Source organism: Pyrus communis, chromosome 17 (genome assembly GCF_041283825.1).
Source record: "Pyrus communis isolate YQ-2024b chromosome 17, ASM4128382v1, whole genome shotgun sequence".
NCBI lineage: Eukaryota > Viridiplantae > Streptophyta > Magnoliopsida > Rosales > Rosaceae > Pyrus > Pyrus communis.
The window spans coordinates 10,204,926-10,323,849 of NC_142581.1; the positions used below are offsets into that span (position 1 = coordinate 10,204,926).

The window sequence follows — 118,924 nt, forward strand, 5'->3', positions numbered from 1 at the left end:
AAATTCAAAAAAAAAAAAAAACTCAAAACAAGCACAGATTACATTTCAGTTCATCTTGTAGTGGCCGCACGTACCATAACATTCACAACAGACACTGGTAGTTGGAGTCGTGCGTCCTCTCATGAAGTAACTATGTAATAAAGCAATACCACCAAATGCATTTGCAGGTTGCTTTTGTGTTTCTCTCTATGTGAGTTGTGACTCACATATATTGCTGGACAAATATGTAATCTACGTATCGTTACGCTTCTTTTATGCCTAATCTATGTACTGTTACGTTTCTTTTATGCATAAGATCATATGCTCAAAGTTACGATACTAATGACGGAGGACATAACTCAATATCTTAAAGCCAATCATTGTTGATTCTGACTGACATTTTGCTCACTGTTCTCTGTAGTAGATTTCAAATTTCAAACAGCAATAAACTAGGTGATACGAGTAGATGTTGATTGTGCAGTGCATTCATACTGTACATAATAGAATCCAAAAATTAGTAGAAGAGTTTTTAAAAAAAAAATAATCCACCATTCTTAAAGTAGAACAAAAATCCACCATTCTACGACACGTACGACTGTCCCCGATGAATGGATAATGTTAGCAAGCATGTAATAATGTACACATACGTATCTCAAGGAGAAGCATGGATGAGAATACGGGGCAGTAGCATGATTGAACAGATTAAAAACGGTAACGTGTAAAAGCGGAAATGGGCTCTCTACACAAAGAATACACGTCAAATAAACACATTTCTTTTGCTATGAACATGCGAACTACTTAATTAAGCATCAAGACAAAGAATATTACAAGAGCGATGCTCGTACAACGAAATTTAACAATTCGATCATAGCATTCCTGAGAGCTCGTAGTCGTATATGCTGACTTGTTGATCAAGTTGAGCACAACCATAGTTGAAAAAAGGATCATGGTTAGGCTCATGATAAACAGTGTCTAAATCGAGCCATTGCTCAAGATCTTGAAAAGGTAACATATCATCCACCAACAATTGCTCTTCTGCTGAACCTTCTGAACTACTGGTAGCTGTTGTAGTATGATCTTCCGAATAAATCTGATAACATAACTGGTTGAACTCTTGGTCATTCATAAACACCTGGCTGCACAGTTCCGAAGAATCAAAGGACACATCGGTAGACACATCCGCGCTTCCTTCAGGCTCAAGATCCACAACTACTGGGATTTCCTTCTCCTCCTCGACCAGCGGTCTGTAGTTCTCCAAAGGGTGCGAGAGGGAGGAGGGAGTGGTAATTGGATTCGAGGCTCCATTGCCGGTGAGGTCTTGTACGAGCCTCTTGAAGCTAGAGCTGTCAGTGATGTAGACTTTAGGCCTCAGGAGTTTTATCAAACTGTTAAACTCTTTATTATCTTTCTTAGATATTTTCAGTGAAGTAGTTTGCTGGATTACTTTCTTCCCCATAGTTTCTTACAACTGTGCCGTCCTAGGAAACACCTCCCAGCTGTTTTGATGCTAAAGCGGAGGACTCAAGAGCTTATAAATATTAGGGTTATGAAGAAGGTGAGTTTTGAAGGTGGTGGAAAAAGAAGAGGACACAAGACAAAGATGCTGAAAATTAATATTTCTTTTTCCAATATTTTTCTTTTCCAAGAAAAGGAAAGCTTCATAACGGGATTCACACAAACACACACTCATTCGCTATCAGAGTATGACCCCCATGAAACAAGATGCTGGGGCTTGTTTTTACATGGGAAGATGGAAACATTGGTCAATTCAAGAGGATGGTTGTTTCGGGTATTAAGATAAGTGTTAAAATAATATATATCACTGCATGCCATATGGGGTAGACGAGCATTCAGGGCACGTCGCTAGCCATTCAATAACAACAAAAAATTGGTGGCAAATATGAAAGGAGCCATGCTTGGCTCCTCAAGATTGAGGAGTTTCTCCTAATTTACTTAGTCGTTGATTTATAGAACTTCATGTTATAATCTGAATCGTTCCTTTTATAAGCTCTATATATGGATCTTCTATTTTTATACAGTTAAAACTTGTTTAATCAATTAATTGTAAAAAATAGATAAATGGTTCTTTATAGTTTGGTGACTGAATGATTTCATATTTTATTATTATTATTATTATTTTTGCAAAAATAATCTTTACAAAGTACTTTATAATATAAACGGTCTTGATCATAAGCATAAAATTCCGTAAATTGGCTATGTGGTCAATTGAGGAGAAACTCCTCATTCATTGAGGAGGCCAATTAATTCCATATGAAACACTGCATGACTTTAAGAAGTTATTCTTATTTACTTGTAAGCTGCAAGTCAAGACTGAGATGTGCAAAAGTAATTAGTTAATTAGGTTCACAAAAATTAATGTTTTGCTCACAAATCAAAATGAGGTTTCTTTGTAATGAGAAATAACCTCTAATATTTATGGCCATCTATAGTGGTTTATGTGAGGTTAATTCCCATATGAGAATCACGTACTTGGGAACCATATATATCTTACAGAAATCAAACTCAAGAGACTCGTGTATTACATTCAATAACTAAAATCACACATGTTGAAACTAAATTTTCGAGCTATTGTATGAATACCACTTCGATGAACTAAGAGACCTTATAAGTGGCATATAAGAAGTTGATTTTATGCTACAACCTCAATATTCAAGTATTTTCCTGATTATGTTACATGATGAGTGCTCACTCCGCTGATAGCCTTGCTGGCTTGAATTTTATTAATTAGTACAAAGTTTTGTTGTATTTTCTACAGATTAAATGGAAGTTTAAGAGATCATAACATCACGATAGGGATGTGTGAATGCTCTAGCCTCCATGTCCACCTCCCACATCATATCAGAAATCTGGAAATTTGGCGCTTGGCTGTCCAAATATTTGGCAGCCTGTTGGCTAATCACTGTGTGCCACATTGCAGTGCATGGTGGCCATGCAGATAACCGAAGTATCAACAAAGAAAGTGATATTTTTAATTATTGAATTTGACTGCATTTAAGTGCTTTTTTTCTATTTGATGATCTGCTTAAGTGCTTATGGACTTGAGCATCTTTCTGTTCTTCAACCCTATCTAATCACCCACGGTTAATATTTTGTAGTTGGGTAACCCTGAGCAAAAGCAATCCGCCAAGTTTGAATAAATGCTTTTATTTGAAGTTGTTTACGTGATTCTAATTCATCTTTTTCACTAATAAAAAAATAATTAAGCTTATAATACATTTCTTGGCATAGGAAACTATCTGACCAACGTGGATGCGAAGTCATCACTAATCTTTGCAAGCCAGCTAATATGTATGTAACGTTTCAAGCAAGCTAGTGTCAAAAATGTAATGACAAAACGAAATGGATGCTTAAGTAAGTCATTGTAACTCTAATGGTAGAGTATTTATCTTTACATCGCAACAAAAATTCAGACTTTCATTCTTTTATCTTTATGGTCTTTCGCATTTTCAACAAGTAGTAGCCAAAATTATATTTGACCTTAAATGACACAGAAATTGTTTATGGCTAACTTCTATCTCGTAGTATTTGGAAAATTCTAAGTTGCAGAAGTCAGATCAGTTGCGACCATAGTCATACACACAGAGGAGCCTTTGCCACAATTCTCACACATACATAGGGATTTGGACTCCCAGTTGGTCGGGGAATTTTAAGTAATCTTGAACGTTGATTACCTTAATTGTTCAATCTAATGGTTATGAAACTTAAGAGGTGTGTACAAGGTGAGAGAGTGTGTTAAAATGATTTTTCTTGTCTCTTATACTTTATATGTGAACCGTCAGACAAAAGATTATCTTCTAATATTTAATTTTTTTTTTATGAGATTGAATTACTATGGAAAAGAGAAGGAGAGAACAAGATTTGTCCAAAAGTTTTTTATCTTTTTTTCTTAAGCTTTAGTGGCATATAATGATCACACAACACACTCAATGCACTCTTTTACTTTATTCATCCAGCTTGTATTATATGGTTCCATGTAATTCTCTTTTATTTTACAAGATATAGGCATGATCTCCAATCCTCATCCCTATATCATTTAGGCCCCCATTCCTGAACTTGCACTCAATATTCTCTTTCTTTGACCTACTTTGGCCAAGACATTTAGATTACAACACTTCCCGCCAAATGTTAAGCTTCGCATTTACTCCCTCCTGCATTTCATCAATCAACACGATATCATTTGCGAAAAATTTACACTAAGATATATCATCTTGAATATGTCTCGTCAACTCATCTATTACTAAAGCAAAAAGGTAAGGATTCAAAGCTGAGCATGGTGTAATCCTATGGTTATGGCAAAGCTTTCAGTTTGACCTTCATGAGTTCTTGTTGCAGTCCCTGCTCCATCATATATATTCTTTATTACTTGGATATATTCTATAGAATCCTCCAAAAAATTTCTATTGGGATCCTATCATATGCTTTTTTCTAAATCTATAAAGACCATTTGCAAATAGACATGCTAATCATATCTTTTCTTCTCTAGAAAATAGATAGATGGTTCTTAATGATCTTATCACATTCGTTCATGATTTTTATACAGTTTAGTGACTAAAAATGATTTCATATTTTATTGATTTTTTACAGAAATGATCTTTATGAAGTGCTTTATAATATAAACTATTTCGACCATAATCATAAAACTTAGTAAATCTGCAATGTAGTCAATTGAGGAGGATCCTTTATTAAGGTGACAAGTTAATTCCATATGAAACACTAATTGCCTTGAAGAAGTTATTCTTATTTACTTGTAAGCTGCAAATCATAATGTGAGATGTGCAAAAGAAATTTGTTAATTAGATTCACAAAAATAATGTTTTGCTCACAAATCAAGATGTGGTTTGTTTGTAATGAGAAACAGCCTCTTACATTTAAGGCCATTGGTTCATGTGAGGTTATTTACATACAAAAACCACGTACTTAGTTTATGTGATTCATCGTATAACATTGCTTACTGAAATAGTCTAAATTTAACTATATATATGGGAATTATATTTTATAAAAATCGAACTCAAGAGACTCGTGTATTACATTCAATAATTAAAATCATATAAATTGAAATTTATTTTCGAGCTACTGTGTGAATCGCTACAACCTCAATGTTGTTCTAGTATTTTCCTGATTATGTTACATGATGATTGCTCACTACGCTGATAGCCTTGCCGGCTTACAGAATTTTAATTAGTATAAAGTCTTGTTGTATTCTACAGATTAAAATGGAAATTTAAGACATCATAACATCTCGACAGGGATTTGTGAATGCTCTAGCATCCATGTCCACATCCCACATCATATCAGAAATCTGGAATGTTGGCGCTTGGCTGTCCAAATAGTTGGCAGCTTGTTGGCAGATCACTGTGTGCCACATTGCAGTGCATGGTGGCACTGCAGATAACTGAAGTATCAACGAAGAAAGTGATGTTTTTAATCATTGAATTTGACTGCATAAGTGCTTTCTTTTTTTTCTTTCTATTTGATGCTCTGCTTAAGTGCTTATGGACTTAAGCATCTTTCTGTTCTTCAACCCTATCTAATCACCCACGATTAATATTTTTTAGATGAGTAACCCTGAGCAAAAGCAATTCTCCAAGTTGAATAAATGCTTTTATTTGAAGTTGTTTAAGTGAATTTAGTTAATCTTATTCACTAATAAAAAAACAATTTAAGCTATAATACATTTCTTGGCATAGGAAACCATATGACCAACGTGGATGCGAAGTCATCACTGATCTTTGCAAGCCAGCTAATGTATGTGTTACGTTTCAAGCAAGCTACTGTCGATAATGTAATGACAAAACGAAAGGGATGCTTGAGGGAGTCATTGTAACTCTAATGGTAGAGCATTTAACTTTACATTGCGACAAGAATTCGGACTTTCATTCTTTATCTTTATGGTCTTACGCATTTTAACTAAAATTTGTTTATATTTGACTTCTAATGACGAAAAAATGTTTATGGCTATCTATTATCTCTAGTTTTTGGTAAATTCTAAGTTGCAGCAGGCAGTTAGATCAGCTAGCTATGCGACCATATCCATACACACATAGGAGCCTTCATGAAAATACTCACATACAGAGGGATTTGGACTCCCACGTCCTCAGTTGGTCGAGTTATTTTAAGTGTAACCGGAACATCGCCACATGAAGATATTGTTATGCTTAAATTATACTATTGTTTTTAGTTCTAATTTTAATCCTACAAGTAGAACATATTAACTATATCGTCCGCCAATTTTATAACACATAACTAATAATACAACGTGTTGGTGTTTTCCCGTCACACAAAAATTTCTCGAACTTAATCTAGCTTCATGAAATATTTGATAATCTTTTAATGATATTGATTTTTTTTTTTTTTTTAATGAGATTGAATTATTAAGTGAGAAGGAGAGAACAAGAGTTGGCCCACTTTAAGCAAGCTATTGTTGGCAAAATTAAAAGGTGTCGTTTTTTTGTTAAACGATAAATTTTGTTAGATTAGTCACCGATGAGATTCGAACCACACCGTCATGCAAGGACACAACTTTTATCCACCACTGTGGGGAAAGTGTCTTGTGGATGCCTAATTTGTTGGAATTTTTATGGGGGAGTTTCAATGAAATATGTCCTGAAGCAACATTAGCAAAGAACGGAAGTGGAACTGGAGATGCACAGCACAGTCCTCCTTGCTCAATGGTTTTAGATCATTTGATCATTAGAGGGAGAGGATGGAAATGGAACTTCTGTGACAACAACTCTGAAATATAAGCAACATTCAATAAACAAATGGACCGCAAAATGTTAGATAAAGCGGTTTAAAATTACACATTAAAAGGCATATTAAAGGGATTTGTAAGTGACTCGTGTTAAGTAAAGATTTACAAATCACTCTCACGTACCTTTGTAACGCCAATGAAGGACACTTCCAATCCCCTCTATCTAATATTTTGCACTCCGTTTTTGCTGACTTGACATCGATCCCTTGAAACTAGTAAACCCCTCGTCCAAACACAGCTCTACCTTGTACAGTTCCAATTGACGTAAGACGATAGAGTTCCCCAGGGTACCATAAAATAAAAAGATATGCACCTATTTTTCGCTTTCAAAATTCAAGGGAAACAAAACATTCCTCTTAGTTCTTATCCCCCATGAAAAATACCGGAATGATTACATACATTAAAACTATTTGAAGTAGCCATCAAAGTTTGACGGGAAATATATTGAAATAAAGCTTGAATTCGACCGAAACGAAAATGTAACAGTACAATTTACCATGTGTAGCTAATATAATTACATGAACAGAGGACAATATTACCACAAATACAAGGGCGACGAGAAAGAATGGATACAAAACCAAATTATAACGAATTTTCGAGGAACTGGTACTACTCTTTGTCCTGCAGAGTTGATTAGCTACGAACCCCTCACATTAACCTATCAAAATTGCTGGGTATAGACATAAATCCTGAATCAAATAACAAAATGATCAGCCGAAAAGACATAAGAAGTAAAAAGGTTAACGCGATTCTTTAGTAAAACAAAACAAAGGAAAACCATGTACCTTACAAGAGATACACCGGACATCAAGACTTTTGGGTCGCAGGAGCATTTTCAGTCAAAGATGACCCTAGCCGAAGCATTAGAGGATAGACAGGGCTGAACTCTTTGTCACCTCGGGCCCTTACATGCGTGGCATAGTCATCCAGTGTTGCTTTGATACCCTTCCATACCTGATCCTCTCCTTGAGAATCTAGCCACAATGAGTATTGAAGAGGTGTTAGTTTGTTCCTTTGCAACGGTGATTGCAATTCATCGGGACCTCGGGAGTAAAGATGGTGAAGTACGACATTTGGTGGTAGATCTTGAAGAAGAGGAGATCCTCCAAGTTGGGATGTCTCCAAGAAGATGAGAGGTCGAAATGCTCGAAGGGCTCTGTATGGTGCACCAAGTTGCTCTACTGGGAACAAGTTTTGCCCTACTGCTAATTCCAGCTCAGCCATGTCCCTAGCCATCCTTAGCTTCCCTGATTCTGAAAGGGGTCTGACAAGAGAAGCATGCCTGATAAAGAATATTAAAACCCGTGCAGCCATGCTCCTAACGAGTCTGGTGCATATGGTCTCTGTTCCGACGGGAGCAGTTTTGGAAGGCAACAACCTAGACAGGAACTCACTACGAAAGTGAAGAATGCACTTCTGCAACTCCTCCATGTAAGGTGATGCATTGTTGTCCATAGCGGCATCCATGCCTAGCACACCGAATCTCTGTTCATGAATTTGCAAGATGCAAGATTCCAGACGCTCAAGCATAGCTTGGAACAAAGACGTCACTGAGTCACAAGCAACCCCATATATTACACCTAATGAGGGAGACAACACATCTGAAGCAATTGTGGGCAGTCCTGCAATCATAGATGATATGCGTGTATGAATTTCTTGGAGATGCTGACATAACACGAAGTTCTTGAGCTGTGCAGGGGTTGCAGGACCATTGACTTGACGTGCTTCAGGACCAGTTGATATCTGCCATTGGGGACGTATTAATACAATGAGAAATATTTGGACACAGGCAAAAAATCACTTGTCCAAAAAAAAAAAGTCAACACAAGTTTCTATTATATAAATGTCTTTCAAATGCCTTCCTCTGGATCAATCACAGGTATAAGGCACAACCTTTCAGAAGAGCTGGCTATCCTTTGACTTACAAATCTGAATCAGAACATTGATGATTTTTTATCAGAGTAAATTGTAGCAATGGTTCCTCAACTTTAATCAAATTGGAGCAATGATCCCTCAACTAAAAATCCATTACCATTGGTCCCTCAACTCATCAAAATGTGTAGCTATGGTCCCTGTTAGAATTTTGTCAAAATAAGTTATGTTGGAAGGACCATTGCTACAATTGGGGTCCCTCAACTCATCAAAACGTGTAGCTATCGTCCTTTTTGTCAACTTCGTAAGAATGTTGTCAAAATGAGTTATGTTGGAAGGACCATTGCTACAATTGAGTTAAAGTTGAAGGACCATTGATTCAATTGGGTTAAAGTTGAGGGACCATTTCTCCAGTTGGATTAAAGTTGAGGGATCAATGGTAATGGATTTTTAGTTGAGGGACCATAGCTGCACATTTTGATGAGTTGAGAGACCAATGGTAATGGATTTTTAGTTGAGGGACCAGTGCTCCAGTTGAGTTAAAGTTAAGGGACCATTGCTACAATTTACTCTTTTTAAAAACCCAAATCCTCATAGATTAAAATTGCAAGGACCTAGACATCACAAAACAGACTTTGAACTTAACTAATAGATTAAGATTATGCAGAAACTACAAGTCAATGCATGAATTGTATGAGTTGTATTCAATGGAAACCATATTTATTGAGCTAATTACATCTAGCTTTAGACCCTTATACATCAGTCAAAAGAAGACTAGGATCATTTGTCTGCATTGGTGTTATATTAAGCAAGATAACTAAAATATTACCTGGTATTCAGCTCGTTCACCAAGCAAGAGAAGAACCTTGCCAATTTCTCGCAATACAAGAAGAGTCAATCGCCCATCCAACTGAACAGACTCTATTTCTTCTTGAATCCGTGATATAATTCTTGAGATCTGTTCTTTAGAGGGAACACTTCCACGGCTGGACACTGGAAATACAGTATTCACAAGATCTGATAGACGACCCAAGCAGTGTGCCAAGAATGATGTTTGGAATATTTCAACAGCTGCAACCAGTTGCTCCTTTCCCTCTGATGTAATAGCCGGTAGAACTCCTTTGACATCAGTGTCACGTGCAATTCTTTCAAGAAGATTATCTATCATAGAGAAAAGTTTCGGATACCCCATAGTGAATACCTCCTTAACAAAACTTGATGCAGTGAAAGCAGACTTCATTTGGTTGGCAAAAGCCTTCACAAGGGCCTCCCACACTCTATCTGTTATCATGGGCTCACCTTCCTAAGCAAGTAACATATAACGTGAACCAAAGTTAATGACTCTGGACAGCATGAGAAGTAACAACCATTGCCGATAATATTAGCAATGAAGCAGAAAAGTTATTGGGATGAAATAATAACAGTAAAGCTTAAAAAAAGCAGAATTGGGCTGTAAGTCAACAATTACACAGATTAAAAGCTTCAATTTTGTAGGTGACTCTTTGGTCATACCGTGGTAGTGCAAATCAATCATTGTACACAGAAAATTAGTCATCTATTTGTAAACCAAAACACAAAGAAAATAAAAACAAACTGTAGCAGCTCACGGGTACATGGTGCACTATTGACGCTAACCTTGGTACGAAATTGTTAGACCTGATGAGAAAATGAAAGAGAACCCAACTTCGACAGTAGAATACAGTTGATGACTGGTCTGACTTCAGCAGAGCCAGTATTAGATGACAACTTTTCTTAGGAACTGCCTATTAAACGATTAGGTTTGAACTAAGTCCAATTTAATCCAATTTAATAGTAATCCAGTAATATTTTTTTCATGTATCCATCAACTAATACAGAAAGGAGGCCGGTATCATATCTGAGCAAGTACTAGAATACAAAAGCATAAGTAAATTCTCATGCTTTTTATCAATCATACACACACAATCAAGTAATCAAACAATTGAAAAGCAAACACAATTGGACAAATCCTCTCACCTGAATAACCTCATCAAGCAACAAAACATGAGTAAACGGGTCGCGCTTCTTCGACAACACCCTCTGCAAGTGCCACACCGCAACCATTATCGAATGCAGCTGATCCATACAACTCCCCATCCTCTGCCAAATCGCCTCTCTCGCCTTTCCACCACCGCCAATCTGTGGCGTGCCCCCGCCTCCTCTGATCCCACCCGGCCCAAACCCGCTTCCTCCCGACCCCGAAATCGCCTTCATATCCAATGCTGCACTCACACTCTTCATCCCCATACCCTTATACCTGTTAATCAGCTGATCCATAGCCTGCCTCAGCTCCCCCAAATTGTAAAACACCTGCAGCCCAGTCCCCACCTCGGCCTGGTTCAAACCCTCCATCCCTCTCTCCAATACCTTCATCGCCTCCGTACGCAACTTGTCTCCAGTCTCTTTGACCCACTCGAGTTCGGAATCGACCACATCAATGCCGGCGAGGTCGTATTCGTTGTAGAGAGCTAAGATCTCGCAATGGAGCTGAGCGGCCTTGGCGAGATCGAGGCGCTCGGGGTCGTCGGAGGCGAGGGATCGGAGCTTACTGGAGAGGCGGAGGGCTCTGATGGAGTGGTGGAGAAGATCGGAGGAGGTATGGAGATTTTGGAGCTGGATGGTGAGGGTGCGGATGGAGGCGAGGGGGTCGGAGAGCTCGGATCGGGTGTGGCGAAGGGAGGACTGGAGGGCGGCAACGGAGGATCGGACGGTGGAGAGGGCGTGATCGGCGTGGTGGAGGGAAGAGAGCTGGGCGAGGAGGTCGGAGTGGCGGGAGAGGACCTCGGAGCGGAGCTGGGACTCGAGGAGGCGGATGGCATGCTGGAGCTTTTCGGCGGTGGAGGCGGGGGAGCCGGAGGAGAGGGCGGCGGAGGAGAAGGTGGTGGAGGAGAAAGAGGGGGAGAGGAAGACAGAGAAGATTGGGTCCGAGGCGAATGTGTCTAAGGGGGATGCAGTGGCGGTGGCGGTGGCGGTAGTTGGGGTGGCGGAGGTGGGGATTGAGGATTTGAAGGTGGAGAGGCGTTGCAGTGGGGAAGCGGATGAGGAGGCGGGAGATGGAGAGGAAGCCATTTGCGACTCGATCGAGTCTAGACTGTAACTGCTACTGACCGCCCCGATCCCCTTTTGCTTCTTCTATGTTTTTATTTCTTTTTATTTCAAATCCTTGGCCCAAACACAAATCTCACAACAAAACAAACGTTTAAGCCCAGATCCATAGGCGAGTCCAACGACAATTGCTTTTCCGCCAGTCCATTTAGCATTTCCCTAAGCTTTAGATTTTTTTAGGAGAACAATGGCGTTAATGGGTTAGACAGTTAATTATTAGGACGAAGAAAGTTGGTGGTAAATCCGTACGAGTGTGCATATGCATGATTTTATTTTTTCATTGTAGTAAAGCACCATCTGCGAACTTTAGATTAATATAGATGTGTTTTTCAAGATTCTTGAGGAGTTTGAATTCCCTTTCCTAAGCTTTATATTCATTTAAATTGAATATCGTTTGTATAATTTTTTTATTAAAAAAAACTCCGTATTTGTCAATTTATGAAACATTTTTCTTCTATATGAGTTGAAATGGATTGTGACCATCAATTGCGGCTGGTAGTATGGTTAAGTAATAGTCAAGTAAGAGGTTTTAGATTCGAATGTCTGAAATGGCAGGTACATAACCAATTTATTCTTTTGTAATGTAAATATATCGATGAATGAAAAAATTGTAATCATCAATTTGCACCTATTCCTATTTCTTTCATATTTTGGGTATGTTTCTTTTTGATAACCCTTAAGGCACCAATCATATTTAAACTCTTTCAATTTCATATGATATGTCAGAATTTTCTTAGAATGCATGTAAATGGATGATCCAATCACATATGGATGTCCCCTTGAGTGCACTGGCCTACTAGTCGACATAACCTAAAAATATTGATCTCCAATTCACAAATGACATACACACTCGTCTTATCATCTTGGAAATCATCAAAGTATTTAAAGTACAATTCCACAAAACTGTAGGAATAAGGTAACCTCCTACTGGCAACATGTGCATGACTGTAAATTAATAAACCAATAAAAAGATAATTTATCAATAAAGTTATAATATAATAAAAAATTATAATCTATACACCTATATATTAAGGGAGCATGCTAATTTGGTAAAACAATTGTAAATTGTAATAACAAAATTTGCCCTCCCTACTTATAACTGTAGAGAAACAAAGTAATTAGTAAAGGACATAAGAGTAAATTAATAGTCTGAATTAAAAAACCACCTTCAATAGGAGTAGATAATAATAGTGTGAATTAAAACCATCTCGCATAGAGGTACATACAAACATGGATTTAAATTTCATCAATATCACCAATACAAAAAAGTATAGCAAAGGTCCTTCAACTTTAACCCAATTAGAGTAATAGTACCGCAACTAAAACTCAATGACCATTGGTCATTTAACTCATCAAAAAGTGCAGCTATGGTACTTTTCATCAACTCCGTCAAAATTCCCTCAAAATGAGTCATGTCGGGAAAACCATTGCTATAATTTGGTTAAAGTTGAGAGACATTTAATCCAATTGCATTAAAGTTGAGGGATCATTTCTCCAATTGGGTTAAAGTTAATGGATCATTTCTACAATTTTCTCCCATTTGGTTTTTCATATTTTCCTTTTGATTTAACCTCACGTGCGTGACACATAACTCATTTTGACGAAAGTTCTAACGGAGTTGACGAAAATTATCATAGTTGCATGTTTTGATGAGTTAAGTGACCAATGATCACAAATTTTTAGTCGATGGACCATTACTCCAATTGGGTTAAATTTGAAGGATCATTTATACAATTTCTTCTTACCAATATATAGGTAAGTATTTAGGAAATTTCAGGGGTTCAACTATCATAGAAACGCGGGGTTAAAGTAAATGCCAGACAATATAAAAAAATGTTCATCTTTTCCCATCTACTAAGCACAATTTGTTCAACATCAGAAAAATCTTCTTTGTACACTCTATCTACTGTCATTATATCTTTTATTTCACCAAGCATGTTATTCATTTTTTTCATAAATTTCACCCACTTTTTGTCTATCACCATCACATAATTTTTATAAATATATGGCATTTTTTATCTTTATGATAACATCTACCTCATCCCAAAAATCAATCATTTTGCACGAGTTCAACAACTTTGGCCGCATTGGTGCTTGTGTTTACATCTTAATTTTTCAACCAGTTTTTTCATACTCTGAAAGCAACTGTAGTTGCTAAGGTCTATCTATACATAGTAAGTCTCTTCAACAACCTATAATGAGATGCAAACCTAGTTTTCCCAACTTTCAATAGCTCCAACTTAGAATGACTCCTGGATATGGTCAAAGTCTTAATATGGTTTAAATAGAACTTGACAATTGACTTTCCTTTTTGGTAAGTGCTCTTAAGCCAATCAATTTTTTCTACTAGATCTTTAAAGACGAGATTCAATGTATGAACAATAAATGGAGACCAAAAGATGCGTTTGTGTACCTTTTGAATTTCTTGTTCAGCAACAACACATTTTTTGCATTATCAATTACAACCTAAAGCATATTGATTTCCCCCACTTGTTCAATTCCTTTAAGCAAATAATCAGTAATCTCTTTACCACTTTTTGTTACTCCTGAAAAAACTATCAACATACATCCTCGACTGTTTATTGCAACAACACTAATGAGTGGATTGTGCTTCATGTTTAACCACACCCATCAACGATGGATACCATGTATGTGACTCGTGTCTCTTTAATAGGTTTCAAATTATTTTCAATAGTAGTTTTGCATGCATCCAGTGGAGTAGTTCTAGCTCTTTCATACCCCAAGAGCCTTGTACTCCTTTAGCCTATTTTTATGGCAATGACCATCTTATGGAATTGTGGATTCCTTAATACATTAAATGGTATGCCATTACCGGAAAACACTCTACTAACCTTCATATCAACTGTTTATCTAGTCATAGTTTACATCGCTTTTGTTGTTTTACTTTTGCCACCACCTCAAATCTTTTCCTTCTCGCATGCTTTGTTTATCAAATTTTGAAGTAATTCAAAGTTTTTCTCAACTACATCACAACGAGCAATATTTACACTTTTTCTAAATGGGTGGACCTAAAATCAAAAGATCAAAATTAAAAATGAAATAATAACTTTATAATATAATATTAATACCTATTATATGATAACTGATGCGAGTAGGAGAACATTTGTATGGCTTCTTCCGATGATTACACCTCCACTGCTTTGTTTTACCTGATTTCTCTAAAGTAACTTCACTTACTAGTAGTGATTTCACCATTGTTCTAGCATTTACAAGCAATGAAGCTTGCAACGGAGTCCTTCTAGATGATTAAGGTTGACTCGTTGATATTTTATCTTATCATTATCAACTAATCTAACTTTAAAGCTGTTATGAGCGTTTTCTCCATGCACATCTATTTTTAATCAGTTAACTAAAAGTCATTTACTGCCACATCTCTTTAGCGATCTTCCAAAGGGAACATCATCTCATCTGCCTATATTTCTCCATATTCATCGTCAAAATTTGATTCATATGGTTTTTTTTTACTAGGTTTCAATTTCATGCATTTGATTGATAAACAACGCTGCCGAGACATTCAGCTGTGATTTATTAGTAAAGTGTGCCAATTTTTCTATGCATTTGTTTGTTTTGTTCTCAATCTACAGTGAAAGGAAAGTTAGGACTGTTTGATAACAATTTCGTTTCTAGTTTGTACTTGTTTTTTCAGAGAAAAGTGAAGAAGGTTGACTAAGGTTTCTGCACCTTAGAATCTTACTCTTTTTGAAATTTAAGATGTTATTCAGTTGTTCTTATAATGAATATATACTGCAACTTTTGATGATTTCTTTTTAGCTGTCGAAACACTTGTCCAATAACCCATGTGTGGTATTTGAAACGCATTTCCTAGTATATTGTGAATCTTTTAGATAAAGCTCTTAAATAATTAGAAGGCTGAGTTTATTGTTATGTGTGATTTGATCAAAATTATGTTTTTACATATGTAGAATGAGAAACTGTCATCCCATTCTATAGAATTGGGATGCCTTAGATCGCCAGACCAGGTTAGTTCTGAGAACAGTAGCTAAGGTTCTGATACTACCACTTGAATCTTAAACCTACAAGTTGATGTCCACAATTTTGATAGTCATATGGCAACTAGTTGTGAACCATGTTTGCTTACTCTATTTGTTTCCACTCTCAACTATGTAAAGTTAGGGTTTCAATACTATATGCTCTTAACAACGGTGTCTGGTTTGTAGGATTAAAGTTTTTTTTTTTTTTTTTTTCATCTTTGGAACATTTCAGATGGACATAAAACCACCAAAGTCTCTTGTGAAAATGGAGATGAAGTTCGACATAATTAGCAACTTAATAAGTGATGTTATAGGCAAAATTTTGTCACATTTGCCAATTAGGGAGGCAGTGAGGACTGGTGTTTTATCCAACAACTAGAGGAACAAATGGACTATGCTTACTTGTTTTGAGTTTGATGATCAATACAACCCTTGTGAGCATTGTTTTACCTAATTGCAAATGACCAAAGACGGACTGCTAGAAGTTGTAGCAATTTGCTCAACTTTTTTGTTCATCTGCCTCATATTCAAAGGCTTCCTATTGAAAAATACTTGTTAAAGTTAATTAGGAAATTTCAAGGGTTCAACAATAAAAAAAGGAAGCTATATATGTCATGCCTTTCGATCAAATGTTGAAGGAAATCAAGGATTTCGACAGTGTCGATAGAATATCAGTTTTTTGATGTAGTATCATAAAAGATCAAGATATTTTGATGAAAATTTCTATTAGATTTCGATGAAATATATGTGCATGGGCTTTCTTTTGCATGAAGGCGAGTGACGATCTTATCAGGGAGAGAAAAATGTCAAGGGTGGCTGAGTTTTAGAGGCCACACATTTCATTATAGGGTGTTTCAGTTTAGATGTCCCACTTATTCATTTCATAAGATTAAACATCTAAATGTTTTTTTTGTTTTTTTTTTTTTTTGTTAAAGTGCTTCCTTTTATTGTGGTGCCAAATGGATAATAGTAAGCCCTTTTAAAGATATGAAATTACATGAATTACAGAGCCCTTTTAAAAGATATGAAATTACATGAATTACAATTAATTTAATTTTAATGCACTTATATTTATGGAAAACACATTAATACCTTGCTATTTAATGGATAATTTTCAATTAACAGGGGAGAATTGCTAATCGGACTTGCTAGCAAAGCAAGTCTACGCAGACTCGCGGGACACGTTGCAGTTTCAATTCATCCTCAAAACAAGTTGAACCCACATCATTAAAAAAATATAATAAAAGTGACCATGAAAAACTCAACATGGCATAAAACTTGAATTGATACTGGGACCTCCTTATCAGAAAAACAAAAAAAAAAAAATTAGAAATTGGCGTGGAGAACATCAAACGTATACTCCTTAACAAAAAAGTGTAATGTTAGGGAGACTAAGTTTGCAAACTAAATAATGCGCCACCAATAGAATGAGCACATTTATCAACGTTTATGTGATACACCAATTATCAACTTCTATGTCCTTTAGTTTCCAAAATTTAGTTTACAAATTTAGTATCCCTGGCATTACCCTAAAAAAAATAATTAGAAATTCCCAACTTAAATACTCATCAGTCCTATTCATAATTTCATCCACTTACCAAAACTTGTAGCTCATACTTTTCTTTTCTATTTTATCTGTCATGATAAATTTCATTTTTCCTTACGGATTGAGCTCCTCATGTCAAACATTTTCAACATTACGTGGGCAAAAGCATCATATTAATAAACTCTCCACCATTTTTAAATTAAAAAGTACATGACAAAAGCATCTAACAATTCATAATCTCTCAAACATTTCAAAGTTTTAATAGTACATGATCAAAAGCATCCATCAATTAAATATCTCTCTACTTCTATCCTCTCATGGATTCGGCAATTGAAAATTACAACAAGAACAATCATTAGACATACTAATTTTTCATAGTAATTATTTACCATACATAATTATTTGATAAAATACAATAAAATGAACCTTAAAAAAAATATGAAATCTTTGCGAGATGTTCATGAATTGTCAAGCACATATCCACCTTTAGCTAAGCTCAACAAAGAAAAGAAAAAAAATTATGTTAATGAAAATTATAACTACATGGAAAATAATTTTAATGAACAATAAAAGAAACAACAAATTTCTAAATGGCACATTGCTCTTGCTCTGTTGGTGTCGTGTGATTAAAAAAAAACAAGTGTTTCTAATTTGAACATCTTCTGAACAGGAATACCATTAGGTGTTAACATTCACTTCTCTCTACACATGCACACTGTTAAAACAATGAATTGATTACATAAAAATAATTCATGTACATTAATTCCTTAATTAAATTTATAACTATATTAATATATTTACTGTATTTTGGGAAGATACTTGAGCACTTTAAATGATATCAAAAGTTTCATAAGTGGAGCTTGCATGTCCCTATATTATGAGAGAAATAAATCTTGAATAAACAAGTTTTTTACAAAAACCATCTGGACATTATGATTTATATTGCTCATATAAAAAAAACAAATAATAACATAAAGTATAATAAAAAGATTAATACAAAAGAAAAAAAAAATTAACAAACCTTTTTTGAGTTTCTCTATTCCTTTTTCGTGTTCTTTTAGGAGCTCATTTTATCTTTGGTATTTGTGGGTCAAGCACTGGCATTGCACACATGTTGTTCTGCATCTTTTCATCATTATAGTCATGTATATAATGTTGGAGAACTTCTTCCTAACTGTTTAGAGATTGATTAGCTATTGTATGTTTTGCCAAGACTTCTTGTACTGCAACATATATATGCCATTTCAAAACTCTTATGAGATAATGGCCCTTCCTTACTCAACTTAGTAGCTTTCTTGAAACAATTCCTGAATAAAAAATTTTTTTACTGAACATAATTTGGAATAGACTTTCTGGTGGTATACATGCTTCTCACTCTTAGACCATCTTTCTAAAATCATATTGAGGTGGAATATGAAAATTTCTCAAAGCTTGAGTACACCCATCACATGTCCAAGATCCATTATATTCAAATAAATGAGGTAAAAAATCTCTTCTTTTCTTGCATCCATAGTACCATAAACTCTCTTTTTTTCTTTCAAAGTCCTTAACTTTAAAAGACTTTATCACATTATCTTCATTCACTTTTAATAAATAACATCCTCCAACGCTAAAACCTCATTTTGAAACTTCTTAAAAAATTTATGCGTGTAAACTCTAGACATTTGTGCTTCAAAAGGTAATGGAGACTTCAAAACAGGTTCTTCATTCCATGTTTTAAAATCAGCTTGTGATTCTTTTCCTTGCATGTCTTGCAAAGCCACCATGTATTGTCTAACAAATTGTTTCAAAGTAGTTTTCTTGTTCACATATTTATCAAAAAAAAAATATATTTATACTTCTGGAGCATTGAGTTGTAGACATTCCAACAAAAAAAGTCTCTCATATAAGTAGGCACCCAACATAAACAATCTTCAAACAAATATTGAAGCCATTCATCATCTTTAAGCTTAAACGTTTGAATCATATCCAACCATTTGTTTTCAAAATCTTTACTTGTCCAAGAATTGTAAATGCAATTATTGAATATGTTCATAAAGTTTTCATGTTTCTTAATCACATAACCAATCTTTTTAGGAAATTTGCTTAATATATGCCATAAACAAAAGCGATGTTGTGAATTTAGAAGTACCTGAGCAAGGGCTAACTTCATGGTTTTGTCTTGCTCAGTTAGTATAACAGCTGGAGGTGTTCCACCCATTGCTTTAACCCATGTTTTCATTAACCAAACAAATGTTGAAGCGGTCTCATCGGCAAGCGATGCACATCCAAGTAATGTGGACTGAAATTGGTTATTCACGCCAACAAATTGAGCAAATGGTATTTTGTATTTATTTGTGATGTATGTAGTATCAAAGGTGACAACGTCACCAGAAGTCTTATAATCTTCATGACGTTTTGCATCAACCCAAAAAACATTGTGGACTTGTCATCAATAAATATGAGAAAATACTTGCTGCCTCCAAATGTCTCACACATGGGTCCATAGACATCTGAGTGAACCAGCTCAAGTGGAATAGATGTTCTCCATTTTTGTTCTTTGTCAAAAGCTTCTCTGTGAGCTTTACTAGTAACACAACCTTCACACTTGATTGCAGTCAATGAGATGCGACAATCTATACACCATGCATTTTTCTTGCAATAATCTCAAACTGTCATAATTTAGATGCCCAAACCTTCTATGTCATTTCCATGAATTGTCTTCAATTGATGCTTTATTTGCCATAATGTGTTCCACTGATTCAAATATCAAAGGGAATCATCTATTTCCCTTCATTTGCATAGTAGCAATGTGATCTTGTAAGTCTATGTCACCAAAGATACAAGCTATGAATCACCAAAGACAAGCCAGTAACCATGTTCAACCATTTGTCCCATACTGAGAAGGTTTTCATCTAGACCAGGTACAATCATGACTTCTTTTATATATCGTGTTCCCCTCTTAGTCTCCACTACTAGATTCATTTCCCAATGGAGTCAACTAGGTCTCATGTGCCCATTTTTACTTTGCTCCTTGTACTTCTGTCAATATTGATAAGCAGTGATTCAGTACTAGTCATGTGGTTTACTACAACCACTGTCTAGGTACTAAACTCCACTATTACCTTGCACAAAGGCCTTGTGACATGCATAGAACATCATTACTGTGTCCTAAACATGATTCAAATAGTTGACAACCTGAGCTTTTTTTGGTTGATGACAATCTTTCACCATATGTCTAAACTTATTGCAATTGTGACATTTGGGTTTCCCCTTAAACCAGCACTCATAAATCTTGCATTTAGGTTTACCACCATGAATGATCTCACCTTATCTCTCAAGTTGGTAGGTTTTGTTCTCCCACTTCTTAGGTTTAGAGTTCTAATCTTCTTTCCCTTACCGTAATTTTCATGTGCAAATGGTTTATTTTGTGTATTTGGTGCACAACTCATACTAGAAAAGGCATGCTCTAAGCCTGTAGTATCATCTCCATGGCTACTCAACCTAAGTTCGTAGCTCTTAAGAGATCCAACCACTTTTTGCAGAGGCACAATATTTAAATAAAAAGTTCTTTCAATCACAACATAAATTGGATCATACATCCTAGATAGACTAATAAGAACCTTTTGAACTTCTTTTTGGCGAGTGAGAGTCTCACCATAAGATTTCATTTGGTTTATCAACTCAAATAGTCTAGTAAGATAGGAAGATAATGATTCATTTTCTTTCATTCTCATGTATTCAAACTCACGACACAAACTTTGAAGTTTAACAGACATTGCCTGTTCATCACCACGAAATTCCTCCTGGAGTAGATCCCAGACACCCTTGGATGTTTCTTGATTCATAAGAATTCTTTAGACACAGCACTCTGAATAATTCCCAATGTTTTGGCATCCTTCATGAGTTAATCCTCCATGTGAGTGTCAAGCTTATCATAATCATCTTCATCATCGTCCGATGAAGATGTATCTTCTTCCTTCTTTGCTTTTCCCTTCACCTTCTTCTTCTTCGATTCTGGAACAACAAGTCCTTTGTCAACTAGCTTCCAAATCCCATAAGATTTGAAGATGGTGACCATTCTGACTTTCCGTAATTCAAACTTCGTTCCACAAAAAACGGGAGCTCGTAGATCGTTGCTTCTAAACCCAGCCATTGTAGCTTGAATGGGACTGAAATCGAGAGATTTCACATTGGATTCTATCCAAAAATTTCATAGAAACCGACACCCAATTTTAGATCGAACCTAGGCTCTCGATACCATGGTAGAATATGTAAAAGCCTAATAGTATTGCAGCAATTTAAAAGAAGAAAAGCTAGAACTCAAAGGAAAAGGAAAATGGTGATGCAAATATTTTGATCAATTCTCACATAGAGCCAATATGCTCATTTGAGTGTGTATGCATTCATTCATCAAAACAATACAGAAAGAGTTGTTAGGCAATGAGAGAATCTAGGAGAGCCTATGAGCTCATCCCACCCTTCATTACAAAATTCTATGAGATCTTGTCACTTGCTCACGTTTGAGCCTAACACATAATAGGCTAATCTCAGCCATTGATTCCTAACAACTTAATGTCACGTGGACTAACAACTTACAGAAATAAAGAAAAGGTAGTTTAGACCTTAATTAACCAACATTATTGATGATGCAAACGAGCAGTAAGGCTCAGATGGACAACTAATTAACAAGGTAATTCATTAAAAAGATGGACCATTTCTGGGGAGGTATTAAGTCAGCCCATGAGCAATGATTTAGTAACATGGTAAAAGTGTTGAGCATGCCTTAATTTCCCTGAATTTATTTCTTTAATAAAAACATTTCATAAATCTGATGAACATCATTTAAACCCATTGATCGAGAAGAGCAGAAAACAAAAGGTAGAAAACCTCTGTTAGAATATAGGATCCTAAGTTGATCTTCAGGTCCTATGCCAAACTAGAGTCCACATCCAAGGGGAAAATATAGGTAACGAGTATTTAGAAAGAAAATTTTGTCTCAAGCATCTACAGACATAAGTATTGACAATTTTAGAGAAATGTGGCTACTCAATAGTGGACAAATAGGTAGGAGTGGCTCGACTATGTTATTTGTAAGACATTTCTCACAAAAGAATGAGACTTTATGTATTTTGATCTCACTTGATCTCACGTTGGTCTCACCTAATTCGAAAACTGCTCTAATCAATTAAACTTACTAAAGTTTCTCTCCTCGAACAAATCAATCATTGTTGTAGCTACTGGTGGACTTTTTTTTTTTTTTTTTTTTTTTTTTTTGTTGTAGCATGTTCTTTTATTCACTTCACCACATGAAGTGGAAATTGATATTCACAAGAAACGGCTACTTAATTCCAGTATTGATTTCAAAGTTTGTATATTTTGTGGTAATTTGAGTATTGTCCAAAGAATTATTTATCAATAACTAAATAATATGAACTTTTTACTTATGATCTTCACGAATTGAATTATAATCAAATTACTTGAATATATAGAAGAAGAAGATGAGAACGCACAGATAAGGAATCCCCCTTTGGCCCAATAGAATTGCATGTCTCACAAATATCCTTTAAAGCAAAACAGAACTCTCGACATCAAAGTTCATCATATTTTTCTCCTTGCTGGTAGACCCAATAAACAAACAGCCTGGCCTTACCCCCACCTTGGTACCATCATGATATTAACCTAATCAAAACTTAAACCTTTTTAATTAATGGGATAACCACCATGGTAATTCACTTAAAAGATGAACCCTTTATGGGGAGGCATTAAGTCAGCCCACAATGATTTAGTAACATGGTAAAAAAGTACTTGAGCATGCCCTAATTTCCCTGAATTTTGTTTCTTTTAATAAAAACATTTCATAAATCTGATGCTTTGGAACATCATTAAACCCAATGAGTCGGAGCAGAAAACAAAAGACTGGAAACTTCTGTTCGAATGTAGGATCCTAAGTTGATCTTCAGGTCCTATGGGAAACTAGAGTCCACCACATCAAGGGAAAATATACGTAACGAGTATTAAATTCCTTAAAGCTATCCTATCAGTAGTTCGTATTTGGAAGAAAATTTTGTCTCAAGCATCTATAGACATAAGTATTGACAATTTCAGAGAAATGTAGGTACTCAATAGTGGACAAAGAAGAAATAGGTAGGAGTAGCTCGACTACGTTATCTGTAAGACACTTCTCACAAAAGAATAAGACTTTATGTATTTTATTCTCACTTAATCTCATACTGGTCTCACCTAATACAAGAACTCATCTAATCAATTAAACTTACTGAAGTGTCTCTCCTCGAACAATTCAATCATTGTTGTAGGTAATGGTGGACATTTTTTTATTTCCCTTAGCATGTTCTTTTATTCACTTCACACCACATGAAGAATATATATGTAGAAGAAGAAGAAGAACACACAGATAAGGAAACCCCTTTTGGCCCAAACATAATACAATTGCATGTCTCACAAATTAGGGGTGGGTTCAAAAAACCGAAAACCGAAAAAAACCGAAAACCGAACCGGACCGAGACCGAAAAAAACCGAACCGAAAAAAAAACCGAACCGAAATTGTCAAACCGAACCGAACCGAATCTGACCGGTTCGGTTTCGGTTTTTGAGGCTCGGAAACCGAACCGAACCGAACCGAACCGATATATATATATATATAATTTTTTTGAATATTTATAAATAGTTTAGTCATACAATCATAACAAAACAGAACCTGTTGCCATGTTGGTTTCAGTGAAACTTTACAAGCATGGAGGCATGGGTTCGAACCCTCTTGCCTCCAAGATTTGTGAGATTTTTTTTAATTTTTTAATCTTTTTAACAAAACAACCCTAACCCTCCTCCTCCTTATTTTTCATTCCGCCTAGCCTACTAATATGAATGTGAACTTTTATATTTCCTTTTTTTTTTTAATAATTTTGGAGGGAGAAAGAAAAAAAAAAAAAAAAAAAAAAAAAAAAACCGAAAAAAACCGAAACCGAACCGAAAAAAACCGAACCGAAAAAAACCGAACCGAAAAAAACCGAAAAAAATTTGAACCGAACCGAACCGAACCGAAATTTCGGTTCGGTTTCGGTTTTGAGAAAAAACCGAACCGAAAAAAACCGAACCCAGCCCTATCACAAATATCCTCTAGTAAAACAGAACTTTCAACATCAAAGTTCATCATGTATTTCTCCTTGTAGGTAAAACCCAATAAACAAACAGCACTGTCCTTACCCCCACCTTGGGATCATCATAATATTAACCTAATCTTAACTTAAACCTCTTTTAATTAATGGGATAACCAACTAGACCAAAAACATAAAGAGTGTAAGACTGGAAAAACAAAATGTACACATCATGGTTAATATATAATAAACCATAACAGAGTTTATTTTCAAAATTAAAAAAATGTCTGTTACACAAATGAATTGTCAAGGACCCAGAAACCTCAGCCAGTTACATGCTTCTATGCCCAACTTTTGGCAAAAAAAAGCAGCAAAAAAATGAGCGAAAAAGGAAGGAGTAAGGAGATACGAATTAAGAAAAGAAAAAAAAAAAGGAGATACGAATTAAGAAATTAATTAACTAATTAGAATAATGAATTATGAAATGAACATGAAGTGGTGGCTAGGTCAGATGTGGCAACCACAGCAAAGGTAGAAGAAGCAGAGCGCCGAGACCAAAACGACGGCCTCCACAACGGATAGTATCTTGAAGACGACGCCGTCGAGTATGGTCGTTTGAAAGTCCACGCGCTTCCATTTGAACACTGAGAATTTCCTTGGCCATAACTCTTTGCTGATCACCTTCTTTAACGACCACGCTGCCTTCTCCTTCTTTGTTGTTGTTGGTGAGTTCTTTTGATCATTTTCCATCTCTAAAACGTTGTCGTAATGTATATATGCAGTTGTTGATATTCTGAGAGGAAGAAATGGGAGATGGGTATATATAGAGAAATGGAGGGGAAGCGTCAGTGCTTTGGTTTCTTCAGAAACAAAAGATGGTGGTGCTGGGCCTGCTGGCCGATGTGATTTGAGGTTTGGGACGAGGCTACTTCTGGAATTTTGGACGAATATTTATTTAAAAAAGGGCTTTTTTGGTTTTACAGCAAGATAATCTCATTATTATAGTAGATATAGAAGTAGGATAGTTCCCAACAAAAACAAGAAGAAGATAAAAACTTACAAATCCAATTACTTGTACATGAACATAAATAGTGCTGATTTAATTAAAGGTTGTGTATAAGAGAGTTTGACAACACATCACAACTCTTTTTTAGTATTTCTGCAGTAAACTACATCACACCGACATGTGATATTATTATAATCACATTATATTGCATGTATTTAGCCATTATATTATACAATTTTACTAACATTAGAACACACGTACCTACTTAATTATAAGTATCAACCCCTATCGTGCACCTATATATTACATATACCTTATCGTTTATTCATACTATAATATGTTAATTAATAACATTATGTGAGGATGTGGATAATGAATATTACACTCTTGAAATTTTTCGTAAACAACAATTTATGAAAGAAAATAAGAAAGATTAAATTATGCTTGGTTTGCACCTCATATGATTGGCATCTTCTTGACGAAGTCCACTCATTCTCGATGCCTTTTCTTTCTGTAACGGCTCATAAATAAATAAAAAAGGTTAAAAAGGGACAAATTCGACATATGTGTTGGTTTCAGCTAACAACCGTTTGGTAGGGTATGTGGTGTGTCCAGTTGGTCAAGCTTATTCAACGGCTACTTTCTTTCTTTCTTTCTTTCTTTCTTTCTTATTACAATTTAGAACTGTTCAAAGAGCATTATCTGGATCCTATTGAGTGTTGGAATGCAGGGTCCAGTTCATTATACATGCAATGCTTGTTGGCTTTCCAACGTAAACAAAGCTTTAATCTGTTCGTTTATTTGTCTACTTTTTCATTTTTATTCATGTTAGTTTAATTCCAGAGGAATGTGAACAAACTGCGAAATAGTACATGATCATGGGACTTTTGTTTTCAATACTTATAAAAAAATTTCCTTAGGGGAGCTTTGCTGTACGGTTGAGAAGTTTCCAATTTTTATGTAATATTAGTGACATAACGTTAAACTGTTTACCAAGCAATGTATTATTTAAACGAGATTAAAAAAAAAGAAGAAAAGAAACTATTCTTAAAGGGAGAGGAGAGAGTTCGAAACTATTATAATAATTTAGAGGCAAGAGAGTTTTGAACCCAAAAGACATGGGTAGAAACTCTACCCAATTCACTAGAATATTAAACCACACACATATTTAGACGAGCTTCTTCACTTATCACATTTATACCTCAAGAAGCGGAGAAAAACTTAGTTATGTCAGTTTCATACGATAATGTGTTTTTCTTACACATTCTGTGACACGACTCTTGTAACAAACCGGAAAATAAGAGAGTTTTATTCTCCATACAGTGAGCAAACGTGACAAAGAAAAGGAATTACTAGAACATGAGGCAGGCGTATCGTGTATACACAAGATCACTGCACTCGAAATCTTTTTGCGTTATGAATAACTATAACTGACAAGTTCTCCCTTAAACTTAATTAATTAGTAGATTTTTGGTCTTCTTCACATAATTTATAATTGGAACTTGATGATTTATTAGATTCTTAGCGTAAAGATGAAATCACAGACACACACATGCATGATATGCATCCCAAGATCTGACTTTACAGATGCTATAAATATAGATAGCTAGCTTTGAGAAAGAGAGAGAGAGAGAGAGAGAGAGAGAGAGAGAGAGAGAGAGAGAGAGAGGGAGGGAGGGAGAGCCCTGACGAAGCTTATTGCCACCGAGATATTAGTATCCTTGTACCATATAGTCGTCAGACCCTTCTTTTTCCAGTGTCGGGGTTGTCCATGATGAGATGAGTACTTTGTGTGGAGGGCCGTCAATGTCCAGATCGACAACAGAAATAGTATCTTGCTGGAGACAACCTCAAAATTTGGTTGGCCCCTTCAACCTTTCTTTTCTTAAAGGGATCTCAAGGCTGCAGAGGAATCCTAGCTAGCTTCTGCAACCGGAAACGTTACACGAAAAATAGTAATTGGATAGTTATGTTAATTTTTCATTATGTATCACATTCAATGAGTTTAGTAACGCCACTAAGACTATGCATTGATTTCAAGAGAGAATCTCTTGGAATGAATAAGAAAACAAGTATCTAATAATTTCCATCCAAAAAGTAGTCTTTGTTCTCAATTCGTATTAAGTTTTAGATTTCAGAACCTCCTCAATCACATGTAATTTGTTATATTTGGGGGAAGTGAAACTGCAATTGGGAGAAAGCTTGAAACACCAACGAAAATATTCAAAAAACTTGCATATACTCTGCGATGCACAACGAAAATATGCAAAACGAAGTTGAAGTAAATGACTAACTTTAGACATGATGCATATAGTTATAGATCACTTGAGGGAAAACAACAGAATGAAACATTAAGAAACAGTACTCGGCATAAGATCAACGACAATTGAAAGCATAACAAGGAATAAAATACCAAGAATAAGAGACCTAGATTTACGGTTTTTGTGCGAGAAGATTAAGACCTGGAGTTTGATAGCTGTTTAGACGATTATTGGAGTGGATGTAGACAAGATTGGTCAAATGACTATATCTAAATTCTCTGTGTTCTTGTTTGCTTGTTTGCGTGGTGGTACCCAATACTCCAAGTGTGTCATGGATCTTTAGATTGTATCAAAGCTTAAACTACACCGACGATCTCAACCTTGGCGAGACAGACGCAAACCAAGGTAGCCCATCTGTTACGAACACTATTAGCACTTCTTATATAAAATTGCATGGTCTCTGCAACTCCACCTCCTCTGATTATTTCTTGGCCCCGCTCCATGTTTTAGCCTGTACGCAAATGTGCTTGAGCTGCCTTCGTGCCATTGTGTGACTACCCACATTTAACTTGTGTGTACTTTATCAAGCCAAACTCTGATAGCAATTGTTGTCTTAAGCGTCTGCAAGTGTCCACTAGTATCATATTATCTCAATTTAACCACTTAGGTTTTTTGACAAAAAAAAAAAAAGAAAAAAAAAAACCACTTAGGTTCAACACTATACAGCTATGTGATGCCTCATTTTGACTCCAAATAATGATTTTCTACCAAAATGTCTCAACGCAGTTAGTAGTAGTTCACGGAAAAGAATCCTCTACGGATCCTCTTTGTGGGGATCTAGGGGATCATCAACCATGGTTGTTCATCGTACATCATGCGGTTATAAATTATTTATAATTTATAATTTAAAATTGAACATAAATAGTATCTAACGAAAACTAATCACATGATGTACGATGAACGGTCATGATTAATGGATCCCTCAGATCCCTACAAAGAGAATCCAAAAATGATCATTTTCCATACTTTAAAGTGTATATTATTGTATTCTACTCTTTTGATGTGTGATGTTGCGCATCGTTCCTTTGGCTTGCATCCAGCCAAACTACACCAACAGATTATTCATTATAGTCTTATTGATAACAAGACCCTTCAGACCATGTGTCCTGGGTTGACAATAATAATAATGATAATGATAAAAAGCTCACTTTTCATGTAGACAAATAGCAAAAAGATAAGCTTGAGTATCTGTCTGTCAAATTAAAGTAACTCTATTTGATAGAAATTTTCTCTGAAAAAACCAGAGATAATTAACCAAATCAAATTAAAGGAATACCGATGCAGTTCCTTCCAAGTTTAGGAGAGGTTTTCAATGTATTAAAAATACGATCTGATATACAAAGTGTAATAATACAATTGTTTGAAAATTTTATAAAAAAAATTTCAATCAACTGTATTATGGCACTTGATGTACCATATTGTGTTCCTGACACATTGAAAATTTCTCAAATTTTGGCAAGTAACCAAATCAATTCAGGATGCAATCATGGCAGAAAAATAGGTCATGTGCAAATTATAGCTTTTATCCTATCATGATTATTGCATGGATTGACCATTGATGTGTAAATAATCAAACGTCTTTTCTTTTCGTTTTTTCGATCATACATGTGGAAACAAGCTCTAGTGCCTGGCAACATCTTGGACGAGTGCTTTTGAGATTTGGGGATAAGATTAGGGATTAAATCGTTTATCTAACTAATTTATAATAAATCGTACTTGAGTAGCTTAATTAATTAATTGGGTAAGTGGGATTATATGGAGAGGAGGTCTGCTTCTTTTCTTTGGTTTCTTCTTCTGTACTATGATCATGAAGGAGAACGAAATTTCAAATAAGGAGTAGAGCTTGCTGTTCAAACAAGGGAGCAAATTAATTATGTGCACACTAGTTGCACTTTGGAAATCCAACGGCCGAAAAATTATCTTCCCAGTGTTGGAAGAAGTACAAAGTTTGAATCTCCATCATTTCTTATCCAGAAAAATGAATTACCAATGATTAATAAGTTTTATTTAGTAGATGGAAGTGTTTAGTTTGAAAGAAAATAATGCGTCACATGTCTATAGACAAGCATGACAATTTATAGAAATGTTGCTACTCAATAGCAGAGAAAAAGAAATAAGTATGAGTCTCACGACCATGTCATCCGTATGACACTTCTCATAAAAGAATAAAATGCACATTATATGTATTGGTCTCACATGATCTTACAAAGTTCTCACCCAACACAAAAACTGCTCTAATAAGTTAAACCTACTAAAGTTTTTCTTCTTGAAACCGAACAATCAATCGTTGTTGTAGCTAATGTGGACATGTTTTTGTAGCATGTTCTTTCATTCACTTCACACCACAAGAGGAGCAAGTAGAAGGAGAACGCACACACAGAAGGATAAGGAAACCTTTGGTGGGCAATTAGAGCCATTGGCGGTCACAAACACAACACAGGACAACCGCATACGTGGTCCAACAAGATCAAATCTTAAAATCCCAATAAAATTGCAGGTCTCACAAATATCCTTTTGGCAGTTTAACTCTCTTTGGAACACGGACGCCGCGTCCGCTGCTGGTTCGTTGTCCCACATTATGTCAATGTCCTAAAGATATTTACAAAGATTGACCTGAAATGTGTGTCGTGGCAAATTGAGGAAGGGGGGAGTGGGCGTTTTTCGACCCCAAATTTTATCAATGATAAAAACAAACCTCAAATTCTCCACGTTTTAATCTACTTTTTGTTTCTAAATAGAACTGTTTTGTGTCTTTAAAATGTTTTTTTTTCTTCGATCTTTAATTTGTAGAAGAAAAAAAAACTTATCTTTTTTTGAAACACACCAAGCACACCTTCAATCAGGATATCTCGACGAAGACGCCACGGTTGAAAGGAGAACTTTAGTAGGGCATAGATCCTCTCCTCTTGGCCCCCCTCTTTCTCACAAACACAATTTTTTTTGTTAGTCTTGCCTGCTCATGACAATGTGATAACTTTTTTATTGGACGATCTTACAAACTCAATCATGTGGTGCCCACTTGTAGATTTTTTTTTAATTTTTTTAGAAGAAACGATAACGATTTTATTTAGAACATTAAGATAGCAAACAATCTTCGAGGAGGGCGTTTGGATTAACTTCGGAGGCTCCTCAAACCATTTGTAGATTCACTTTGAAAAGAAAATGATAGGAAAAGTAGAGGGACATCTTTTGTTTATGTAAATATTTGAAGAATAAAATTGGAAATATGAATAATGGTTGACAAAGCAAGAAAATAAGATGATGCAAATAGAATTTCCTTACACTTTATAATGCTTGAAGATGAAGTATAAGGCATTGAATTGACATAGTTATCGTTAATTACAATACTCCTCGTCGCTTTAATATGATGGAAAATACTTAAAACTTTTCATTTAGGCAGCATAAATGACTCCCAATTCTTAATTAGGACTTAAGGATCTTAGATCATAACACCAACGATTTAAATATAATTCTGATTATCCCTTAAGATCCTATAGTTTTTGTTGACATTTTCGTATTTTCAAATACTCAATACTTTCAAAAAATTTAGTATACTTGACATCCAAATTACTTTGCATCCAAGCAATTCAATGGTTAACAATTGTTCATAATTGAGTTGATTCTGGACTCGAAATCGAAATTCAATTAGGCATTTTAGAATTTCTAGATCCCAAAAATTTCAGTTCAGATTTAAAATTGACTTTCATAGCCCATTATTTTGAAATCGGGGCCCGAACCGAAACTACCCTTACTGTTCACTGCTTTGTAATATATTAATGCATCTTTTGTTTAAAGTTGTCACTTTTATTCTTAATATTCATGTGGGGAAGAGAGAGAATTTGAGATTGTAGGTTTTTTATTTTAATTTTTTTTTTAAATTTAAAACATGCTTTGATGAGATGTGAGTGAAAAAATAAATAAATATTTTTGTTCAAAATTACTTTAATGCGCATAATTTTATTTTTTTTAATATTTCCTTGCATGAAAGAGTATAATAGTAATTTTATTTTTTTTGAACTTTTAGTTAACAAATATTGTTCATTTATACGTAGGATAAATTCACGTTTGAATTGCGGGTACATTTTTTTGGGTATCCGAAGTTTGATCCTATGATATTAAGTATATTTCCCAAAAATAAACTTTGTAGATGGAATATTCCCTAGGCTTCTCAAATCTCTCATGAATTCTTACAATTCTACATTTATTAAAAAACAAAACAAAACAAAATGACTGAGGGAGGTTGGGTGGAAAGAGTCCCACAACAAAATAAACAAGAGAAACACAAGGCTGAATTTTGTTTGGTATGCAAAGCCAAATTTCATTATTTTGTCGTTCTTGTCGACCGTACAATCGACGATCCTCTATATAGAACCTGATTTGCCCACCTCTCTATGGTTCTCAGATTAGATTGACAGGCAGAAACTGAGAGAGAGAGAGAGAGAGAGAGTGCTTTCTTGAAAAGCAGAAGCAGAAGATGGTGTTCTTCTTGGAGCTACCAGTGGAAAAAGGTGATTGCTTTCCGTCGGACTTGCTTATCTTCAATAGAGCTCTGGCCATCTTCAATGGCGTTCTTGCTGCGGTTGCGTTTTTTCAGGTCTGTTTCGAAAACCCTTTTCTTTGTTGTCTGTATTGTTTGTGTTTTCAAGCTCTGTTGAGAATTTCATCACATGGGTTTTGTCTATTTTGTGGATTTTTCCTTGACTGAATCTTGACGCATGTTAAGCGTGAGAAGTGATAATGCATGTTTGTTCCCTGAATCTTGATTTGGATTAAAGAGTTATTTGTGTTTTTGTTGTGCTTTGTTGGGGAGAAAGTGGAGGAAATTTTGGAATTGTTACGATTGGTATTGGATTTGATGTTATAAATTTCCCAATTTCGCACCTTTAGTTTCACCATTTGAAATTCTATGGTGGATTAGGCACCTTTGATAAATGTGCATTGCCGCCCTTTTGCCGAATTACAAGTTTTAGTCTCCTCATTTTTATCTCCAGTTATAGTTGGCAAGAGCTGATTACACATGTATAAGAACCTATTTTTTGTTAGTGCAATTAAGTAGATACTGGTATCTTTTGTTAGTATTTCGAGTTTGTTCATTGAGTATTTCAGAAGTACTACTCTTGTTTGATTACTTTTTTTTTAATTCGTAAGTTGGGAATCACCTTGCATTTTGTTTCTCCAGCTGATCAGAATTCATATGCGCAATCAACAGAGTGGATGGACACGCCAAAAAGTAAGGGCTTCATCTCTTACTCCTAATGTTTACCTTTTTAATTGACTTTAAGAAAAATTTAATGTGATGAGTTGTTCTATTAGCAATTGAAGGCATAAAAAGCGCGTTGTCGTCTGATGTTTTATATCCTACCATATATTGTAGGAATGTTATGAGCACTTTTGTTCAGGATGTGGTTTTGAAAATTGGGTTTTGTACCTTCACGTCAAATATCAATTGGAAATTCTATGGAATCCCCCTCCCACTCCCCTCAGTTTTACCATTTGCATATGATCTGTTCACCTTGTTTCTATGTTATTTAATGTGAAAAATGGTTTTTTATTCTTAAATGTTCTATAATATATATAATATATATATATATATATATATATTATATGTTTTAGTTTTGTGTACTTTTACTCTTTACAGGGACCATTTGACTGAAATGATTACGAATATGCAGGTACTCCACCTCTTGATTGGTTCTTCTAACTTGGGTAAGGCTGATGGTTTATGGTTCAGAGCATCATTCTTCCATTAAATTTGAACAATGGTTCTGAATCAAAGATGGGCTCAACTGGGTCGTGGATTTGTAAAAATACGTCTGTCTTGCAGAGGCTAAAACACCTTCTTTTTTTTCCCATATTATCAACTCTTCAGTTTTCCTTCTAAGCTTTATCAAGTTTTTATTTTCGAATTAATAAATGTAGGGATGCTGTGCCCAGTGGGCATATTAGGTAAAATTTCAGTCTTCAAGTAGAGGATTTTATACTAATCATGTGACTGAATGGGTACAGTACTAAGCAGAACTAACAATGTGCATTCAAATCGAGATTGAAGTGGGTGTACAAGGGATTTCCCATTGTATCAGATTGGTTCTCTCTTGTATTTACATTGATAAATAGAAACATGTCTTTTATGGTATAAATTGGTGTAACCACAATAGTACATGAGTATTGACTTAGAGACATATAGTTATATCTTTTATTCTCATCAGATTCTTTGGTTCTGTTTAAGTTTTCCGCAGTTTTGTTCGAACACTTCAACTCATCAAAACAGTTTCTATTTCAAAACCTTTTGCTTTTGCCTCTCTATCAACTCTACAACACTCTTCATAGTATAAAATCCCAAAGTAGATACTATGGCCATATCACGTCCATCAAGTTATATCTTCACACGTCTTGTTTTGGCAGGTTACTTCATATACTTTACATTTACGCTGGTTGTAACTTGTAAGCAGTGGCGTTGCTGGTCTAATGTCTGTGGATTTATTCTGATGGGTATACTTTTAACTTAGTTGTAATGATTGACAAGCAGCTTCATATGTTTGTTTCTAAAGTTTCTTTATAATTAGTCACTGGTGATTTAATGATGAAAAATTATTGCTACAGCCTACCCGAAAGTTCTGTTTCTCGCAGCCTTTCTTTCACTCCTATCCTTTTGGTAAGTTTTCTTATTCTAGATTAGGCTTTCTCATGTTGTAATTTTAGAGATGGTCTGGTTGATTGAAAAGCATGACAACTTATCTTACCTTTGATCTGTTAAACTTGTTAAGGTTATCTTTATTGTGTCCAATAGGAATATCTATAGAAATTTACCCTCCCATATTCTGCTAATTCAATTCCTTCTATATCAAATGTTAGTGATTTTTTTTATCTCTGTGTCTATATTTGATATTTGGCACTTACTAGATTTCCGTTAAGAAATATCCAGTTTTTCTATTTTAATGCAAATTTCATCTACAACCAATGTCAGTTCTGTATACTTTTACTTTTGGATCTTGACAATTCCTTGACATATATATTTTGTCTTTAACCTCACACGTAAACTGGCTTTTTGTGTCAATTACTCAAATATCAATTTCAGTTTGAAGCATATCACAACATGGTTTATCTTTTATATGTTTGATTACAATCTCTAAAGCTTGTAAAATAAAAATCTATAGTCACAATGTAATTTATAAGGTATACAAATGCTGTTATGGACAATGACTTTGTAGGTTCGACCTTTGCCATCAGGCAAATGATGAAGAGGATGAAGATGATGAAGAGGACAACATCGTGGAGCAGACCTTGTTAGAAAATTCAAAGAATTCATCAAGCACAGATGGTCATTGGGTTTGTTGTTCATTCCAAAGCATTCATGTTGGAAGTCACCAAAAGTTTGTGATTGCGGTATGAGGGATATAATTGTTTTGTTATTAACTTTTTATTTGTCGTGTATAAGTGATGAAACTTCTGCTGAAATATTTTTATCTTGAAACTTCTGCTGGAATATTTTTTTCTCTCGTTCTTCTTGTCAACTAATTTCAGCTGTTTCTCCCGCTAGGTTGTTGTGTTTGTCCTTATTCTGATGATGTCATTTGCTGTGGTAATCTGGATTGGTGCGGGTAAGAACCCCATTGATTCTTCAGCAGTTGCTCAGGTACGGACCACAGTCATTTCTATTCTATATTTATGAGTAACAGATGAGCTCATGTCTTAATAGTCTTTCAGAAATTTTATGGCATGATAACTTATTCTGGGCCATAACATGTTTCAGGAAATTAGGTTCTAAAAAATTAGAATAAAATAGTGTTTAGTCATATCTGGCATTTTGATTCATACAAAAGAGAATTTGGAAGTGCAGCTGGCATTAGTATTTCCTTATTAAGGTCTGGGTCAATAGCTGTTTTTATAGGAAATTGCATAGTCTCGTCTACTTGATCTTTTGATTTAGTACAAGTGAAATAAGTGTCTTTGCATCCCCATATTTGTGTATCGAAGATCAGTCCTTACCTATGGTTGCTTGATCTCTGATATGTGTGAGACACCACCACTTTGTGTATGCTTATTAGTTTATACTTATTGGAATTCTAAGTATTAGTTTTTCGTTTCAATTTTTGGAACATTTTGAGTGAACCATATATTCTTACTATGGTGTGTCGTTATGTATCTATTTGTTTGAATATGGAAAAGTATTATTGGCCAATAACGACAACCATTGTACAGGTATATGAAGACTTTCTCAGTTTTGCCATTCTTTCACTAGGGGGAGCATTAGGTTTCTATGGTGAGCACATGCAACTTTTTTTTTTATGCATCAATTTAGTTTGGAAGGTCACTAAATTTTTTAAGCGTTAAAAGTGCTATATTGGCTTTATAACCGAATTCTTTGATGTGCTGTCTGAAATTTAATTTGCTTTTCTTTCTATATTTCCAGGCATTCTGCTATCTCGTAAGTTAAGGAAAGTACGGTCTGAGAAAGCTTCTTCCGAAATGTGGAAGGTATTAAATGGATTGAAACTTCCTTTTCTTCTATTGCCTTTGATGAAAATGATTCATATTCTTCAAAGTGCACTTACCATTTTTCCTTTGAACATTAAATACTTTGTGTGGCATGCTTAAAAATGTCGTGCAATAATTTTTGCCTAAATTGGCACAATTCCTGTTTGTAATTTTGTAAGTTTTGAAATTTCGCAAACAGGTTGCGAGCTTGGCGGTTACTTCTGTTGTATGCTTTACGTCAAGTGCATTGGTTGCTCTTCTTACACATATTCCTGTAAGTGGGTCATTGGCTAGAGACCTTACTACTCTTTGTGCAGTTCATTTTATTAGTTTACCGTACATAATTTCTTGGTTACTCACTTTAAGATCTTTTCCAGCTATATTGTCAGCGGAGTCTGAAAATCACATATGGCGGAAAAGCACTTGTTTTTCTGATTCTGTACTACTTTATAGGTAATGCTGTGTTCCCTTCTGAGTATTTCTTTCGAATTCACCCATCTTGAATGTGGAAGATACTACATTTGTTCATCAGATAATAATTATCATTAGTTTTTTCACACCCCTTCTTGTTTTTGTTAGGATCTTTGGTGCCCTCGGCTTTTGTGTTGTGGATTGTGAGAGAATTGCCAGCCCCGATAACTAATCGCCAAAGGGAGCAGTCAAGAACAATTACGTTTGTCAGCTATGGTGCAGTGGGGGCACAGCGTCCTCATCAGTGGGCTACAGTAACAAGTTCAAATAATCAGGTCTTTTAGCTACTCTGCTATTCTTCTGAAATGTTATTATTTATGTCTTCTTTTCCGACTTTGACCTTTGTTCCATCAAACTGTGATTGCGTTCATATATTTCTGTTTTGTGTAAAATTATATCGTTTAAAGAGGAAGACGTTAAATGGCTCTCCCCGTTTGCATTGCAGGCATCACGAGCAAGTCCCATATAAGAAAAACTTGTGGATTCGGAACTTCCTTTGGTCTCTGACAACAAAATGCTGGAAATGCGGACTCGCACACGTGCAAATGATTTGAGACCTACAGATTGCAGTGAAACACAAACAAGCAGGAGGATGACCGGTACAAGCATTTATACTACAGATCATGGATGGCTGCGGCTGCTGCCACGGCTCTTTAGCATTTGGTTAATGCACAGAGTTAGACTGCAGGAATGCTACCAGAGGATGCACTTTTGCCAAAGGGATGCTTCCGTCATGTTAAATAATCCTCCTGTGATTCCTTTTGTAAACACCCCATTTACATGTAGATGTAGATGCCTCCCAACTGGATGTTCGTGACGATGTTACGGCGAAAAGAGTATGGATTCTTGGTAGTAACTTGGTACAGAAACCAGAAGAAAAAAAACATAAGAATGCAGAGTTCGTTGCAATGGATTTTAATGGCTCTCTCCCTGGTGCATCGGCGTTGTGATTCTTCGTTTGTATTGAGAAAAGGTAACTCCTTTCGTTGATGAGTGCATAATTCTCTAAAACTGGTTCTAAAACAAATTAATCCCGCGATTTACATGTTAAATTTGTAATGTCTTGAGCTGTAAGCATCTCCTTCAGAGCATGTCCAACGGACCTTCAAAATTAAGGGCAGCAGCCCGTTTGGATCGCCCAGATATGAATTGCCGGACCTTGAACCCCCTGGCAATGGCGACGTCATCAGCCTTGTGATAGAGTGGGGCCCGGCCACGTGCTGAGCCTAGAGCCAAACGACTCCATTTTCTTTGGGCCTCAACTGTTGAATTTCCAACGATAAAAAATATTTAATGAACTTTTGACGTGTCACATGGCACAATCTGATGCATTTGATTTGGAAATCAACGATCAAGATTAATCCAACATTAAAAAGTCCAATACCCAGCCATCTTTCATTTCCCACATTACAACTCAATATTTATATTTACGACAATCTCCTCTATTGATTTCTATTTCCTAAATGGTTTTGTTACCACAAAAAGTGAGTGAGAAGGCAAATGGGAGATTGGGGAAGAAGTTGTTTTGCTTAGGTGCTTGTTGCTTGCATAAAAGAAACTTACGAAGTTCACATTTATTTATAAAAAATCAATATATTTTTGCCAATAATAATCGCTATTGTCCTCGTCCTTGCCCATTCCATTTCCAAACAAGTAGAGCTGCACAAAGACAACCACTGTTCAAGATGAACAATAAGGACAATTCAAATGCCCTGTTCTTATCCTTCTAAAACGGACGAACTTGCTCTTATTACTTTTATAGCCACGTAGGTAACGACTTTTATGAATCAATGTTCCTTTAGTTTGAATGACCTTTTGGTGGGACACCTAACTAAAACGCCATAATTGGTTCAATTCTTGTAGAGGACACTTCAATGGTAAAAGCTCATCCAATCCTATGTATCCATTCAAAGTTCATGACATATTCCTAGTTTTGCTTAAAAGAAGAAAAGGAGAAGCATTAACAAACATTTAATCAACCCAAACAACCTTTTTATCTTAACTTGTTTGTTAACAACCAAAATCATATCAAAATTTTATGCATCAAATAACAATCCATTAACAAAATCAAAATTTTATGTTGGTACTGTGATTAGTAAAAGAATTTACACAAAGTTATTCATGCAACGTGATAATAATATAATGTTACAGGTAAAAGATTGAAATTTGTTTCAAAAAAAAAAAAAATTGCATTTGATTTTTAACATAACCATCATTAGTTGCTTGGCACATGGACTTCAACTAACACAATAGCATAATATGAATCATAATCTCGACATACCATAAGTCTACAAACACAATAACGAACAACAACTATCATTTTTATATTGTTTGTATTTATTATTCGCCTATTTTCACTGTTCTAAAAATCCTTGCTAGGCAGCTGGTCACCCCCTGTTAGTCCCTAAACGTTTGAAAATTAAGAAAGTGCGTCTAAACCCACTTAGGTGTCCGCCTAGCCCACTCAAACTTGCATAGGCACCCACCTAAGTCGCGACTCCGACTTAAAACAGAAAATCGATTACTTTCATTTTGTATTTTAATTTTTCAATAAAATGTAAGAGACTTGTTGAATACTTAGATGAATACTCATCATATGCTTATTCCCATGTTTTCAATATATTCTAATACCTTATAATTTATATGTCATTTTATTTTTTAATTTATATATTTCAATATAATTATATATATCCGTCTAATTCGTCTAAGCGCTAGGCTTCAATCTGCAGCTCGACTAGCACGTAACTTCTTTTAGAACTTTCAACGTAAGTAAACATGTTCGAATCATATTTTCCACGTGTTACCCTCCTGGCTTTAGGGGTCCCCACCTTCTTTCTTCTTTACGGAGTCGCAGTTCCCGCCCTGTTAGCTTCCAGTACTAAGCAAACTCAGCTGATTTTAAAAAAGCAGCCTCTCCCAAAAGCATTAACACAAACACCCAGAAAAAAGGAAAAGCACTTCCGCGCTGCTGATTACAGATTTGTTTGTCACAAGTCTCCAATTCCAAAAGCAAAAGCACTTCAAAAAGCTTCTGAAAACAAACAAAACCCAAGTCTCCCATCACCAATACCTTTCTTGCTTCGAGAGCAAAACCCCACTTTGCTTTCCTTGTCCCCACCCCCTCCCAAAGTATCTCTCTCTCTCTCTCTAAATACCTAGAAAGATGACATCTTTCCTTAATTCACAATCCACATTGAAATCAGTGAGAGCTGGAACCGAGAGGAGGCTGAGGATTGGCGGTGCTTTTCGGAAATGGCGAGCTCCAGCGGGACGAAGACCGACTACCCGGGGGGGCTTCAGCGGTCGTTTTCGAGGGGAATGACGAGAATGTCCACTAAGGTTTTGGACATGCCGCCCGAGGACGAGGCGTCGGACATTAATGTGCCCCCGGGACTTCCCTCAATTGCTCCGATTTTTCGAGTCGCCAAAGAGATTGAGGAGGACAACCCTAGGGTTGCTTATCTCTGTATGTTATTGTTGCCCTCACTGTTAATTTGTCATGTTAGTTTGCAATTCATACTGTTTGGAACCAAGTGAGAAACAAAAGTTTGAATTTTTCTTGCATGAATTCATTTGTATGCATAGTTTGGAAGAGAATGTTAAATTATTAAATTCAGTGTTCATTATTTCCTCGATTATCCTTATCGGTATACCAGGCTAGTTTGATGAAGGGAGAATGAAAGGGGAGGTGTGGTTGGTATATGGAAGAGAAATCAAAGCCCTGTATGGAAAATCAAGAATGTTAGCCACCGAATACTTCTGATGGGGCATAGTACAACTTAGTCGAACTAGGAAACTTGCATTTCAATTGGATCTAGCTATATTCTGGTGATAAAGTGGCACTACATTCCATATAGCTAGAACTTATTAGCGTGGAAATATTACATGCCTCTTGTTGGCACTTCTCTGTTTTTCTACTCTTTCTTTGTCCTTCAATGAATGTTTTTCTCACTCATGGTGCTGTTTTTGTTGCAAATTAGCATTAATGATGAGTTTTATTGTCTGCAACGGAGTATTGTTATACTGTTTCTAGACTATGGTACATTAGCGTACATGAAAACAACCAAGAGAGAAAATATGGCAGAAAATCTTAATAAGACTTTTGTTTCCCATTAATAAGTTTTTTAATCTCTATTTCCAATGCGGATAGAATCTTAATGTTCTTTGTGTCAAGTGTTCCTGCTTAGCTTGGTAAGTGAGCTTCATTGTTGTTTGTAGTGGCGGAATATATTAGTCTGTTAGGTTGATATTTTCTGTGCTTTCAGGCCGCTTCCATGGATTTGAGAAGGCACACGGGATGGATCCAACATCAAGTGGACGTGGTGTTCGACAGTTTAAGACGCTTCTTTTGCACAGACTTGAAAAGGTAGACCATTAAATTGTTAATGGTGTCTTGTATTTTTTATTTCTTTTTTCCCGAAGATTAGCCCGATCTTAGCACTGCATTTATATTTCTCATTGGTGTGTGTATAGTTCACCTGTGATTTCATCTGCACGTTAATGTGGCAATATTTATTTTATTTCTTCTTCTCCTCCTCTATCCTTTGTCATCCATGATTAGAAGTTTCTAACTCAAGACCCACTGCACTTAGAGCTCTGATTCCATTGTGGAGTGTAGACAACAATTGGACCCCCAAAACTTTAAGCTGTTAGGAAATAAGGCAACAATTCATACCAGGCTCCATTTTAAAATAGTCTTTAAGGCTAATCCTAATTCAATGTCATGACTAATATTTATATTTCTGTTCGTTGCAGGAAGAAACAGAGACAAAACATCGGCTTGGTAGATCTGATCCACAAGAAATTCTGAAGTATTACCACCAATTCTATGAGAAAAATATCAAAGAAGGAGAGTACACAAAGACACCGTAAGGCTTGTCTTTGAATTTTTGATATGCTGGCTTTCTTTGCTAATTGAATTATTCATTGTTTCTTATATATTTGGATGCGAACTCTTGAAGGGAAGAGATGGCTAAGAATTGTCAGATTGCAACAGTACTGTATGATGTGCTCCAGACAGTGGTACCTCAAGCCCAAATAGATAAACAGGTTTGATTTTTATGATTGGGGGATGCTCAAGTCCTTAACAGACAGTTTGACACAGAAGGTACTGAAAATAATTTTGTCGTTACAGACAACGAAGATGGCTGAAGATGTCAAGAAGAAAAGGGAGCAGTATGTCAACTATAACATTCTTCCGTTATATACTGTTGGTGTTAAACCAGCAATTATGGAACTTCCCGAGGTTGTACATGCGCAGTATATGTGATTTCCATTCCTCTCTGATTTAGTTTCATGAAATCTTATATTTTCTCTCTTGCTTACTGCTTTATCGTCTTATTTTCACCTGAAAATATTAGATCAAAGCAGCGCTTCGTGCTGTACAAAATGTGAATCGTCTTCCAATGCCAAGATTTCATGTACAACCCACGAACCCTGAAGACAAGTCAACAATGCCTGCAGAGAGGATTAAACCTGTCAATGATATACTTGATTGGCTTTCCTCTATCTTTGGGTTTCAGGTAACTTTTGCCCTAAATACCCATTTCTTTCATGGTATCTTGGTTCTTATATGTGCCATAGGTCCGAAATTATTTGTGTATGTAAAAAACTAGTTTTAAGACTCGCCTAGGCGGTTTTTGGGGAGGGGCTGTGAAGAAAACGCCTATGCCCAGCGGGGGTGGGCTAAAGACTAGCCTAAAAACCTAGGCTATTACCTTGGCGTTTGAACTTTTTTATTTAAAAAAAAAAAAAAGCCCAAACCCAAAACCACGTCATTATGGGCAGGGTTTTTATAAAACTCATGCTAATTTTATTCTATTCGTTTATTATGACTTTATGATGTGAACTTGAAAAATAATAAAAATAGTCAAATTTGATTGCTTGGCATGCTTGCTTGATTGTTTTACAAAGGATAAATTTTATATGTATATATATTAAGTAGTATAATAATCTAAGGTACCGTGAGGCTATTGCCTTGTGCCTCGAGGCTATTGCCTAGGCAAGGCTATCCATGAAAGTATTAAACTTTATATGTATATTAAGTAGTATAATAACCTTAGGTACCGTGAGGCTATCGCCTGGCGCGTCGAGGCTATCCATGAAACGCCCTGGCCTCACTTTCGCCTTTTAAAACATTGATGCTAACCCTAAACCTATCCGATTGTATAGACTCACCGAGGCATGTTTAAGTTTCTTAATGGAAATTTCTTTTTTGTGGTTTGAAGAAAGGAAATGTGGCAAATCAGAGGGAACACTTACTCTTGCTACTTGCCAACATGGACGTAAGACATAGAAATCTTGAAAATTACACTGAGGTACATCTCTTTTCCTTTAAGATGCTTTGTGTTTATTCTTTGCTTTGAGTTATCCATGCTCCCATTTTTCTTGACTGTATTTTAATTTTTAAGCGATGATTAAAGATTAACAGAAGCTTATTGCAGTTGAATAGTTCCACTGTACAACGCTTGATGGAGAAAGTTTTTAAAAATTATCGTTCCTGGTTTAACTATTTGCATTGTAAATCAAATCTTAGGTGAGCAATCTAAATACCATCCACGTTATAACTTGATGCCTTAATTCAAATTTTGAATTCATATAGAGTTGTCACCATTTCAGCACTACTAATTTTCATTTGGTGTCGCTGCCCCTCCTCCTCTCCCCAACTTTTAAGGTTCCCTCGAGATTCTGACAGACAACAATTGGAACTTATTTACATTGCGCTCTATCTTCTCATATGGGGTGAAGCTTCAAATATTCGATTCATGCCTGAATGCTTATGCTATATTTTCCACCAGGTATGTATGTTTTCTTTTCATATTAGCTCATCTAGATGAATGGTCTAGAGTTTCATGTCATAACATTTGTTCTTTTTTTTTTTTTTTTTTTTTATTTATTTATGAAAATGTCCCATTTTTTATGAAAATAATTTTGAGAACGGCTAAATCTTTTAGTAGTTTCCATTATTTTCTTCGTTTCTTATTATAGCTAGCCTCCTGATGAATTTAAAACCAATTCCTCACCATTTATTAAAACAGTAGAAGAACAAAATGAAAGTCCAAAAGTACATACTAGTGAGTTGTAAAGTAAAACATAAAAATCACAGCAGCAGTGTAAGTGGTTCCAGCTAAATTACGGGCACGTTAAATTTCTAGGAGTGCTACAGCAGTCACTAATTTAAACTTGTTCTTCCATCCAATACTTCTCTTCTTTTTTTTTTTTTTTTTTTTTTTTTTTTGAGAATGAGTTCAGAGATTATTCTCATATAGTGAGGGATGTGTTAGCAGTCGTAAAATGAATTTGGTTCAGCTTTAGTTACATGTAAATAGCCCTACTTGAGAGATCTTAGCTAGTTTTGCTAGATGGTGGATTCTTATCCACTTTTTTGTAATTCTTGTTATTGTTTTAATAAAATCTTATCGTTTCTTCTCATCAATACTTGTCATGAGTCATGAAAACCTGAAAACTGCTCACTCAAGAACCACACAAATTTATATTATAAGATAGATTTACGTCTAAGTTCATACTGTGTAAGATATATTATAAAATATATTATTATACGTTAAAATTCTGAGTAATTTACTAATTTCTCATTAAATTTCATTTCCTCATTTGTGTCAATTTAATAACTATTCTTTGAATTTAAGTACTCCAAAAAATATCTTATCTATGAAAGTAGTTACGTTACTCATTCAATTTTTTTCACTCTTTATTTATTTTTCTGTTTGTTCTGCTGTGAAAGAAATAGTTATTTGGCAATTGATTCTACAGACTTCTTGTCTACGGCATAAATATCATATTGTAAAATTGTAGAGAATCATGCTGGTCCTTAATACACAACTTTTTCATAAGTCTTCACTTTTATATGTCCTGAAACTTATAAGGTTTGACAACAACTTTTCTTCCTTAATTGTTAAGATGGCCGATGAGATGTATGGAATTTTATTTAGCAATGTTCATCCGGCTACCGGAGAAACATACCAAGCAGCAGCACGGGATGAAGAGTCTTTTTTGAGGGATGTTGTAACTCCTATCTACCAAGTCTTGTACATGGTAAAAATTGTATTCTACTGCCTGTATTTCTCCACAAGAAGCATTTTCATTACAATTTTGTAATTCAAAACTTGAATTCTTTTTTTTTTTGGTTGCAAAGGAAGCAAAGAGAAACAAACATGGCACGGCAAGTCATTCAAGATGGAGAAATTATGATGATCTAAATGAATACTTCTGGTCAGTATCTTTGGTGGTAAATTTTGCTTTCTGTCCATTCAGATATAAAATAGCTGAAAGGCCTGTTTGTTCCTTCTAGGTCCGACAGATGTTTTAGGCTAGGGTGGCCAATGGATCTTAAAGCAGATTTTTTTAGGCAAGATGAGGTACTTATCTTTGTTGATGTTTTCTGTTTTTAACTTTGAGTGGGGGATGGTCAACTAACAACTTAGACATATTCGGAAACATTTTATTTAATATCTCATTCCAGTGTTTTGTTCAGAAGAAACACTACTTTTATTGCTACACACTGTTTACTAAAATTCCTCTTTTCTTATGGGTTGGACTTTTCTGCATGCTACATGTGCATGGAAACATGTCCTCAATGCACAATGTTCACGTACATAAACATAATTTGTGTCTGCATATGCATGGGATTTTTCCCTTTTTCTGAATAAATTTGTGTTCATCTGCATGCATGTTTGATAGAGGCCAAATCAAGCTGCTGGTGGGATGAGGAAACCTAAAACAAATTTTGTAGAAGTCCGAACATTTTGGCACCTCTACAGAAGTTTTGATCGAATGTGGATATTCTTGATATTGGCTTTCCAGGTAGTCTTGATTTATAATTGTATGTTTATAGTTTGAGTAGTGATTACAACCTCCCTTAGGGTTCTCAAATACACAATCATGAATTTACACTAAACTCCACGTTGTAAGTGTCTTTCAACAATGGTAAGGATCAGCTTTTTGGTTTGCTTTCCGATTTTCAGTATGACCTTACAAATAACGTACTCCCTTTTCTGCCCTCTTCAATCCATATCAATAAGATTCGAAAAACAAGCATACACTTCCTTTGCTTCTGCAGTAACCAATATCAGCTGCGTATGCTGTTATAATACTATGATGATGTCATTTCCATACCCACTTCAATTCAAATCAGGCCAGTGAATTCACGAACTAACTTAAATAATATGTCAGTTTGATGAGAGTTTGCTTTATTTAATTTTCAAAGCAATTTGGATAGTCATCTAAGGAAGTGGACTTAAAGTCAAAACCCTCCCTTATTCAAGCTTTTTTAAACAACAATATAGGAATACTGTAGTCTATACTTAATAGAAAAAAATTTAAAAAATTCCTATCAATGCAAGTTTAAGTGGTGGTGATGGAATTTGAGAGCGATGGAAAAGTTAAGAGTTCGTATTCGTTCTATATCCTGTTTTATTTTGTGGCGGCCTGGGTAGGTGGTGGGGAAGTTACACGATTCAGAAATATCTTTGCTGCTAAGAGTATGTGTGGCATTTTTCTTTTTCAAATTCCTGCCTGCTTGGATAAGGATGTGTTGAGGGATTCTTTGTTATCATGAGACTAGACCTTTGGGGGAGCTTTTCCATTCGAATCAAAGTTGCTGCTCCTGAACAAAAGTGAGGTTGATACGTTTCCTAGACAATAAATGATGTGTTTTTAAGATGAAAGTTAAGGGAGGTTGGAGAATTTCTTTTCCTTTAATTCTATATAATTCTTGTAGAGGAATGTGCCTCACTATATTCTGATTTTCAGGCTATGCTTATTGTTGCATGGAGTCCTTCTGGTTCTCTGACTGCTTTCTTTGATGCGGATGTCTTCAGAAGCGTTTTAAGCATCTTCATCACTTATGCTTTCCTCAACTTGTTACAAGGTCGGTGTTCTTGGCAATTGTTCCATATAATATATACCATTACATTCTTTTCTAATGGCATGCCATCAATTTACTGACTTTTCTGCTACACTTCCTTATATTGTGTATCTATGTTCTTCAGCCACTCTGGATATAATTCTTAGTTGGCATTGTTGGAAGAGCTTGAAATTCACTCAAATACTACGATACCTCTTGAAATTCGCTGTAGCTGGTGCATGGGCTGTGGTTCTGCCTATTGGTTATTCTAGTTCTGTGCAGAATCCTACAGGACTTTTGAAATTCTTCAGCAGTTGGGCTAGGGATTGGCGGAATCAATCATTTTATAATTATTCTGTTGCACTCTATCTGCTTCCTAATATATTGGCCGCCGTGCTATTTTTTCTTCCACCTTTACGGAGGCACGTAGAGCGCTCAAATTGGAGGATTGTCACTCTTTTTATGTGGTGGGCTCAGGCAAGCATGTCTTAAACAAATTTCTTGTTGCCTTGTGGTTGTAGATATTTCTTTTCACTCTGTTCTTTTTGTTTGAGTTATGGCTATTTGAACGATTTTTTCGATGTGTTTCTGGCTATACTACAGCCAAAACTGTATATAGGAAGAGGGCTTCATGAGGACATCTTTTCACTGCTGAAGTAAGTAATCAGTATCTTCACTTCTATTATTTTTCTTCATTGTTTGAGAGTGGGGTGTTGAATGTGTTTGGGAAAAACTCTGAGGGGGTTGGCCATTTTGCTGCTTGTCTTTCCACTCATTAGTCATTCCTATGTATATTTGGTGCCTTTGTGTTGATTTTAACAGAATTACCTTTCTATTCAGATATACACTTTTTTGGATCATGCTTCTAATCAGCAAGCTATCGTTCAGCTATTTTGTGGAGGTAGTTTTTCTTCAATATTCTTCTTCTAGATCTAACACCCTTTTTAACTTTCCATTTCTTATTCAAGTTCACATACATGCTAGCAAGACATTGGCATAGGCATGAAGGGTTCGGGTATTTGAATGATTTAAACACACCCACACAAGTACATCTGTTGTGTTGTGTGTGCACAAGCTCAGTTAGCTCATGAAATTAAAACTGAAGACCTATGAAATTTGAGATGCATAGCAGTCTGAGTAGGATTGTTAGAAGATGCTACTACGGGACAGAGGTCCAGGGCCGAAGGGGTAGAGGAAGACCTAGGAAAACTTTGGAAGAGACTCTAAGAAAAGACTTAAGAGTACTTAGATCTAACGGAGGACATGACACAGAACCGAGCGCAATGGCGTTCTAGGATTCATATAGCTGACCCCACTTAGTGGGAAAAGGCTTTCTTGTTGTTGTTGTTGTATAGCAGTCTGAGTAGGATTGTTGTTGTTGTAGCAGCCTGAGTCCACAAATAAGTCGGCGAGCTAATTCTATAAAGTTCCAATAACATGGAACAGAATTCCTTGACCACCACACATAGGCTCAACTTAAGACTGATAGCCCTGGAATCTCAAATCGTATAACACCATGTATAGAATTATGGCCAGGATTACATATTTTATTAATCTTTCCCCAAATCAATTATAGCCTATAAGTCATTATTGAAGATTACCGCATAATCTACCATCTAAGAAGTTAGAAGAAAGTAATAGATTCGTTGAGAAAGGTATGGTGAAATGTTAAGTTACCTGACTTTTTTCTCATTGGCCAGTAGAAAAGATAATTCTGGAAAACCAGAAGCAACATATGTAAAGAACATCACATCATTTCTAGTCTTAGCCAGCAAGAGTTCTCAACTCCACTAGCCTGATCTTGTACTTTTGGACCTCGATTGTTTTATATTAATGTTGCTTGTTATTTTTCTGCTACCTTTGTCTCCTAATGTATTCCACCTAGAGATGAACAACAGCAATTTTCTTTTTAAACTAGGAAACTTTACCCTGTCAAATTGTGAAACATTAAGTGCTGATTTGTATGAATCGTAACTGTAACTGTATACATGGTAAATAGATGTCAAACTTCATTAACATCCTGTTGACAAGTTGATGCCCAAATACTGAATTCATGTATTCCTGGTCCTAGAACTAGGGAACAACTACTCACTTTCTTGGGGTGTGATCACTTAATTGTAGGACCATGTTTCAATTACTATAGAGCGTTTTTCCTTTGAGGATCCATTGAATTCATTTTTTTTATTACTAATTTGTATTTGAGTATTATGATAACAGATACTGCCACTTGTTGCACCAACAAAAATAATAATGGAGATGCCTATAAGTAATTATCAATGGCATGAGTTCTTTCCACATGGTAATATTTCAAAATTTGTTATACTGCTTTTACTTAAAACGTTTTTAACTATAGCCTGTGCTTACTAGTAATTCGCATTTGGAACTGCTGTAGTAACTCATAATATTGGCGTTGTCATTGCAATATGGGCTCCAATTGTCCTGGTAAGTGAGCCGCTGAAGAATTCTGCTTGAGTGAAAACTGTCATATGATAAAGTTTGCATTTCTTGTACATGCTTATGTAAATTAACACTTTTGAATGATAATTGGTGTATAGGTTTATTTTATGGATGCACAAATATGGTATGCAATATTTTCTACTGTCTTTGGTGGGATTCATGGAGCATTCAGCCATTTGGGTGAGGTCGGTGGCAAATTTGTTCTGTCTCTTTACATTTAACGTCTCTACATTTCTCAGGCTCTCAGCCAGTCTTCTTGTTTTTCTTCCCAATGATCCATTTATAACAATTTGTTCTCTCTCAGATACGGACCCTTGGGATGTTGAGGTCCAGATTTGAGTCTGTGCCTTCTGCTTTCTGTAATCGTCTTATGCCGTCAGGCAATAAGGATGCAAAGGAGAAAAGACAATTGGTGGTACTAAATTAATCATTGTTTTAATATTGCTCTATAGCACATGGAATTTAAGTTGATTTTGCCCCTCATAATATATTTCATGCCATACATAAGTGATTTACACACCAAACACTGATGCGGGCACTTTGTTTGGTACTTCTTGTCAATTAAGCAAACGTGAGATGCAACCTTTTATCTTTCAGATTTTTAGCTAAAAGGTAAACACTTTGATGTGGCAGGATGAGGCACTCGAAATGTCGCAGGCTGAGGCACTCGAACGAAAGAACATTGATAATTTCGCTAATGTCTGGAATGAGTTCATAAATTCAATGCGATCGGAAGACCTTATCAGCAATAAGTTAACTTCTTCTTGCTCTCTATTTTACCTTGTAACGCAGTTTTGGCGAGTTTCTGATTATATCCGTTCAAAATAAACCAGAGATAAAGATCTGCTGCTTGTTCCATATTCATCAGAAGATGTGAATGTTGTCCAGTGGCCTCCTTTCTTGCTTGCTAGTAAGGTATATATTTTACATGCCTTCATATGTTAATTTTATGTACAAATCCAATCTGTAACTCTTATTATTTTTTCACATGTGAAGATTCCAATAGCATTGGACATGGCAAAAGATTTTACGGGGAAGGCAGATGATGATTTATTTAGAAAGATCAAGAGTGATGATTATATGTACTCAGCAGTAATTGAATGCTATGAGACACTCAGGGATATTATATCTGGCCTTCTGGAAGAGGAAGAGGATCAGATGTAAGTCAGAAGCATATCAGTTTGAATGTCATGGATAACCAGAATCTGCTTGCACAATTTTATCCTCCGTATTATAAAAATATGTTTCATCTTATATAACAGGATTGTAAAGCACATATGCAACGAAGTAGACAGTAGTATACAGCAGCGGAGATTTTTGACTACTTTCCGCATGAGTGGGCTGCCATTTCTTAGCGAGAGGTTGGAGAAATTTCTAAAGCTCTTGGTAACATACTTCCTTCGATGCCTTCCTAAATTTTTTTTAGTAATGAACTGATAGGCTAGACAATGTGAACATTATACTTTTCCTTTCTGATTACTTAAGTTGATCTGTTGGCAGCAAGCTGAAGATGAGAATTTCGATAATTCCATGCGTCAGATAATCAATGTCCTTCAAGATATCATGGAGATTATCACGCAGGATGTTATGATCAACAGCCATGCGTGAGTACTAAGAAATAAGTGCATGCTGGTGACAGAACAAAAGCTGTCATAACCAAAAAAATGGGCCCTTCCGTCTCCTGTGCATTAATTGTTTTCTTCTTCTCTCTGTAGAATACTGGAGAAACCACATTCCAATGATGGTGAAAACGTCAAGAAGGAGCAAAGGTTTCAAAAGCTTAAGATTGACCTTAGACGTAATACATCTCAGAGGGAGAAGGCTTGGATAGACAAGGTAACTTTGGGAGACATTCTTTTGTTATTGGCATTAACTGAATACCTAAGATCTTTTGGTCTCGCCATCTTCTACATTAAATTAGGTAGTGAGACTTCATTTGCTTTTGACCGTCAAAGAGTCTGCCATCAATGTGCCTCAAAACTTGGAAGCTCGCAGGCGCATCACCTTTTTTGCGAACTCCTTATTCATGAACATGCCACGTGCTCCCAAAGTTCGCGACATGCTCTCATTTAGGTCAGTCATTATAAACACGTAGTTTGTCAATGGTGAAATTAGGCTGCTAAATGGAATAAGGAAAACAAAAAAGCCTCCTTATTGACATGTTTCTGATACTTTGTTAAAGTTGAAGGATCGATATGATTTTTCTTCCAACATTTGTCTGATAATTGCTAAAATAAGTTCAATTTTCTTCCTGATTTATGGTTCAGTGTTCTGACTCCTTATTACAAAGAAGATGTCCTCTATTCTGATGAGGAACTTACGAAAGAAAATGAGGATGGAATCTCAATTTTGTTCTACCTGCAGAAAATATATCCTGGTGCGTGTCAGTCTCATTTCTGCATTACCTTTTCATTTTTTGGAATTGACTTGAACTTACCCTTGCCAACCAACTATGATTGCCAACTAGATGAATGGACAAATTTTGGGGAACGGATAAATGATCCTAAGAACAAGTTTTCTGAGAACAACAAGTCAGAGTTAACCCGTCAGTGGGTATCTTACAGAGCACAGACACTTTCTAGAACAGGTCTGGATTAATGAGTGAATTGGTCTCTTGTACAATTATCATTTAATATATGAACTTATACATTTTATCTGTATTTTTCTGCTAGTGAGAGGGATGATGTACTATAGGCAGGCTCTAGAACTTCAGTGCGTCCTGGAAACAGAAGGAGATAGTGGTTAGTGGTCTCTGTGACAGATAATTTGTTTCAAGATCAACATTACCTGATTTTGGTTCCAAAATTTTGTAAAAGCTAGTAAAGTGGAAGATGGTTGTTTTGCAGCTTCTTTTGGAGGCTACCAAACCTCAACCTTAAGCGAAAATGACGAGCAGGCTGACCAGGCTCGTGCAAAAGCTCTGGCAGATTTGAAGTTTACTTATGTAGTTTCTTGTCAGGTCTATGGTGCTCAGAAAATCTCCAATGAATCTCGGGAAAAAAGTTATTACACTAATATCCTGAAGCTGATGCTAACGTGAGTCAATATTTCCATAGGATGATCAATGCGTAGATAACTTTGCTATTTAATTTGTTGATGGCATCGCTAAATCTGTAACTGTTTTTGTAGGTATTCATCTCTACGTATTGCTTACATAGATACAAGGGAGGAGCAAGTGAAAGGAAAACCTAAAAAAGCTTACTATTCTGTTCTAGTCAAGGGTGGTGACAAATGGGATGAGGTATGGAGAAGACTGCTAGTTCTATACACACTGAACAATGCATGTGCCTTAAACAGAAAAATAAAGTGGCTGAAAAACTTGTTCTATAGGAGCTTTGGGATAAAATTCAGTTTCTATCAGTCATATGGGTTTCGGTTTCTAATGAGATCACTGGAACATCGCTTTCCTTTCTTTTTTTAGATTGGAGGGCAGCAATTTGCTATTCTGGATGTGTTTTTGTTTTAGGCTGTTGTTTGTTTTTGTTTGCTTGGTTTTACGGTAGTGGTGTTTGGGCTTGTATGCAAGACCACCCTCTCTGTTTTGCTTCTTTTATCCTAGTAAAATTGTCTCTTTATCAAAAAAGTACATTTTGTGCATAAACTGGAAGGAATAAACCGCAAATTAGTACTTTTTTCAAATTTAGCTATTCAGCTTTATTTCAAGGTGAATTGTTCGCCTTTGTTGAGTAATTATTTCTGGAATAGAAAATATTTATCGAATTATCTTCTTTTTTGTAACATATGAATATGTGCATGAATACTTTGGTATTTTTTTTATATTATGCACTGAAAATAATTACTAATTCAAATTTGTGGTTTTTATTTTGGAGATGAGGACAAGACCAAGAATAATAGCGTAAGAGAGGTTGTGGATTTTTCTTAATAAATAAAATAGAAGAATAATGGAGGGTAAGAGTATCGGACTTAAAAAGGAAAAGAAAGAAACTTACTCTCATACAACATAGATGTATAATGTACATCAAGCAGTATTACTTTTGATTGATGCCAGTTTCGTTGTAGAGAAGCTTCATCTATAATCAAAGTGTCGATGAGTCCACACATATAATGGAGTAATTAGGAGCTGGTCCTTCCTGCCTGTATTGAGATTAGTGCACTCATATGAGCTGTATCGAATGTAGCCAACAATTGATAACTAATACTTCCTTTGCTTGCATTGCCAGGAAATATACCGCATCAAGCTCCCAGGTCCTCCTACAGATATTGGCGAAGGAAAACCTGAAAATCAAAATCATGCCATTATCTTTACTCGTGGCGAAGCCCTGCAGACAATAGACATGAATCAGGTAGCTCTCCATGTGTCTTTATGTAAAAATTATTTACAAGGTGGGCCACTTACTGAAAGAGGAAAAAGGTTGTTATATTGTGCTTTATTCATTTTTTTTTCCAGGATAATTACTTTGAAGAAGCTTTCAAGATGAGAAATGTGTTGGAGGAATTCTTAAAGCATCGTCGTGGGCAACGAAAACCTACAATATTGGGTCTAAGGGAGCATATTTTCACTGGAAGGTCAGCCCTTTAATATATGTTCATAATTTATGGACCTTTATGGGTTGACTAGTTGAAATAGTAGTGTTATGCGCTCATTTTTCATTTTCCTTCTTTATGTACAGTGTTTCATCACTTGCTTGGTTCATGTCGAATCAAGAGACCAGTTTTGTAACTATTGGCCAAAGAATTTTGGCAAATCCACTGAGGTAAGCCGTAATTTTACATTTGACTGAGCTGCATTCTAATTTTGTTTTGCACTTTATTCCTGGGTTTGGGCGTGGTGAGAGGATTAATATCCATCAACTCTAGCCACCAGAACTGTAATCCAATCCTCAATTGTTTGTTATTTATATACAATTACCATTCCACTACCTATCTAATGTCATTCCAACTTGACAGGGTACGGTTCCATTATGGTCATCCCGATATATTTGACAGAATCTTCCACATAACAAGTGGTGGCATAAGCAAAGCTTCAAAAGTAATAAACTTAAGCGAGGATATATTTGCAGGTAATTTTCCATTCTTAACAAGATCATCCACTAACTTAGTATTATATCTGTTGACTAATTGTCTTGATGTCTTCAGGGTACAATTCAACTATGCGTGGGGGATTTATAACGCATCACGAGTATATCCAAGTAGGCAAGGGGCGTGATGTGGGAATGAACCAAATATCACTTTTTGAGGCTAAGGTTTCAAATGGAAATGGAGAACAGACACTTAGCCGTGATGTTTACCGGCTTGGGCGTCGGTTTGATTTCTACAGAATGCTTTCCTTTTACTTCACAACAGTTGGATTCTATTTTAGTAGTTTGGTATGCTAGCGAAAACTAATCTCCTTTGTCTATTGATTTACTTTGTTCCATTAGTATTTTATACTGAGTAGATTGCGTAGACAACACGTCGGATGTCAATGCAGTCTTTGCAATTCACCAAACCATCCTTTTTCTATAGGACTAGGTTGGCTGTGTTTGATTCATGTTTTAAGAGAAGATTTCCCAGATGATTAGATGTTACCAATACAATGTCCTTGACAGGTGCAGTAGTTACAGATGATAAAGCAGCCAGCTGTATTCACAATAAATTTATTGAATCTGAGAATTGTATCAATAGGAAGGGCATAATTAAAGTTTTGAGGATGCGTTTTGGTTGTCTTTGGCTTTGTGTATATGTGCGTAAATGGTTGTAGTATTTTACAATTGAAGTATGTATTGCAGCTTGACACAGAGGTTATATTGTTTCAGGTAACTGTGCTGACTGTATATGTGTTTTTGTATGGACGTATGTACCTGGTTATGAGTGGATTAGAGAATGAGATCCTGGAGAATCCAACCATACATGAGAACAAAGCCTTCGAAGAGGCTTTGGCTACCCAGTCTGTCTTTCAACTGGGCTTGTTGCTTGTGCTTCCAATGATCATGGAAATTGGCCTAGAGAAAGGGTTCCGCAGTGCCTTGGGTGATCTCATCATCATGCAGCTGCAGTTGGCCTCTGTTTTCTTCACATTCCAGCTAGGAACAAAAGCTCATTACTATGGAAGGACAATCTTACACGGAGGATCTAAATACCGAGCAACTGGCCGTGGTTTTGTTGTTTTCCATGCAAAGTTTTCCGAGAACTACAGACTTTACTCGCGCAGTCACTTTGTGAAAGGGTTGGAATTGCTTATTCTGCTGATTGTGTATGGAGTCTACGGGCAAGCGTATAGGAGTTCAAATCTTTATTTTTTCATCACTTTGTCCATGTGGTTTCTGGTTGCTTCCTGGTTGTTTGCTCCTTTCATATTCAATCCGTCCAGCTTTGACTGGCAGAAAACTGTAGATGATTGGACAGAATGGAAGAGGTGGATGGGAAATCGTGGTGGTATTGGGATAGCACCTGACAAAAGTTGGGAATCATGGTGGAATGAAGAACAGGAACACCTCAAATACACAGTTATCCGGGGAAGAATTCTTGAAATAATACTTGCGCTGCGGTTCCTCATTTACCAATATGGAATTGTTTACCACCTTGACATAGCCCATCACAGCAAGAGTTTACTGGTAATGTTCCATTATATTTGCCTAGTTGTTCTCCGGTTTGGCCTATAAATAGTTGTTTAGGCTTAAGGCCTATTTTTTACGACTTTTTCAATTTCTTTGCAGGTTTATGGACTTTCTTGGATAGTTATGGTAACTGTTCTTCTCGTTTTAAAGGTATCCAAATATAAATCACGAATAATTAATAAGCATGTATGACGCTAAATGTTTTGACTTGGTTTTGTCATGAACATGCTGTTTTATTCTCGGAGGATAGTATGTAGATATCTCTTAATCTGATCTGATGTTGCTTATTTTGCGTGTTTCCATCAGATGGTTTCCATGGGTAGACGAAGATTTGGCACCGACTTTCAGCTCATGTTCAGGATTCTGAAAGCGCTTTTGTTTCTTGGTTTCATGTCAGTCATGACTGTCCTATTTGTTGTTTGTGGCCTTACTATTTCAGATCTGTTTGCTGCTATCCTTGCCTTCCTACCCACAGGCTGGGCCCTTCTTCTGGTACGTGAAATGTTCTCTGTTGTTTAAGCGTCCGAAAGTTTGTTTATTTCGACATACCAGTCTCAAAATTATGCTTAGAAAAAATGTCCTAAACTTTTCGTAATTGATTGTATCCACTAAACCAATGGGTTTGTTTCGTTGTTTCAAGATCGGGCAAGCGTGCAGGCCAATGTTCAAAGGGCTAGGATTCTGGGAATCAATCATGGAGCTTGGAAGAGCATACGATTACGTAATGGGGCTAGTAATCTTCATGCCGATAGCCATTTTGTCTTGGTTCCCGTTTGTATCAGAGTTCCAGACACGTTTGCTCTTCAACCAAGCATTCAGCAGAGGCCTGCAGATTTCCATGATTCTTGCAGGGAGGAAAGACAAGACGGAGGGGTCTCGGACAGAGAGACCAGACAAGCCTTCAGCATCTCAAGTTCATACCCGCAATTAGAATATCATTAGCTGCTACCTTATGATGTTAATTGAAAATTTTGAATGTTCACTGGAATTGGTAGATGCTTCTGAGGACGATATACGGCCTCGTTTTGTGTCTAGGATTGGAATGTTGACTTTCTAAATAATGCTGCCTTATTCGTTCAAATTCAATCGTGTATGCCAAATGAGGTTTTAAGTTCTTGAATTTGAAATCCTTTGCCTATGACTTATTAGATCTCCTATCAGTTTGATTATAATTTAGGGTTTTTATCACAAATGGTTCCTGAAATTAACCTTCACTATCAAGATGACCTTTAAAATTGAAAATTAATCAATGTGGTCTTTTCGTCACAATTCTGTTAAAAATTTTGTTAAGTACTGATGTGGTACATAAATAGGCTTTACAAAATTTACGAGTTTTTTTTACAAACGGTCTGTAAAATTGATCTACACTATTAAGATGGTCTTTGAAAATGAAAAATACTCATAATCATTTACCTGCAGATGGGTAATTGAGCTTAACAATATTATGTTATTCAATACTACGGTCTGGTGGTATCTCTTCATCTGAAAATGTGAGGTCTTAGGTTTGAATCTCGTGAATGGCAAATTCAATATCAAATTAGACTGCCCATTGCGTGGTTTAGCCGAAAGTGCAAAAATATCGATGTACTAAAAAAAAAAAAAAAAAAAAAAACTCTTCTACAAATTGTATTAAGACAAACTAGATGCGTTGGCTATTCCCTGGGTCGAAATTGTGCGTGTTCAAGTTTACCTATTTATTTTCATATAATCGTGTCAACTCACCAGTTGATTAATATATTAATACAATAACTCATAAAATAAAATACTGTCATTTTATTATTATTAACCTCTTATCGTCTCTTTTTTATTGCTTAATTTTACTTTTTTTATTAATAAAATATAATGGCCATCACTAACCACACTAGGTAGGTTTTTTTTTTTAATTTTTTTTTTCGACCCTTATATATAAATAATATTAGGTAAACAATATTAATCGTGTTAAATTATGTACACATCGAAAGTGTAACATCCCATGTTCGAAATTAAATTGCCACCCTCTTACAAATATAGCAAGTTAGCAACCAATACACAAATCATAAAACTTTCTTTAAAATAAAATAAAAATGCTATAGAGATTCTTTAGCTATCAGTCACATATTTTTTGAATTCTTTTTTAACTCTCTGCTACCTCATAATTTAATATTAATTTTCATACTAACATTATAAAAATTGTGCAAGAAACATATGACATTAAAAAAATATATGAATAGTCTCACTTTTTAGAGTGTTCTTTGACATTTATGAGAATAAAATACCAAGAAAACTCAAAATTCAGGTTGCATTTACCAAACGCATTCCCAGCTCCGACACTACCAGCCAAAGTCCGCAATTCCTTCTCTCTTCCCGGCTCCGCTCACATGCCGCCGCCGCCGCCTCGGCTATCGGTACTCTCTCTCTCTCTCTCTCTCATGTATATTTAATTATCCATTAAATTTGTGGTTCATGTCTTTCCTTCTGTTTGGTCGACGGGAAACGGACGTAAAAAATAAAATTCCGGGAAAAATTGGTTATCGAAATGTTGTTTCCTGCTGCTCCCCCGGCTTGTTAAACGGCGTGTCGCTTATTGATGATCTAGGCGAATAATGTATCAAATCAAGTCTATGCTAGGTTCTCTGGCAGCCGGAAGTAAGAAATGTAGTGTATTCAAATGATTGGTGTTAGAATTTTGAAATAATTTCCGAGTCTCAGGTGATATGTGTGTGTGTGTTCAAGTTTTGATGTGAACAAGAAATGTCGATTTACTAATTCCGTCGTCGAATTGTAGGGCTGGGTTTCGATTAGATGGTACCCTTTAATTGTTCATTTTTGAGGTAGTGAATTTACTTTAAAATCTCCTCGGCCAGAGATTGTTAGGGTTTTGTGTTGTACGCCAAAGATTGGGAATTTGGGAAGCAAAGGTCCCGATCTTATGAAAATTCTATGGTGCTCCGGCGTATAGAGTATTTGGTTGCTCATCCTGTTCCCATTTCTGTCGTTTGGTCAAAGAACTTATTCCAAGTGTTTGGAGATATTGTTGGTAATTCTTCAAAATCTAGTCTTTAGAACATTAATGAAGCATTAGATATTCATATAGGCTTTGGCTTTAGATGTGAAATTAGTAATTCAATATGTATTACGAAGAGTCTTACCGGTGGTTTGTTGGCATTTTCGTTATACATTAAGTATGGATCCCTTGTAGTGCTTTCCTCCTAGTCCTAGTCATTTACCTTTCGATTTCTTTGACTATGTTTGAGGGTTCCCCGGAAAACCTCTCCTTTCGTTTCGTGATTTGAGTTATTCCTGTATGTATGTGACTTATTCTTCATGGATGCCACTTCTGGTATGAACTAACTTGAGCTGTTTTACACCACAATTTTGCCTGAAAGTAGGATTTTCGGATTGCTTAATGCGTTAAAGTTTAGCACAAGTGACTTTCTTGGTCTGATTCAATAAGAGATTTGATTTCTTTTTCCTATTACTAAAAAAGAGCGTTACTTTCTTCATCCTCGTTCATCTTTTTCCCTTCCATTTTCTCAATGCAGTGACTCTCAATACCCGAATAGCAAAATGGCGAAATCACATGGCAGCAATGTTTCTCCTGCGCAACAGAAAGGAAGCAAGAATGCTCAGACTGGACATTCCCAGAATATGCTCACCTCAACCTTGACTAAAGGAAATACAACATATGATGAGTTTAAATACGGATTCCCATCTGATGGCTTATCAACTGCGTCCAATAAATGGTGGGGAAGCAATAGCCCCGATGGTAATGAAGGCCTCCGTGGAAAAGGAGCTAAGGCAGAGGAAGACAAAAAACCTCAGTCCGACAAATTGGCAGATGACAATGCAAGTTCAATAATAGTGGACACAGAGAAACCCGAAAGTGGGAAAGAGGAGAACATTAGTCCCCAAGGAACAGATTTGTTGGTGTCTGTGAGAAGAAGAGCTGCGGAAGAAAACCAAAAAGCACTTGAGCTTGGTGCTTTCCGGGGTTATGGCGCAAAGAAGCTAGGCAGAAGAGAGAGGAAACTGCTTCTCCGAATATTCAAATCTTCGACTCCAAAACAATGGATACATGACTCCTCTTAGATTCGAGGTGGATTGCTCTGGACGTTATAGATGATACTCCAAGTTAAGAGAAATCGAATTCCCATTCCTCTGTTCGAGGTGGATTACTCTGGACATTATAGATGATAATCCCAGTTAAGATTACCTAGTTTTTATTTTCGTTTTGTTTCTTTGCGGTTTTCTCAACAAGATTGTACTTGACAATTGACAGCCACATTGAATTCTGAATCTGGATTTTGACTGTACTAATATGATGAATTTGAGGCTTCGTTTTGGTGTTCAGGATTGGATTGAATGAGATAACTCACTGGATTAGTAATCACAGAAACTTCTCCCAAATAATCCCACCATGTTTTGGGGGGGATTGGAAGAGAGGAGATAATTTTCTTTCATGATTATTCCGTCTTTTACCTTCAACAGAACATTACCCTATCCATTCTAGACACCATACGAGGCCGGAATTACGTATGAACTACCTGGATCAATTCAAAATCCTGCTTGCTTAGCTTATGTTCTGTTGATGGGTTTTAGACAGATAACTTTGTGATCAAGAACCCAACAGAGATTTCTGCCTGATATCTAAGAGAGTACGTGGCGAAATTCTGTTGGTTACAGGTCAGCATATCAAATATCCAAAACTGATTTTCCTCACCTTTCTTTTTCTCCCTTTTTGGAGCAAACTTGTGGCTATGCTGTCGTACCCAAAAAAATCTGAGAAGTTAATCTTTACCAATGAGAAAACAGACGAAGATATCACATAAAACTATAAGTAGACCTACCAACTACTCTTTCCAACGCAACAAGAAGCATTCAGAAACCCTACATTGTCAAATGGCTTCTTCTGCAATGGCTCTCACCTCCCCTTCCCTAGCTGGCCAAGCTGTCAAGCTTAGTCAATCGACTTCTACCCTACTAGGTGAGGGCCCAATTACCATGCGCAAAACCGCAGCCAAGTCCAAAAATGTATCAGCCGGCAGCCAATGGTACGGTCCAGATCGTGTCAAGTACTTGGGTGGGTCCTTTCTCTGGTCAGTCCCCATCTTACCTCACCGGAGAATTCCCTGGTGATTACGGTTGGGACACTGCCGGACTCTCTGCCGACCCTGAGGCATTTGCTAAGAACCGTGAGCTTGAAGTCATCCATTCTAGATGGGCAATGCTCGGCGCTCTGGGCTGCATTTTTCCAGAACTCCTATCTCGCAACGGAGTCAAGTTCGGTGAGGCTGTTTGGTTCAAGGCGGGAGCCCAAATTTTCAGCGAAGGCGGGCTAGATTACCTGGGGAATCCAAGCTTAGTCCATGCTCAAAGCATTTTGGCAATTTGGGCCACACAAGTTATCTTGATGGGTGCAGTGGAGGGATACAGAATTGCAGGTGGACCTCTCGGTGAGGTGACAGACCCTTTGTACCCCGGCGGGAGCTTTGATCCATTAGGGCTTGCCGAAGATCCAGAGGCTTTTGCTGAGCTTAAGGTGAAGGAGCTAAAGAATGGAAGATTGGCCATGTTCTCCATGTTTGGATTTTTTGTGCAAGCCATTGTCACTGGAAAGGGACCAATTGAGAACTTGGCCGACCACTTGGCTGACCCCGTTAACAACAATGCTTGGTCATATGCCACCAACTTTGTTCCCGGAAAGTGAAGTTGAGAACGTGAGAGAACTGGCTCTACAGATTGTGTCTGTAGGCAGCTCACAGCTGCTGTGAGTTGGGATTTGTATTTGTGTGATTTTGTTCATGTAAATATTGGTTGTGAAAGCAATGGAATATTTCAACAAAACCCGACATATCTTTCGAGCAGGAATCAATCTTCTGGCCAACTTTGGTCTCTAGAAACCTGGTTTCTTTTTTCTGAAAATATGATTTAGCCCTTGAAAAAATGGAATGCAGCTTCACCGCAAATCTCCTCGGCAATAACACACAAATGGAAGTTCCCGGACTCTGGGTGGATCAAGTGTAATTTTGATGCAGCATGGGATGAGTGGGGGTCGGTTGGAGGTTTTGGGATTGTGGTCAGGAACTCGTTGGGAGGTTTCATGGCAGCACAGGTGGCCAGGGACGAAGGGGTGCGATCGGCGCTACATGCAAAGGCTGCTGCTGCACGTGCAGCAGCGCTGTTCTTACGGAAATGGGGAACGAAACAGGTCCAGGTGGAAGGAGATGCTATGATGGTGATCTCGGCAATTTAGAATGCAAGAGCAGCACATAGTCGTCATTACGAACATCTATTTGAGGATACAAAGCAACTCCGTCAAAATTTCAAGCAATGGAAAGTTTTGTTTAGTCGAAGAGAGACGAATAAAGTGGCCCATCGCCTTGCGAGGTTTAACCTAACTATTGATCACCTTGTTTTCTAGTTCGAGCGAGGTTTAACCTAACTATTGATCACCTTGTTTTCTAGTTCGAAGAACCTATTTCTAATTTATTATTGGAGGATAGTACTAGTAGTTAAATTTGGTGCATGACACTTTTTTTCCCTTCGATCTGGTTGAAAGCCCCGGCAAGGTTTTTATTGAGGCCCACTATAAGCACTCTATCATCGATTTGTACGTATTTCAATCTTCAATGAATATCGTACTTCATTTCAAAAAAATAAAAAAAATAAAAAAACTCCTATTTGGATGTTTGATGTACACAATTAATTCCTTGTGGATTGTAAGAGAGAATTAATAATTTAAATAAAAAAAGATAGAAAAAAAGCATTAATGTTTTAAATTCATTGCCTAATATTAACTAATTAATAAAACACTCATTGTCAACCAAAATTTTATGAAATTACTAGTTTAACCCTCTAATTAAAAAAGAACATGAATAAGAAATATGGGCAGAAATGTAATTTCACACAACCAAATTTTGCTGTTTTTTTTTTCAAATCCTCACCTACATGTAATCTTAACATATCTCTAATTAAAATAAATAAATAAATAACTTCACACTTCCATATTCTCTATCACTCTCTTCCTCTCTCCTTCTATTTCAAAATAAAAAATAAAATAAAATAATTCTCACACACTTTGTCTGTAACCATATGCTAGTATATATTAATAATAAAACAAGCATAATATATATAGTGTTACTGGACTCAACTCATTGTCTTATCTCCCAACCCAAATTATAGTCCCACCCACCACAAAAAAAAGTTAAAAATTAAAATGTTATTTTCCCACCTACTATTTTTTCAAAAATAACCTCTAATATATATTTAAATTCTTTATAAGAATAGATATTAGAGTGCTCATAAACCCAGCTAAGCCTTCACTAACCGCCAATATTTTTCTTTTCAATTTTTATTCTGATTAAAATTCCAAAAATATGATCAAAAAAGAAAAAGCAACCTCAAGAAGCTCACAAAATCAAACCCAAACAACCTAAATAGCTAAAGCAAATCACTAATAAATCACCCATGTGTGCACATAGAAACCCAGTCTCCCCCACATGATGACACCTAAACCTACAACGAATACACAGCCACACAATTCGTTCTTATGACAACAAACACCAAACGCAATTCGTTCTTATGACAACAAACACCAAACGCAATTTCATTTTGACAGACCCAAAATACTCACTCCTTCATTTGTATCTACACCTCTCAAAAAATCCCACACCATAATCAAATGCACTGTACGAAACCAAAAATTAAAACCTACCTCAAAGGTTTTGTTGGTTGAATGTGAAAATTTACAACTTTTTATCACAAAACAGTGACATTGATATAAGAGCCACTGTGACTAATAATTAAAAATTGGTTACCAAAATAAAATAAAAAATAATTCATAACAATACAAATTTGAAGTGAGAGGATGCAGAAATAAGATAGTGAGTAAAATTGATACAAGTCATTCCTTTTTTCCATTGGTCTTTATATGTCATTTTACAAGAGGATAAAATTAGTACTTAACTTTTTATTAAAGGTGAGTGGGAAAATAAGACAGTGGGATGAATTTATCAGCACTCTAATATAATAATACAAGGGGTGGTTTTGGTTGGGAAAAACCGAACCGAATGGTTCGGGAAGGGGATAAAAACCGAAACCAAACCAATTATTTCAATTTATCGAAATTCGACCGAAATGATTTCGGTTTTTCGGGTCGGCTGCTATTCGGTTCGGTTTCAAATCATTTACAAACTAAATGCCTTACATCATTAATCAACCCAATTGAAAAAAAAAATCATAATCACCATACTAAAATTCAACTTGAATCAAGTTCAAATCCATTTCATTGACAAGTAACACTGGTCATTAAAGTAACTAGGCAAATCCATACAAATTTGTTCAAAGACACAAGAATTCTAACAAGCATATCCTTATTGTATAAGAGATTCAATTAGACACACATGAATTCTAACAAGCATATCCCCATTCTAACAAGGATGGTCAACGGTAACTGATCAATGTGACTTTCTCTAAACAAAGGGTTCTCCCTAGACATGGCGGATCAATGTCTCAGTTTGGAAGTATATTCCTCTATGATCCCACTTAGCCCCAGTTTAGCTTAGCTTAACTTTTAAAAAAAAGTGGGTGTGAAAAAAGTTGGGATATTTTAGATGTTTGGTAAATACCTTAAATCAGCTTTTTTTTTCTCAAAGTTATGGGTGAAAAAAGCTAAAAGCCCAAAGCTGGAAAAGGCAACTTCCAAAAATCAGCTTATTTCAGCAAAACACGGGTGAACAACAAGAAGTTAATGAACTTTTCAATTTTCCAACCCTACCTTCCCCTTTCTCACGCTGTCTTCCCTATTTTTCCTAGAACCCACTCTTCAATCAGTTGGATCCAAAAATTCCAAATTCCGAGACTTTTTCTCTCTCACTCTCACTCCCCTTCTGGATAATATAATGTTTCAGAAAAATCCTTCAGGTGTGAAGCCATCTCAAAAATACCTTCCCAGTTTCTTCGTCGGCTGGGTTGAAATTCACATCTCCTTCGCTAGGTTGAATATCTCAGGCCTTGAGTTAGAGAGTCCCAAATCCAATTCCGCTGCAAGTTCAAAGCTTCGACCTTTTGGGTCCTCATAAAATGCTTTGCTTCTTCGTCTGCAAATTTAGGAGAGCCCAGGTCACTAATCCGATTCTTGTCATCTTCTTCTTGCCGAACTAGTCTGCCAGAACCCCCCTTCAAACTGCAAATCCGCTCATTCAAAAGCACATTAGACTGCAGATCCACTCCTTTCCTTCTTCTTCTCCCTAAAAAGCTTTGAGAAAATTGAAAGAAATCAAAAAGCTTTGAGAAAATTGAAAGAAATCGATAAGCTTTGAGGAAAAAAAAATGGGATTGAAAAGCGAGGGGATATGGGTTTTACAGGAGAAGACGATAGCTGTTTGGATGAAGACGAATCGGGGTTTGGTATGAAGACGAATCTAGGGTGGATGAATATTGAAAGAGAGATAAATAAAAACCCTAAAGAGATTATAAATAAAAAATTATAACTAAAATTAAAATAAATTATTATATTATATTTAATATCGTATCCTTTTTAGTCATTTAACATGGTCGCAGCAGTTTTATACAACAGTTTATCAAACACTTAATTGCTTTATCTTACAGCTGTTTATTCTCACAATACAGCAGAAGAAGTTTTTTTTAAAAGCACAACAATACCAAACTAGCCCTTAGACCCATATAATTGATCCCCAGCAATCACATTAGAGAAATAAAAGGATCTGTGGTATTAATGATGGATCCCCAGCAAAAATTGATGGATCCCACATAAATCCAAATAACTAATTAGAATCCAACACCTAATACCGGTATTAAATTAAATATTTTTTTAATTTTACGGTGAGGTTCGATTTCAGATGTTCAAAACTGAAACCAAACCGTTTTTATGACTGGGGTTCGGTTTCGAACACATACCGTTTCAAAACCACGAAAATCAAACAGTTCAATGCAGTCAGGTTTGGTTCGTATTTCGGTTCGGTTCCAAGTGCCCATCTCTTACGATATATGTGAGGGTTGATACGATTCAAATCAAAACTCTAATTTTAATTCACAATTCCAAAATAAAAACCCCCTAATTACAATTTAAAATCCCTAAAACTGAAACCCTAATTCTATTTCAGAATCCCAAATCAAAACCCTTATTACATTTCCATCCCAAATTGAGATCACAACCCTAATCTCCATTTCAGAATCCCAAATTGAAACCCTAATCAAATTTGAAGAATTAGGGTGAAATTTTTTACTTTCTGTATTGATTTGTGTTTATTTTGTGTTGATTTGTGAAAAGTTTACGTTAAATTTGAAATTTTAACAGATGTATCAACAATCCACAAGAATAAATTTAACCTCTCTATCCAAGAAACTCAAGAGGTCAATACTCTCATTGAAGAGTATGTGGCCAAATTATATTGGCTTGAGATCAACACCTAACAAGTGGAACATATGTCCAACCATATGGAATTGAAGACGTCTCCCACCACAAGGAGCAATGAGCAATTCAGTTGGCTAAAGCTCAAAACGTATAATATCCAAAATGTTATAAATATGCACAAAAGTTAGATAAATAACTTTTGTTAGGGATAGAAGCGAAGTGGGTGCAAAATATCATTATGTTTAGTTTCGTAATTATAACACAAAAAAATTGCAGGTAAAAAGAAGAATGGAGGGATACTTATATTATTGCTTTCACTACTTTTTTTTTTTTATTGTGTATTGTAATCACACATGGAATGCTCTTTATATAGAGCCACATCCGTGACAAACTAAAAAGTGAAATAATTGCCCATTTGCAAACATCACACAACAACAGTTACACTATTATTCTCAAGTCTTCCTCACTTAAAGTACGTGGACATTCATTCTCACAATTTTGCAACACATAACAGTTTTAATATTTTCTTTCTGTTTTTGGAAGTAAACTAGTGGAGCATATCAAGCCCACAGGAAATCATCAAATCTCCAATGGAACAAAATCGATCGTGAAAATCCTTGGAACATCGTTTTCACCAATGAAAAAAGGAATGAAGATATCACGTAGATAAGCACCGCATGCACCAAAATAGTATATATTCCCACCTACGTCTCTGACCAAACAACAACAACATTGTTCAGACTAACTAAGAGTAATATACTCAGTAGTCATACACTATATTTCATCTTTTCTGAAATGGCTTCTTCAACAATGGCTCTCTCCTCTCCTTCTCTTGCTGGCCAAGCTGTCAAGCTTAATCCTTCTTCATCTAACCTTCGTGGAATTGGGATCCAACCTAACCCTAGCTAGGGTTTGGTTGGAGGCTTGCCAAAGCCACTGTACCAAGCACATATATTCCATATCCTTTAATTAATATATAATTAAAGATTTTACCAAGACATATTAATATAATCCATCTCCACATTTGAGTGGACCATTATTTATTTAATAAATGTTCAATAAATCTAACAATTCTTATTTCTCTAGCATTTTCATAATATACAATGTGTAAAGACCTGTAGAGAAAAAGGGTATCAAAGTCTAACCAAATTTCAATAAAAAGTAAGTTTTAGTAAAAAGCAGAGACCTTAATTATACAACTCATGCCAACATCCCCTCTCAAATTGGTTGAATGCATATATATTTTCTATGCCCAACTTGCCAATTGGGTTGTAAAATATGTTACTTAACAGTGTCTTTGTCAAAATATCTGGTAATTGATCTTAGACTTTACAAACGAATGTAAATTGTATGATTTATACAACTGAAAATAAAAATGCAAACACATGTTACCATCACAGATATAGTTGTAGTAAATAGTCGTTGTCATTTCTTGATTATATGTAAAGAGAAAAAAGAAAAGTCTGCAAAATGCTAAAACTTTCCAGGTGTGGTACTATGGCTTCAATGTAAATAATTATTACACGTGTCGTTGGATTTAATTTCAATAACCTATTAGATCTTTTTATTTTCAGTTTCAGCAGTTAAATTGTAGGAATTTTAACGAAAAGTTTTCGGTAATGTTCATTTTAACGAAAAATCATATTTTTACACTAAAAATTCAATCCTGGTACTATTCACTTACCCTTTATTTTGCCCTTATCATTAAAACTCAAAGTTTTCAAAAAAATTTCATTAGTTTTCCTTTTACCATTAAGAAAAAATTGCAAATTTCCATCCTTAATGCTAGATTGGATCCAAAAGAACAATCCTGATTCCTTACTCTTCCTCTCATTATCCAGAAAAATCTTCAAATGTCATTACTCTCATCCAAAGTGTATGTATGTGGCCAAATTTTATTGGCTAGATGTCTCTGACCACAAAGAGTACTGAGTAAATTCAATTGGCTATAATTGAAAGCACATTAGCATCCAAAAACAACTTTTCCTTCTTTCTGTTTTTGGAACTAAAAGTAGCGGAGCATATCAAGCCAACTGGAAATTATCAAAGCGTAATGGAGGAGATTCATTGAGAAAATCTTGAACATCATATCAGATGAAGATATCACAATTCACAAAGATAAGGACTCCATTGCCCCCACCAAACCCTATAAATATACCTACCAACGTCTTTAGCTACCAGAACAACAACAACAACAAGAAGAAGCACTCGAGTTTCCCTTGTCCGAGAGCTAAAACTCAATACACTTTCATTTTTCTGAAATGGCTTCTTCAACAATGGCACTCTCCTCTCCTTCTCTTTCTGGCCAAGCTGTCAAGCTTAATCCTTCTTCATCTAACCTTCTTGGTGAGGGCCGAGTCACCATGCGCAAAACCGCAGCAAAGTCCAAGAAAGTGTCATCTGGCAGCCCGTGGTATGGGCCAGACCGTGCTAAATACTTGGGACCATTCTCTGGGGAGTCTCCTTCTTACCTAACCGGAGAATTCCCTGGCGATTACGGTTGGGACACTGCTGGACTTTCAGCCGACCCAGAAACCTTTGCCAAGAACCGGGAGCTCGAAGTCATTCACTCAAGATGGGCAATGCTTGGCGCTCTGGGCTGCATTTTCCCAGAACTTCTATCCCGCAACGGAGTCAAGTTCGGTGAGGCTGCTTGGTTCAAGGCGGGAGCCCAAATATTCAGTCAAGGTGGACTAGACTACTTGGGAAACCCAAGCTTAGTCCATGCCCAAAGCATTTTGGCAATTTGGGCCACACAAGTTATCTTAATGGGAGCAGTGGAGGGCTACAGGGTTGCCGGCGGACCTCTCGGTGAGATAACCGACCCGTTGTACCCTGGCGGGAGCTTTGACCCATTAGGGCTTGCAGAGGATCCAGAAGCTTTTGCTGAGCTTAAGGTGAAGGAGCTCAAGAATGGAAGATTGGCCATGTTTTCTATGTTTGGATTTTTTGTACAAGCCATTGTTACTGGAAAAGGTCCAATAGAAAACCTAGCTGACCACTTGGCTGACCCCGTTAACAACAACGCTTGGTCATATGCCACCAACTTTGCTCCAGGGCAGTGAGGCTAAGATTCCCTCTGATCTTGGAGAGAAGCACTTCTACTAATTGCTTTTACTTGTTAATTGTTTTGGCAAATGTATGAATTGGGATTTTCATTTTTTCTTGTGTGCTTGTGTTGATATATACAACTTTGTGATCAACGGGAAGGAATATATCAACAATTGGTTTCAGTAAAAATTTGCATTGCCCTTGAATATTTCATCGCACTAATTAATAATTTTATACAAACACTGAATTTGCCTTGGTCAGACAACTTATTGAATCAGCATCATGCCTTCAAAGAAACGGAAAAGCCTCATTTGGTATCTTTATTAACAACCTATTCAGCAAGCATGTTCTGATGAACTGGTAAAGCCCCAAAGAGCCAGCAGCATCATGGCAACTACGTTCATTTGATCCATCTTCTAATGGAAAATAAAGAATCAATTCATCGAGGAATTCAAAATTTCCGATATTGGTTGCCTCTTATATGTAATTTCCTGTCAGGCCAGATATAATTTTATATGTTCTAATGAAATATTATCAAAGATATTGATGCATGATTTACAGCAGTTCCTTATTGCCCACCATGGCAAGGAAACAGACATTAGTGCAAAAGGTTCACTCATTCCAAAATGCTATAAATTGATGGATAATCCGTTAAAATTGAAGAACTTTGTAACATGTATTCTTATTTCTTTAGAGGCTAATATATAGAGTGATGTTATGGAGACTATCTTTGTAGACCATATTTAATAGACCATATGATGTGGTGGGAGATGGTTGAATTTCTTTTTTAAATCATTCAAAAGAACTTCAACCATCAACCACCATGCATGTCATGTGATTTATAAATTTAGTTCAAAAAATTGTTCTGTTAATGTGTAAAGACTTGTCAAGAAGAAAAGGTATTAAAGTCTAACCTAATTACAATAGAAAATAAGTTTTAGTAAGAAACAAAGACTTTAATTACACAATTCATGCCAACATTGCCTCTCAAGTTTGTTGCATGCATACATATCCTCAATGCGCAACTTGCCAATCGAGTTGTAATGTCAAAATAACTGGTAGTTGATCTCAAACTTTACAAACGAACGTACGTTAAACGATATCTTACTGTCTAATTTCTCTTTAATACAATGTCTATTCACTTCAGCATGATTCGTACGACCATATTGAATTGGATTATAAGCAATATAGATAACAACCTTGCTATCACAATGCAAGTTCATAATTAAGCCAGGTTTAATGTCACATCCCGGTCTAGGCCTCCACCACATCCGGAGCTCGACTCCACCGTAACACGATATTGTCCGCTTTGGACCCCAATCATGCCCTCACGGTTTTGTTTTTGGGAACTCACATGAGAACTTCCCAGTGGGTCACCCATCCTAGGATTGCTCTCGCGCGAACTCGCTTAACTTCGGAGTTCCAATGGAATCCGAAGCCAATGAGCTCCCAAAATGCCTCATTCTAATGGAGGTGGGCATGTACATATAAGGCATAGAGGATCCACTCCCCTGGACGATGTGGGATCTAACATTTAATCCCAAGTTTCAGTCAACAGTTTCTATAGTAAGAGGAGTTCACAAATTCCCTTGGCCATGATACGAAAACGTTTGTACATCCGAAAGTATAGTTGTAGTAAATAGTCATTAGCATCTTGTCATTTCTTGATTGCATGTAAAGAGAAAAAAGAAAAGTGTGCAAAATGCTACAAATTTCTGGGTGTGGCACTGTGGCTTTAGCTTTTAGATTTTATTTGAGTAACTATTAGATCTTCTATTTCAGTCTCTACCATTCATTTTTTGTGCCACTTACCACTAAAGAAAAATTGCAAATTTCCATCCTTGGATAAAAAAAATAAAAAAAAATCATCCTTATTCTTAAACTCTTCCTCTCATTATCCAAAAAAATCTTCAGGTGTCATTACTCTCATCCAAAGTGTATGTATGTGGCCAAATTGTATTGGCTAGACGTCTCTCACCACAAAGAGTATTGAGCAAATTCAATTGGCTACAATTGAAGGCACAGGTAATAACCAAAATAGCTTTTCCTTCTCTTTCTGTGTTTGGAACTTAAAGTACGTAGTGGAGCATATCAAGCCAACTGGAAATTATCAAAGCTCAATGGAAGAGACTCATCGGGAAAATCTTGAACATGATTTACACCAATGAGAAATCAGATGAAGATATCACATTTCACAAAGATAAAGACTCCATTGCCCCACCAAACCCTGTACATATACCTAGCTACCAACGTCTCTAGCTACCAGAACAACAACAACAACAACAAGCACTCGGCTTTCCCTCATTTTCCGAGAGCTAAAACTCAATACACTTCATTTAATTTTCTCAAATGGCTTCTTCCGCAATGGCTCTCACCTCCCCTTCCCTAGCTGGCCAAGCTGTTCAATCGACTTCTACCCTACTAGGTGAGGGCCGAATTACCATGTGCAAAACCGCAGCCAAGTCCAAAAATGTATCATCCGGCAGCCCATGGTATGGTCCAGACCGTGTCAAGTACTTGGGTCCTTTCTCTGGTGAGTCCCCATCTTACATCACCGGAGAATTCCCTGGTGATTACGGTTGGGACACTGCCGGACTCTCAGCCTGAGACATTTGCTAAGAACCGTGAGCTTGAAGTCATCCATTCTAGATGGGCAGTGCTCGGGGCTCTGGGCTGCATTTTCCCAGAACTCCTATCTCGCAACGGAGTCAAGTTCGGCGAGGCTGTTTGGTTCAAGGCGGGAGCCCAGATTTTCAGTCAAGGCGGGCTATACTACTTGGGGAACCCAAGCTTAGTCCATGCTCAAAGCATTTTGGCAATTTGGGCCACACAAGTTATCTTGATGGGTGCAGTGGAGGGATACAGAATTGCCGGTGGACCTGCCATAGTTACTGGAAAAGGACCAATAGAGAACTTGGCCGACCACTTGTCTGACCCTGTGAACAACAATGCTTGGTCATATACCACAAACTTTGTTCCTGGAAAGTGAGACTGAGAGCAGAGAAGCGTTATTACAAAGTTTGCAGGTCATTGTTCTTGTGAAATGGGGTTTCAGTTAATATGCTTATGTTGATGAAACTTGTTGATCTAAGAGGAATATAACAACAAATATGCTTTGAGTTTGGAGTAAAAGTTTGCATGTGAAATTTGCCTCTTTACCTATAAACCTCTATTTGGTTACAATATTTTACTTGAATCAGAATTGTTGTGCACTGCAAGAAATGGTAAATATGTGATATAAGTTCAAATTCTGCAGCAGTCTGCAGAACTTGAGATGTTACGGCCAGTTACATAATTACAGATATTCAATCATTTGCATTATTTCATCCTGAAATTTCTAATGATAAAGATCAAATAAATTGCATTTAATTATGAGGTGTCAATATATCTCATACAACAATCCAATTCGTTCTATGTTGTAATTACTGATTTCCATTATCGGAGTCCTTATGCTACATTTTACGTATAATTAAATTCTTAGAGCATTGCATGTGCTAAGCTACTAGATTCTTATTTCAAAGAAAAATAAAAACAAGAGACTTAAAATGTACTCATTAAAAAGGGACCAAAATACAAGCGGCACAAAACTCAACTTCCTCTATCTGAGCTTGAATGATTGAATTTATAAAAAAATTCATCTACAATCCCAACTTGAACATAACAAAGTTGGTTAGAACAATGTAATTTTTAAATCTCCCATCCCGAATATCATTTGTATAAAAAAGTTTAAAAACTTCCAGTAAACAATTCCCATACATTTTCAATGATGATTTACCCATAGTTAGGAAACTTTTTTTTTTCTATGGAGTTAGGGAACTTTTTACTGCATGCATGTTACCTGGTCTTTCATTATAATATAAATAGTGTGTTAGAAGATAACATAATTGCTGTTCCTTGTTAAAATAAAGAAATATGCACTGTGCTTGGATAATGGGAGGGGTGTGACAGATAAATAAAAAATTGGAGTAATTCTAGAAAGGCCTCGCGCAAGCATCCAAGAAATGAGCATCTTATTGGAAATGGAATGTAAGGGGTACAAATCATGTATAGAAAGCAACAAATTAATTATTAAAACTCATACACTATTTTGGCTACATGATCTTCATGTGTCTTTTAGGTTTATCCTAAATGTGGGAATGTTATAAGTAAAATTAAAGTCTTAGATATAAGGTGGCATGCATGTGAAAGATATATTAAACTAGTACTAGTAAATTAGAATATATAAAAAAAACTAGTGAACAATATAGAATATATATAAACCTAGTGAACAATCAACATAAGTTATTCAGGGTGTGTTGATTATGTCGGACTGAACTAGTATTAGGTGTAAGATTATATTAGTGTTGCACACTTGTATTTAACATCTCATATAAATTCAGGATTGCAAAGATTGATTTCAATAATACTTGTACGCTAATAAATAGTGTATTATTAGGATTTTATAGCTAAAGCAATCCTGATACGATTAGTAAACCTAATTAGATATGAATACTAAGGTTTAGGTGATAAAGTCATGTTCGAGTAGAATTACATGACGGGAAGTTTCTTACTTGGGCTCTACTTCTTTTACTATATAACAAGGGTCTCTACTCTCACACTCGATACACAGAAATAACCCTTCAAGCCCCATTGAATAGAGCTATTATAAAGTGAGTGAAAAAGAGTAGATCATTTGTTTTTGCTATGGAGATGTCACGATATAAGGAGAGATGCATACACTCAGAATATTGCTCAATGGAGGTTCCGCAATAAAGGTTCTAATCTAGATAAGTGTTTTTAGTTGATTATGATTTTCCTTCTTATATTAGGGACTAAGCTGAATTAACTTAAAATAAACTAAATTGGACTGATTTAGTAAAGTGTTTAATACAGTATGAAACTAAGAAATAGCATAATTAACAAACTCTAAGACCATTTCGTCCAAAACAAAGAAACCCTGTAAAATCATCTACTGATTAATTCATACGTGCCATTAGTTGCTAATTAACTTAGAAGTGAGTTGGGCTGGGGTGTTTTAAAGTTATCTGCCTAGAATGTGGGCTATAAATTAATATATGGGGCCTCTGGCTTATGGCATGCAGAAATTATTTTTCAACTTCCTATATATGGTAGCTAAAATAATTAGGACAAAAAACAGAAACTGGTTGTCACTTGTACCCAGCTCATTTGCTACATTTGATACTTTTCTTTTGGCAAAGCAAAGTAAAATTTAGTTTATCTGAGGCACAGTATTTTCTTGATCCAAGAATCCAGATGGGACATTCATTATTTATAACATAAGTAGGGGAAACTACATAAATAGAGAACTCCAGTTGTTTTATACCTATATTTATACATTGATCATCGTAAGTGGTGCCCACACCCTTGCCTGAAGCTTCAAGTTAGAATGATTTTGATCAAAGTCGTATTCGTAACAACCCAATCTCGAGGTCTTACTGAATCGGTGTATCGTTATTAGTCCAAGTCCAAATAGATTAAATTCGAATTTAGAACCTCTTTTAACATTCGTAATCACCAATACAATTAAAATCATATATGCAATTGAATACGTAACATTGAGTTCACACAATATAATGAGTTACAATTAAGTCTGTTATTACGCATTTTTTCTTCTTCTTTATATTAAGGGTTTTTATCACAAATGATCTTTGAAATTAACATTCACCATCAAGATGGTCCCTGAAATTGAAAATCAATCAATGTAGTCCCTAAAAATAGGTGTTGCAAATTTATGTAGTCATTCCGTCACAATTCTGTTAAAAATTATGTTAAGTGTTGATATGGCACATAAATGGGTCTCATAAGTCATTTTTTCTCACAAATGGTCCTTGAAATCGACATGCGACATCAAAATGGTCCCTGAAATTGACCTGCGACTTTGAAATGGTCCTTGAAATTGACCTGTGACATAAAAATGATCCCTGAAATTGACCTATGACGTTGAAATGGTCCTTGAAATTGAAAATCGATCAATGTAGTCCCGCAAGTAAGTGTCGCAAATCAATGTAGCATTTCCGTCACAATTTTGTCAAAATTTTTGTTATGTGCTGATGTGACACATAAATGGATTACACAAGTCAAATTAAATTTAAAAACTACAAATAAGTTTAATAATTTAATATTTAATAAAAAGTTGTGAACCCAAAAACCTAGTCCTGCAATCACCTTCAATCCTAGTCCACATTCCTCTACCTCATTTGCTATCTATTCTCTAAAAAGAAAATTTCCAATACACCCATCTTTACACACTTCGACACCATTCACCGAATTGAACTTGGATCGAGATTACCTTTGGTGACGACTTGGCTTATTGGCAACGAATTCTAGGACATCACCGTTAACATTTACGTGATCAACATCCTCACAACCTTAATCTTGGATAGCTTGTTCGGCGCTTCCCTGGTGGTCTGGTGACTCAAAGAATGGTGAGGCCTGCCTTGAGATAATGAGGTTATAACCGAAGTGCGTCTATTGTTGGTTGAAAACTATTTCCAAACCCTTTCTTAGGCCTTGGTTAAGCTTTGTGTCTTTGAGAATTTATGGAAGGGATATCTCTTCGGAGTATGTCCACATTCCTCTACCTCATTTGCTATCTATTCCCTAAAAAGAAAATTCCCAATACACCCATCTTTACACACTTCGAAACCATTCACCAAATTGAACTTGGATCGAGATTACCTTTGGTGACAACTTGGCTTATTGGCAACGAATTCTAGGACATCACCGTTAACATTTACGCGATCAACATCCTCACAACCTTAATCTTGGATAGCTTGTTTGGCGCTTCCCTGGTGTTCTGGTGACTCAAAGAATGGTGAGGCCTGCCTTGAGATAATGAGGTTATAACCGAAGTGCGTCTATTGTTGGTTGAAAACTATTTCCAAACCTTTTCTTAGGCCTTGGTTAAGCTTTGTGTCTTTGAGAATTTATGGAAGGGATATCTCTTCGGAGTATGTCCTACTATAAGAAAAAAAAATTATATTGTGCAAAAAGGTATTTAGACAACTTTTTTAATTAATTATTAAACCCACATCCAACATATAACAAAATTTTTTTACAGAATTGTAGCAGAATGATCATATTGATTTGCAACACCTATTTTTAAGAACTACTTTCATCAATCTCCAATTTTAGGGACCATTTTGATAGTGTAGATCAATTTCAGGGACTATCTTGATGATGTGAGTCAATTTCAATGATCATTTGTGATAAAATCCTGTAAATCTTGTGGGGCCTATTTATGTGCCACATCAGCACTTAACGAAATTTTTAATAGAATTGTGACGGAATGACTATATTAATTTGCGACACCTATTTTCAAGGACTACATTGATTAATTTTCAATTTCAGAGACCATCTTAATAGTAAGGGTAAATTTCAAGAACTATTTATGATAAAAATTCTTATATTAATTATAAAAATGCATGGACAACTTACTTATATATATATATATATATATATATATATATATGTAATGAGTATTTTTATCTGTTAAATTAGAATGCAGAGTTTAGGGTTCAAATACAATATTTTTATAGTGTTCAAATATGCGTATGGCTATCCAAATTTATAACTCCAAGATGGAATATGCAGAAATTTGTCTTGTATAAATGATGCAAATTGCAACCGTACGTACTTCCCTATGTCACGAAGCAAGGAAAATATTCCTGCAGACACTCATTTCACAAATGTCTTTCCGGTCATAAATAGTTTAAATATAAAATACCACAGCAGCAGCAATGGCTGAAAAGGATTGGGAATGAAGGGGCTCTGTGTCTCAGAGAGAGAAAGGATGAGCTCTTAGATTCGAGATTACCGACTGGAAAAAGACGAGCTCATTTATGTTATATCAACGTCACATATTTTTGGTAACAACGAATGGAATAAAATTTATTTTTAGTAGTATGAGTTTTCTTTCATTTTTAAATACAACGATATATTTACGTTCAAAATGAGTTAGTTAACAAAAAAAAAAAAAAAAAAAAAATTAGGTCAAGCGTTAGTTTTGTAGCGAACACCTACACCAACGCCAACAAAATCATCAGATGAATTTCTCACAATAATTTCAACACTATTCCCTAACTCCATCACTGCGTCGCCCACATTAAACTTCAAAACACCCTCATTTGGCGGTTTCCATTGCTCTTCATAACTCAGGGAAATAGTTGTCCTACAAATCAAAACTCACAAGAAGCTTTTAACCCCTCATCATAGTTCTTAACACGTTGGGAATACTTGAATTGGTCCATGCAACTGAATTTTAGTTGTTTGAGTTTAGTTAGATAAAACAATGTGTTAGATCTCTTGCACCCAAGAATGAATTGTCATCCTCATAATTAGAGTAATTTACAGTCATCGGAACACATATATCATGTAAGAGGTATTTTTTTATTTGCCCCTGAACTTGTATAGAGGTGTCAATTTTTCCCTCTGAACTCTAATTTTAGCCAATTACTCCCATAAACTTTTATAATTAGTCATTTTCCCCCTGAACTTTAACTTTAGTCGATTACCCCTTAAAATTTTTATAAATAGCCAATTTCCTTCTTAGCGTTAGATTTTAAAATTTTCATCCATATAATTTTTCATTCTTTTTGCCCTTATACAATTATCATGTATTGTCCGCGTAACGGATGAAAAATTGGATGAAATTTTTTAAAATCTAGGGTCGAGGGAGGGAAATTGACTATTTATAAAAGTTCAGTAGGGTAATCGACTAAAATTAAAGTTTAAGAGAGAAATTGGCTAATTATAAAAGTTCAGGAGGTAATTGACTAAAACTAAAGTTTCGAAAGGAAATTGACATCTTTATACAAGTTTAGGTGATAAATCGATAAATATGCCATCACGTAAAAATCCTAAAAATAAAAACAAAATGAAGTGAAAGTTCTACAATCACGTGCCATGCACGTGCAAGGATTAGCTCCTTAATGGTGAGTGCAGTGATAAATTATACCATTTTGGTAGAAAACCACATGAGTTATATTTTTTCTGAGAAAAAAATCACATGTTTAGAACAATTGGAAGCATAAGATTGGCTATTCAAGTCAATATTCGGCCAACGGATCTCCCGATGGGGCCCCAGGGGATGAACCCTAATTGGTCACTTCTTTTGTTTTTTATTTTTCCTTTAGAGCAAGCCCAAATGGGATGCTTTGAAGTTTTGGGTAGCGGAAGACCATCTTTAATAAAGATGTAAAATTAAAATGTTAAATTTTAGTTTTATAGCTGATGTGATAAAGTAATTTTTTATAAAATTTTCTATTTCAATGAAGATGTTAAATTAAAATATTCTTTGATTATTTATATAATAACAAAACTTAATAATAAAATAATGAATAAGTGAAGAAAAATAAAGTACAAAAGAAATTTTGACGTTGCCTTTAAATTTGCCAGCAAATGTGGATTTTGGCATCTCTTTTGGAACCTATGTAAGATTTTTGATATCTCTTTTAGAGATACTCTAATACCAGTTTTTCTTCAGTACTACATAATATTGAATGATATTAAAAATAAATTGCTAAGATAAAAGATCTAAATATTCGTGAAAATCAAATTTAACAGTTCAAATATTTGTCGTATTAAAATTTTATCCGCATAATAAATCTAAAGATAAATAAATATTTTTTGTGAAATCTCAAAGGAAGGGAAAAAGAATTTGGCTGGGAGGGGGCACACTTTAATCAAAAGTGACACTTCAAATCAAAGCCTGCGTCCCTTGCCCCAATTGGGGGCTTTTTATATCCCCCCTCCCCCACACACACACACACACACTCGAGTTATGATAATCAACAAAGCCACCTTTGTTTATTATAATCTATAATTTCTTCTGGTAAATGTTTACAGGGTTCAACCTGTATTGACAAATTTACCCTTCGGAACCGTTGCAATTAGTTTTTCTAAATTTTATTGGCTCAGTCAAAGCTCATGCTAGTAATAGTATGCCCGAATAAAAAGGAAAGATAGATAACCATTGTCAAAATATCTACCAATAAGTGATTAGTGATTACGCAACGATAAGTAAGTCGTTGACAAGAAAGACAGATGAGAACAATATCTGCTATCCACGCATTTCGAGTTTGAAACTTTTATTTTCTAAATTATTGAATAGTTTCGATTCTTCTTTCTCCTTGTGATAATAATAACTAATTATATATATATATATATATATATATATATATATATATATATCCACTAGGAGGAAATTCATGAGTTTCACAAAGAGCTAAGCGAAGCTCTGATCCGTATGATTTTTTATAGTGTATATAAATAGTCACTATTCAACTTGACCATTTAGGGTTTTTTTTTTTTTTTTTAACAAACGACACTATGGGAGAGGGGGAGTGAGTCAAATCTTACAATAGGCCAACCATAATAATGTGATTGAAATTCGCCTTTGACGAAATTCAAATCTAAGACCTCTTACTTACAAGCGAAAAAGAATACCCTTAGACTGTAATAATAAGTAGCGTATAACATCCCACATCGCCCATATGAGTGGATCATGTAAGCCTTATATGTATATTCTCATATCTACCTATCATGAGGCCTTTTGGGAGCTCACTAGCTTCGGGTTCCTTAGGAACTCTGAAGTTGAGCGAGTTAGGGGCGAGAGCATGGAGTCGAGCCCAAGATGTGGTGGGGGCCCGGGCCAGGGCCAAGATGTGACAATTTGGTATTAGAGCCAATCCCTAGTCGGAAGTGTGCCGATGAGGACGTTGGGCCCCTAAAGGGGGTGGATTGTAACATCCCACATCATTCAGAGGAGCGGATCCTGTAAGCGTTATATGTACATTCTCATCTCTACCTAGCATAAGGCTTTTTGGGAACTCACTGACTTCGGGTTCCTTAGGAACTCGAAGTTAAGCGAGTTGAGGGCGAGAGCATTTCCAGGATGGGTGACCCACTGGGAAGTTCTCATGTGAGTTTCCAGAAACAAGACCGTGAGGGCATGGTTGGGGCCCAAGCGGACAATATCATGCTACGGTGGAGTCGAGCCCAGGATGTGGTGGGGGCCTGGGCCAGGATGTGACATAACAACTATTCAGGATTATCTTAATAAAAAATGAAATTGTCATCGTCAGTCTAAAATTATAATGCAATTTCTCCCTTACGACTTCAGAAAGACAAAAATTGAGGACATGATACTTTTTAAAAAGTGCCAACAACAGGTTCTTGATAGACAAGCGTAATATCATTATAATTTGACATCTCTGAATTAAATTCATGAGATACGGATGTTAATTTTCTTTGATTTGGCTATCTATAAATTTGAAAATACATTTATTTCAAGGATTTTGAAAAATCCTAGTTTAGTAGGTCAAGTTGGAGCTTGAAAATTAAAAACGAAACACAACTTTTCACAAAAATCTAACTTTGATAAAATGATAAAAGTTATGTAAATGTGATCCATACAAGCAAATTTCTATACTAAAAGCGTAGTCGTCTTCACGTTTGCTCTTCATTAAAAAAATTAATAATGTATTTCCCCTAGTGCGTGCATTTGCTTCATAAATGAAATCAATTCCTTGTTACTCTCTTGAAAGGTTTAAATTTTTCGCCATGGAATGTCAAATTTTTCTCTGAATTGGATAGGCATGAGAATGCTGGCTGAAGAAAATATGGCCCACTTAAGTCTCGTTTGGTATTTGCTTTTCTAACTAAAAACTGTGTTTGTTAGTAAAAAAATAAAATATCTTGTTTATTTTTAAACACAATGACCTTCACAACAGCTTTTAAAAGTAGCATGTTGATAGCTTTTAAAAGCTGTTTTAATAAAAAACAGAGTTGTCTCTGTAATTAAATATTTTCAATTATTGTAATACCCTCATTAATTTTTAAAAATAATATTATTCTCATTTTATCTCTTGATGCACAAAGTAATCGTCACCACCAATCTTATGCCACCACATTTGCCACCAATTTTTTTTTCAATCATTTACCTGAGCATGAGGGATGAACATTCTGGAACATCAATCTATAAAAGCAAATATATGTAAGGATAATTCATAATGTTTTAAGAGTGAACCTAGACAAATGGTTGGAGATTATTTACCAAAAATAAGACAAATGCTTGAAGATGTTTCTAATTATAAACCAAATTAATTAATTAATAAAGATCAGAACTCCAGAAAATGTGGAGGTGTCACAGCTACATTGTACAGAGAACTAGATCACACTGATTGGTCCACCAGTTTAGATAAGAATACCAATGTTTTTCATCAGTAAAGCATTTGGTGTATTTTTTGCTTCCATCAAAAGAAAATGCAAGACTTTTTATTTTTTTTATTTATTATTTTTTATATGGAAAAGGAATATAGATATTAGTGTATTGACAAAGTAATAAAAGCTGTTAAATCCAAATTAATAAAACCAAATTTATATTATAGTCTGGACCTAGAGTTTATGGACCTCCACCTCTAATTTGTCTCTGTCAGTTGCTAATTATGCAATGACAGACTAATACACTCTCATATGGTTGGATGAAGTTTAAGTTGCTGTAAATAAATATACATTTTTGTAGCAATGCCAATACCAAGGCTGTGTAACGCGACCAAATTAACATCATCTTATAAAAATGTCTTTGTAAATATCGTATCGCTTTTCAATCAGGATTTTTTTAAGACACAAGGGCAGTGTGGTAAGTAAACATCATGGCATGCTAGATTTGCAGTTCCCTCCTATTAATAGTGTTTGGGTTGACTCTATGTCCTCATGCTTGCCACTTTACTTTTGTAGCTTAATCAAATATTTTTTGTTAACCAGCTATAAATGCCCCATCTCTGTTCACCTTATTTTTGCTTTCCCTTTACTGTTTCTCTCTCTCTCTCTCTCTCTCTCTCTCTGGTTTCCTCCATTGCAAACCAAGCTTCCTTTCCAGCTTGCTGAGGCCCCTCTCCTTCACACAGACAAAAAAAAACCCACCAACCATTTTACCCACCTTTTCTTCCTTACCCCTCTAGAATCCCACCCCATATTCTACACACATAAATTCCCTCTCTCTCTCTCTCTCTCTCTCTCTCTCTCTCTCTCTCCCTTCAAAGATTAGATTTTTGTCTGTCCTTCCCTCTCCTCATCTTTTTTCATTCCATTTTTTTCTCAAATTTTTATTGTTTTTTTAATTCTTTTGGCCCACTTGAAGGCCACAACCCCTTCTCTCCCAACTTGCAAACTACTCCTCTGGAAATTTTTTGCCTTTTTGGACATCTGGGTTTTGGTGGGTTTTTTGCGTTATATTTCAGGTCTGCATTGGCCTCTTATGCCCATTAAGTCTCTCTTGATTAAAAAGGAAGCTCCTTCTCTGCTCATCTGGCTGCTCAAGGAAGAAGATCAAGGGGGTTAGCTTAGATTGCTGCAAAGTGCAAAGGTAAGTGCTTCTCTCTTGGAATCACTTTTATTAGATAGAATCACTCACATTTCACTTTATTGGTCTCTTGCTTGGATTATAAGTGATTCTGTATGAGATTTTACTTTTCTCTTTTGTGATAGATTTAGTTTGCTTCATTTGTCAAGAAAGTATTGCCTAAATATTACTTTGGTTTTTATCTTGTATTCACTGTTTTCTTGGGGACAAATTAATTCCATTGTAGTCAAGGTGCTGAGTATTTTTTTGGGAAAATAATCAAGCAGTTATTGCATCAGATTCTCCCTTTTTTGGGTTACTTTGGTTGTTCTTTAACATGATTAAAAGTTGAAGACTAAGCCATGAATCTAATATCATAAAATTGAATTGATAGGATATTTTAGTACTTTTTATTGTGCAATTTGAGTTTTACATAATATGCGTGACCATTTTCGTGTGATTTGAGTTACATGATTTGTTTGTCATGTCCAGGTTGGAATGTCTTAATTTTTTTTCGGGGCACTGAAAGTCAGAACACCAAGCCGGATTTGATATATTGCATCTGGAGGATAAGAATGTCATCCGGGAGGTCAACTTCTTTGAATGTGGAATTATCAAAGAAGATAGGATTTTTGGGTTTGAAACTATGGGTTGTAATCGGTATATGTGTTGGTGCATTTATTGTTTTGATCCTATGTTTCTTATCTATATGGGTTTCATTTCGGAGGAAGTCTCGAAGATCAGTGGACAAGTTCCCAGTCACCCAAATACCAAATGTCTCTAAAGATATCAACATTGATAAGATGGCGGCTCAGGGTACCCATGATCACCCTGATAATTTATTTCATTCAGTACATGATAAAGCAAGTGATAAGAATTCAGGGAAGATGTTAGTTCAATTAGGCACGAGCAAATCGATTGATCCTAATAACATGAGTCAGTGCAGCTCAATTTATCATCATGAGAGGGCACTTAGTTCACAGTCGGGGGAAGAAGGAAGCTCTGGGACTGTGCGAAAGCAGTCGTCATTGTCTTGTGGAGGACTTGTTGCAGCCTCTCCTTTAGTTGGCTTGCCAGAAGTTTCTCATCTTGGGTGGGGTCACTGGTTCACTCTTAGGGATCTGCAATTTGCTACAAATCATTTTTCTGCAGAAAATGTGCTTGGTGAGGGTGGATATGGAGTTGTTTACAAGGGCCGGCTGATCAATGGAACTGAGGTGGCAGTGAAAAAACTCTTAAATAACCTGTAAGGATATAAACCCAAATGCATCATCTTCTTATCAAGATGCCTTTAAGAAACAACTTTCTAATGGATACCTTTTAATCTTGTACATAGGGGGCAGGCAGAGAAAGAATTTAGGGTTGAAGTGGAGGCCATTGGTCATGTTCGGCATAAGAATCTTGTGCGGCTCTTGGGTTACTGCATAGAAGGTGTTCACAGGTATTATTTTGATTTGAAATTGTTTATATAATTACTGATGACTTAACCTTGTCTGGTAACATAATATTCCACATTAGTAGGGGGTTCTGTGTAATGTTTACCTTATCATTTGCCCTATGGTATAACTTGGAATTTGCGTTCTCGGTCCATTCTCTATTGATCTTGTTAAGTTGCTAACTATTGCATAGGATGCTGGTGTATGAATATGTGAACAATGGAAATCTAGAGCAATGGCTACACGGGGCCATGAGCCAACATGGCACCCTTACTTGGGAGGCTCGCATGAAGGTGATTCTTGGTACTGCTAAAGCGTAAGTTTTCATCTTTTAACTGAAATGTGTTTCTTTTGTATTGTTAATCTGAATTCATTATTTTGATAGTTTCCTTCAACTGCTGGTTATAAGGTCCATCTTATAATTCCACTTGAGACATGATTAATGGTGAGACTCAATTTCAAACCAATTTGACCAGTGGATTCACATATTGGATTGCAGGCTTTCTTATCTACATGAAGCTATAGAACCAAAAGTTGTCCACAGAGATATAAAATCAAGCAACATTTTGATTGATGACGAGTTCAATGCCAAGGTTTCTGATTTTGGACTGGCTAAACTCTTGGGTTCAGGAGAAAGTCACATCACGACTAGAGTCATGGGGACTTTTGGGTATGTAAACTCTTACAGTATTGTAACTTTTGTTAATTTATCTATCGTATATCTTCTAATCGGAGCATAAAACCGGTTCATTTGCAGTTATGTGGCACCAGAATATGCTAATACTGGCTTGTTAAATGAGAAGAGCGACATCTACAGCTTTGGTGTCCTCCTACTTGAAGCAGTTACGGGAAGGGATCCTGTGGACTATGGCCGACCGGCTAATGAGGTACAAAATTTTCAAAAGTATTGTGTACTATTACCATGAGTGTCATCCTTCAATACTCGTCCCTCTCTTCTCTACTTCCCATCCTCATGAGGCAAGGTTCATACTGGTTATCATTGCTTACTATCAATTAATTACAGAATTTTAAACACTACCAAATACTAATGGCAGGTCAATCTAGTTGAGTGGCTAAAGTTGATGGTGGGTGCAAGAAGAGCCGAGGAAGTTGTGGATCCAAACCTTGAAGTTAAACCCAGTACACGTGCCTTAAAACGTGCCCTTTTGGTTGCACTTCGGTGTGTTGATCATGATTCGGAGAACAGGCCCAAAATGAGCCAGGTTGTGCGTATGCTCGAAGCTGATGAATACCCATTTCGTGAGGTACGAATCATCCATCCTCTTATTGCTTTATTTTGTGCTATGTCTTTCATGAGACTAGTTATCTAAATGTGGAGTTTGTGCAATTTTTCGTATGATTCGTGTTTAGAGTCTATACTAATGACACGTTCTTCTTAGCATACTTCATTCCTGCCATATAGTGATCAAATTGTTCAGATTATATTCCGGAGAACTGATTAGCATTTGGTGCAAAAGTTATAAGTTCATATTTGTTACCATGATCGTCGAGGGAGTGTTACCAATCTTACTTTGCTTTCAGGATCGAAGGAACAGAAAGAGTCGTACAGCCAGCATGGATATGGAATCTATGAAGGAAAGTTCTGCCTCTGTCGACATAGAAAAGAAGCCAGGGGATCTAGAAAAGAAGCCAGGGGATCTGGAGAGCCAAATATCCGAGACAAGCCACGGATAGGACTGACAAACGCGTGAGCTTGGTGAACGATATTAACTCGTCACCTTCCAAAGTAGCTTTCAGTAACCCGTCAATAGTATACAATCTCAAAGTTTCTTTTCAACAAAATTTCTAAAATTATGAGAGGATTCGGATTGGAGATAGTGCATTTTGATCCCGAAGCATTCAATCCCGATCCTTCAAGAACGAAGAGAGATGCTCCCAACTCCATAAGCAGGGAATTTTCAGAGAGAGAGAGAGAGAGGTTCTCGTTGTACATATGTTTCTTGGGGACCAGTGGGCGTTCTGTTTCATAATTAATTACTGTTCTTCGGATGGTGAAATGATACCTATTATCTTTATTTATTTTTTTTCATTAATTTTATTTTTAAATTATCATTTTCTGTCAGAAAAACAAGGCATTGGATTAATGATGATGATTCTCCTTTTCCCTTTATTCAGTTATGTTGTCTTCCTCTTTTTTGCACTTGAATTACGGTGTCAGTTTATAAACTATAATGCATTGTCTCCTAAAGTAGTATGTTAAGCAACCAGGAGCAATACTTTAACAGAAATCTTTCTTTTCAGTTGTAGAAAGAAAGGGAACACTATCAAATAACACTTACTGGCTCCTTACAGTTAATAAGTCATTTTTCTTTACGTGTAAATAACAAGTTGACAATGTATGCATAAGTAACTTGGAAAATGATAAACACACTCTTACTTTTTGCACACCTCTGTTTAATCATGTCAATTGTTTCTGTTTGATATATTCAATCAATTTGATGGCAAAAAACAAAGAGTGGTGAGTGAGGAGTTAAAAGGGTTGTGTGAAAACCATCTCTCAAGTAACTTATTAAATACGCAAAACATAAAGTTTGTGCACACTCGTCAAATTGCTTGTAACGACAATTGAGTTGTCTGCGCATAACGAGCCACGTATCTACCTCTTCAAAATAGCCTACTCTAGCTTCTAAAAATCACAATGTACTCTCACGCACAAGTATGGTCCAAAAAAAATCAATAAGGTGGTCCAATTCAAGTTACTTGCATGACACAATTCTTACTCAACCAAAAGCTAGTTCAAATTTTATGGCAAATAAGAAGGAACACAAGGAAGTTGCATTGATTTCTCGATGTTTGGGTTGGCATTTCAGTCAAATGAGACATCAATACATTGATGGGGTGGTATGAAAAATGCCGTGCATTATTTGGTCAGCCTCTTCAGCCTGACAAACAAGTGCTTTTGCTGTGGACCTGTAAATTGTGTCGGTTTTTTTTTTTTTTTCCTCTGTTTCCAAAGAACTCCCAGACAGGGAGGCTTATGAATCATGGAATGGGTAAGCTGAAGCCTGAGAGAGGCTGCTACATTTGAATTCTGAGTGTGAGTGGTGTCTAGCTTTTGACTTTTTTGTCCAACGTTCATCGTGTGGATATTTTTCAGCAAAAGCCCTATTTTTGTGGTTGGATAAACGTGGGCGGCAGCAAATCCTCTTTTGTTTGCTCGGATACTGGATAACATTTCAAAGATTAAGGGAATTTAGCTCGTTCGGGGCGTTTGATAATTATTTTATATTTTGTTTTCATTTTATATGCTTGAAAGGTGAAAAAAGTAAATAAAAGGAAAGAATAATGATGAAGAATGGAAGAAGGATTGTATGATAAACGTAGAAGAAATGTAACGAAGGGTACAAAATAAAATAAAAACAGTAAAAGTCAGAAACTATTTCAAGTTGTTTTCAATTTTAAGAGTTTGTTTTCATTCATTATTCTTTTAGAGTTTTTATATTTCCTTCATCTTCCTCCCACCACACTTCATCCCTCATTTCTTTTATATAATTTTCTCCACATCTTAAGCACAAAAATTTAAAACTAAAAATTTAAAAACAAAATGTTTAACAAACAAACCATTAATTACGCAACCTAAATTCTAATTAGGAACCCAAAATGTCATTGAGAACGAGTGCATAGGGGTTAATGAGAGAATTATGGCTCATTTGGAAATGGGTGCATTTTTGCTCACCCACACTAACTATAGGGTATGCTCACCACCCATTCCAGTGCTTGCCATGTGTAATCCACACTGACTCTAGTTAAGCCTTTCTTTCTTTTTTTTTGTTTTTTTTTTTGCTTCAATTTATAGGAGAGAGAATCCTAATTTTACTCATTTACTTCCATATATGTCATTTCTTTCTAAATATTTTATTAAAACTTAAAACTCCCTTTTTTGAATACAAACAGACTCAACTAATTCCAATTTAAAAAACATAAATATAAACTTAAAACCCCAATATCGATTACACCTTCATAGTCGTTGTTTCTGTAAACTTCGATGACTTGGATGTTTACTATTGTATGATCATGTAAGGAGTTTTTATCATAAATAGGATCTGTAACTAGTTGGAGATTATGGTAATCAAAATATGTGTAAATTTTTTTTTATGGTAATTAAAATATGCGAGCTTGATCTTCCATCTGCATATGATTCTAACCTTATATGGATATACGAATCATATCAAATCACTTCGTCAATATCCAACAAAAACTAGTTTCAGTGACAAAACTATTAGGACAAATGATGTCATTCAAAATACAATTGTTTTAGATGAAACTCGTCAAAATAAAATTGTACAAAAAGCTAGTCCAAAAAATACAATTGTTTGAGATGAAACTCATCAATATCCAAATGCAAATTTATTTTGATCTAAGATGTTGATGGATTTGAAAAACTCATCTTATATGCATTTGAATTGGATTATTTAAAAGCTATTAAACAATTAAAATAATAATTACATTGACAAATGCAAACTGTTAATCAAATAGTAAATAAAAACAAGCCAAATATGTGCTAACCTTTTCTCTTTTATGGACCTTTCTTTTTAGGTTGTTTAGATTCCAAAGCACTCTTCATTCTACCTTTGCCCTAATCTTTGGACTTCTGAACTTTTGGATCTTGGATCTTAAGATTTTTCTCAACTTCAGTCACATGCTTAACATAATTTACATCATTTGTTCCATCATCTTGTTCTCCAAAATTGGCATGCTTTTCCAATTTTTTTCTCCAACTTTAACAACTCCGAATTCAAAAAACTACATTTTTGGCTATTTTTTGCACTTTTGCTATGATTCTTTGTGCTATATTAGATAGCTCGCTACATTGAACCAAGGAAGATGAGTCTAAATTACTCACAGCCAGTTCGCCATAAGAATCAAATCCAATACTACATTTAGCATCCTTACTCCATCTTTTCAAATAATAATTGGATGGTATACTTGACAAATCTAAATCATAGTATAACTTTAGAGCATGTGCACAAAGAATCCCCTCAAACTCAAACTTTTTGCAATTGCACAATATTGTTTGATTTGCAAGGTCATACATAAGTGTTCTATTAATTCCTCGTTTTCCTGAGTTCATTACTGTGTATGTACATGTTAGTTCATCATCACTTTCTAATTTTAGTGGCCTCAAATTTAAAACTTTCTTAACCTTGTCTTGGAAACAATAAAAAATCTTACTTGTATACTGCTTTGTTGCTTCAATCTCCACATTCCAATCAGAATACAAACTACGCCATTTTTGTTTAGTTGCATTTTCTGCTTGCCTTTCCTTTTCTTTTTGATTCGTTACCGCTTTATCATATTGGACAACGAACTCTTGCAGAAGGAGGTTTCGAGCAAAATACTTTTTCAAAAACTTGTTCATGCTCTCAATTCTTTGTGTTGTTGTCATACCTAAGAAAAAAAATGGAAATTGATCACAATATAGTGGAAAAAGAAACTTGTGAATAATATGTAAAAATAATATAATAGGAATTGGTCAAGAGTAATACCTGCACAAAAGTGGTCTCGACCATAAACTTGTGCCCATTTCTCACATAATAGATATATCCCTTCTAGCCAATCATTACCTCTCAATTCATAATCATCAAGTAACTTTTCCAACTTGATTCAAATTCTTCAACAGTCTCCGGATCATATATGCATCTTTTTAAATCCTGTGTAAATGATTTAAACTCACTGAAAACATGATTCAAGTTCCACGCAACATTCTGATATATGTGCCACAAATAAAGTCGGTGGTGGCAATTAGGAAATACTTCACTAATCGCAGCAGCCATTGATTGGGCTTGATCTGTAAATATGGTTCCTGGTGCTTTTTCATCTATGGCTTGTAAAAAGGCCTTGAACAACCACTGACATGCATCTATTGTCTCTCCATCTAGCAAACCACATCCGAAAAGTATGGTTTGATCATGAATATTGATACCAACTATTGGGGCACACACCATATTATATCTATTCGTTTTGAATGTTGTATCAAAACACACAACATCACCAAATATAGTATAATTGCGCCTCGAATTTCCATCACAAAAAAAAAACAACCACTTATTTCATTCTCCTCGTTTGTTTGAAGAGAATAGAAAAATGACTTGTCTTCATTTTGCTTTTTCTTAAATTATTCAAGCAAACATTCTAAGTCACCCTTTTGAAGAACCCCGATGCGCTTTCTCATTATCAAATTGTTACAATCAGACTGAATAAAATTTAGTTTTGAGACCTTCCTGCTTCTGTGGTAAAGTATGAGAAGATTTGAGATGGCTGTAGTCCTGCATAATGCATTTGTTGATCTATCAATTTTTCTTGAGAAGGCTTTATTAATCTTTGTGACCTCAATAAATGGGAACTTGATGCTGGAACAAGAACATGACTATGTTCAGCAACAAAATTTGTCACAACAAACTTCCTTTCTAAATTAAGTTTGATTTCAAGCATTGCCTTGTAGCCATATCTTGTTTCTTCTCTTTTCTTCTTTGGAGTTTTATTTTTTTTTATTTTTTTTTATTTTATTTTTTTTATTTTAATTTTTTATTTATAAAAACCTTCACAAGAACAACAAAATTGTTTTTTCTTTAGCACACCTGACCTGTCCTTATTCTCTCTGTTCTTTCTCACGCTAAATCCAACCCTTCTACCATATGCAATGTAGTAATTATATGCATCATCCTCATTATCAAAAGTCATCCTCAGTGAAATATCACCAACTTTGCTTGTAAATTCTCCTTTTTCTTCATTTTGATCCAAGACATCAAAGGTTTCGGAATCTAAATCTAAGTGTATACCATCAACTGATTCTTTGGCATCACTGGAAGATGGAGTACGAAACTCATCATCTTGGTGTTCCATCTGCATAAGTATCAAATTACTTAATATTGAATTAAATTGACATCCTATAATAATCCTAAAAAGCATATATTGACACCCTATAATAATTATAGAAAGCATATATTTTGACACCCTATAATAATCCTAAGAAAAGCATATATATTGACATCCTATAATAATCCTAAAAAGCAATTAAATGGGAGTTGCATACCTTTTTCTAGTTGGAGAAAAATGGTAGATGGAAACCCCAGAAGATGCGTGCACAGGGTTGAGCTTGTTTGTATTAAAAAAGGGGAGTTTTAAGTTTTAATAAAATATTTAAAAAGAAAAGATATATATGGAAGTAAATAAGTAAAAGTAAGATTCTCTCTTCTATTAATTAAAGCAAAAATAAAAAATAAAAAATAGGCTTAACTAGAGTTAGTGTGGATTACACATGGCAAGCATTGGAATGAGTGGTGAGCATACTCTATAGTTAGTGTGGGTGAGCAAAAATGCACCATTTGGAAATACTTTTAAAACGGCTGAAACCGTTTTTTGGTGAAAATTCTTTTAAAACCAATCTTTAGAAAAATAGCAAGTGAATTCTTAAAAATAAAAATAAAATAAAAACACTTTATTGCTTCAAGCAAGAAGCACATAACTGGTGCTTCTTGCAAGAAGTTGCATGAAGCACTTTAAGTGCTTTTGAAACCCAAAAATATTTTATTTGAAAGCTCTTTCAGCCATTTTAAAAGTAGTTTTAAAACAAACCCTCATTAGTGTGATGTCACAACGTTACACGGTGTTACCAACATACTCTTGTTATAACGTGTATCTACTTATTAATATATATGTGCCCTAAGTTCGTATTAAGAAGCTTTGAATAGAAGATAACACATGAAAGATGCACACAACACAAGATGTATGTAGTCATAGAAGAGTAGGAAAAACATGCAATTTACACAATAAATTCAAGTTAATTAGGTACAGCAGTAGAAGCTTAATTAATGTAAATCATTTGAACAATATGATATGATACTCGAATACAGTTACTGGAGTTTGTTCATGATTACAAATAGAAGTTTCTGTAATTTATCCTATTAATTATTCCTCAGCAACCTGATCAACTCTCAGTTTCTTGAAGAGGAAAGGTTTGAGCACGCTAAATACAAGGTAAGTTTGGAAACTATATGGGGATGATGGCAAAAGAACCTCTATAACAAAAGGCCAATGCAGGACACTCCGGAGGCAAATTATAACCACCAATAGCGTACCACGGATTGGAACAAATAATTAGGGTTTTGTTCCACAGTCGAAGTATGTTGTTTTTAGGGTTATTATACAAAATGATCCTTGAGATTTGCATGATCAATAGAAATGGTTCCCAAGATTGAAAATCAATAGAAATGGTCCCTGAGATTGTCCACCATCCATAATTTTGGTCCTTCCGTTAAAAACGATTTTGGGCAATTTTCAAAGCTTTGTAACTCAATCGTTTCTTAACCAAATTCGACCCATAATATATCAAAATGAAGATAGGAAAGTGTAGAATATGATTATACCTATTTGTAAGCCCAATGGTTGCAAGAGATGGCCGGAAAATAGCCTGAAAGGTGATTGGTCCGCTGGAAAACTGGAAAACTCGCCGGAAACTGGGTAAACTTTAAACGTTCATAACTTCTTCAATACTCAACCAAATCGAGTGATTCAAAAACGAAAATAATACTTCTTGACGAGACAAAGAGAATGGTACCTTTTTTAAGGCTAACTCGACGTAATTTGGTCGGACAACGGCTCGAAAGTGGCTAACCATTTTCGAGTTAGCCACTTTCGAGCAGTTTTCCAGCCAAACCACTGCGAGTTTGCAGAAAGAAAGATACCATTCTCTTCGTCTCGTCGAGAAGTATGATTTTTATTTTTGAATCGCTTGATTTCGTTGAGTATTGAAGAAGTTATGAACGTTTAAAGTTTACCCAGTTTCCGGCTAGTTTTCCAGTTTTCCCGCGGACCAGTCACCTTTCAGCCTATTTTCTGGCCATCTCCGGCAACCATTGGGCTTACAAATAGGTATAATCTTATTCTACACTTTCCTATCTTCATTTTGATATATTATAGGTCGAATTTGGTTAAGAAACGATTGAGTTACAAAGTTTTGAAAATTGCCCTAAATCGTTTTTAACGGAATGACCAAAATCATAGATGGTGGACAATCTTAGGGACCATTTCTATTAATTTTCAATTTCATGGACCATTTTTATTGATCATGTAAATCTCAGGGATCATTTTGTATAATAACCCTTGTTTTTATTAGGTTCTCAACGTATATCGGTATTCTCAAGTGGCATGCTAGTTAGGTGTTACACATACACTCAAATTATATATATATATATATATATAATGTTTTGTATAAGCATTAACACTACTAGGCCACTATAAACTTTATACGCGATATGTATTAAAATTTGAGTAAATTTCTAACACCACATCAATTTTTACACCTAATTTTATCTTCACGCATACACATAAATTGTGAAATTAATCCAATATCTATTGATTTGCAATTGTCTTAAGTTTAAATTTTATTCTTTTACACCGTAAACTATCTTCACTAGCAATAAGACAATACAACTACAAATATAGGGTAATGCTAGAGAGACCAAATTTTTTAAACCATATTTTGTAAACTATATGACGTGATTATTGATGAATGAATTATTACTTAGTTTAAAATTTTGATCTACCTAGCATTAATCTTACACACACACATACACATATATATAAAACGATATATTTACACTAGGAAATGAAGAATAAAATGGTACTGAATTCATCATCCACATATTCAAACCTAAAACCTCTCATTTTACAAGATACCACTTAACAATGCAACTACACTTGTCTACTTATTCGAGGATGTCCTTTAGAAGAACTTAAACGTACGGGCATCATTTCTAGTAGGATTAATAGCCATGCATATATACTATTTGAACGCTCACACGCAAAGAAAACCTTAATCCTCCTAGAAATATAGCTCTAACCTTAGCTCTCCAATCAACCATTTCTTCACGTACAGTTAAGCCCTCATTTTGCAATGCTAGCTATATATACATATTTGCATACATACATATATGCACTGTAGTAAAGCTCCATATCCTCAAGTACGGTAATTAGCCCTTTCGAGTAGATTAACTACATTTTACACTGATTTTCCAAATGGGTTTTGAGGTTCCATCTTTCTCACATTGTCTTCAGAAGTTTTGAAATTGTATCAATTTACACCTTTTGTCTCTTTAAATATCTAATCCTCCATTAAATTGATGAGTTTTTTTGTCAATGTGATACAAACGCAGTGTACATATGTGTATATATATATGGTAGCCCACATAAAAGTCTCAAGCTCACCATGTCATCAATTTAATGAAGGACCAAACAATCAATTCGACCAATGACATAAATTAAAACTTCACAACCCATTTTGAAAAATCATCCCAAACTCAAAGAGTGTGAAATGTAGTTAGCCCTTAATTTTACGGAGTAGGATTCTCTCCCCTATTTTTTTTCCCTCACTTTCCCTCCTCTTCTATTTGAACGGTCACGGTTAAGCTACGTCAACATCTTATATTAATTTTTTTATAGAAAAAGAAAGACAAAATAAAGCATGTGAGAGGAGGGGATGGAAGGGGAGAGAATCCTGGTCCTAATTTTATGAGCACAAGAACAATATGCACTGCAGTCCTCAGAATTATATGGAGGAGGTTATTTATGCTAGTACGCCCTACGCACTGAATGCTATACCTTGAGAGCCATACTGTTTCTTAGTACATCAAAGAAAATCCGAGTACAAAAGTTTAAGAGAGAAGAGGACAGATCAGGGTCAGAGATAGCGTGCATACAAGACAGTACTGCAATAATGAGACAGCTAGATCAAAAGATTAATGTAGGATTGCTTGCAGTGGTATATATAGAGTACTGCAAATATCATACTTTCGGTGCATATAATTGCCCCCCGATCGACTGGAAAAGTACTCACAAATATTCATGGCTCTTGCTTGTGACTAAACGAGTGAACTAAATCTTGCAACAAACCATAGTCAGGAGCATGCAGCTGTTGCTGCTGCTGCTGATGATGGTGATGACGATGAGGATTCATGAGGTTTGAGTATAACATTGAACTTGGTGGATGATCATGGTAATGATTTGGCAATTCCATCTGGTTGTTCACTGGGAGAAATTGAGCTAAGAATTCATGTGAATATCTTGCTGATCCGTTCAAAGGTGCCGCTGCCAAAAGCGAATTAGGTGACAGCATTCCGACAGCGTTGAGATTGAGATTACCACGAAGTGTTGCTGGACACTGGTGGTTGTGCTGACCTTCATATGTTGTGATCACGATTGATGGATCTTGGAATGATCTCTCGACACGCTTCTTTACAATGCATTTTTGTGTAGTGCATCTGTAATAACTCCTGAAAAATTTAAGCAAGTAGTAATTGAAAACTTGTGTGAGTTCACCACATATATCAATTACATATGTCTCATGTTATAAGCTTTTCTAACTAAGAAATGTAAAAGGTTTGTAAATATCATATTTAGGTGGAGTGAAATCAACCACTAGATCAAGAGCTAGTTATATATCAAACCAAAGTAAGTACATAAAACATTATACTAATACGTGATTAATTAGGACTTAAGTTGAAGGCTAACATGTTTTTTATATGACAGTGTACTAGAGCAATTTATGCGTTGTAGAAAGTGTTTTTAACTTCAAATGCAGCCTATATGGTTTAACTAGAGGTACTGGATTTGATTCCCATAAATAACGTATTTGATACTTAATTATAGCTTATTCATTGAGTCGCTTAAACAAAATCCTTCTCCTAATATTGTTGCATCAAAGAAACTTCACAAAGTGCAAATTAATTATAACTATATATGAATGGCCACTAACAGATATATGAATTGCATGTAACAAACATTTCATCATCAAATAACGGCTAGTGACCGGCCAAATGAAATAAACGGCTGTTGAAAAATTGGAGATTAGTTCACATCCACAAATCATTATAAATTGGATTTTTTTTTTCCTTTAGGAATGTACTTTCTACTGGAATTAAATTAAATCAATATATATATATATATATATATATATATATATATTAACCTAGGATAAGGGCTATTCTTGACTGCCTTCTGTCCGTACTTCCTCCATCTGTATCCATCTTCAAGGTGATCCACTTCACTCTTAGTCAGAAAGGCAAACCGTGGTTCCCTCTGCGGTTTCTCTTTCTTTTTTGCTTTGCTCCTGAATCTCACAATTTCAGAAGCTTCAGTCAACAATTAGCACTACCTAATAAAAGAAATAAAAGAAAAAGAGAGACAAGACACCCAGTTTCCAAAAATGATCTGAACAAATTAGATATAGTTTTTCTTGAAATTTGTTTGTGCCCAAAAAATGACCTACTGTATACATGTATGTGTGTGTGTGATTAGGGTTCAAGATATAGATCCCAGTTTTTGCTTTTAGGGTTTAGGGTAAATATAAGGAAGATAATGAGAAAGCGAATAAATAAAGAAATATCTCTTCAATTAATGACACAAGGGGAGAAAAATGCACTAAAAAGTTTTCGTTAATTAATTTGGTTAATATGACTTTGAATTTCTCAAAACAAAAAAAATAATAATAATAAAAAAAAAAAAAAAAAAGACTTTGAAACGGCTTCAGACAAAATACAGTCAAGCTAGGGAGCCCTATTTATCCATACACACCAAGAGAGGAATTAAAATTATGAATGAAAGTAATAAATAACCACTAAAACTTCTAATTAACCTTTACCATGAATCTAGCCACAAGGAACCAAAAAAACCTACCCTTTCTTTGACTTGTCTTCATGATCTCCATCAGACCCTAATTTTGGCTGTTTATTTTTCATGCTCTTATGATCTGAATCGTCATCTAAAACTTGATCATCACCAGCAGCACCAGCAGCTTCATTAGATGAAGAAGACATTGAGGAATAATTTGGTGTGGAAGGGTTTTCAGTGGTACTAGTAGTCCCCACTGAGTGATCTCCTACACCTGCTGCCTTGTTTGAGTTGTTATCATGATCCAACGGTGGAGATATGACTTCGGATGAAGAACACGACATGTCGAAGGCTTTCGAGAGGGTGTTGTAGTCCAATGATCCGTGTAGGCAGTCGGTGAAGCTCATGAACGGATTAGGATGATCAGATTCAAACCCATTTAGGGTTTGTGGGTGATCTGGTTGATTTTGGTATGTGGAGGAATTGCCATAGTTGAAGAATGGAAAGCTTGACTTGTTGATCTCATGGGGGTTGTAGTCGAAAGGATCGTACTGGTAAGGATTTTTCCTCTCATTTGACATGGTAGAAGAAGAAGAAACTTTTGAGAGATGTGAGAGAGATGGGGATGAGATTCTTGCTTTGTTATTTTTAGAGAAAATCAGCTTTAGGTTTGATTTTTATCATTGCCATTTTTTAATAGGAGGGTGGGAAGGGGAGAGAGAGAGAGAGAGAGAGAGAAGAGTAGATCGGATGGGATGCTAGCTAGCTACTTTTGGCTGCTTTGCGCACTTGGCAGTTTCACAGCAATAGTTTATTTTCTTCATTTTCTTATAAATTTCCTTCCAACTAAATAACTACTAAAATTCACTTTTTATGTTTGAGATATTAAAAAGTATTTAAGATAAAAAAAGAAATGAAGAAAAGTAGCGGTAAAGAGGAAAAAAATAAAATGTACAGTATTTTACATCTCTTAGCCCATCTTCTTCGTTCCTCGTTCTCCATTTATATTTCTCTTCTAAATAACACAAAAACTAAAAAAGTGAAATGATTATAACATGAACCCAAATATCCTTAAGAAAGATGACATTTTCATAAAGTTGAAGAAGTTTTTTGAGATTGGGAGTGCTATAGTAACCTTTGTACTTACTTTTTCATTTTAACTTTCTCACTTCTATTCATGCTACATGTATGCCACTAGTACACAAAACTAAAAATTTAATTATTTTTTGGTCAATAAACCAAAATCTCTATTAATTATTGAAACCCTCTTTGTCAACCAAAAGAGGGTGAAAATATTACTTAGTCTTCTATTACACAAAAAAAAAATGATGGGCAAAAATGTAATTTCATAAGTCCAAATTTTACTTTTTTTATTGAAGCCTCACCTACAGATGATGTTAAAATACCTCTAATATTAAATAAAAAATAAAAAATAAAAAAGAACAAAAACAAAAATCTCCCACTTCCCCCACGTTCTCTCTCTCTCCTCATTTTCTAAAAAAATGTGTTCATACGCACAAAATGTGTACGCAAATGCTAATATAAATTACAATAACAAGGGAGAAAAATAATGGGAATTTTTATATAATTAAAATTTAATTTTGAGTGCTAGTGAAGTATGATAACATGAAGAGAAATGAAAATATTGAAATGAAGAAGTGAAATGGTTGCTAACATTTCTTTACTGGGATATGAGAATTGCCGTTGTTGAAATCTCTTTAATTCACAGAGTTTGCAATCGATCATCGATTAGACATTGAAACCACTTAGAGCACTTCCATCCATTAGCTTTAGACCTGGCTAGCGCCAAAATCACTCCAAAACACTCTTCACCTATTATTTTGAGTCTTGGTATTTGGCAGCCAGGGCTAGGGCTATGACAATTCTAGCCCCAAGATTAACCACGACAGATTAATGTCAGCCATGTGAAAATATCACGTAAGGCTCAATCAAAAACTGAAATGCAACGATCTTTACCGCGTGATACTTTTTTGACCATTCGATTCGAATGGTAACTTCTGCTTGTTAGTGTATTTATCATCTGTGGGTAGGGATAGGGACCACTTAAGGGGTTGTGGTGTGGTGGTCAAGATGTCCAAGATAACGGTTTGCTGAAAGGGCTTACACGTGTTAGGGATTGGGCACCGTCTTTTGACCGTAGGTGGCACGTGGGAGCGACATTCTGTTCCATCACAGGCCTATGTCTAGTTGATTGGCCCTTCACGTCATCTCCGTTACGGAAACCCCCGAATTTTGTGGCTCGCTTTTTTCCCGTTTCCTGAAAGTCGGTCAAGGGCATCCCCTCAAGATTAAAAAGGTTGGTCGAATACCAATTTCGTATGATAATTATACATATTGACAAACTAATTTGATTGTTTTTTATTCCTCAAAATATAACCAAAATTAAGTGTTCAGACTCCAAAAGTACTTTATCCCAATTTGCAGGCCTTAAGGCTCGTTTGTCTGAATAAGTAAAGGTTGATTATACATGTTCAACCACTTGTACTATATTTTTTTTTAAATGATCAAACGGTGGTTTCTTCACGACAATCCTTTCTTTTAGATGTTTGAAAATTTTACAGAGGTATTTCAAGTGATATTTATCTTCATTTACAAATAAAAAGTATAAGTTTGAATCTTGTGAATGATAACTTCATCCTTAGTATAAATATATCTTTGTATAAACAATATACTTGTTCAATTGCAGAGGGCGTGTGAGAATATGAGGACAAAGTCTTACATCAGCACCAAATCATGTAAGAGCTTATAAGAGGTTGAACTGCTCCCTATATTGTTAATTAATTTTATGGTAGAACCTCAATTTTCTTCAATATAAAGTAATCGTTTAAGCAAAAAAGAAAACTGTAAAAAGAACCTCGTACATAAAAGTATATATCATCCTTGAAAGCATATTCTTCAGATCATGCATTCAGTAAAAAGAATGAAAACAGGATTAGTCTAGTGATGAGAGCGGGTAAAGTGATATGTAATACTATGTTGTGTTTACAGTTCTAAACTCTCCAATGCAAAATAATAATAATAATAATAATAATAATAATAATGATGATGATGAAGACGATAATTGGAGGCAATCAACTAACTGAGCCTAGATACTAGCTGTTAGATAGATTGAAATATCACGCGCATATAGGGGCATTGGAGCACAATTGATCGTGCGGTATGCCGCAACTCTTATCATTCATGAAGTTGTATATGATTTCATATCTTAGGCCAATGATTTTAAATTGGAAAACTTTCTAGTTCTTCAGTACTAACAGAAGTTTCCCGCTTGTGTCGGATTTGAGGGTTTAGATGGGTGCGCTATTTTGTATGCATGCATGACATGCGCTAACATACTTTATAAGTTAGTGAGCTGCGAACAATGATCACTTTTAGAGGTTCGGCTTGCTTCTCCCCTATTTTTTAGGGTTCTTGAGCCCTGAAAAAATAAAGAAACACAAAAAGAAAAAAAGAAAAAAGACGAGCCATAACTTAAGGGGCGAATCCACTCTATGTAGAATTGACCTAAGAGATTTTCCTTTTTTAGTATATTTGCATCAGGTTTAGCTACTACTCTACCTTCTCGAATCCATTCAACACGTACAATTTTATTTTCGTCGATATACCCTGCAATTTGTACTTGAATTCCTTTTGTGTGCATGTTCAGTTATTTGATGTCTTGCATTATATAGTATACCCTGCAGACCTTAGTCCTAACCAATAGGCATCGGTGCTTCTATTTCTCACACAGATTCCCCATTAATTACTGTCATGACAATTAGAAGTAATTTAACTTAAAATATTTTAATACCATCATTGTTACTATCACTATTACAGAACTATATATGAGATTTTTATCTCACACGGCTTCTTGAAGGTCAGAAATAAATATAAAGTCCGCGTTAGTATTATTTTTTGAATCTTGATATGTTTACATGGTCAACGATCATATTCACAAAAAATAATTTATATAACATTTTAGAATTAAATTATACAAAGTAGATTAGTACTATTTATATATTGTTTCTTCATTCAATTTGCCTTCATATATTCTGCATGCCTTTTACACGATTTTGTGTGTGTGTATGTAATATATAAAACAAACAAATAAATATTTGCGCGTCTCATGCATAATCATTTCCAAAACGACCTTCCACTAATAAAAAATGGCTATATTGACCAAAACATGGCTACCATATTTGTTTAATGAGATCAAATGATATATATTATCCAAAGACGAATAATAGTTTGGTACATAATGTTTTGCTACGATTAAGTTATCTGTGGAACAAAATGTCGTGACCAAATTGATATGACTGATGTAGAAATTAATCTTTGGCGTCAAAGAAATCATGATTTAGATCGATCCATCAGTTTTATGTTCAATCAGAAATCATATATGTATATACCGTGCATATATATAACTCTTGCACTATTCTATAGAATTTAGAGTTGACTAGAATAATTTACGAAGCTATGTCATATTCTACGTAATCATATTTAAGGCTGACTAATTTGAGTTTAGGTAGAAGAAGAACAGCATCTTAAAATACATAGAAATTTGCTCGAATCGATTTCCAATAGGAATTAAAGTGGGAGTAATAATTAAGTTGGAATGTATCATATGCTATGACATGGTTGGAATATTTTTAGTGGTGAGGCTTTTTATACGGGAGGAGAGCATCAATCTAAAAGAAATAATTGTAAACGCAACCAAATTGAAGAAGTAGCTTGAGATTGTTGACAATTTAGTGTCCTTTTCTGCAAATGATAAAAGGAGTATACTATCTGTATCTGACAAGTGACATTGCCATTGGCATGGAGTGTTGGTCAATGAAGAGCAGGTTTATTTGTTAGGTCTAGACAGTAATCCTACACAGATTAAATAGACATAAAGAATATATAGAATATTGAAATGTATTTTCTTTTAGAATAAAAAAATGCTTAGATTTGGATCATCTCTGGGGTAAAATATTCAGCACCAGATCTTGCATTAATATGATTAATTATATATAATCCAAGCATTTTAGTATTGGAGTGAAGAAACAAGTAATCATGCATGACATATAGGTCTAAAGAATATGAACAATTAAATTCTACAAACTAATTAGTATATATGGGAGGTCTTTTGCACTAGATTTCTTCTGGGATTATTGAACATTTAAACATGCCAAACAAATTAGCTGCGCAAGTGTTCAGAACCTTGTACTCTTGGTGTAAACTATGAACAACTAATCTAGACTTGGGAAGGATCTCCCATGTAAGTTGAAACTTGGTCACGTGATAGAGCGTTGCAAGCATAAGGAGATATATTTTTAGCGACGCAAAAGAATATATATTTTTTCTTTGAGAGTACTTGTTCATGGTACATTATAAACTAGATGGAATTTATCGTATTTTATTTTCTTAATGTGATCAGCTTCACAATTTGTAACCAAAAGCAAATTAGCGAAACTGATCACTTTGTGGAACTAGGAAAATGATACGAGTCCTTATCACCAATGTACTTGAAAATAAAATGGAAGATATACAAAAGAACATATGATCTACGTAATTAGCTAGCGTGTTTGACTGTGGATCATATAAGTGGTAAGTTCACCGTTTTGGTTATAGTTAGGCAAATAAATTTCTATAGTACTATCCTTTTTTGTCATACTAAATTCAAGATCACTAACCCTAGCTAGCGAGAAATGCAAATTCATGCCGACAAAGATTGGTTTGGTTGAGTTACTAAGGATTGTTCTCTTCACTTGATTAAGACCAAGGTTTGCGTCCCGTTGCCTGCAATCTCTCTTAGTGTGCAATCTGTAAAAATAAAAAAAAAGCTAAGACCACCTCTGTAATTTCTCAAAAAGACTTGTGGTATGCCCTAACCCTGAAATGGTCCCTCCCCCTAAACTTTTTTCAACCATAAATTACTTTTAGTTTGTAGGGTTTTCAGTTAATTAATCTGTGCGTGGGTGTGTGTCACCCTTCAAATTCATGCAGTCTGAGAAAACTAGCTAGGGTTTTGTCAAAGTTTAAATGTGAAAGGAGGATTTTTCCTTAAATTAAGTCAGAAGCATTCTTGACTGCATCCAACCACTAAAGCGTTTAGATTGAAAGGGAATCTATTCAACCTTAAGCTTTTCCACCGGAATTTCATAAAAAAACTCATTTCCCTGTAATGTTCAAGCTAACATGACAGCTGCTCCACCAATGGCTTAGATATTATTTTTTACAGAGGAAATGAAAGGGAAGGATAATGACATTTTTATATTAAACAAGTATTGACATGAATCATCAAGGATAATTTATTACAAATTCATGACTAGTCTATCTTTATTTAGGTATATATGCTCAAAAGGTCAAAATTTACTACAATCCACTGCCTTTGCAGTATTAAACTGTTTTTCTTCCACAACTTGACATTTTATTATACTAATCAGTTTGGACATAGAAGAACATTTTGACTTAATTAGCGTTATACATATTATGTAATATGATAATTATTTAGTGACATCATTCTAGATTAGCTTTCACTCCCTATATAGAAAGAGGGGAAACTTGGTAAGCAATTCCTTATTAGGGTTTGATATTTTATTAAGGTTATTCTTGGTTGAGGAATTTTCAAGTCCCAATGAATTAATTAAGGTCAAATTATTAAGGAACTAATCACAAAATGTTAGATAGGAGGGATTATGAAGGCCCTCTATGACTACTACAAGAACATGTGAGAGGGATTTGCAAATCCCTCCTTGGAATGTGTCATTTGCAAAACTCTCCTACATATCTCTTGTAATGATCATAGAGTGCTTTTCTTAATCCCTCATATCAACTTTTTGTGATCCATTCCTTACTAGTTTGGTCTCAATTCCTCAACATAAGGCATACAAAAAGGATTCTATGTGTTTAACAACAACTGGGAAAAACTATCCGGATACAACTTATATCGGATCTACCGATATCTTGGCGAGTGCTGAGTGCAATCTTAGTACAATATGGATAATTTACACGCAAGGGCATTTTATATATATATATATATAAATAATATTATTTATTAGATAAACTTTAATTCTATATCAAAAATGTGTACAAGAGATTAAAGATATATCTCCAAGTTCGAGCATAATCCAAAGTCAAGCTCATATAACCCACAATCACCACAATCCTAATTTAAGCCATAATGCTAAATCTTGACAACCACCACAAAATCGAACCAGTGCTGCCATAAAAATCATTTCAACTAGCATGAAGAACCTATGCAACAATTGACAGATCTGTAGACTCAGAACTTGATCATCAAAGATCCAATTGCGCATAAAATCGAACATTAGAAGGCAAAAAAAAAAAAGTATGGGCATATCCTAACAAAATTCTTCAAAACTAATGATGTTTTGCGAGTGGCACGAAGCATATGTGCTTCGTTTACCCTCCTCCCCTTCCAGACTACCACTAGTGGCTAGCATATTTAAGGCGAAGGGGTAGCATTTTATTGAAGATCAAAAGAAAAAAAAAAAAAAAAAAAAAAAAATCTTTCACAAAATCATGTCTTCGGCCTTGAGTTGGGCTTTACCATCTTTGTGACCCTCCTATTTATATTACAGTGCGGCTAAAGCCACTCACATGTCCTATTTCTTCACTCATTTTTAATGACATATTTAACCTCTTTGTAAAATGACTTCTAAGCCATAATAAAAAGCCGTAAGAATAAAACGAAAAAAAAAAAAAGGGATAGCCCAGAACCTCTAATCTCTTCCCTTCCCGTCTATGACTGATAGCTACTAGGAAAAATTTGCAACGGGTGTGGTGAGGGCCTTCAATTCTTAATATAAGGGCATAACAGTATAACATACGCAAAAATAAAATATGATATAACAAAGTGATGAATAAGGCATCCTCTTGAAAAAATTACTCACTGCTGCTGTTAAATAAGAGTTAACTAATACAAAATTATTTCCGTAATTATTAATTTGTATTATAGGATTTAATTTCTAATTGTAATTAGTGTAAAAATATGACTCCTTGTATTGATTTGTGCAAAGTATTTTAATATAGGGTTATATCAAATCCCTATTAAGTTACGAAGATAATTAGAATTTTCATTATTATAATATAAACGAAAGTTAAGAAGTTAATTCCGTGATATTAACTCTTATTTAACAGCTACTCTATATACTCAATTGAAGACATACATGTCATGAATTCTACATGTACAAGAATAAGATTTGGAGGCTTTCATTTTAATATATGAACTCTCTAGAAGATTTGATCTTTTGGTGAATAAATAATTTAGTTTCTTCCGTACGTAAAATATACCTAATAAAGTAAACATATGCATGGTTGGCCTTGATTTTTGGTAACAAAAAGTTTAAAGGGAGGAAGGCTACCTCATCTCAGGGAGACAGCATACCACAAGTTTCTTTGAGGACTTATAGAGGAGGTCATAGCTCTTCTTTTTTTTTTTTTTTTTTTTTTTTAAACATATCGTCTTTCAAGAAGGATTACCGGCAACGAGACTCGAATCTAAGCTTTTGTCTAGTAAAGAGAACGATCATTGTTAACTCAACCAACCCTCGTTGGGGTGTATGCAGGGACGGATCTACAGAGGGACCTGGGAGGTCCCAGGACCCCTCGGCCATCCTAAAATGTTGCTAGAAATTTTCCGGAGGACCCCTCGTACAGCCTGCAATTCTGGAGGAACACCAATGCCATATCTCAACATCTCTTCCAGTAAATCACAGCCTGTATCAAGCACACCTTCATTGCAAACCCCCTTGATCACATCATCATAAAAACTGGCATCTGGTTTTGGATCTTTTTCTCCCATTTTCTTCAAAATCTGTGCACAGTCTACTGCCTTCCCGTTCTTAATCAATTCATCGAACACCCTTTTACCAAGACTAGCAACCACTCGCAGACCAACCTCCACCATCCTGCTAAATATCTTAAGAGCATCATCTATACAGTCGTACTCGAACACGAGGCCTGTGCTGCTGTGCAGACTGTATGTGTTGCTGCAGCAGTAGGTTGCAGGTTGCAACGGAGAAGAAGAAAACAGGGGAGAAGAAAGAAAACAGGGCATTAAAAAAATTGGTCCAAAACGCAGTGTTTTGGCCCCTTTTTTTTTTTTTTTTTTTGTTAAACCAATGAAATCAACGTTTGAAATTGGTCCACCCTTTCACTTCTCCTGTCGTCCCTTTCACTTCTCCTTTCCCCGTTCCTTCCACTGCTTTTCCCCCTAATCCCCCCATCTTTCTTATATTCACCCAAAACCCTAAATTTCTAATCCCACCCAATCCCATATTATAATTACATTACTCCAATATTATACCTCCATTTGTTTCAATTCTCCAAGCCACCACTATTGGTAATGAAGCTATCATGGAACATTTTCAGACCATGAAACCTCGTCGTGGACGTTTGAATTAGGATTTTATAGCTTGTAATATTGTTATGCAAATGATTTTTGAATAAAATGTATTATATTTAACTTTTCAATGTTATTTTTGCCTATAAATTTTTTAACCTTTACTATTGGGACCCCCCGAGTTTAAAATCCTGGATCCGCCACTGGGTGTATGGTTGGCCTTTGAATGGATATCTTGCTTGTCATGTTTTGTTATAATAGAACAGATCAAATTTCATGTAATGAAATTAATTAAGTTGTATCTATAAGTCAAACTTTTAACCCCAAAAATCCGGCATAATTCACAGACTACATTTGTACATGTCAGCACTCATACGTATATGCATCTTATGTAAATACACATTATGAATTTATAGCTCCTCGTTTGACAATTTGATTAACGTTGTCATCATCGTCATCATCTAATTAAAGCACATTTATAAAACTTGTAGTCTGCCAAAAGTTAACTCATTTGCATTTTTGAAGTGTCTAGCTTGGATTCTCCTCCTTCAAAGCCATATATATCCTTTTTGTATGGCACGATACATTTTTATGAGTGATGTGATATTTGATGCATGGGTTATTTTCTTAGTTTCCAAAATTATGTTGTCGAGTTAATGCTAATTAAATTTAAACCACCGTTCAAGTATGAATATTTATGAAAAATTTGCTCTCACACAATATAAACATATTATGTAGTCAGACGATCTAACATGAGAACATCCTGTAATATGTAATATAGCACTTAAGTCCCTATGTCCACGGTAGTCTGCAGAAGTTTGCAGGCCATGCAATTTTCTTTTGTAATTACATGGCTCCTCTTCGGATTAAGTGTTCAACCTCAAATTACAAATTGTTAAAAGGAGGATAATTCCATGCAATGCACTTAACATTTTGTGCAAGTACATCCACGATATAGCATATTATTCAGTTAAAGAAACAAAGAGAAAAAGGGATACAATGATATGGGAAAATGTGGCATCTGATATATACTGCAGTCTTACGTTCTTAGCCCCATTGTCTGCTACAAAGTAGAAACCCTACCACATGCGTGACCTGAATTTCCTTTTAATATATAATCACTTCAGAAAATTACAAATTCATTCTCTCTTTCTTAGATATTTCTTTCACGAACGTTGAATGGTTCAAAAAGTAACAGTTAAAAATTTCATGTAAAGTAAGATCTAATTGATTCTTACAACTGTTAAATCTTGCATAGTTTAAACCATTGAATAGGACATGACATTTATCCGAACTCTCTCGGTCTTTCACAGTGAGATGAATTAGGAGGTTGTCAATGTCACTTTTTTGAGGTTGAGTGTTGAGCGTGAGTGGGCGTTGTTGATGGGAGGTTGTCATGAATCACTCATGACATTCATTCGTCATTCATGATTGGTTGTTACCGATCAATACTCGATGAGATGACATTCATATTATTAGGGTTTTTTGGGTCAAAATCAAGGGCTATCAGCACTCGAGCAGTCTTGGACGACGATTTCACGTGGACCCAAACTTTGATGGACTTAGCCTACCAAATCCAACAGAAAGAGTACTCGTCTTGAAAGGAAAATGGATGCGACTTAATAAGGAAACACAAGTTTCCACTAACCTCTTATAGCATGCAAGGTAGGATACAAATCAATATGCTAATGTGAAACGAGTGATTGGCAAAAGAATAAAAAGTGACACACGTAAATGGAATTAAGTTTAGAATATCCCCCTAGCCACGTTTTGTGTCTAAACAACTGTTTAGGATATAATATAACGCTAACCATATATTTGTTTAAATTAAAAGTAAAAGATGAATTAATCGTGAATGAAATTTATCATTTTTAACTCCCATAAAATGACGAATTATGAAGAATAAGTTTCATCGTGGCTAATGTATTTTCTATCTTCAGCTTTTACAAACTGTAAAGTTAGGATCTGTTTCCCCATTCAACAATCTGTCGATTGATCAGGCTCGACGATAAAGAGAAAGAAAAAGCAAAATTAGAATTTCCTCCAAAAAGGAAGTAATGCTCTATGTATACCATGACTCTCAATCCAAAGCAAACGAGGCCTAAAAGCAAATATACAATGACAACCTCGAAGCCCATTTCAAAGAGAGGTCTTCTTCGGGTCATGCGAAAGTGGGCTTCACGCTTCTAGACCATAAGGCTTAAGCTATGGACCTCATCATGGGGAACCCCATTCATCCAGATTCCAGACGGACGAGAGAGAGAGAGAGGGATGATACTCTGGAGTGGTGGTGGAACAGCCATGGTTGTTCCGCGGAGACCTTCATGGAGGACGCCCATGTGCTTGGCTTCCAACGTCAACACAGAGGAGCTACGTGCCCAGCTCGGTCAGCTCCACTCTGAGGCTGAGACCGCCAGAGCCAAAGGTATATACATATACATATACATACATGTATATATTTATATATTGCTTTCCTCTCTTTCATAATATTTTATATAAATTGGGGAAATACCCATTTGCCTTTTTCAATGAAAAACTGCATTTTTATGCTCATTTCATTGCAAGTTCCCGCCTTGTTAGTTTCTTTTGTTGTTATAACCTTTTTTGCTGAATAATTTGTATGAAAGCTTCTTTCTTTTACAAAATTACACAATTTTTAATATGTTGATTAAATCATCTGCACTTGTTAGTGCAGAAATTTTGATATGTTAATCATTAGTTGCTTTTAGTTGATGTTATAACTAATTAAGGAGCTTTCAATCCAATATTTTGGTGATTTGAGTTAGAACTTAGAACAGATAATTGACATAATTTAACAACATTTCATGGTTGTTGGCATAGCAAACAATGCAAGATTGAGGCTTTTGCGGCTGTCAGAGGCAGCCGAGAAGCTGAAACGGCAAGCAGCTATTAATGTCCAAGCTGGGAAGGAAGACGATGCAAGGGAGCTGCTCTTTCAGAAGAAAAAGGTCATGGAAGCATTGGAGAAGTCAAAGCACCGCATAGAATTTCTCGATGAGCTTTCCACAAAGCTTAATGAGGTAAAATAAACTGTTAAGAATTATGGAAGAGATTTTCCAGTGTAAGCGGAGGAATACTGGATAAGATCATTGTTTTTAGTAATTCAGTCGAAGTTGGAAGTCCACTAATCCAATATGTGGTTCCATTGACAAAAATCGACTATCACCAAAATTAATCGTTGTTTTGAAAAGGACATTTATAGGTCTGTAACTGGTTCATGATGTTTGAAGCTGCCATGTTTTCAACTTTGCCAGATTTGTCTGCAAAAATTGTTATCAAAACTTAATCATGATTGCATAGAGAAGATATTATACGCTATCTTAGCTCAGTCGAGCCTTTAGAAAGGAGGTCAGGTTAAGGCTCAGTTGGTAGCCACACATCTTTAAAACGGAGGTCCCAAATTCATAACCTCCTTCCTCGAAATGTCACAACTGATAAAAAAAAATAGTAACCACTAGTAAGATATACTTTTTCTTAATGTTCTTATTCCAATCTTTGTTCCCTTACTGTAACTTATTGAAGATCTTTACCTTTCAGCGGTAATATGATCGGAAGAAGACTAATGTGGTTTCAGGCAATTTCTCTGAAAGAAGGGCAGCTAATCGGGAATGTTTCTTTGGATCTTGAAGTTGTCAGAGAAGATGCGTTTGGTCCAGTTCGAATTGTATCACCAACAGCTGAAGTTGCAGAAAATTTGGAGGTGGGCAAAGAATTTGTCTCAAATGATCTGAAAGAAGAAACACCGCTTCTTAAAGACAACCAAGCAAGCTTACCTGTTGAGCCAGAAGGGGAGGACCTTCGAGAACCTTTAAACAGGGGAGCTTGGAATGAAGATGAGACAATTAGTAGCTTGAAGGGATTAACCTCTTTCAATAGTTTCTTAGAACATCTGGATCATCAACTCAAAAAAATTGAAGCAGAACTTATCACCATATTGAGGATCTCAACCTTGGTAGTGGACGGCCAGGAGAAATCAAGAAATTTTAAAGTGCAAAAAACGATGGAACTTCTTGATAGTGTCTCTGGTGTTAGACAGAGGTATGCGCATTAGTGACTCAAAAGTTGGTTTACATTTTCAGTTGTCTCCTTTACAAGAGTTAACCATCACAAATACTACTCCTCTACTTGTATGGTTTATCAACTTTTGTTTGTTTGTTTGTTTGTTTTTTTTTTTTTCTGATGATGCATGCTCATTGATAAACTTCATTTCTGCTCATGATCTCTGTGGTCACAGGATTTCAAGCATCAAGATGGCAAATGTGGAGGCCCGATAAGGCTTAGTTGTTTTATTCAATCTCTAGAATCCGGTAAACATTGCATTTTATGTCTGAGAAATTAGCACCTCCGGCACTGCTTTTAGCATGAAACTTGTTTGTAATGACTGTGTTTGTATATTATTTAAGGAATTACTGTGTTTGTATATTATCAGTCTCTTTGTTGCAATGACTGTGTTTGTATATTATCAGTCTCTTTGTTGCAAGTATAGTTACTGTGTGAAACATGCTATATGCATGAATTTCAAATTGAGAAACCGAGGTTTGGAAGTGCAACTCACCCCCTAAATGCCTGAATTTTGTCAAGTTTTCTTGGTGTTTTAGGTCTTTGGAAGTTCTGAACCCTGAACTTGATATCTAATGGAATAATTAGGGAACAGTTTTTTGAAAATGGTTTTTGCTCTGTGGTGACAACATATTGTCCTTCATTTGTTTCTCTAAACAGTTAATAGCAAACATCCCCATATGATGCAAAGAGATGGGCGAGATTTCAAGTTTTGGCTGTACCTCCAGTATCGATAGACCAATGCACCTCTTCAATCTAGGAATGCATCTTCGCTTTGGTGTGAAAAGATACACTACTTATTCATGGTAACTAGTTTTGTTTAATATGAATATCTGTTGCCATCAATCGATGTCATATTATCCCTCATTTTTTTCATGCTTTTTCTTTTCATGTACCTATTTTTCACCCATTTTTGGATCAAACAGTTATACCGCGGGATAAAAAGAGATGTAAAACAATATTTTACAGTGTAATGGAGAAACTAATCAACATTTGACTGATCCCGGCTCATAATTCTATCTTTGTCCATGCTGCCAGGTAGGCCAAGTGTTACATAAATCTGTTGGCTCCACCTTCTGTTATGAGCTTACGTTTGCATACTGCTGTACTTTTTGCCATTGGATTGTAAAGAACAATTAACAGCTACTTCATTGCTTCATCCACCATCCCATAAAATTTAAATGCTTGGTCCCGAAACACTGTTGCTGTCCCTCCCCTGTAGATGAGCAGGCTGTATTTTTCCGTACCTGAATGTGTGTAGGGCAATGCATGCTTTCTGATGAACTCATAGGCTTTCTATGCAAGAGACCTTTCACTAAAACTATAGGGACTGATATAATTTGTCAAATGACTTCAGAAAACGAAGAAACATTGACTCCAGAAGACAAAGAAATGATGAAATGAGATCGTCAAAGTTCCATTTTTATTTGAAACCCAAAGAATTGAATTGAGTTTTCTGCTCTCTAGTGAAATCATCAAATTCATGTGCCTAGTTCTCTATACCATGTATCGTAAAAATTCGGAATTCTCACAGTTTGCTTCTGTTAATTCCTGTAGCAAGATTTGTATGATGCCTCAGACTTTCCATTGAGGGAAACCTTATTGGAGTCACTCACATGTTGCTTCCCATTAGATCAACAAGAGTAATTTTGCCACTGTTGTTGTGTTCCAAAGAATCAAATTGCTTGGATATCTGCAGGATGTCACTCTCTGCTACTCTCCCCATCTCCTTCAGCTTGTATATGACGAATTCTGATTTGCTGCAGCATTAATGGTAGAAAGTATAAACTTAACATAGATACATATTCTTTACAGGACGATATTCTAAACTAAGGGGAAGGGGACAGGTACACTAGCGTAGCCATCTGGCGTAACCCACGTTTGCTAACATAAATGCATATTGGGAAAAGTTTTGAGTTTTTAGAAAATTCCAAATTAGAGAAAAATTAGGGGAAAACAAAACTGGTTTAAATTCAGATACAGAAAAGTTAGGGGTACCTGATGCATCCGTCATTGTCTAGGTCTGCTGCCAATAGGTCCCTGAGGGTGATCTCCTTCTGAAGAACCCATTTCGCAATTCGGCGATTCCGCTTGTCAATTCTAAGCTCAGTCAAGTACAGAAAAGCCCTAGCAACAGCTAATGTGCTAACCAGTAACCAGATTATTGCAAAACACCTACCCCCAACTGTCTGGAAAGCGAAATCGCCGTAACCTACCGTTGTCACAGAAGTAACAGAGAGGTAAAAACTATCAACCCAGCTCATCTGCTCCAGAAAATGTACTGCAATTGTCCCTATAGCTATACAACCAATAACCACTCCCAATGCCAACCCTACCTTGATCCTTATTCTCATTCTTCCTTTCTCTTTATCGATCATGTACGTCTGAATCATGTGGTTGAACTTCGTCTCATCGATAGTGCTCAGCAACACCGATTCTTGCCTGTCGCAGATGTACACCACCAACCCGTTCAGCAGAATGTCGATGAATCCAAAACCAACCAAGATGAAGAAACAGGTGAAGAGCTTGGTAGCCGTCGTGTCAGGAACAATGTCACCATATCCAATCGTACAGAGCGTGACCACAATGAAGTACAAGGCATCAACCGGCTTGTAAGTGGCTTTCCCCTTGAAACCCCCGGCTGTCAAGATTATGACAATGCCGATAATGACATAGACAATGACGCCAATAAAGGCCTGGCGAACAATGAAGGGTGTTGATTTACGGGCAGGTCTTGGATCATCCAGGGAGTCTTGAATGAGCTCCTTGGTGCCAGTGAACACCGAGGGAGCTGAGTGAGAGTGGCGCTTGAGCTTCCTTCGCTTGTTCTTGTTCAGGTTTGCGATGAGATTGGCGTAGGAGGTAGAGTTTGGTGTTGCAATGATGGGGAGGATAACATCAGAGCTGACTACGTCAAGGTAACCTGAGGGGTGGCTTCTTCTTCGTGGTGATCTGGCCGTTGAAGTGCTCGAAGACTCTACTTGTTGGTCGTCACCTCCGACACCAAGTGCTGTCTCGGTCCTGGAAATAAAAGGTTCGTCCATGGTGGTGATTGGGGTGTCTGCATATATTGACCAAAATTAGAGGTCCCAAGTGTTCGTATTATCGTTATGTTTTGTTTGTTTTAAGAAAGCAATATGAAATATAAATATAAACAATTGAACTCCAACTACAAGTCAATCCATAGAAGTGAAGGTTTGGCTTAAGTTTGAGTGGTTGCGTCACGTAAGTTGAATCCTTTTTCTTACTTCCCACAAACCTGGGGACGCTTTATATATAGTGTGTGAGGTGATAGTCTACCGACTCGGGAAAAATCTTGGGTGTCATTGAAGATATATTTATGCACATTTACTGTTGCTCACATCTAATCACACTTATCGTTTGAGTGCGACACGCACATTAAAACATGTTTTCAACGTTAAAGGTATAATATCTCGTTATCGTTTGTGCGACACACACATTAAAACATGTTTTCAACATTAAGGGTATAATATCTCGTCAACCTAGAAAGTTACTTAGCTAACTAAGGTTGTCAAACTAGTATTTAAGTGTAGTACTCTGGTCAATAATAAGGTGATTGTCTATTGATTCACAGATTTAAAGAAAATATTGAATGTCACAAAAATTAATTTGTATGTATCGGACACATCAGCTAAGCTAGTCGTTCACATAGATGCATATTTTTGGTAATAAAGTTTTTAATTCCAACTTTACCCTTAGAATAAAAAATTAGATTAAAGAGAAACGTCCATGTTTCTATTCATCGTTACCCTCCACAGTAAAAGTTGACCAAGGCTATCAAATTGCTGTTCAGATTCAGAACTTTAAATATATTAATGGAAGGTCTAAAATTGTAAACTTCATATTAAATTAAGCAGTCGTTAGCACTGAGTGTTAACTTATTATAATTAGATATAAAAAAGCATATTATTCTCTTTCTATAGTTAATAAATAAACGTCAACCACATGTTCTTGCCAACATAGAAGGCAACTAATTTAAAAATTGCGGGTAAAAGTAATTAAAAAATCCAAACTTGTTGCAAGTTAATATTTAATTAGATTTGTGATTATGTAAATCTTAACAGTTAATTCTTATTAATATTTGTATTATTTAGAGAGTAAATTTCTCATTCTTTTACGAGTATAAATAAAAGCATACGACTTAAGAAATATCATCACAAAAATTTTCAAGCCTCTTTTCTCTCTCTTCTTTGACGCACCCTACCACAAACCTTAGATTTTGGCTTACTTCTCTTTGTCCAAGTATATATGGAAGGATTATAAGCGTTTTTTTTTTTTTTTTCACAACTAAAAATACCTTTGACTACTTTCGGTAAAGGGCTTAAGTGTATTTTTGGCTATAAAAGCGTTTTTTTCTTTTTTTTCTTTTTTATAAAACACTTGGATGTTTAACAAAATTTTCAACATTTTTTTTTATTAAATGAGGTGATAGTGTTCACTGATCATCCCCATAATCTTATTAAGATAAAAATAGAAACACAAATGAGGAGGATATAAAGTCAAACCTTATTGATGAAAATTACATAGCAAGTAACACGATAAGGGAACTGTTGTAAACATTGGTGGATTAATGAAAGCCCACACAGTAATGTGGACTTGAAAAAAGAATGATGATTGTATTTGTGTGATACTTTCAAAAAGTGTGTGTTGTGCTTTTTAAGATGTAATTATTATGTTTGTTTGGAGTTGCTCTATAAATAGAGTGTTTCGTATGCTATCAAAACACACAAAACACATTGCGAAAATAAAAGATCAATAACATCAGTATCTCTCTCTCTCTTTTATCTGTCATCCTCTTGTGTTATAGTTACAATGTGAAATTTTACACCTGATTCGCTCCTATCACTAGCAAAGGTTATCTCTCTAACTTTTGCCTATTTATAATATGTTATCAGCACTACTCTCTAACTAATTCTCATCTCCCTTCACCGAAAAATGCTTCCTCCAAGGATTTTACTGTTCTTCTTCCTCATTTGCCTCATCCTCCTGATATATCCTCGTGAAGATCTGCTAGCACCATGCTTGCTTCTAGTTCTCAATATAACGATTACATATATCTTTCATTTATTGTTTGGTGTAGTTCCTTATTACTAGCCTAGTGTTTATTTATGTTAATTTTACTGCAATCAAAGATGGTGCGATATAATTGCCCATCTTGAACTGCAAATTTAATCTTATTGCAATCTAATATGGTGCGGTATCATCACCTATCTTGAGCTGCAAATTTAATTTTATTACAATTTTAGGTGGTGTGGTATAATCGTCCACCTCGCTTTGCATATTTAAATTTTCCTACTACTTGAGTGGTGCAGAATGATCGCCCATCCTATGCTATATTTTGTTTTCAATGAGAAGGAGAATGATGCGGTACAATCGCCCTTCTCATTAATCATGTAAATCTCGAGCCTGAAGTTTCGAGTGCTTATCATTTTGGCCTAAAGATCAAAATGAAAAATTTGTAAGAACCAGAAGTTCTAACACTACATCCCTCCAGAATACATATTATTACAAGTTCTTACACATCTCAATTTTCTTTCAGAAAAGAAAATGGCAAACTTGGCAAAGCTTGATTTTGTTGCCCTGGACATTACTGGGAATAACTACCTTACCTGGGTAGTGGATGCCAAGATCCATCTGGAGGCAGGGAATCTTGGAGAAACAATCAAGGAAAAGAATAGTGCATCTTATGGTGGCTGAGTACAATTCTGCGATGTTCAGAATTAGCTCCCAGATGAAACTCTATGGGGAAAACATAATTGAGAAATATATGCTAAAAAAGACTTTCAGCACCTTTCATACTTCTAATGTGCTCCTGTAGCAGCAATATAAAGAGTGATGTTTCACTGAATACAACCAGCTGATATCTGTGATCCTGGTAGCCGAACAAAACAATGAGCTTCTGATGAATAATTATCAGTCTCGGCCTACTAGATCTGCACCATTCCCAGAAGTGAATGTTGCTTCCCTCAAAATGAACACAACATCCTCACGTGGCAATAATTACAAACGAAGACGTGGCCACATGCAAGGATGGTGGAACGGAAAATGCAAGAATCATGGTGTTCAGTTTCACAACCAGATTCCAAAGCATAATTCAAGCCAAAGCTTTAAGAATGCAAATCGTCACAAAGGCAAAGCTCATATGAATAACACTCCTAGAAATCCTGAAGGGGTTTGCCATAGGTGTGGTGGCAATGGGCACTATGCGCGTACCTATCATACCCTAAAACATCTGGTGGATCTGTATGAAGTCTTCCTTAAAGAGAAGGGTGTCGAGACCAATTTCCTCGACTAGGCTAGACCAATGGATATACCTGATCCAGTGTGCGACTTATCAGGGCAGTTGAACACAACCCACCTAGATGTCTTGGACTTCATTGTGGAAAGAGGAAATGAAACGTATCGATTCGATTGAATCATTTATGTTTAATGTACTCTTATTATTCTGAACATGTAGTCTAAATGCTTGCATTTCAAAAATCAATAAAAGTAGTGTGTCAATTTCCTTTTATTATAAATAAATTAATTGTGATTTCCTTACTCAGAAAGTATGGATAAAAACTATGGTCATTCTCAAAACAAGAGCAATGGCAGAGATATTTGTCTTGCAGATAGCGTAACCACGCATACAATATTTCGAGATCGAAAGTATTTCTCAAGTTTGATGCTTACAAAAGTAAAGGTAACAACAATATCAGGTCAATCAGATGTAATTGAAGGATTAGGAAAAACCCATATCATGTTACCAAATGGAACAATATTGTCCATACAGAATGTGTTGTATGCTACTCGATCTACTCAAAATTTGTTGAGTTTTAAAGACATACATCTAAATGGATACCACATTGAAACAAAAAGTGCAGAAAATGTGGAGTATATATGCATTACCTCCAATGATACCCAGAAGCGTATATTGGAGAAGTTGTGTGGTTTGTCGAGTGGATTGTATTATACATACATAAAGACAATTGAATCACATATTATCATGAACCAAAAGTTCATTGATTCAAAAATTTACATGCTTTGACATGATTGTCTGGGTCATCTAAGATCCATCATGATGCGTAGGATCATTCAACTCTAATGGACATCCATTATTAAGCAGACATATTGCTATCTCAAAGGAAAACCTTTGCAAGGCTTGTTCTCAAGGGAAGTTGGTAATTAGACCATCACAACTAAAGGTTGATGCTGAATCCCCATCATTTCTGCAAAGAATTCAAAGGGATATTTGTGGGCTTATTCAACCATCTTGTGGACCATTTCGATATTTTATAGTTTTGGTTGATGCATATACCAGATGGTTACATGTTTGTCTCTTGTCTACTCGAAATGTAGCTTTTGCGAGACTTCTTTCTCGGATAATTAAGTTGCGAGCACAGTTCCCAGATTACCTCATTAAGTCAATCCCACTTGATAACACTGGTGAATTTATGTCTCAAACCTTTGATGATTACTGCATGACATTGGGCATTGATGTTAAACACCCTATTCCTCATGTCTATACTCAAAATGGTTTAGCAGAAGCATTTATCAAGCAACTTTAATTAATAGCTCGCACTATACTCATGAAAACAAAATTGCCAGTTTTTGCATGGGAACATATCATCTTGCATGCTGCATCATTGGTTCGATTAAGACCTATAGCCAACCACCATTACTCATCAATACAACTTATGTTTGGGCATCAGTCAAACATTTCACATTTACGAGTTTTTTGTTGTACTGTTTATGTGTCTATTGCACTGCCACAACGCACTAAAATGGGACCTCAGCACAGACTGAGAGTTTATATGGGTTTTCATTCACCATCTATTATTAGATATTTGGAATCCTTGACAGGTAATATATTTACAGCTCGTTTTGCTGATTATCAATTTGATGATACAATATTCCCGTCATTAGGGGGAGAAAAGACCGTTCCAGAAGAACGACATGAGCTAACATAGGTTGTACCCACATTGTCTTATTTTGATCCATGTAACACTCAATGTGAAAATGAAGTGAAAAAGGATTGTTGATCTTCAAAGTATTGCTAATCAAATGCCAGATGCATTTAATGATGCTATAAAGGTGACAAAATCGCATATACCAGCTGCAAATGCACTTGCAATAGTTGATGTCCCTGTTGGACAAAATAAAGTGGCAGCGAATGATTCATCTGGTGCATGCCTAAAGCGTGGTAGACCCCCAGGTTCAAAAGATTCAGCCATTCGAAAGAGAAAGACGAAGACACAACTAAATCTAAATGAAATCATTCAGGAAGAGAAAATGAATGATATATCCACAATTCATGATTCTGTACTTCCAGAAAAAGAAAATGTCATTGATGAGAGATATGTCCTTGAAGAGACAGAGGTACATGAAAACAAAGAAATCTCCATAAATTATGCTTGTGCTAATGAATTGTGGGATCAGAATGAAATAATTATCGACGGTATGTTCGCATTCGTAGTAGCCATTGAAATCATATTAAGCGATGATATTGAGCCCCACTCTGTTGATGAATGCAAACAGAGACAAGATTGGTCTAAGTGGAAAAATGCAATCTAGGCAGAATTAAATTCCTTGAAAAGGCGAAATGTTTTTGGACCAATAGTCCAAACCCCGCCTGGTGTAAACCGTGTGGGTTACAAATGGGTATTCACAAGAAAGCGCAATGAGAAAAACGAGATTGCAAGATATAAAGCATGACTCGTTGCACAAGATTTTTCACAAAGACATGGAATTGATTATGAGGAGACATACTCTCCTGTAATAGATGTAATTATGTTTCATTACTTAATAAGTTTGGTAATTTCAGAAAAACTTAACATGCGACTTATGGATGTCATCACCACGTCTATATGGAGAATTAGATACTGACATATATATGAAAGTCCCAAAAGGACTTAAGTTGCCTGAAACAACTAACAAACCATGAGGTATGCTTTCAATCAAATTAAAACGATCATTATATGAGCTGAAACAATCTGGACGAATGTGGTATAATCGTCTTAATGAGTATTTGATCAAAGAAGGGTATACCAACAGTGTCATTTGCCCTTGAGTATTCATTAAGAAATCCAATTCTGGATTTGCTATAGTGGCAGTATATGTCAATGATATGAACCTAG

At 35.7% G+C, this 118,924-nt stretch overlaps 11 protein-coding genes, 1 long non-coding RNA gene and 2 pseudogenes across 14 annotated transcripts; 9 read left to right on the plus strand and 5 right to left on the minus strand.

The window, feature by feature from the left end:
- Positions 1-7,167: 7,167 nt before the first annotated feature.
- LOC137707833 (conserved oligomeric Golgi complex subunit 5) lies at positions 7,168-11,809 on the minus strand. Its single transcript, XM_068446757.2, has 4 exons — positions 10,619-11,809; positions 9,453-9,926; positions 7,537-8,494; positions 7,168-7,440 (listed from the first exon to the last, which is right to left on the minus strand). The coding sequence occupies exons 1-3, from the start codon at positions 11,708-11,710 to the stop codon at positions 7,559-7,561; spliced, it is 2,502 nt and encodes an 833-aa protein (XP_068302858.2). The 5' UTR covers positions 11,711-11,809; the 3' UTR covers positions 7,168-7,440; positions 7,537-7,558.
- Positions 11,810-24,641: 12,832 nt separating this feature from the next.
- Positions 24,642-25,238, minus strand: LOC148689442 (uncharacterized). Its single transcript, XM_088689859.1, has one exon. The coding sequence runs from the start codon at positions 25,147-25,149 to the stop codon at positions 24,907-24,909; it is 243 nt and encodes an 80-aa protein (XP_088545985.1). The 5' UTR covers positions 25,150-25,238; the 3' UTR covers positions 24,642-24,906.
- A 6,685-nt stretch (positions 25,239-31,923) lies between these two features.
- On the plus strand, positions 31,924-37,724 carry CAND3 (tobamovirus multiplication protein). Its single transcript, XM_068446990.2, has 13 exons — positions 31,924-32,320; positions 32,906-32,956; positions 33,399-33,432; positions 34,129-34,215; positions 34,327-34,378; positions 34,935-35,109; positions 35,264-35,359; positions 35,926-35,986; positions 36,137-36,201; positions 36,401-36,475; positions 36,579-36,654; positions 36,781-36,947; positions 37,118-37,724. The coding sequence occupies exons 1-13, from the start codon at positions 32,201-32,203 to the stop codon at positions 37,139-37,141; spliced, it is 1,083 nt and encodes a 360-aa protein (XP_068303091.2). The 5' UTR covers positions 31,924-32,200; the 3' UTR covers positions 37,142-37,724.
- Positions 37,725-39,814: 2,090 nt separating this feature from the next.
- LOC137749560 (callose synthase 7) lies at positions 39,815-56,629 on the plus strand. The gene is made up of 42 exons (XM_068489672.2): positions 39,815-40,138; positions 40,938-41,038; positions 41,428-41,540; positions 41,634-41,721; positions 41,807-41,917; positions 42,033-42,194; positions 42,900-42,989; positions 43,116-43,207; positions 43,346-43,469; positions 44,590-44,724; positions 44,825-44,901; positions 44,981-45,047; positions 45,370-45,492; positions 46,441-46,558; positions 46,680-47,011; positions 47,138-47,190; positions 47,375-47,435; positions 48,752-48,833; positions 48,927-48,976; positions 49,090-49,176; positions 49,296-49,406; positions 49,625-49,743; positions 49,825-49,906; positions 49,988-50,151; positions 50,254-50,377; positions 50,492-50,595; positions 50,707-50,827; positions 50,913-51,064; positions 51,259-51,368; positions 51,459-51,578; positions 51,664-51,732; positions 51,838-52,027; positions 52,121-52,232; positions 53,173-53,295; positions 53,400-53,518; positions 53,623-53,706; positions 53,900-54,012; positions 54,089-54,318; positions 54,748-55,545; positions 55,648-55,698; positions 55,855-56,040; positions 56,189-56,629. Exons 1-42 carry the CDS (start codon positions 39,925-39,927, stop codon positions 56,477-56,479), a joined length of 5,853 nt encoding a protein of 1,950 aa, XP_068345773.2. The 5' UTR covers positions 39,815-39,924; the 3' UTR covers positions 56,480-56,629.
- A 1,184-nt stretch (positions 56,630-57,813) lies between these two features.
- LOC137708709 (uncharacterized) lies at positions 57,814-59,863 on the plus strand. Its single transcript, XM_068447842.2, has 2 exons — positions 57,814-57,932; positions 59,070-59,863. The coding sequence occupies exon 2, from the start codon at positions 59,095-59,097 to the stop codon at positions 59,614-59,616; it is 522 nt and encodes a 173-aa protein (XP_068303943.2). The 5' UTR covers positions 57,814-57,932; positions 59,070-59,094; the 3' UTR covers positions 59,617-59,863.
- Positions 59,864-60,217: 354 nt separating this feature from the next.
- LOC137709490 (chlorophyll a-b binding protein of LHCII type 1) lies at positions 60,218-61,371 on the plus strand. Its single transcript, XM_088689676.1, has one exon. It carries the CDS (start codon positions 60,557-60,559, stop codon positions 61,232-61,234), a length of 678 nt encoding a protein of 225 aa, XP_088545802.1. The 5' UTR covers positions 60,218-60,556; the 3' UTR covers positions 61,235-61,371.
- A 6,627-nt stretch (positions 61,372-67,998) lies between these two features.
- LOC137709319 (chlorophyll a-b binding protein 40, chloroplastic) lies at positions 67,999-69,111 on the plus strand. Its single transcript, XM_068448402.2, has one exon. It carries the CDS (start codon positions 68,164-68,166, stop codon positions 68,965-68,967), a length of 804 nt encoding a protein of 267 aa, XP_068304503.1. The 5' UTR covers positions 67,999-68,163; the 3' UTR covers positions 68,968-69,111.
- Positions 69,112-71,230: 2,119 nt separating this feature from the next.
- On the plus strand, positions 71,231-72,085 carry LOC137709411 (chlorophyll a-b binding protein 40, chloroplastic-like; annotated as a pseudogene).
- Positions 72,086-81,731: 9,646 nt separating this feature from the next.
- LOC137708182 (putative receptor-like protein kinase At2g42960) lies at positions 81,732-85,862 on the plus strand. Its single transcript, XM_068447193.2, has 8 exons — positions 81,732-82,319; positions 82,788-83,541; positions 83,632-83,736; positions 83,925-84,047; positions 84,231-84,401; positions 84,489-84,618; positions 84,787-84,996; positions 85,274-85,862. The coding sequence occupies exons 2-8, from the start codon at positions 82,871-82,873 to the stop codon at positions 85,424-85,426; spliced, it is 1,563 nt and encodes a 520-aa protein (XP_068303294.2). The 5' UTR covers positions 81,732-82,319; positions 82,788-82,870; the 3' UTR covers positions 85,427-85,862.
- Positions 85,863-88,487: 2,625 nt separating this feature from the next.
- LOC148689443 (protein FAR1-RELATED SEQUENCE 5-like) lies at positions 88,488-90,595 on the minus strand (annotated as a pseudogene).
- A 3,757-nt stretch (positions 90,596-94,352) lies between these two features.
- On the minus strand, positions 94,353-97,075 carry LOC137708792 (WRKY transcription factor 71-like). Its single transcript, XM_068447943.2, has 3 exons — positions 96,425-97,075; positions 95,718-95,858; positions 94,353-95,022 (listed from the first exon to the last, which is right to left on the minus strand). The coding sequence occupies exons 1-3, from the start codon at positions 96,937-96,939 to the stop codon at positions 94,593-94,595; spliced, it is 1,086 nt and encodes a 361-aa protein (XP_068304044.2). The 5' UTR covers positions 96,940-97,075; the 3' UTR covers positions 94,353-94,592.
- A 10,833-nt stretch (positions 97,076-107,908) lies between these two features.
- On the plus strand, positions 107,909-110,788 carry LOC137708414 (forkhead-associated domain protein). Of its 3 annotated transcripts, XR_015958686.1 has the most exons (6): positions 107,909-108,132; positions 108,549-108,748; positions 109,303-109,766; positions 109,963-110,035; positions 110,448-110,593; positions 110,714-110,788. XR_015958686.1 is itself a non-coding variant. In XM_068447488.2 (5 exons), the coding sequence occupies exons 1-4, from the start codon at positions 107,979-107,981 to the stop codon at positions 110,000-110,002; spliced, it is 858 nt and encodes a 285-aa protein (XP_068303589.2). In that variant the 5' UTR covers positions 107,909-107,978; the 3' UTR covers positions 110,003-110,035; positions 110,448-110,788. The 3 variants fall into 3 exon arrangements, 2 of the variants coding, with proteins under 2 accessions (XP_068303589.2, XP_068303588.2); XM_068447488.2 differs by having other exon boundaries at positions 110,448-110,788; XM_068447487.2 differs by lacking the exons at positions 110,448-110,593; positions 110,714-110,788 and having other exon boundaries at positions 107,911-108,132; positions 109,963-110,208.
- Positions 110,789-111,188: 400 nt separating this feature from the next.
- Positions 111,189-112,831, minus strand: LOC137708413 (two-pore potassium channel 3). The gene is made up of 2 exons (XM_068447486.2): positions 111,786-112,831; positions 111,189-111,547 (listed from the first exon to the last, which is right to left on the minus strand). The coding sequence occupies exons 1-2, from the start codon at positions 112,829-112,831 to the stop codon at positions 111,400-111,402; spliced, it is 1,194 nt and encodes a 397-aa protein (XP_068303587.2). The 3' UTR covers positions 111,189-111,399.
- On the plus strand, positions 111,903-113,148 carry LOC148689444 (uncharacterized). The gene is made up of 2 exons (XR_015958687.1): positions 111,903-112,027; positions 112,239-113,148. It is a non-coding gene; the product is annotated as an uncharacterized LOC148689444 (long non-coding RNA).
- The last annotated feature ends 5,776 nt before the right edge of the window (positions 113,149-118,924 follow it).

Bases quoted from the DNA above. Each gene is read 5' to 3' on its own strand.
- LOC137707833 (XM_068446757.2), bottom strand. From the start codon at position 11,710: ATGGCTTCCTCTCCATCTCCCGCCTCCTCATCCGCTTCCCCACTGCAA. The intron at 9,927-10,618 runs GTGAGAGGATTT...TTACTTGCTTAG, and splicing joins TGCTTGATGAGGTTATTCAG to GAAGGTGAGCCCATGATAAC. The intron at 8,495-9,452 runs GTAATATTTTAG...CCCCAATGGCAG, and splicing joins GTGAACGAGCTGAATACCAG to ATATCAACTGGTCCTGAAGC.
- LOC148689442 (XM_088689859.1), bottom strand. From the start codon at position 25,149: ATGGAAAATGATCAAAAGAACTCACCAACAACAACAAAGAAGGAGAAG.
- CAND3 (XM_068446990.2), top strand. From the start codon at position 32,201: ATGGTGTTCTTCTTGGAGCTACCAGTGGAAAAAGGTGATTGCTTTCCG. The intron at 35,360-35,925 runs GTACGGACCACA...ACCATTGTACAG, and splicing joins ATTCTTCAGCAGTTGCTCAG to GTATATGAAGACTTTCTCAG. The intron at 36,655-36,780 runs GTAATGCTGTGT...TGTTTTTGTTAG, and splicing joins GATTCTGTACTACTTTATAG to GATCTTTGGTGCCCTCGGCT.
- LOC137749560 (XM_068489672.2), top strand. From the start codon at position 39,925: ATGGCGAGCTCCAGCGGGACGAAGACCGACTACCCGGGGGGGCTTCAG. The intron at 53,296-53,399 runs GTAGCTCTCCAT...TTTTTTTTCCAG, and splicing joins AGACAATAGACATGAATCAG to GATAATTACTTTGAAGAAGC. The intron at 53,519-53,622 runs GTCAGCCCTTTA...CTTTATGTACAG, and splicing joins GAGCATATTTTCACTGGAAG to TGTTTCATCACTTGCTTGGT.
- LOC137708709 (XM_068447842.2), top strand. From the start codon at position 59,095: ATGGCGAAATCACATGGCAGCAATGTTTCTCCTGCGCAACAGAAAGGA.
- LOC137709490 (XM_088689676.1), top strand. From the start codon at position 60,557: ATGTATCAGCCGGCAGCCAATGGTACGGTCCAGATCGTGTCAAGTACT.
- LOC137709319 (XM_068448402.2), top strand. From the start codon at position 68,164: ATGGCTTCTTCAACAATGGCACTCTCCTCTCCTTCTCTTTCTGGCCAA.
- LOC137708182 (XM_068447193.2), top strand. From the start codon at position 82,871: ATGTCATCCGGGAGGTCAACTTCTTTGAATGTGGAATTATCAAAGAAG. The intron at 83,542-83,631 runs GTAAGGATATAA...TCTTGTACATAG, and splicing joins AAAAAACTCTTAAATAACCT to GGGGCAGGCAGAGAAAGAAT. The intron at 84,997-85,273 runs GTACGAATCATC...CTTTGCTTTCAG, and splicing joins ATGAATACCCATTTCGTGAG to GATCGAAGGAACAGAAAGAG.
- LOC137708792 (XM_068447943.2), bottom strand. From the start codon at position 96,939: ATGTCAAATGAGAGGAAAAATCCTTACCAGTACGATCCTTTCGACTAC. The intron at 95,859-96,424 runs GTAGGTTTTTTT...TGTGAGATTCAG, and splicing joins GAAGACAAGTCAAAGAAAGG to GAGCAAAGCAAAAAAGAAAG. The intron at 95,023-95,717 runs GTTAATATATAT...TAAATTTTTCAG, and splicing joins AAGAATAGCCCTTATCCTAG to GAGTTATTACAGATGCACTA.
- LOC137708414 (XM_068447488.2), top strand. From the start codon at position 107,979: ATGATACTCTGGAGTGGTGGTGGAACAGCCATGGTTGTTCCGCGGAGA. The intron at 108,133-108,548 runs GTATATACATAT...TTGTTGGCATAG, and splicing joins TGAGACCGCCAGAGCCAAAG to CAAACAATGCAAGATTGAGG. The intron at 108,749-109,302 runs GTAAAATAAACT...ATGTGGTTTCAG, and splicing joins TTTCCACAAAGCTTAATGAG to GCAATTTCTCTGAAAGAAGG.
- LOC137708413 (XM_068447486.2), bottom strand. From the start codon at position 112,831: ATGGACGAACCTTTTATTTCCAGGACCGAGACAGCACTTGGTGTCGGA. The intron at 111,548-111,785 runs GTACCCCTAACT...TTAATGCTGCAG, and splicing joins GACAATGACGGATGCATCAG to CAAATCAGAATTCGTCATAT.